The sequence below is a fragment of the Mercenaria mercenaria genome, chromosome 14 (assembly GCF_021730395.1).
Source record: "Mercenaria mercenaria strain notata chromosome 14, MADL_Memer_1, whole genome shotgun sequence".
Classification (NCBI taxonomy): Eukaryota; Metazoa; Mollusca; class Bivalvia; order Venerida; family Veneridae; genus Mercenaria; species Mercenaria mercenaria.
In genome coordinates, this window is record NC_069374.1 from 31,668,000 (window position 1) to 31,812,178 (window position 144,179).

General features: G+C 35.8%; 2 protein-coding genes and 1 long non-coding RNA gene across 8 annotated transcripts; 2 read left to right on the plus strand and 1 right to left on the minus strand.

The window, feature by feature from the left end:
* Window positions 1–15,168: 15,168 nt before the first annotated feature.
* On the plus strand, window positions 15,169–18,881 carry LOC128548427 (uncharacterized). Its single transcript, XR_008367039.1, has 2 exons — window positions 15,169–17,260; window positions 18,009–18,881. It is a non-coding gene; the product is annotated as an uncharacterized LOC128548427 (long non-coding RNA).
* Window positions 18,882–22,118: 3,237 nt separating this feature from the next.
* LOC123527175 (lisH domain-containing protein ARMC9-like) lies at window positions 22,119–102,187 on the plus strand. 5 transcript variants are annotated; one of them, XM_053523175.1, is made up of 25 exons: window positions 22,119–30,369; window positions 33,955–33,993; window positions 38,405–38,497; window positions 48,526–48,606; window positions 50,164–50,289; window positions 54,465–54,632; window positions 55,939–56,088; window positions 57,137–57,229; window positions 60,800–60,830; window positions 61,385–61,476; window positions 63,862–63,936; window positions 64,631–64,755; window positions 66,127–66,250; window positions 67,694–67,789; window positions 68,187–68,277; window positions 69,194–69,317; window positions 69,688–69,827; window positions 70,821–70,897; window positions 72,859–72,933; window positions 74,829–74,919; window positions 76,753–76,805; window positions 77,343–77,468; window positions 81,253–81,460; window positions 84,650–84,871; window positions 94,551–102,187. In XM_053523175.1, the coding sequence occupies exons 4-25, from the start codon at window positions 48,547–48,549 to the stop codon at window positions 94,616–94,618; spliced, it is 2,415 nt and encodes an 804-aa protein (XP_053379150.1). In that variant the 5' UTR covers window positions 22,119–30,369; window positions 33,955–33,993; window positions 38,405–38,497; window positions 48,526–48,546; the 3' UTR covers window positions 94,619–102,187. The 5 variants fall into 5 exon arrangements, with proteins under 5 accessions (XP_053379150.1, XP_053379149.1, XP_053379151.1 ...); XM_053523174.1 differs by lacking the exon at window positions 22,119–30,369 and having other exon boundaries at window positions 33,110–33,993; XM_053523177.1 differs by lacking the exons at window positions 22,119–30,369; window positions 33,955–33,993; window positions 38,405–38,497 and adding exons at window positions 44,667–44,776; window positions 88,181–88,202.
* Window positions 102,188–126,459: 24,272 nt separating this feature from the next.
* Window positions 126,460–130,151, minus strand: LOC123528145 (uncharacterized). 2 transcript variants are annotated; one of them, XM_045307888.2, is made up of 2 exons: window positions 129,923–130,151; window positions 126,460–128,335 (listed from the first exon to the last, which is right to left on the minus strand). In XM_045307888.2, the coding sequence occupies exon 2, from the start codon at window positions 128,318–128,320 to the stop codon at window positions 126,722–126,724; it is 1,599 nt and encodes a 532-aa protein (XP_045163823.2). In that variant the 5' UTR covers window positions 128,321–128,335; window positions 129,923–130,151; the 3' UTR covers window positions 126,460–126,721. The 2 variants fall into 2 exon arrangements, with proteins under 2 accessions (XP_045163823.2, XP_045163824.2); XM_045307889.2 differs by lacking the exon at window positions 129,923–130,151 and adding an exon at window positions 129,346–129,465.
* Window positions 130,152–144,179: the final 14,028 nt, after the last annotated feature.

Sequence of the window (144,179 nt, forward strand, 5' to 3'; positions counted from 1 at the left end):
CAAAAATATTACTATCAGATAATTACATGACACAATAAATCATACTACATGGAATAATAATCTCGAACTACTTCGCATGTAACACTAAGTAGGCACTTCTTGTTTTGATGTAAACAATTTTGTATATATGTTCCAAATTTTACCATATTTATTTCGGTTCGGCAATTTTACATCAAATAAAATATAGATAAGTCCTGTATTGTGGGTCGCGGTTTAGTTCATACACCTGGAAAAATAATAATATATCTCATGAAATAAGTCATTTTAGAAGTATACATATTTAAAAATCTGCAATCTTCTTCTGGCAAAGATGGCTAAAGTATAAAGACATAACGCTTGACCTTGGCGAATGCATGAAGTTATAGTGAATGTGTCAAGACAGACTGTAGGTTCGAGGACAAATAATGAGGTTTCAATTCTTTACAGGTTTCAGTCTAGAGAGATCAAGAAAGCTGAGTTATTGCATTTATGTTTGTTGTACTTTTGTACCAGTGCAAGATATTACTTTCGATTATGTGCAGTTATTTTCGCTGAAACGAACACGATATCAGATAATGTCTGATACCATTTCTTATGTCTGGTCTGATACCATTTCTTATGTCTGTGTCGTCTACAAACATTTTACATGTAATATGTGTTTAGAAAGGGTTATTGTGCACATAATCAAGTTTTATTAAATGCGCAACATTTTTTATATTATTAAACCTTTCAATACTAAATACATTCAACATTTTAATTAAAATTATCTTTAAAAAAATGACATTCCTTTCCACTAATTACATTATGTCTCTTGTATATTTTCAATTACAGTTTCATTTGTTTCTGGAGATATGCTTTGCATTAAAGGTACAATCAACTGTTGTTGCAGCTGTACACATATAGACCCATATATCCCCCAAAAATCAACACATGTTAGTTAAGTTAAAATAATGATAAAAGTCATTTTTCGAAACATTTACAGTAAAATCTTTTGAACAAATTGAACATCTGTAATACCAAAAGTTAAATAGAAATGTGTTTAATATCAAACAAAGCATTAGAATAAATACAGTAATATTGTAATATTACATGTGAAAAGTAAAAAAAAATGTGTATAGATAATACAGACACACGAAATAGTTTAGGTAGTTTTGCTCGTTTGATAAACAGGAAGTACTGGAGGAACGCCATTTTTCCGGACAACATAGAAGCCAAGAAGCATGGAAGGCAAATTATCCTTCGTGTAAATGTTATCCTGTGTGTTCATTATTAAACACGGCAACACTACTTTCTTTCTAAAATAAGAAATGGTCACACACTCAGCAGTGGCAAATAATACCCCCAGGTCCGCTTGAAACATGCTGGTCAAGTACATGTGTTTCAAATCTAAGCACACAGACCTACTTTTTTTGTTGGACCATATGCTAGATGATATGTTGATCTACAACTGTGAATAGGTTTACTAAAATCTATGTTGTGAAAAAAGTCTGTACGAGAGAAAAAATACAAACACACACACACACACACACACACACACACATTTATAGAAACGTTTTAGTTTATTTGAGTTTCGAAAAATCAGGATTTAATCAAATTCCATACTGTAGAAAGAATTGATTCCAACATGCGGTTCATTGATTTTTCCCATCCTGCCAATAGTTTGCAAACCGGAATATTGTATGTATAAGTATTCATAGTTATACCAGACGTATGAAAAGCGGAAGGAATCGTTCTGTCTGCATAATAGTAATCGACATCCATTGTCTGTCAAATCTATATACATCCAGCATGTAAACGCATGCGCCTTTTCTGTGGCAATGACCTTTAAATGGGTAAAATATTATCAAAGATGGCGATACCTTATACGAACGCGTGCAGCCTCTGCCTACCCTAGTCATTTATTATGATGGAAAAAGGTGTTGACAGTCTCATTGTCTCAAGGTGAGATCAGGTTTTGTTTCTCAGAAAAACCATAGTGCGCATTAAAGACAAATTGGTCGGGTAACTACGTCGTATGGTGTTGTATTTCTTTTAATAAGACCAATTATGTTGTTGATGCTTGAGACCTTGGCATATCTTGTCACTGCGAAACCAGACAATGATTTGCAAAATTCCGCTGCAACATAGTAACCAGCTTGCTGGTTTCATCTTTAACTTCGTAAACATATATTTTACGTTTTAAATTAAACTTTTAGATGTTGTAAATTCATGTCGAAATCAACAAAAATATTAAATTATGATGTACTCTAGGCGGTTAAATGTTTGCACCAAGTGATACTAGTAAGTTAGAAGAACATTATGTATATGTCATATTATTACGAAGTTGTAACATTATTTTCTAAGATAAGAGGAAGCAGGACAAGTACGTAGTGGACCCTTGCAACAATCGGCTATACAGGAATCCTTTGGCCATAGCTCATTCCACATACACTTCGGAATTTATCGATTGATTTTCGCAAAATCAAATCCCGTGGAGGCTTATCAACTGATTTCAGCCGGAGAACGGCGAAACCACATACGAAAATTAAAGTGGAATTATGAGCATTTTTCAAGTAAAAGTCCAGCTGAAATAGATATGTGTGTAAAAAGGGTGGAGGAAATTATAGCTTTTAACCCAATATACCAAACTTTTTCTGATACCAGTACGAAATAATAACTTTCCAAATATGACTTTTCTTATTTTGACTGGGGCAGTCTTTTTAAGAAAAGTCAAACTGAACGCAGGAGTTGCTTCCCTTCAACTTCAGAAATCTCTTCCTATAGGTAAGGGAGATCACTGCGTAGAAGATTGAAGAAAGGAACTATTAGTTCATTAGTCGGATTTATTTAATTTTAAAGCATCAACTTCAAATACTTATGCGTCACTATCGTTAATTTAACACATTTAAATGCACAGCAACCGAAAATTGCTTTTATAAAACATTCACCAAAAACACACTATGTGCAGTAAGATGCGCATAATGCCACTATAAATATTGCCAATATTTTCATTACGGGTCCAACACCCTGTGTCTTTTAGGCTAACGGACACTAAAGAGGAAACATATACTGTACCTAATTTTTTTTCAGTTAAAAAAATAAGGTTTAGTGTTGATTATACTATTTTTTTTTATTTAAGACCGAGCATAACAGTGGAATATTGCTCTGATCCTTTGTTAATATTTTTTAAAACTTTCTTGAAACTACTGCTTATAGTTCCCCTTGCAAATAGTACTACCTAATAAGCCATTGATAAATATGTAATGTCTAGTTATAATGGCATTATTGCGGGAAGAACTGATCTGACTTTGAAGTATTTGTCAAATACATGCCTTACACAAAAACCATTTGGTACTTACTGAGAAAATTAACATTTGAATTGTATGACTTACCACCAAGTATATAACCATACAGTTCAATTTCTTTTAACTGCATAGATAAATACAAGGTAGCAGTAGTGTCATTGGCTGATCTCTACTACCGTTCCTATATAAAGTGTCAGGATTGCAGAATGGCGGATGTAAATAGTTCCCTTTCTGGCTTCACTTGGCAGGTATATGTTTGACATTTAGAAAAGCATTTTCATCATAAACTAATTGCACCCTAGAATTTGCCATGGAATCTTATGTCATTCACCTTCACTATAAATTATTTTGTCAGTGTAAATGTTTGACTGAAGATACTGTGCTTGCAGGAAAATAAAACCCCAACTCTTTCTGATTTTTATTTAGCAAAAGGAAATATTGAGTACATGCTATGGAGGGAGGGTTTTATCCTTCGCAATACAAATTGCTACATTATGTTACATGCTTCAAATTGGTATGAACCTAAATGGCAACTTCTAACTTCCATGTGGTGGGTAAATTTAAAGTTGCAACTCAAACATTAGAGTTTGCATATATGCAAATCCTAATTTCTTGCTCCCGTATTTGAACATTGCACATTTCTAATTGTTAATAAACATTTCATTACCTACATGGAAGTTTTAACTACTAAATCAATTACATTTCATAAATATACGTCAATACATATTATTGTGACAGATTGAATATACAAATATCATTTTTGTGCAAAGAGCTTAAGGGGCGTACGAAACAATGTACAAAACTATTATGCAACTTCACAATGACATTTCATTCTTAAATCATTTTTCTTCCAAAATATGCGCTAGACGATAAGATAGTACGCTTAAAATAAGAATTTTGTACCCTGTATCTCATGAAAGATAAAAGGTAAGGGTAGATTTTCCGGAACCACTGAGTACCGCAAGCACAGCTATAGAACCACGCATTTGCAAAGCAGGCCTACAACAAAAAGGAGCTGTAACGGTTAAGGTTGCTTCAAAAATCAAACAAGTACATTTTAATTTTATGCAAAATACAGAAAGAGGGTGGGGAATAAAGGGGTATGGGTAGAAAAGGGGGAAAGTGGAACAAGAATGAATATTCAAAAGGGAATGCTACGTTCCTTCAACAGTTACCCTACAACATAAACCACAGCAGCGCCGACACATACGTACAAAAGACCAACACACACATAACTAACATACATAGATAAACAAACAGACAAGTAAGATATAACAATACTGTGGGGCACCGCCCAAGACACACAGACGCACAAGCAACACACGCACACACATAAGTAGGAAAAACAACAGTCGGGCACCGCCTAAGGACGGCAAGGTGGGCAACTTATTCATAGTAAAAAGAGAGGGGGTACAAAAGCAAGGGAGTGCTAATGCTAGGGGAAAGGGTGGGAGAGGCGAGTGAGGAGAAAGAGGAAAGAAACGCTTACAACGAACAAGACAACATAGGCAACACAAAATACCAGACGGACAGAAAACAAGTTGAAAATAGGGGCACCGCCTTGGAACGGTCAGTGACCTATATAAAGAAACTTCGAGGTTTAAATGCGTTTAGGGCATGTCAACCTCGCACTTACCCTATTTTCAACAAGTTAGACAACAAAATGTAAATAAAATCACTCCCCGCTAAGAAAGGCTCTAACATTAGTGACAAAATACCAGATCATATCAAGTAAAACATAAAATTAGGGTCAATCTAAGGTATAATTAGTAATTACACTAATGTACTCAACAACTTGTCTGAAGTCAGAGCACCAAGAGCCTAGCTTTAAAGGGTACGACTAAGAAAGCTGCAAGACAAAATTCCACTCCCTCCGTCTGTTTCTTTTTGTAGTTCGAAAATTAACAGTTTCAACGATTACTTTACGACAATAATGGATTCCCGAAAAGGATTTGTAAAATCTGTGAAAAATATTCTTTGGAATGATAGAATGCAACCAAGCAACATATAGTAAACCCGATTTGTTTGAGTCTGTTCAAATGTGCCAGATCCTCTGGCCTCTAGCAACGGAAATAATGGCACAAAATGTCAATCATCCGAAAGTTCCCTTGGACTACCAAGGCCGGCCTTTAAGCCGAACTCTATCATAGTAAAATGAATGTACTCCGTGATCCACAAGGACCAGAATTACGCAACAATTAATACCAGACATTACATGTAACGCAAAAAACCTCAATAGACCTACTTCAGTATAAGATATACCGACTAACACCATTCCCCACAAATGCATTTATAATGTACATGCATATGCGTGTTACACTTCAATGTAGTGTATACAGCTATATAAACATATTAGGTGCAAAACAGTTGCAGTGTTGCAGTGAATCAATAATGGCATTTTAAGTATTTTTGAGTGCAGAAAAAGCTTGCTTTATATAGATTGCACAGAGTGCAAAGACTTTATCAGAACAAAGCTTTTGGTTTTATAATATAATTATTATGTTGATTCAGTGCAAAACGATTCTTGAGCACCATAATAAAAATTTATTTATTTATTCATTTCCATGGAACTAAATTAATATCTTATCTTGCGGTCAGTAGTGACTTTAGTGCAAATGTGATATGATGTTAACATGCATTGCAAGGATAATTTTAAGTTTTGCATTTTACATTAATTTCATAACTTAGTTCCGAATGACATATATAATTCTAACACGACCAGCAAATAACCTACATACATGTAGGGCAAAATTCTGCGATATACCATTCGCGTGCAATGACGTCATCCGATCCAGGTGCGTAGCACGGTCGTAAAAAGTAGTTACCATTTTTTCTTACACTGTTGATACTAGTATGTCGTGTTAGAATCGAAATAACAAGTTCCCAAGTGTGATTTATCATAAAATAACCCTTGTTTTGCGTTCTTATGCGAAATAATATATCACTCAGCCCTACGGCCTTCGTGATATATTCTTACGCATAAGAACTCAAAACTAGGGTTATTCTACGATAAACCACTTTTGGGAACTTATTATTTCTTAAATAACATTCAGTACATTTAATTATATTAATATTCAAATCCATCTTATTCGTGACCAAAAGTACATTAACCTTTTTTACCAAATAACATACATAAATAATATTTAGTATCTTTTACGAAAGAGTGTTGATCTAGGTAAAGTTAATTTTAAAGATAGCCTCTTCATACATGCATTCATAATATACATGTGTATGCGTGTTAATCTTCAGGATAATGCATAGATATATATAAACATATCAGGAGCTAAACAGTTGCAGCGTTACACTCACTTATTTCCAAATGACATAATATAAATAATATTCAGTATCTTTGACTAAAGTTTACAGTTTATGTTTACTTTCAAAGCAAGCTTCTTTGTGACAGAAAGCGCACTCAGTTATTTCCAAATGACATATATATAAATATTATTCTGTACCTTTGACTTAAGTTTACAGTTTATGTTTTTACTTTCAAAGGAAACTTCTTTGTGACAAAAATACGCACTCACTTATTTCCAAATGACATATTTGTATAAATTATATTCAGTACCTGTGACAAAAGACATGTTCCCTACTTCTTATCATATTAATGCAAAACCTTATATAAATATATATATTTCGCAAATACTATGCAGCTACATACGCCTGAAATTGTACTTTTATGAAGATATGGTTACGAAAGAAAAAACCATTTTACGTCTAATTAAATGAAATTCTGGTGCTATGAATATAGGATCAAATTCCTGTGTGATCGATCTGACATCTCAAGAACATTAGCACTAAGCTAAATGTATTTATGCCTTAATTCAGCGGTCTTGAGGATTTCGTTCATGTTTAATGGCAGACAAAGACACCGCCACCACCATGACGGCTAAATTCATTGACCTTCCTAAAACTTCAACGTGATGCAATAAAAAATAGTTAAACGTGAGAAAAAAAACCACACACACAATGAACACATTACTGGAGTCCAGTATTTACTAAAATGTAGCTAAACATGAACAAAGACACAATAAATACATTATTAGAGTCTAGTATTTACTGAAATAATATAGTGAAACCTGAACAAATGGGAGCTAAGGTGTCGGTCGTTCAACCCGGGGGTCATGGGTTCGAGCCCTACTTGGGTCACGACCATGACTTCTCATATGACACCAGTACTGGGTTTTCCAGGAAGCGGACTCGACAGTGGTTCAACTTCAAATAAGCGTAAAGCTTTCATCACAATCGAGCTAAAATAAATTAGTATAAACTAAACCTGAACAAAGACACAATGAATACATCACTAGAGACGAGTATTTACATAGATATGGTAACGAATATAGCAAACGTCGGAGGCTTCAATATTTGCGGTTAATGATATATATATGTGCCGTACTTGTAAGGCTGTTAATCAGTTACCTACAGTGATTTGATCATTGTTTGAAATGCTTAGGAAACCGCAAACAGATAGTTGGCATGTTGAGTCAGAGCAAGCCTGATTCACTCTCTTAGTAAGCACTTAGGTATGAGTATAGCGTTGGGACCTATCGATTTAGTGGGAATTTTGTCCGCTAATTATTGTTCTATTGGGTTTTGTAATTTGTTTCGCGTACAGATATTAAATGTTGAGTGTTAGACTGCATTGTGACAATCTGTACAGTTTAGTTTCATTTTATTTATACTTGTTTAGTTTTGTTCTAGTTTAAAGAGATGTGTTTTAAACCAGTATCAGTGGCCTCGTTTATATTGCTGCGATATCCTATATAAATAGGTCAACACCGTATCCAGTCTTTACGGTTACCAAGTTCATGAAGTTAGGTACTCGCAATACGTAAAACTAAATTACGATTTTCTTTTATATACAAATGTATTACAAAAAGATAAATATGATTTTATTGTGCAGTAGCTGTAATAAATTTTCTTTGATCTTGCTTATGATGTAATACATTTTCTAAAACGATATGTTAATTCACCTGGCCGTTCTATAATTTTAAGATTTAAAATGCTATAACTTCCCAGTTTGAAATTGATAGAAAATGAATACATTTTAGTGCATTTAGATAAAGTGAATTAGGCCTTCATGAATCAGTATAAGTCGCACGTTACCGAGAGAAAAATCACACAAAGTGTCAACAAACGGTGTCATGACAGCATGACCTTGTGAATAAGACAACATCACGTTGACAAACACTTTGGTTACATCACTGTCTTAACATACGCAATATCTGGTAAACTTAATAACAAGAAAATGCATCGTTTAAACTTAGAAATTACACAAAATGTAAATCTACTGTTTGAAACTTTTTTGTATAATTATATTTGATGCATGACCAGTACCAAAAACGACAAAGACCGTTATGCTCGCTCTTGTAGCTAAACAACTAACAATTGAATGCCAAGACTACCTTGTTGTGAAGTCTCGAAACGACAAAGACCGTTATGCTCGCTCTTGAAGCTAAACAACTAACAATTGAATGCCAAGACTACCTTGTTGTGAAGTCTCGAAACGACAAAGAACAATAAGACATAGGATGTGCGAGTATTGAGTTCGGACGGGGAAACATTCTGTTTAGTTACTGCAGATACCTCTGTAATAACAAATTACCAAAACAGTTTAATGCGTAAATTCATTTTATTTCACATTTTGATGAAGAGTGGGTTCAAACACATAAAAATAATGATTTTCGAGGTATGCAAATTAAACCAAGTTTATTACAGAAATAAGGAAAATTTTCGATGCTTACCATATGTTCAGCTATGTAACTTGTTTGTTTGTTTTCCATGACGTCATTTTACGATATGCTACCTATGCTTAAAATACTACAGCAAAGTAGATACGAGCATCCGCTTCGCAATATGTTACCTAGTCGTTTATATACATAGTCTTAATGATCCATAGAGGAATTGTTAAATGAATTAAATTGATTGAAATATCGGTATCATTTTACTTAACACATTTAAAAACAAAATGCCTTCAAAGCGAATATTCCTTACTGTAAAAGACGTTATGTGACAGTAGATCTATATGATAACGCGAAAATATGTGACAAATCGAGTAGTTATAACAAGCGTATAGATGTTGTAGTGATAAGATTAAATGTCTTTAGTTTGTTGTCGGCGGTTGCTTTTTAGACGCTTTATCCGACAGGATTGATTCTGCCTTTGCGACCAGTGTAGATCTTGATCAGCCTGCACATCAATGCAGTCCGATCAAGATCTGCACTGTTTGCCATTCAGTCAGTATCTTTTTGGTAAGCACCCCTTTTAACAGTTAATGGTACTGTCCAGATTGAAAGATGGACAAGTTTATTGTAGACATTTAGCAAGGTAAGGGTTAAAGCAAAAATGTTCTACATTCATCTTAACATCTACAGCTGAAATTTTAAAAAAAGAACATGCAAAAAAAGAAGAAGAAAAAACAAAACAAAAACAGCAGGTCATCTGTACAGTAGAACCCAGTATTGTACTGTGTGTTTAAAATGCATTCACAATTTCTTAAGTATATGCAGCAGCATCTGAAATCTATAGTCCACAAACTCCTTTTTTTTCGTATTGGACTCGAGTCCCAAAAAAATCCATATGAGCCGTGCCATGGGAAAACCAACATGGTGGGTGTGCGACCAGCATGGATCCAGACCAGCCTGCGCATCCGCGCAGTCTGGTCAGGCTCCATGCTGTTCGCTTTTTAAAGCCTATTGGAATTGGAGAAACTGTTAGCGAACAGCATGGATCCTGACAAGACTGCGCGGATGCGCAGGCTGGTCTGGATCCATGCTGGTCGCACACCCACTATGTTGGTTTTCCCATGGCGTGGCTCATATATTTTTCATATTTGGCGGGACAACATGTAAGTGCGAGTACTAAAATTCTTAGTTAGAGTGTTTCCTATAAGATGATCATGGTTTCGGTTCAAAATTCTATGAAAAATTGTTTTCAATTTCTTTTGGCATTGGAAGTAAATGGAAAATTAACAAACGTAAAATCAGAGAATAACATGAACTTCATCATGTATTAATGTGTGCTGTTGTTTGTCAGTTAAAATATGTAAATCTTTTTTTTTTTTTTATCATTTATTTTATTTTGTTTGCTGTGAAATAATGAGGTAAGTTAACAGTGTTGAGTACAATACTAAATTCCACTGGCCTCGTACAAAGCAGTAATAACTCGTCCAATGGAATTCAGTATTGTACTTAGCACTGTCATATTAGTTCGTTCATATTCAGACTATCTGTTATAGAAAGTGCGCAATACGTAAGACAAAAGCGGTCAAGAAGAATGACTGAATTCCCAATATTGATCTGTTGTTGTCTGTCAACAGTTCTATCACTGTACAGTCTTATTAGTCACGCAAACACGGCATAATTCGTCAAAAAAATTTCATCCTTTTATCAAAACATCATTTTCATCATGATAGTCATCATCTCAGGCAACTTTTCCATCACATTTTGGATTTTTTTCTTGCCAGGCATGATTTTCATGCGCGTAGAAATTTCTGTTGTAACCCGTTCTCGGTACACAGGAATGGCGGTAAGTTTAACTTCGTTTCTAAAGTTGACGTATGAAATTATTACTACAAGTACAGTTTCTTAAATACAAGCAATCGGAATGTGTAAATGTAAAGAAGGCGACATATTCCTATATTCGAAGATTTACCGTTAGATTCAACTTCCAATTTATTGGTCCAAGTGCACAAACAAACATTACTGTTTACCTTTTTTGTATTGTATTTTTTCTTGTTCTTGTTTTATTACATTATGTATTTTCTTACCAATGTGTTCGTTTATCAAGAGCTTACATGAATATGACACATGCATGAGTTTCCTATGGTAATTACATTAAATGATCGATGTTATTGGAAATACATATTACTCAGTCTGTGATCAGAATACAAAATGTACTGAAATGTGCTGATGTCTTTCCCTAGCGATATTAAAACGTAGAATCTAAATGGCTTATGTGTGATCTTATGCACATAGATTTTTTGAGATGCTTTCATAGTTATGCTTTAATAAATTTTACTGACATATAGCTATGAGAACAAATAAATGCAAAATGAAAGTACTATGCAAATGCCTGATAAGTTATTGCCAATATAATGATGCAAGATCATCTGCAATGCAGGTGCGAGAAACAATTACTAATAAGACGTCACGCTTGACATGAGATTTTCTCGAAATCTCGTTTGCCGCATTTGGGCCAAAAGTCTCGTGGCTTGGCACATATAAGTATCACCCTTTATTTGTTACGGAAAATGGCATGATATCTGGTTTCTTTAAAGAGTTGTCTGCAAAAGTACATCATATTTGTCTAATATAGAGGTTAGTTCCCTTGTTATAAAGCCTTTGATTCAGCAGGGAGGGAAATTAATACCTAGAATAATTTAATTGTCTGTTTCTTGTTGATAATTTAGGACAATTTAAGATACGCTTTGGTTGCTCATGGAATCCCCACACTGTACTTAATATTTTGCCCGTTTAAAATATTGGTAAGTTAAGTCTATTTGAGGACAACAATAGAGTTTTACATATATTGTTATCTCAAGACAATTTGAGACAATAGATCCTCATAGAAAGTACCATGTTAACCCTTACCCCGCTAAATTTCTAAAATGGACTGGTCCATCATTCAATTTGGGCAGTATCATTTGTTATTCGAAGGGGTGTTCACTGAAAATTTACTCACTGAATAGCGAACAGTGCAGACCATGATCAGCCTGCACGGATGTGCAGGCTGGTCTTGGTCTGCACTGGTCGCAAATCTAGCATCACTTGCGTTAATGCTCAATCGGGTACGCAACATAGTATGGTTATCCTTATGAGTAATGAGAGAAAAAAAACATGCTAAAGCAACGCACCCTGCCGCTGCTTAGAGTGAACTAAACAAAGATCCGTTTCAATAACTTTAGCTTTGTTTTTTATTTTATCAATATATTTGATATCAAAACAAAACTGTCATTGTTCGAACAGACATTAATTCGTCACTTTGACGAAACAGTCATAACATCTCAATTTTACAAGCGCTTAACCTTGTTTATCCTAAATATCGCACGCACCATCAAGGTCACATATATTTCTTAGATATACTTATAGGACTAGTGATTTGATACATTTTCCTGACAACGACACAGTTTTAAAAGCAAATTTGCATTAACCAGGAGTAATAAAAGTATGTATCTTGCAGGACAAGAAATAACACACCTTGAATGGTTTACTTTATGCGATAAAAGTCATAAAAATTATATGAAATATTGAGTGTGCGGAACACCTATGTATATGTGTAGAGTAAAGCCTAGATTACCGATACACTTGTCGCTTTTCAGGAATGTGACAACCGCTGCGGACACTTTCTTCAGTGTCTCATAAGGATAAGAGATCATTGGAGAAAAAAGTACATTGACCCATGTTATTACATTATACATTTTTAAAGCATATACGTAAAAGCATACGTGAACAAAATAGGGTCAACCTTTTCCAAGTTTATATTATTATATAAATGTGCAGCATCCTTGGTCAAATTAACGATGTGAAGACGCTACTGCACAAAATTTTCAGAGCTTTAAATATATTTACAGTTACTTCAATGGAAAAGTCTCTTGAATTTCATAAAGCATATCATAATTACATCTTCTAACAAATTCCAGTAGTTCCGTTACTGACGCCAACAGGGTTGAATGTATATACTGGTAAGACTTATTTATTTATTTATTTATTTATTTATTTATGTATTCATTTTGTTTGGTTTAGAGACTTAATTTAGGTTATAGGGCGATTTTTCCAGCTATTAATATGGAGGAAGAGTCCAGGTGGTGTCCCTCCGTGCAGTGTTTCATGAGCGGGCATCTGTGTAGAACCATCCCCAAGTGTGGTTTCGAACCCACACTGGTGACGGGCTAGTGATTCAGTCATCGACCTTAACAATTCGGACACGGAGGCTATCTTATATTAGTAAAAACTTTCTATGTCTGTGTGTAAGTATATAATTATATACATAGTACAGTTATATAGAGAATATTTGTTTGTTTCGGCGTAAGATTTAAATACCTTTCACGAGTGAACACCAGTTGCAATATCTTCACGAGTGGCATCACTATGAGTGAAAATGTAAGACATGGTGTTCATGAGTGAAAGATGTTTTGATCTTACAACCAAATTTTCTTTTTATTTCATGTTTTTACTAAACTTACCCGTTTTTATAGTTTCCTACCAGTGAAAAATATAATTGGTATTTTTCACGATGAAAATATCAGATATATTTGCCTCTAATATGTCAATTATTCATTCAAAAACATGTAATAAAATAGATTAATATCACTATTTCAAGAAAACAAACATAGCAGGTTCTTACAAACATATATTATATGGAACATATTAGACTAGCATCAGCCCTTTAAAATAAATGAGCCACGCTATGAGAAAACCAACATAGTGGGTTTGCGACCAGCATAGATCCAGACCAGCCTGCGCATCCGCGCAGTCTGGTCAGGGTTCATGCTGTTCGCTAACAGTTTCTCTAATTGCAATAGGCTTTGAAAGCGAACAGCATGGATCCTGACCAGACTGCGCGGATGCGCAGGCTGGTCTGGATCCATGCTGGTCGTAAACCCACTATGGGTCGCAAACCCACTATGTTGGTTTTCTTATGACACGGCTCAAATATATCTACCATAAAATTCTCACAAATAGCACTTTCTGAAAAAAAAAATTACAATATCTCTTATCTCTGACTCTTAAGAGATGAGCCTACAGAGAAAAGGGTTTTCTTAGAAATTATCAGTGTCATTATAAAAAAAAAAGAAATAAACTTTATTACAGATTACTTGATCTAAACAGACTTTGTAAGTCTAGAAATATACATATAATTGCAAAAGCAATTGCCATTAATTTCAGAGAAAGTCCACTTACGTTGTTTACTTGTTGACGTAATATAATATCTTTGGTTTTTCTATTTGCAGAATGAAAGGTATGGCAATGTCTACAACTAAGAATGCGTTGGTAGGTGGAAAATAGTTTCTGTTACTAGATACGTAAATAAGATTATTTCTCATCATGGAGACTTGCTCTCTGGTCGGTATTCAATATGATATCAACAAGAAAACTAAATTGAAGCAATACGTTTGTCACACGTTTAAAGATATAATTATATTTTGTAACCATGATGATTTAGTAAGTATATTATACATAATATACACTAAATGCTTGCGGACTAGTAAAAAAGCGTATGTTTGACGTGCATTCATAAAGCATCTTAAATATATATTTTGACTTAAGTTGAAGATTTTACTTAAGTTTATGGTGATTTCAGCTTAAGTCTAAGTAAAAAACTTAAGTCCTATTCATAAAACAGCTTAAACTTAAGATACGTAAGAAATGACTTAAATGGCGTCGTGAGTACGATTAAAGTGTTGTTTTTCAGATAAAAGCACTTTAAACATAATTGTGCATGTTGTATCTTTCTGAAATTAATGTTGTATTTTTTAATGTTTTCGTCCACAATAAAAGCCAAGAATTACTTATTAAGTTGTTTTATGAATAACAAATATACTTAAGTAAAATAGATTTCATACCTAAGTAATACTTAAGTAAATAATCAATTTCTTATACTTATACTTAAGATGCTTTATGAATACGGCCCCAGATCTGTAATGAGAAACATCGCACGTTTTTCAGCAGTAACTACCCGTACTTCTTTGTTGAGTAAAACATTCTATTTAGTGACCTATATCTTATTGTAGTCATAAGCTGTATGGTTACTTTTGTTTTCATCGAATTTGAGACTTAAAAAGACAACTTTCCGAAAACTATGGTTTTACATACTTTTTAAAAGATCCCTTGGAAGCAAACAACATAATAGCAGACGGAATAAGACAAAAAGTAGTATATGCCATCTAAGTAAATTCAACTGCCATTCAGTTACATGTAGATTACCGGGGCCAAAAATTTGGAAATCTATGACTGCTGATTAGATGTTAAGTGTAAGAAATTTCTTTCCAAAAGTACATATCACGTTAGCTCAATGAATATAATCTACGCCCAAATTTGTATTTGAAATATTTGTGAAGTTTTCATTTAATATTTATCAATGAAACCACAAAAAGGCAGGGACACCCACAAACGTCCTTACAAAAAAAACACATCACGAGGTTATTTGACATTAAAGGCGGTTAAGTAAATAAAAGAATGGCAAACAACTGTTATTGCAAATTATTTTGAAATAGCATTTGTCTCTGGGGGAAATATCTGTCAGTAGTATATTATACTTAAAATATATATATTTATATATATATGTGTTAACTACGTACAAAAGGGTTTTACTCTTGGTCGATATATCACAAGGTTCAAATAAGGTGGAATTTGCTTCAAAAGGTTATCTTAGTTTGAACTTGACGGAGTCAAAACTCGAAGAAAAAAAGAGAAAAGAAAAAAAAAGATTACTCATGTAGGAGTACTTTTGTTCGGAAGATTACTAATGAATGAAACAGTCATGCGGTGGGAAAATATCGGCTGGTTATCGGTTCATTGAGAATGTAAGCGAGCCTTTGATTGGTTGTTGTGGACACGGTCGATAGCATTCTCGCACGCGGTGTCAAGGTGAAACATGTGATACTTGAATCAGACGAAAACGTGGTCTCAGTTCAAGTTGGATAGTTTGAAATATTTGAAATAAAATATTTAACGTTTAATTTACTTTAAAATAATTTACACAGGAATTACTTTTTATCTTTGTATTGCCTAAGTGACGCGAGTATCGGTTTATATTGTAATGTAATGCGGATGTACTATATTATGTACGCTATAGATATATTATAATGAAAAAGAAACCGTGGAGGAATTTATTGAAGTTGGAGCTATAATTTATTTACAAACTGCTTGATACAGGATTGGCTTATTTAATCGATGAACCTTTTCAAAACGAATGTAGATATATTATCCATGGGGAGATACTAGCCACGCAGTACCGATATAGGTGCGCAGACACCTACTATAACAAGTTATGAAACATATGTCTCACACAAGGTACGTATATTAATCATTTCCTAGTTTGTGATTTTTGTGATGCTAACTACGCGTAAGTACATCTCTATCTTAGTACTGTATTTTTTTCTAGGACCTTGTTTTTATTAACTATTGTATTGATATCAAGTTCGTTGTGGCTTTTAAAGCCTTTTTTAAATGTCGACAGGATACTTACAGTGTCTGTTATGAAAGTACCTTAAGGGACAGTTTTTAGATACTTTTGGAAGCTGACGCCATGTTTAACGATAAAAATGACTTGACGCAATAGTTGGGTGGGAAAATGGGACATGGCTTATCAACGGAGATTTCGCTGTAATCTAAATAAAGGTATGACCAAATTATTCCTGTATAAAGGATAGTAATGTTTTTATATAGAACATGTTTTTCTTTACGAGCCGAGGATGTTTTTAGCTTTATAACGTTTATTGTGTATTTGCCAACCCGAGCAGTGAATTCTGTACATTTTTGTCATTCCGAAAGAAAACCACAAACGTCATTGGTGTGTTACTGGCAGATGAATAAATATGTGACTTTATACTAGTTTGATATGTAGCGTTAGCAACAAAGGATACAGAATAAACTATTGATAGTACATAAATCGGATGCGTAGTATAGCCTATACCACGAGGACAACTTTAGAACTTGTTCCGTCCTGCTCTTGATCGACCATAAGTACTGTATATTTCTTTTATTACATGTGTTTAACATTTCTGTTTTACTTCTTGTTTACCAGAGACATACGTAATGACTTATACACCAAAATTAAAATTACAAGTTAAATGGTTAAGTTTATATAACGTTCTTTGAACTATTTATGACCTGTACTATATAGATCAAATATTCCCTGACGTAGGTATGGTGGGGAGAGGGTGTAGCACATGGCTTTTGGCATAGAATGAAGATGACTGATTTAAATCACAATGTCGAATTTATATCCCTTTATGAGGAGAGACACACTTTCTTTGTCAACAGGATATTTCGTTGGTAATTGCGCATTTTCTTGTCATTTACGTCATAAGTATTTATATACTTCAACAGTTGACAAATATCTAGTGCGTGTAGTTTAATACGTGATTACAACATTGAACTCAATATATTTCAGTTCAAATATGCTTAAAGGAAACCAATACTGTTATTATGGGTCTTTTTGGGTGTAATAATTTGGGGTACAAGGGAAATAAATCATTTTCTGCTGTGAGAAGTTAAAGCACTAGTGTTATCTGCCAGAAGAGTGTGTGTGAAGAAATACTAATTTTCTATTTCTGTGTAGCTATTCAAAATATAACATTGTTGTGTATTATGGATCAATACTGTAGCAACAGACATGCATATCGCGCGTTTTAATCCATATTGTTTTGCAATTTTCGATTTCATTTACAAGAAACTGCAGCTATGAACTTCTACCCCTGTTACATATTAATACTTTTTGTTAACACCCTTAACCTTTGTCCCCATGCGGGTTAGATCATTTTGTAATAGCTTGCATAACCAAAATCCAGTCATGCATAAACCTCTGCAGCGGAATGACGTAGTTTCTATAGTTGTTTATAGTGCTTGACCGTAAATGACTGCAGTTGTCCAGGTTAAACACCGGTCAATACAAGAGGTTACAGACCCTTTTGTCTGTTGTTTGGATTAAATTATCCATGGAAAGTACAGATTACATGTCGGAAATTATTCTGAAGATTATAATATTGATCACATGTTTATCGCATGTTATTTTTCTTTTCAGAATATGAAATGGGTGCAATTAGATATGATAATGTTATACAGGATAACAAAAGGTTATAATTTCATGTTGTAAGTTTGCAATATAACATGTAAGGTACAATGACTGGATGTGAGGTTAAAATTAAAAAGGTTTAAAGCTACACCGTCGCATAATGAATAGAAACGTTTCGGTAACCTTATGGCATTCGAAAAAGAAACATTAAAGCTATTTACTGTGACTTCGAGCCTATTAAACTTGTTTAACACACAGATACAGTAAATGAACATAACAAATTTTGACATATAAGTTCAAATATGGACTATGGAAAAGTCGCTTGAACTGATGGATGTATACCGTTATCTGACATGAGCTCACTTTTTGTCAGTTGCTGATGTTAACTTGTACTGTATTTTAACCATCAAGGGAAACAACTTCGTAAACCCAAAAATTATACACTTAAGCTCAAATGTTGAACAATTGCAAAACAGTCAAGATATGTATTTGTGAAATAGGAAACTGTTATCATGTCAAGATGTCACTACCCATTTAACTTGATGTGTAAAACGTAATTATCTTTACATATAACCTGTCCATTTTTGGAAAACATTATCTTCACTTCCTTTTTACAAGTCGGCGATTCGAAACTGACGTGTACAATTTTGCCCATCCCAGGACCGGGTTATTTTATATATCTGTACGTTTATGTAATTCATTTATTTCTAAACGCTTGATCACCGAAGGGATATTGCATCATTTGTAAGAACAAGAGTACAAGAGTCTCTTTAATAGTTCTTTTTTTTTTATATTTCTTTAAACAGTTATCGTTAATCTAAATACCAAACGCAATTCGAAGGGGAGTTTTCTGTTATGACACCAATTTATTTTGTTGCCCTGTGCCCTATCCGTCAGTCGCTGCGTAGAACCATCGCGGCGACTTTCTGATGGGCCATACGGCGGCATTATGAAACTTCAGGGCAAACTTCGAGTCATCACCACACCTGCCAACACACTGCGATATCATTTAAAGTTGATACACGTCCCAAGGTTATCCCAGCGCCATCAACTATATAATAGACCGTTACCTACGTCGAGCTTGCTGTATGGTATCATATTTCCACAAGATCTACTGTGCATTTCATCCAGCGTCTAGGCAGCATCACATAACCACAAATAACCAGTATTAATCGACACAAACAAATTTCATCAGACTAGCCATGACATCAGCTGCAAAAACTGACACCTGCTCAGGTTGGCGACACTTTTTCAGACATGACAAATGGCATCATCTGTCTCGTACAGGCATCAACTACAAATAGAGGGGGCCACTTTACCCCGCATCAACTACAAATTTACCCCGCATCAACTACAAATAGAGGGTCGCTTTACCCCGCATCAACTACAAATTTACCCCGCATCAACTACAAAGTCGAGTGAGCATCTCATTACGCACCAACTACAATCGAGGGAGCACTTCATTTGATATCAACTACAAGATCGAGGGGGCACCATATCACGAATCAACTACAAGAGCGAGTGAGCACGTGATCACGCATTCAATAGCTACAAACTCTCAGAAACACTTCGTCACAGATAAGCTATAGGGGCACTTCATTAGGCATCAAGTACAAATTCGAGGGAGCACTTCATCAGACATAAACTGCAAATCGAGAGGGAGGGTGGGGAGGGGGGCATTTTATCGATCGAGGGAGAACGCATCAACCACAAGATCGTGCCGACACACGTTTATATCATACATCAACTACAAGGGAGAACTTAAAATCACGCATCAACTAAACTACAAGACCAAGCCGACACGCTTAATCATACATCAGCTACAAGATCGAAGGAAAACGTTGGGACATAGTTAGCCAAGCATCAATTCAAGATCGACACTTTATTCGGCTAACCAGCTGGTATCAGCAACAAGATGGACACTTTACCCGGCTAGCCAATGGGTATCAACTACAACAGCGACACTTCATTAGGCTAACAAAGCATCAGTTACAAAAGTGGCGCCACAAACCATTAACAAGATAGTAATCAGTGGTATACACCGGAAAGGAACTACTACCTAAGACATTTCCCTCACCATGCCTCAGCATCAGACCCGAGTTATCACCCGCAATTTCAAATAGTTTCTTGCAAACAACAGGTCAGATTTTAGGATGTTGGCTCGAATGTTGAGATAATTTAATTCTTACTTGGGTACTGTTGTTTGAGCTTCACCTTTAATTAAACGGGGCTGACAATGATGCCACGTCTGATTCTTGTCCGATGATTCTGCATCTCTACAAAACACAGACATTGTGAGGAGCCTGAGAGCCTATAGTCAATGGAAAAAAATCTGACGACCTATTTTCGAATGTGTGGTAACAGGTACTAAGAAGCATACAAACCTACTGGATAGTTTAGTAACAGGCACAGAAAAACATGTCAGCCTATAGTCCTAATGAGCGTGGTAACGGATATGGAGAACACTGAACGCCTAATGGTGAATGTGTCGCAGCTAGTACGGAAAATCACGGAAATCTTTCGTTCGACGTATAGCAACAAGCTACCTAGAATCCTTAAAGCCTGTTGGTGAACTTACAGAAGCAAGCTTCGAGAAACCTGAAAGTCTGTGTAAATGAATAGCAATAGGTTTGGAAAGCCATGCAAAATATGTATAGAGAAGCATGACAACCTATTAGTGAATGTATAGCAACAGATGCTGATAACTTTGATTGTGTTATCAACAAGCAAATGAACCATGAATACCTATTGGCGAACGTGTTGCAACATGTTCTGAGAACCATGAAAACCTATTGGTGAACGAAAACCTATCAGTGAATATGCAGCATCAAAAGATGTAGCAGTTGTAAGTGGGAACCATGGAAGCCTGTTGGCGAATATGTAGCAACAGTTACTGAGAACCATGGAAGCCTATTGCTGAAGATGTAGCAACAGTTACTGAGCACCATGGAAGTCTACTGGTGACTATTTAGCAACAGTTACTTAGACAGGTGGATATGTAGGAACTATGAAAGCCTATTGGTGGATATGTAGCAACAGTTACTGAGAACCATGGAAACCTATTGGTGAATATTTAGCAACAATTACTTAGAAACATGGAAGTATATTGGTGAATATGTAGGAACTGTGGACGCCTATTGGTGAATATGTAGCAACAGTTACTGAGAACCATGGAAGCCTATTGCTGAAGATTTAGCAACAGTTACTGAGAACCATGGAAGCATGTTGGTGAATATTTAGCAACAGTTACTGAGAACCATGGAAGTCTATTGGTGAATATGTAGCAACAGTTACTGAGAACCATGGAAGCCTATTGTTGAATATGTAGCAACAGTTACTGAGAACCATGGAAGTCTATTAGTGAATATGTAGCAACAGTTACTGAGAACCATGGAAGTCTATTGGTTAATATGTAGCAGCAGTTACTGAGAACCATGGAAGCCTATTGGTGAATATGTAACAACAGTTACTGAGAACCATTGAAGCATATTGCTGAAGATGTAGCAACAGTTACTGAGCACCATGGAAGCATGTTGGTAAATATGTAGCAACAGTTACTGTCTATTGGCGGAGATGAAGCAGCAAGTCCTGAGAATGGCACATATTATTTAACAACATGTACAAAAAATAACACAATGTATATTGAAAGGTGTATGCCAATGAAGAAATGATTTTTATGAAGACAGAACGTCTTTGTTGAATACAATTTGGTGATAAAGAAAGGTATTTGAGCCGTGCCATGAGAAAATCAAGATAGTGGGTTTGCGGCCAGCATGGATCCAGACCAGCCTGCGCATCCGCGCAGTCTGGTCAGGATCCATGCTGTTCGCTAACAGTTTCTCTATTTGCTATAGGCTCTGAAAGCGAACAGCATGGATCCTGACCAGACTGCGCGGATGCGCAGGCTGGTATGGATCCATGCTGGTCGCAAACCCACTATGTTGGTTTTCTCATGGCGCGGCTCATTTATATATTTACGTGTATATAATTGTTTTGGAGACAGTTGAAGATACTCTCTTGATGAGAATAGAATTATTTTTATCGCAGCTATAACACAGTTGAAATCCTGCGGGTCCTGGACAACTTTGCTGTGAAACCAAACCAAGGGAATATAAAGTAAGTGGTGTCCGGAAACATGAACAAATACTGTCTTTGATTGCCCTGCTACAGAAATGGTGCCAGCGTATGACAACTGCGGATTGTAGACATTTGTTGCACTGATGTTTAACCTGCCAGGCAGTTTAATGGAGAAGTCGTTATCATTTCTTAGATTGTTAACATGTCCTTGGAAACATCCTCTGCACGTGTCACTAACCGGAAAATAATTCTGCCAAATCCCTTGTAGGGCTTCGAATGGTAGGCGTACTGTCAGTTATAAATGTTAACGTTACGTATTTGTTTTATTTTTCTGCGTCGCTATAAACATATTGATAATAACAGATTTATGAAAATGTCAACTTCCAGTGATTTCACAGGGTTGTCAAACCGATACACTCGGAACACTTTTAACCTTTATTCGCATTTATTCGTTTTTCATCACACGTTCTGGTGTGGATTTTTGTCAAAACTAATATGTGATTACAGGGCCCAGGGATGACAAGAGGAGATATGGAGAAGCAATGCAAGAACAGGTATGCATGTACATGTAATCGTTAGTGCATATATAGCAGATATTAATTTTACCTCGTCAGATTTTTGAAAAAAAATACGATGTATTGTCGTCACTTGATCGTCGGCGTTGGTTAAAATTTGTGTTTATGTCCATCTTTTCTCGAAAAGCTTTGAAACTTTGCACACTTGTTTGGTATCATTGTGTGACTTAGTAGGCCAAGAACCATAACTCTGATATATATTTTGTCAAAATTATGGCCCTTTATGTACTTAGAAAATTTGAGTTTCTTGGTTAAAAGTTTTGTTTAGGTCCACCTTTTCTCAAAAACTGTAAGAGCTACGGCTTTGAAACTTTGCACACTTGTTTGTCATCATTAGTTGACATAGTAAGCCAAAATCCATAACTCTGATATGCATTTTGTCAAAATTATGGCCCTTTATGTACTTAGAAAATTTGGATTTCTTGGTCAACATTTTTGTTTAGGTCCACCTTTTCGCAAAAACTATGAGTTACAGCTTTGAAACTTAGCACACCTGTTTATCATCATAAGATGACTACGTAGGCCAAGAACCACAACTCTAACTGCATTTTGTCAGAATTATGGCCCTTTTTATACTTAATAATTCTGAACTATGACTCTTTTCTTACATACTGACCAGCACTTGCAGACGAGCGATGGCACCCGTAGGAGGTGCTCTTGTTAGAGATATTGTTCGCAGCATACTTGCACATGTATTATTAGAAATATATTAATTCACATATCATTGTATTTTATCACAGTAATAAGTATTATAGATAAATTATTGTATTGGGAAAAGTTTTTTTCTTTTAATTTTAAAGAATGAAAATATCCGTTGCTTTAGTGATTGCAATGCTTCTGATTGACCGGATTTCCTAGTTATATAGGAGCAATAACATATACAAACAAATTTAATTGCATCTAATCAACATTATTTGAAAGATTTTGTATACCCTACAACATTATACAGCTTTGGAAAAAAAATGGTCACAATTTATTTAAATATATGATACTTCAAGACGTTGAAAAATTATTCTTTTTTTTAAAAATAATATATTTAATAAATCATGTCATTTGAAAATTGCCTGAGTGTTAGTCTAAGAGTTTACCAAATTATGCATTATAATTTTCCAACTGTAAATATATCTACTGACATTTCGATGAAGTAATAATAAAAACAACCAACCTAATTACGGAAACGGGAGCGGTCTAAGTGATAGATATCCGATAATTATGATTAATACTGTCGTCGTTGTCGTCTTTACGTTGTTTAATATAATAATAATATTATTATTATCATTGAACTGATATTGTATGAAAAACTACGTTTACCAAATATATACGTTTTACAAGAATGTTTTATTACAGGGTTAATTTTATTTTAATCTGTTATAAAAGAAAATAACAGTTTCAACAAAAGTCTTTTTGTTTTTGTTTTTTTTTTCTGTATAAAACTACACTCTAGTTCTGGTTACTCTTCCCTTTTCTACACTGGGCCAGCTTTAAAAGCCTGTTGCCACCAAACACTTAAACGGCAAAAAGTGGCCAGACGTCTAATTCAAATGTCATTTTTATAACTTTTGTGTCAAAAATAATATTAGTGGGTCATAAAATAAAAACTGGAGATACTTATATAATTATATAAGTGAAGAAGTGTCATTTGTTAATGATTAGATCAAGGTTAATTTTTATACGTCTTTTTTTCTTTATTTAAGAAACAAAGAAGCTTTTAGTTTGATAGATAACTTGTATTGACCGTAATAGCATTTTTTCATAATAATTGCTGCAAAAAACTCATTTTGGATGGGATGGATTTTCTTAAGTAATACAAGTTCTCAGATATAGATAGAAACATTTTTTACATAATAGTGTTATAAATACAAAGATGTATGCATATACGTGTTGGGCTCGAAACTTAGCCCAAATAATAGGACGTTTTGGGACCGCGTGATAACTTTTGACTGTCGCTGTCCCGTCAGAGGGATGACAACTATAAAATAACAGATCATAAAATAAGTAAGGCTAGGCTCGAACTGTGGCCCGCATCATGAAAAACAGGTCTTCTTAGAAAGTCTATGTACATTTTAATATTTACTAAATTAGCATTTAATTACTTGTATTTTTAAAATTCCTGTAGTAAGATTTTAGCTCGCTGTATTTCGAAATTGAGCGATAGAGAGCCATCATCGCCCTCCTGCTGAAATTTTCTATACTTTTGAAATGTTTTTAGATGATGTAGTTGTAAAGTTTTTTCATTTGACTACACTATCCAGTTCCTAACAAAAAATGCATGTACATGTGCACAAATAAATGTTTTTGGTTTAAGTTTTTATTGCCGCGGACGGCCCGGGTTCGATTCCCGACTCAGGCATAGGTTTTTTTTTCTTGATTTGGCATTTTTTTAAAGATTGTTTAAAAACAGAAATTCATATCCTTATGATCATAATATGACCAAACTTCGTTTTTAAAGAAAGATCATTTTTAGCCAAAATCTGGAAGTCAGTGCCTTTAAGTATAACGTACGCATAGGCTTCGAAAACAGTGAAACATTATGATTCGGTTATGATTCGTTAAAGTCTAGGATGTATATATAGGTGTGGATTATAGGTACTTATATTTATCATACATTTCACGTGAAAAACAACAGTATTGATATGAAATATATATAACATGTTTATCTAGAAGATAGCCACTGTTTGGCATCTTAAAATCGTTTTAACATCTCAAATATTTGCTGTGATCGTAGTATTTTAAAATACGGTATGTATTTTAACGAATTTCTGATGTCGCAGGGTAACGAAACCCGATAGAAAAGTTGGCATCCCAGGAAACTGGGATTTGCCGATTATTAACATTCTAAAATATAAAAAATGTGTAGAGTTCTAATTGTAAGAAGTATTTATTCAAAACTAATTCTGAAAATTTTCGTTTAACAGTATTCAGTGTTTTCTTTAATTCCTGTCCAAAACATACCTGAACCCTCCGCAAATAGAGAATTGTAAACCTTAGATACCGCTGTGGAGAGCTATACGAATTTTTCATTACTTGAAGGCGAGAGGATGAGAATATCCGGTTCGGCTTCGGGGACATTTTCGCAGAAATAAGACAAAACGAATGAGATTTTTTCCTGATAGAAGCGTACTTGAAGCCTGGGAAACATAAATGGCGTCTTAATAGTTTCAAACGTGCGCAACAACGAGTCGATATTGTTTTAATAATACTTATATTTTTGAATCGAAAATTTTACTATAAAGAACAAAAACTACGACCAATATAGTTGATTTCTATCCTGTTTTACTTAAGAAAAAAAAAAAAAAAAAAAGAAACAATACACAGATTTACAGACGAATGTTGTCTTCAGCAAGAGAATCATTTTCTTCCCGATTAGTTTTCCTGCACCATTGAAAACACCGGTGTTAAGGAAAGAAACTTCATCAAGGAGCGTAAATTACACAGTTTTTGCAACAAATATTCAGTGTTTCTTTTCTGGTTTGGGCCGTAAAATCGGGATATAATAAATGGAAATTAAATCAGAGTTATGCCATATCTCCATACTCTTTTCATGAAATAAAAGATACTCCACATATTGCAGTTGGGATTACAGTTGGGAAAAGGGGATGGTGCAACACGCAACGAAGTTCAAGTGGTCATAATTAATAACCTCGGCATAGACTGTTTTTGTTCTATAAAAGCTATGAATACCTTTTAAAACCCTTTTAAAAGTATTTTGTGATCAGATGTATAAATAAATCCCAAGTACTATTTAAACCCCAGACGAAATCCGAGAGGACGGCATTTAGTAAGAGTGTAATCAGGTGCATTTGTGCTGAAAGAATCTATTCACTTTTTTCACAAATCCTGACGGTGCAAATTCGGGAGGTATGAAAGCAGACGTACCTTTTTTCGTCTGGTGCTCGCGTGACTTTTCTGAAAGATACCCCCAAAATAATTCAATGATTTCACGGTCTAGGTGACGACAAAGTACTTCTCTAAGGTCTGTGTTACATGCCAGTGTACAGTCTGTTCAGGTGGAAAATCGGGTCTGATTGCTGTAAGTTTGATCATTTTGTAAGTTTGCTAGAAAGTGAAGTGTAAGCTTAACATCCGTATGATTATCCTTTTGGATCACATGGAATTCCGCAACGTTCTGTAAGTTTGATCGTTTTGTAAGTTTGCTAGAAAGTAAAGTGTAAGCTAAACATCCGTATGATTATCCTTTTGGATCACATGGAATTCCGCAACGTTCTGTAAGTTTGATCGTTTTGTAAGTTTGCTAGAAAGTAAAGTGTAAGCTAAACATCCGTATGATTATCCTTTTGGATCACATGGAATTCCGCAACGTTCTGGGCGTACAATTCATTGCTTGTCCTGTTATGTTTATATGGTTTAACTGCATTCCAAATGAGTCTTTCATTGTTTCCTTCATAGAGGATAGTACACGAGTGTCTTTTCAAATCGAATTTATTACACGAGTTCATGAAACTGATAAAATGCGAGGTTATGCCGAGCATTTTATAAATATTGTTCAAATAGTTTAATAAAGTCGATGTAAGAAGACACAAATGTGTTATTTTTTATCACATGTGAAACATCAACATTTCTTCTTTCTTTACGTATTTAAGATCAAATCAGTTCGTCTAACGTCCATATTTTTAAAACGACGTCAGCGTCAAAGCTTCATTACGCTAGTGTAATACAAAAATTATGTAATGGCGTATTTCACTCAAATGACATTAGATATGGGATAAAATTGTTTAACACGACTTTTGCAATGAGTAATATCAACATTTCCTTGTTGGAGTTCTGCGCCGTACTTTCTGCTTGGTCGTGCCTTTCTGATCAAGGATGTACAAATAATCGGACCCGCAATTTTTCTGATTCATTTGCGTCAGGACAAAAAAATGCAATTCTCAAAAAATGTTTTCTATACAGTACTTGTCCCGCTATACGGTTGATTAAATTCATTAGTATTTAATTCATTTGTGACCCACTGGCCTCATTCGATGCAAATGCTCCGCGTAAATAATACAGTTATTATCAATTTAACAGTAGAATAATAATTACGCGCCCATGTTTGAATAATTTTAACAAGCTCGCTGATCTGGAAGTTTTCTTTATCTTTAAATTCTTTGACATGCATTGTTTCCAGATTTTACTGGTGTAACTATCCAGGTATGTCTGCAGCAGGCAGTTTGTATTTTATGTCTCTAACTACATGTTAATCATTTTTAATTTCAGATAATTTATTATTTATAGACTTTTTAAAAATTTGGCAATTTTAATATTAATTATGGTGCAGTAGTTTCTTTCATTTTAAGGCTGATTTTAGAGAATTTTTATATATAGATCTTTAAACATTGTACAGTTTATCATGGGGCCCGTACGGAAGAGAACTACAATTCTGACCATTCGATCTCTGTCTAATTTTGCAGGAGTTAATAGATAGACTTATAATAGATAGATTTTATAAGTCAGTCTAAAAGTCTTATCAAAGGTTGTTAAAAGTTTTTGTACCAGTTTGTTGTAATGTCAGTAAGATTTTTTATAAGGGTCTGGTCAAAAATGTCCAATGATTAAAAATTAGCTAACATACAGTTCTTGTTTAGAAAAAAAACTATCAACATAACTTGTTTTTGTTTGTCTGAAAATTAGTACTTATAAACAATTACTTTTAGCACTAAATTCTTTGTTTGTTAAACTGTATGTGAAATGTAACGAGGAACTTAAGATATAAAGGGAGAGAATAGCAAATTATGGCTTGATCCAGAACATTACGTGGGCCGTACCCATTTACCTTTAAATGTAATTGAAAGTAAGTATTGAGACTTTGATGAGAATAGATGACAATTATTGTTCAATGTCCTTTCCACACAGTGTCTGTGAGTGACCAATCCTCCATAAAAACTATTGTCTATGAAGGTAATTCTATAATTATATGCCAAGCCTTAGTATACTTGTATGTCCTCGGAGATCTCAAAGTTTATTGATCCAAAAAAAAAGGAAAGGCTCTCTGTTAGTGCATTCTTCATTTGTAGATTTTGTAGATTCTTGTAGAACTTCTTTGACAATTTATTTTGTATATGAAAAAAAAAATTGTACTAAAAAAAAATATTGAAATTGGAAAATGACTTGACAATATTAGTTTAAATTAGAAACTAAAAGTTCGCGTTTGGCATACTTATTTTTGCATTAGCATTAATCCTTTTTTATGTAGTTTTTGGGCGTTTTAGGATCCCATACGTGTATTCATAATTTGTGTAATTGGTTATTTTATTATTAGGTAGAGAGGAAAACAAAGGAAAGGAAATTTCAATCAAAATTCATTTTATTCTTTTCAACAAAGACATGCAGCCTTCCTGAGGTTTTATTATGTAGAAATGTAGTTACAAAGCAACATTCGTCCACACCTTGCTGTCGCAAAGCCGACCTGGGAGCGCCATCTCAATTATTTGTGGTTTTACAGCGTACCACTTTCGCGGACTACCACTGTTAAGCGGCCCGGACAGGAGGGGGAACCAAACTTTGTTTTTTGCGGTTTCCGCGGCATCACGAGCACTCTGGTTACCTCGGCTACCTTTGTTTGATATGTTCTTCCTTGTGAACCTCAAAGTAACATATGGTTGCGATTCATGTAGTTAATTGAGTTTTGTGGTTGCGCACACCGGTATAAAGAAAATATGAAAGACAGTTACTATAAACAAGTCTTTATCAAATAGTATATGCATCGGAAGTGGCCTTGTCTTACATGTAGTACTAATTTAGTTTGCGGTTTAAATATTGTTATCAAGTCTCGTTAATTTATTTCAAGTTCAAAGACGAACTGATCATGTAATAAAACCAAGGTTATTTTATTTATCTTTATTCAACTAAAATCTTATTATATAATAAGTAACTTTTCATCTAAAAGATATTACTCTGGTTTGAGAAAAAGATTGTATTAAAGTTCCGTAAGGCTTTAAATGTTTATGTTAAATTCAGATGGAAAAGTTATTCAAATTAATGTTGCATGATTACATTGTTAATAAAGCGCTACTTTTAATACCACACATTAACTTTTACAGTAATGAAAAGCAATAGGTTCAATAAAATTTCCTTCTGTGTTGATCAATATTCAAACCTTTGACAAATATTAAAGAAAATAATTATCATAAATAGGATTTAACAAGAAATCGATGTATTTTATGTTCATTATTGAAAATTTGGCAGCCACATTTTAAACAAAGGCAATATGAGCCTTTAAGCTAATAGATATGCCTTTAGCTTGAGAGAAAAATATACCAGCCTTGAAATTTTGCAGATTTGTCTGAAGAAAGTCTTGCTCATAAGATAACTTGTTGTATTCCTAATCAATTTCTTGTTGCATGTGATATTAAGAAGCTAAGAAACGCCATATATTTTCTAAGACGGAAAATATTTCATTTTCAGCGTGACAATAAGTGCAACGCTATGAACTTTACAGGTTTTGTCTGTTTCACTCTTTGGCATATTCGTTCATGAAAAAATATCAGTTTTTTCCAGCGACATTACTATATTTTGCAACACGTGCAGTTGATGTTGCAGTTAGCAGAGGAAACATTTTGTTTCGAGAGACTTGTAACATTTTTACCATATACCATTGTAAATGCTACATATTTTTATTGCTGTTTTAAGCACCTGCGTTTAGAACTGTCCTGTCATTTCCCAATCCAGAGGCGCTCTATGAAGATCTGCATCTGTAATCCGGAATAATAGTGCGTTATGTAAGTTGCTTTTCTTGATAAACATAAATTATCTGGAGGTTCGTCACATGTCGTTCTTTATTATGAATAATGAAGGATATTTTGATTATATGGTTTACGGTGCAAGGATGAATTATTGAATTTATGTTTATTAGGGATAGATAAAGCTTTGTAACAATGCAATTGGGATGTTTTGCTTTATAATCCAACACCATTTCCATCTAGCCAAGTATTTATAATGGAACAAGACGGATATTGATATAACAGAAGTACATGTATTCGCTTTGGAATCCCGCTTGGTTGGCAGACGCAATTTCTACAGAATAGCTGTATTTTTTCTATATTGTTTTCTGAAACTGAAGATGTGGAAAATGAGATGGTTTTCCAAAAGGCGAAGGGCTGATCAACACAAAAAAGGACGTATTTTCAGTTTAGCCAGTCAGAGTTACATGAACGATGCTGTAGAAATGCTGCGATGGTTAAGATGCTCTGCGAAAACGTCGAAGAAAAACTGAATGAACGGTTCTAGGTACGCAAAAACGAAGGAACTATGAATGAATGGAAGGCTATTTTAGGAACAGACAAGTATACGATAGCGGGAACCCATGAATACCGAACAAAATATGGAATGAATGGAAGGCTATTTATGGAACAGACAATTTTTAAATGGAACCCAGGAGTAATAGGAGAGTTAGAAATATTTACTACGCACGGACATACAAAAAGAAACTACAGGAATCACAAGCGGCAAAAGAAGGATAAGAAAAATGGGATGCGGGCTTAAGTAAGACAAACACAGTATAAACGTGCCATTTTTATCAGTCACTGTGTTTTTATTTAGTCGCAGGACTGGTAGGAATGGAATGCCAAACTGTACATAGCAGCACACAAGCACGCAACCCTCATCGCCCACGTTCTGTTACCATGGAACCATAAAATATACAGACGTCACATGATAGCGAAAATAAGCAAATGGATACCGGAAATGAAAGAGATATGGAGAGAGCTCGCATGTCTTTTATATATGCAAAAAAAACATGGATTAACTTTGAATTATCATTTTTGTAATAATTTTTTGATGTGGTATTTTATCGTTTTATTCCATCTCATTTTCAGTAATCATGGTAATGATAAAAAAAGCATATTTCTCTTTTGAAATTCGCCTAACTAATTTTTGATACGAAAGACGAACTACATTAATAAGAACATTTTATTTACCAGATAGTGAATAACGGTTCCGAAGATCTTTTATGAGCTTTAAAGAAATTGTTTTGTTTTAAATGTTTGTCGTTAATAGGTATCCCTAATATCATTTATATGTTTGTAGTCCAAATACTTGCCCCAACGTGGGCAAAAGTTATCAGTGGTTGAAGGGACTGAGGTAACAAAAACACTGTAAAACTGGTAGTTAATTTTGTACACCCAAACAAACAGATTCATCACGGGAGTGCCTTTGTCCGGCCTTCCCGTACGAGCACCATGAACATGTGTATTTATAGGAATAGGCAGAACAGGTTCAGTTATAAATTACGAGACATTTACTCGTTTGTTCACTTTAAAGGCTCATAATGTATTTGTTTAAAATGCGGCTGCCACATTTTCCGTTATGAACATATAATTTATTAATTTCTTTTTAAATCCTATTTCCAGTAATTGTTTTCTTGCCAAGGATTTGAATATTGATGACCACATTAGAAAGCCAGTCGGGTCCATCTGTAGAAACCACGGTCTAAACCACCACTTTTATGCAGATGACTCCCAACTCTATCTATCGTTTAAACCAGTTGACCAAGCATCAAAGGCAGCCACAATCACACGAGTTGAACAATGCCTAAAAGAAATCATCTCATGGATGAATTCAAACATGTTAAAATTGAATGCAGACAAAACTGAAGTAATTCTTTTTTCGAGTCAAAAACACTCCAAACATGTTGAAAATCTAGAACTGAAAGTTGGCGAATCGAGCATAAGACCATCAAAAACTGTTCGAAACCTTGGTGCTACGCTTGATTCGAACATGCACATGGACCATCATGTTAATTCTGTGACTCGAACATGCAACGGCCAAATACGACACGTTGGTCATATTCGACCATATTTGACAACTGAAGCCACAAAAACCCTGATAAACTCGCTTGTGACCTCACGATTAGATAACTGCAATGCTCTTTTGTATGGCGTGCCAAAATCAACAACGAGCAAACTGCAAAATGTCCAAAACACAGCTGCACGTCTTATCACGAAAACAACCCGTTTTGAACATATAACACCAATCCTTAGAGATCTTCATTGGCTTCAAATACAAGATAGAATCAAATACAAAATTCTCATTCAAACATTCAAGGCCTTGCATGGACAGTCACCGGTGTATATGAGAGACTTACTGGAGATGTACGTGCCAACTAGAAATCTGAGGTCAGCAAATGCAGCAACAACCCTTGTGCCACAAAAAAAGTCGACTGGTTACCTACGGGGATAGAAGTTTCAGGGTTGCCGCCGCAAAACTATGGAACTCTCTCCCTGACAATCTCAGAAAAGATTCATCACTTAATTCATTCAAAAGAGCTCTCAAAACACACCTTTTCAAAATTTTCTACAACACATAGATACCATCTGTGAGTGTTTCTATTCATAATAAATATGCCATTGTTATTTTTGTAATACAGAACTATAGCAAGTCATTCGTCGCTGACGAAGGTCTCTTAACTGTACAATTCATCATGTAATTAACTAAATTGACAATCCATCTTTTATTTCATCATGCCACAGGGTTATGACGTTCTATGTGTGTGTTTTTCGCAAGACTTGAGTTTCACTTGAAATGTGTGGTATTTCTATCTAAAACAGTACATGATGGCACCATTTACCGGGAGGTTGAACCACTATATGCAGCCCGTCTGGGCGTACCAGATGTTTAAAGCACTGGTATTGGCAATAGGGGTAAAACGACCTCAGGGGTGGGGGTGCGGTCATGGCTGTTTGTTACAATAAGGCTGTAAATATTATCATTGTTCATTTATGATATTGTTGTTGTTTTTTATTGTTATGTACAACGCCATTGAAAATATCATTTATAAAAAAGGCGTTTAATCAGGTTGTTCAGTTTCAGTTTTGTGATTGCGTATGTCATGTTTTGTTATTTTCCTACATATCTGCGATGTGTCACATGTTTAATTGTAAAGCGCCTTTGAACGTATATTACATATGAAAAGGGCGCTCAACAAATCTGGTATAATAATAATTTATTAAATCTATTGTTTTTGATTACCTCCCTTGATGACTTTAACCGTAAAAGTTCATGTGCAGTATTAAAAGTAGAGCTTTCCTAACCATGTAAGTAGGCATACAGTCTATTTTGACAGCTGTTTCAAAATTTAAAGCTTTACGGAACTTTAATGCCTTAGATTTCTATTAATTTATAACGCATACAGCAATCTTAGGGAACATTTTGAATACTTTCATATGGTAAATATCCATCTTATCGGTCTTTTGATTTATTTCGATATGTTTTGTGATCATATTATCAGTAAATTGTCAAATGTCCAACACATTTGAGGTAATTCAATGCAATATAGATTTATATATAAACATTTTATATTTTTGCAGGTTAGCTGCGAGTTCATCAAGACTTTCCCGCACAAGAAGGTATGGAAATGCTTTCTCAGTTCAGATACAGAGCATATTACATAAGTGTCTTTCTAACCGAGTTTAGTTAATGAGCTGAATAAAATAATAAAATAAAAGGCTGTGCCGATCATTTTATCACTTTTATTCAACGAGTTAATATTCATTTTAGTTCATAAGTGGAGTCCTGTGGCATACTTGTAATTCCAATTGCATAAATTAGTTGTATTTTTTCTTACTCAACCTACCCCATCCACGAAACATTACACATTGAACCTTCAATTTGGGCTTTCAAGCTTGGGGTTCTGAAATAAGACCTGTAGCTCAATGTCTCTTGATATCTTATACTGCTTTCATGTGTATTCTAATTCTATGTAATTTTTTAATAATGTGTTAATAGCTTTTAAATTGATTGAAAGGTTTTATGTATGTACTGTCTCTTGTAGCTCTGTATAGAGCGGCTGTATACTTTTTAACGTTAAATTGTTTGTGTTGTATGTATATGATGTATACAGATAAGACATTAATAAAAGAATAAACTAAACTTGAAAATAACACCTTTTCAGAATGTACTATTTTCATTTTTGCGGCGAGATTCGTTGTTTGATGATAATTCTTGTTACTTTTTTTGATAATGAGTGTATAAAATTATGAATTTCGTATATGTCTTCACATCCCGACCCAAACCCCAAGGAAAAAGGATTGTTTAACTACCAAGTATTATCCCCGTGGAACGTTCTAGATATACGTTGAACGTTGCTGCACTTAGCGTATCTGATGAAGGCGACAGATACGTAGATGCCTATCAATATCTTATATTGGATACCAAAGAAAGAGACGGTTATTAAAGTCTAAATGTATCATATAAGCTAAATATGCTTCAACCATGATGATACATTCATCTTTTCAACTTCTCCTTGTTTGAAAGGTTTTGAATAGGTAATGTTAACTAGAGGTCGATCAAGTCTTAAATCTATTTAAACAAGCAAATTCATTGAATTTATATCCCCCGTCGAATATGTTGTGTTGTGAATGAGGGGATGACTTATTTTATGATCTGATATTTTATAGTTGTCATCCCGTCAAAAGATTTCACGCTGTCCCGAAACGTCTTATTACTTTGGACTACATTGCGCAATTTAGTTTAAACCAATCCAGGGGCAATAACTCTACAATAAGTTAAAGATTGCTTGTGCATCTTCCCTACAGTGATCTACATTTGTATCAAAGATACAAATTTTATTTAAAGTCGGTGTTACATACATAGACAACCTTAGCTATGTATAGCTAGTGACCGACATAATAGCTAAATTTCATCAAGATTCATCAGTTGGTTACACTGCTATGTTGAAAATTATAAATGAAGTCCAGGATTATTTTTATTAAAATATTTCAATAAACATGTAAGTATGAACACATGCAAGGCCTCCCCTTGGTTTATCGCATCTCTAGGTTCAATACTTGTGCATCTGAACTCTTTAAACGTGATCAATAAGGCGACTAATCATTCAAAGGCCTTGGTGATCATTGTTACAAAGTGATCGATAAATATCAAGATATTTATCAAAAGTTTTGCTAGATGCATTTAGCGAAGTAAAAAGTGTTTGTTTATTATAGTGTCACCCCTACTGAAGGGGCCAGCCAAGCTGGCTTATGAGACACCTACATACGTTGAACAGCATTACTTCCCGATTCCTATTTTTTTTAATGCCAGACACCAGGCAGGTAGGCAATCGGTAACCATTATTTAACTAGCTGGCGGCTCACCAACCGGCCTCTCTTCAGTAACAAGACCAGCCTCTGACAGGGCTCGAACCTTCGACCTTCCGATTGCGGGGCAGGTGCGTTATCCATTAGGCCACCGCAGTCCTAAGGACACAGGAACACAGAAGAAGCTGAGAAGAAACGAGGGTTGTGTAAATCAAGACTAAATATACCATGGAAACCATGATCGACATCAAACCATGTCAAACAATAACTTATTTACAAACGAAGATAAGCATGTCAGACCAAAAACCGAATGTTGATCAATTATATGGCAACTAACTGGATGTTATCCTTTAAAATTTGAAAATGGTAAACATACTTTCCACTGAAAATATGTCCAATGGTATGCCAAAAAGTGAACAAATATCGCTGTTATTAACTGCAACTAACGTTTTTCTCACCTGAACACAGAAAAGAACGAAACACGTCCATCCACCACCCACACTCCCGAATTACTGCCTTCCTGAACTGCAGGCCGGAAAAATTTAACTTTCCGGTGAAGAGCCAGGTAGACTGAAGTACAGGGAGACAATAAGTTTGTTTTCTATTTTTCCCTATCTTATATGTAATATAAGCCCACATTCTTTCAAGACATGAAAATTGAAAAAGAATCCTAAACGCATTAATATACCAAAACAACATTTTCTGGTTGAAAGTCATGGGCATTATTTTCTTTTTTCAGAACGAAATAAATTGAAACTGGTGTAAGACGTTCTTTTTTTGAGGCCCTAATGGTAACCTGATATATAATATAATATATGGAGATTTCCTCAGATAATATGATTTTTTTCGGAAATGGACCTCCAAAAGGTTTTCCAGGAAAAAAACAACAAAGCTACTGACCGCCCCCCCCCCAAAAAAATGAATAAATAAGAAAGCATTAATAAATAAGAAAGATAAGAAAAACATGAAAAAATGATACCTTTCCCTGCTCTCGCCAATTATAAGACGTTCTCCTATACTGGTCCAACGCTGCAGAACAGGTTTGTCAAATAATAACCTTAATTTAAAATGTGAGTCGCTTATGTCAGAGGATATTAAGTGTAATGGTCAGCAGAATCCTTTTGTTTTTTTTTTTGGGAAATCGTACAAATGTTATGGTCTTATTGATGTCATATGACTCATTTAATAGTTGACGGCTGCCTGGTGTTTCCAGTTCTGATAGAACTTCAAAAGCTCAAAATAATCAAATAAACATGCACCCGTCATTGCTCGCAGACAAAAAAAGCTCATGAAAATTAAAATTAAATTACATAATGGCCATTAAGCAGTTCGATAACAATAGAGACAGGGATTTTTCCATAGATGTCCTTCTACTGATATGGATACATTGACTGCGAGTGAATTATTTCGAAGGAAGATTTTTCATTTCTGATTTTATCATTCTCTTTACTGAAATCATTATTAACGTTCAATATCGCACAGAAGAATTTGTGCGCACGGAAGTTATTCGTCTGCCTTGTAAAAGGTCGGTAGTTATACTCCGGTGCCTCTACTCCGGCACCTCTACCCCTGTGCCTCTACCACGACACCTACATTCCGGCGCTTCTATCTCGGTGCCTCTACTCCAACACCTCTATCCTGAAGCCCTTTTTTTCCGGCGTCTCTTCCCCGGCATTCTACCCTGGCGCATCTATTGCAGGCCCCAACCCGCCGCTTCTTCCCAAGTCTCTCTATCCCGGAGCATCTACGATCCTGAAATAATGTCAGGAGAATGTATCGAAGAAATCAAATCGAAGCAAAAAAAATATGATCATTATTATGACAATTATTTTTGTCAATTACGTATAAGAGTGCCATTTATGTGCATGTTTCTTTCATATTTTTTTTTATGGATTTGATAACTCATACGTATCATGCAGCGACTGTAAAATATATTGAATTTTTAACAGAAGAGAAGATTATTTGAATGTGTATTTGAATATAATTATAACAGTTAATTTGTCATATAACGCAAATTTTCAAAGAAACTCTATACAAAGATCCTTTGGAAACATAAAATGCAAGCAAGTAAAATAATAGCAGACTCGGTTTTCATGAGAGTAAATCGAAATTGCAATACCCCTCGCCCCCCCCCCCCAACATTACCCCCCCCCCCACAGCCCCCCCCCCCCCCTCCCCCTGCGCGGGTTGAACGGAAATTTGTCGTAATTTGTTCTTTAAATTTACAGAGTTACGACAATTTCCCGTTTAGCCCGCAATCATTTCCTTTCCCTCAAGGATGGTGACTATGCAAGGGCGATTGGTACATATTCAGTTAAAAAAAAATGTTTATGGACGCCACTCTTACTTGAGCAAAACAGTTGTAAGCACGGTATATACCTAACCTGATTGATAGTTACTACTCTCTGCAAATTGGAAAAGATGTCAAAAATGGGAAATACTTGATACAGCCTGTATTTATGCTAATTAACTGTGCTACAAAAGAGCTAAATGGAACTAAAATATAAAAAATTGAAATGTGTTACGCAGTTTCCATTACCTTTCTCTTTAGTTAGTAAATATACCTTTTCAAAATACATGTAACCTTTAATTTTGAAGTGTTTCGTCATTTTTTATGTCTCCTCTAAATTCTTAGGAGATATTGTTGTATCGTCCGCCCATTCGTGTGTCTGTTCGTCCGTTCGTCCGTCCGTCCTCTTTGCAATATTTTTTTTACTTTTAGGAGGATTTCCAAATAACTTCAGTGGTACATATTTGCGATGAGATGACAAGCAGGAGGCAGGTCGTACGATGTGGTCAAAATTAATGTCAAGAGGTAGTATTTCTTGTGCGCTACGTGCAGTTTGACACCTTGATTTAACCATATTTTATTGCTTATATATACATGAAAGTAGATACATAAAATTACAACAAAACAAAAGCAAATGGGTTGGGCAACAAGTTCTATCAACATTACATTAAGCCCTTCCCAATAATGAAAATTACAGAAAAATACAAGAATGGCGACACAGATTCATTTACATGTATATGCAGTTAATAATTTAAATGTTATTTGCCATTTCATCATAGTTTGAAAGGTACATATTTGTGGATGTAAACTGTAAAAAGGTAAAATTTATTAAGTAACATTACTGAAGCGAAGTTCGGCTCCTTGAAAGGTTTCTAAAGATTTGCCAAAATGAGACTACATGTAGCCAGGCCTGTTCAAGATCTTGGCTATATGGTGAGGTCAAAGACCAGATAAGCAGTATTAAGTGCTTGTTCCACATGATTTTAAATAACACAAGGACAATGCACAGGATATAAACTACAGCCCTGTCAGGTCAAGGGGAGATAAAAAGTCAAATGGACAGTATTTCATGTCCATTTAATTTGTTTCTTTTCTTTTATTTTTTGGTAACTTGGTATAAATGTTTCACGTAATAGGATAATATACGGATAGAATCTAGTATCTAGTTAAAGCTAGTAGACCGGTTAGATGTAGTAATATGCTCTGTGCTGTAACTGTATAAAAGTCGACCGGTTTTTATTAGTGATGATAATCGGACAGCATTATGATAATCGATCAATCGGATATAATCGGAAGGCCTTCCGAGCGGTTAATCGGAAAATAATCGGACTTTAACACTGAACCTTCAGTTACGTATTAACCATTACCTCACTTGACTAACTGTATTAGCATATATTTAGCAGGAGTAATATAATTTGTGTGTGAAGTTTTAGCCCTTGTATCGATGTGGCTAATTAAAAATAATCTTTTATTTATTGAGGTATAATGAGGCATTTTTATATGATTTGCACCCAAACGTTTGTGGGACTATCAGGACTCCCTGAGAAACTGACCATGCTGTCTGACCTAACATACCTCAATAAAAAAACTGCCATTTTTGTCCCTATTTGTACATTCTATTACTGGTTCAAATTTCAATGCCCCCCCCCCCCCCATTTTTATTTCTAATTTTCTATTTATAACTATTTCTTGTTTGTAATACCACACATCTACAGCTGCATATTTAAGTGGACGCATATTGCTACATTCACAGTTCATACAGAAATGCGGAAGGGGTGCATATTCAAGAAATCGATGGTGGGAAAATAAAAAACATATTCCTAAACTGATATAATACTGATGGACACCTGTAATATTCAGTATTTTGTGGATAAGGATGAGGTCTTTGTGAAAGTACATTCAACACAAAATATTAAGCTTTTGTATCAGGAAAAAACAGGTGAATACCTTAGAACAGATATCTAAGATGCTACACAGGTCAGGCGGGTTAAATGTATAATGGCGATCACTTGAAATTCATCTTGAAAAGGTGGTTAATTTCAGTTTGTTTACATGGTTTTTAATTTTCACACGACTTCTCGGCGATTCACTGCAAATGTATTACTGCGCCGGACGAAAGGTAACTCTAATAAACAACGGGAGACAACTTAGGTGTCAGCACGTGTACGATTTTTCAAAAAACATGTCGATGATTATAATTTCTTATCAAATAATGAATCCTATTCAGATATTCGTCTTTAATATTAGAAGATTATTAATTTCTGTGGACATTTGTCAAAAAATATTACTTACATTGGACTACTTTGCGCATCAAACTGGTTTCCGCTTCAGTTGTGAGGCACTTCCGTTATACTTTTTGACAACAATAACAAAACACAAAATGAATCAATAAAGTCACTTATAAACCGACTGCTACTTAAATCAGTGTAAGTAAAGTTGTTGTTACAACATTATACATGTTCGTTACGTTATGAGATAAAGTTTATCTTGAACTGCATAATCCATTAATTACGTTTAGATGATATTGCATTTACAACTTATTTGACCCCATTTTTTACGCGAATGACAGCATTCTTGTGCAACTCGTGCAAACAGAGTTACGAAAAGTATGGTGGAGAATTCAAGGACAAATTATAAATGACATTAAAGTGAGGATAACTGTATATTCGTCCAGTTTTGACCATTGACATGCCTGCTGTGTATTAGTAACTTTTGTGAACAAGATTAGAATGTTACTTTTGCACATATATACATTGATACACATTGATTGGACCTCTCAACCCAATTTCATACCTTATTTTAGGGATTTTTAAGACAATACATTTTCAAAAGTTTGTTGAATGTGTTTTGATATTTAAGTGCATTGTAGTTCATGAATACCAAGTTAAAAATTAATAATGGCAACATTTCTAGGCCCTTATTGTAAGCCACTAGACTTCTGTAACGATAAATGTTTAATGTATTAAGAGGAATATACTCTTTTAGTTTTGGAATGTGGCATTCCTTGACCACCGTATATTTTCTTATGCACTACTTTGTAAACAAACTAAATAATGTGTTTTAGCTTACATATGCGAAATGAAAAGCAAGACAGTGACCATATTTCACATTCTTTCTTTAAATTAGAATCTGTAGGACATTGATAAATGTTTGGACAAGGTGAAGCACTATTATTTTCGCACCAAAAAGTCTTAATTGTTGACTTTGAATGTACACAATAAGTCTTATGTAATTCAACAATAACTTTTTTGTTTCAGTTTTCTCGTTTTTATTTTAGTGAGCAATCCTTTGTGTACTTATAACAGTTGAAACAGTATCCATTTCATGTACCAAAACCTTGTACTTTTTTGCAGGTAAATTTTATCATACCCCACCCACTTTTTTCTAATTTCAAAGTATGCGTCCCCTTAAAAATAACTAGAAGCACAATGCTGATTGAAACTATGAAGTAAATCAACCTACATTACGAACGTGGGAGGGGTACAGTTATTTGCGGTCTTTACGGCATAATCGGCAAACAACAATTCCCAATTTTTAACATCACATATCTTGTGGAATCCAAACTACTTCCACACTGGTGGTATAGTCTTCCCTGGATATGGGAATATAGTTTTGATTGCATTATTATTTTGATCGAATGCAGTATTTTGAAGAGTGGAAAAGAAATGAACCTAAAGAGGAAATACCTACAAAAAGACGCGTAACTCCCGAATACGCTTAAAACTAGCATAAGTCTCAAATAATCGATTATGCCAGTTCATAATCGATGTCGGCGACTTTGGCTCATTAAATGATCGACAATCGATTGTCGGCGACAATCGGAACATCACTAGTTTTTATGAATACATAAAACATATACATGTGTGTGCCTCCATCAGCTACAGCGGTTGAAAGTGAACAAAGCTGTTTATATTACCAAAGGAAGTGGCTAGGGGTCCGCTAACCGGAACTCTAGACCCAGAGTCTGGAGGTCCGGTAATAAATATATATGTACTATTGTGTACTGTATTCCTAGTGTATAAGGTAATTGTTGGTAAATGTTGTGATTAGTTGTCATAAAGTTGCCGTATTGAATATGAAATTGTTATTTATTCACTCATGCAGTTAAACGAATTCAACAATTCATGAGCACAATCCATGTCTTGAAGCTGTCAATGGTGGGACAGCTTACTACTGACTGGGGAAGGCTGTTTCAGAGTCGGATGGTGTCTGGGAAGTAGGAATCCTGATAGCAGAGGGTTCTGGCAAAAGGAACGAGATAGCTGAGTCGGTGGCCTCTAACAGAGCTGATTGGTATGAGGTGTGTGGTGGGGACGTCAACAAGATGATAAACTATGCGATACATCGTCGTCACCTTTGCCTGGGCTCTACGCTCCTGGAGGGTCGGCCAATGGAGCTGCTGCAACATGGGTATAACGTTACTGGTCCTTCTATAATCGGAGAAGACCATTCTAGCTGATCTTCGTTGCATCATTTCCAGCTTGAGCTTCCGAATGTTGGTATCAGTGAAAGGGTCCCGCACGATAGTGACGTATTCCACTAGAGGCCTCCTGGGGCATTGTTGGATGTTGCGTTGGAGGAAGGATCTGGTGTTGTTGGCTTTCTTGGTGACAGCGTTGATATGGTGGTTCCAGTTGAGTGACTTGTGAATGTTTAGGCCTAAATATTTTGTTGAGTCAACTACTTCAAGAATATGTCCGTGGATGTTGTAGGGTTGATTGATAGGTCTTCGTTTGTTTGTTATGTGCATGATCTGACATTTCTGTGGATGAAATTCCATCAACCAGTCCTTCTCCCATCGTTGGAGGCCTTCTGACTTGATGTGACGATAGAGCACATAATCATCAGTAAAGAGTCTTGCAACAGATTCCGATGATATGTAATTCGGGAGGTCGTTGTTATATAGGAGGAATAGCAGAGGACCGAGGACACTACCCTGTGGAACCCCGGACTATACTGGTGCCTGGGACGATGTACTGCCGTCTAGGTTCACCTGCTGGCTGCGACCCTCCGGGAAGCTGCTGATCCAACTGTGTATGTTGTTCCGTACACCGTAGTAGTTGAGTTTGGACAACAAGCTCTGATGGGGCACTTTATCAAATGCCTTGGAGAAGTCCAGCAGGATGACATCGGTCTGACCCATGTTGTCTATGGTGCTGGCTAGATCCTGGATGGAGAGTAGTAGCTTGGTCTCAGAGGCTCTCGTTTTCCTGAAGCTGTGTTGTGCGTCTGTAAGGATTGAGTGGTGGTCCATTATTGAGCTGTTGATTATGTGTTCCAATATTTTACATGTGATGGAGGTCAGGGAGACGGGTCTGTAGTTTTCTGGCTTGCTTTGGTCACCATTCTTGAAGATCGGGACTACGTTGGCAGATTTCCAATTGGTTGGTTTGATGTCATGATTCAGCGAAGTCTGGAAGAACATTGTGTAAATGGGCGCGAGCTCCGATGCGAGTTCCTTGAACAGCCTTGCCGGAAGTCGGTCTGGGCCTGAGGCCTTGTGTGGTTCCAGAGCTGCCAGGAGTTTGCGGACACCTTCCCCGGTGAGGGATATGTAGTCCACTGGTGGGTGAGGGTTTTGTCCCATGTCAGGGGTGGTTGCCGCGTCTTCATCTTTATTGAAGACGGAGGAAAACTGCTCGTTGAGGATGTTGGCCTTGGTTGCACTGTCTGAATATATGATGCCGGTCTTAGCATTCAGGTGTGCTACACCGTGGGTGTCGTATTTTTTTTTTTTACTTTTAATAAATACCCAGAAACGTTTCGGATTTGAAATAGTCAGGACTGATGATGTTGGTCATGTAGTCATTGTAAGCAGCTTTACAGGATTCTTTGGGGAGCTTCTTAACTTGTTCATAGCGCTTTATGTCTTTTAGCTTCTTTGAATTTCTGGCTTTAGCGAATGATCTGTTTTTCCTGCGACTCAGTTGTTTGACCTCTCTGTTGATCTAAGGCTGACTAAATCTAGTTCTGGTCACCTTGGATGGGACGCAGGCATCAAGCATGTTGAGGAGGTTTTGCTTGATGTCTTCCCACATTGTGTTCACATCGCTGTTCTTAGTGTACTTCTGGAAGAAATGCTTCTGGAAACTGAGGCACCTGGTCTTCATCGAATGTATATCTGCCTTCTTCCATATAAGTGGATGAGGCGTTTCACAGGTTTTATTCTTTTTGCTGAAGCACTGGACTCAATAAATACAATATCGTGGTCGCCAAGGCCTGGTAGAGTGGTGCAGCGTGTAATCAAAGTAGGTCTGTTGGTCAGGAAGAGGTCCAAGATGTTAACCTTTCTGGTTGGCTGTGTGACCATCTGCTTGATATACTGATTGCAAGTATCTGCAAGCTCAATAATTATATTGTTGATCCGGCTGGAGTTCTGGTTTCCTTCAACCGTGTTGGAATCCCAATTAATGTCCGGAAGGTTGAGGTCGCCGCAAATCCACATAACAGCATTCTTGAATCTCTTTTTGAATCACTTTCTAAGAAGTTCAATCTGGGAGCATATATTTGATGCCTCTTAAATACTTGCGTTACCCTACCATATCCTAAAAGGGTTGCCTAGGAATACGGAACTTGGTTATAAAGTTAAACTTAGACCCAGCTTGCAGTAAATATGAGCAAACTATTTCTATTGCTTTTTAGTAAAAACCCTGAATGCGGTACCGCACGATACGGTACGGTACGGGGAATAGACGGGGAATAGACGCACTCAAAAATTTATTTGCTGCGAGACTGCATTGTTCCAAACAACAGTAAACAAATTTACAAAAACATGAGTTTAAGGGCATTATCATAGGAACTGAGGTAAGTACAACAACACTTAAACATTCAATATATCCCGAATCAAACGTACCAGTCACTTAAGCGTGAAATACACTGATTTTATCGTAGCACTTAATTTAGGAAGATTATGACTTTCGGACATACATATTTCGGATATGATCAATTTTTGTTACTTTTCAACTGTTTTCAGGGGCGTAGGGACGATTTGAGCATTGGGGAGGCGGAGGTGGTGGGTTTGGGAGAGGGTATCTCCCTTGCATGAATGGGGTCCGGGGTGGCCCCGGGGAAAAAAATTGCATAAAGCTATCTAGAGTAAATGGTGCAATCTGGCGGCTTCTTGGTCTGAACATTTTTTTCTCGATTTTTCACCCCTATTTACAATTTACTGTGTTTAAACAGTGTAATGGCGGTACGATGTTAGATACAGACAATGTCTTGCCAGGGTAGAAACAGTAATGTCTAAGTAGGGGATCGAGCACAAGACCCTGACTGAAAGGTGTAATCCAATCCTTAATTATGGCATTTTAGTCATTACATGGCATTATAAATAAATTTTCCATTTTTTTGTTGAAGCTACCCTTTTCGGCAGAATTTGAGACACAACATTAATTGCAAGTGTCTATATAGTTTGTTCGGCAGTAAGCAATTAAATACGATTAACTTTCCTTAATTAATACATCGCCTATCTTTCAAAAAATAGAGCGACCTTGGTCTTTGCGGATTATCGATTTTGTACTATACCGTGACACCAAAGTGATCTAGCAAGGTGTCAGCGATATGACAAGATTCTGTGTACATATCAGCCGCCGATGCACTTCATGATAAATTGACAATTGGCAAGGGAAGACAGCTATATTTATTTTCAATTATATTTTCAAGACATTTCAAAACTTTACGAGTTCGGTATTTCACCGCTCCTCGAAATATTGGGGCGATGGGTGCTGCCCCAGCTTCTATGCCCTTGGTTCATATCAGAAAAACATAATTGTTAGTTTTATGATATTAGATAAAGTCTTCAATGCTAACTCCATCATTAATATTTATGTATTCCTTAGAAATTATGGCTAAATAATGTGTGGTTTAGGTAACCCGGGCGGCCGACCCTATTTTGTACTGCTGACCCTAGGATTTTTAGCGATTTTCAGGGCTCGGCACTAACAGGGGTCCGCTGGTCCGAGGCCAGTGAAAAGTAACAAGGACCAGTGAAATATTTGGAGGACCAGTAACTGTTTCATTTAAAAATGTAACAGAAACTGCTCTTCGGACCAGTGGCCCAAAATGGTTAGTGTCTGGCTCTGATTTTTGGAACGAAAGGTATTTACGGTTACGAATTAGCCTGAAATGAAAAATATTGAGTATGAAATGAAACGCTTTGAAGAAAGCGTCTATCGATACCGATCGATCTATATGAATCTTACTAGTATTATGGCAGCGGCCACTGTTTTTGCCCCGACGGTGGAAAAATGCATACATAGGCCTGAAAAACGGCTTATGAAAGCCATAATTAATTTGTCCACTGTTGTGGATGAATTCAGTGAGGTGCATGAAGACCTGGCGCGTTCGAAGCCCGATGGTTTCATCTGCTTTGCCCATCGGGAATTGGGAGACAAAAATCCATTTCAGGTATGGATGAACAACGTATATTAATCTAAAAAATGAATTTAATATTTCAATGTAATAACTTCAGTGACTCATAGGGGAGGAAAAAAATGTTTGTAGTAATTTCAGAGGAATAATCCATTTGACCTTGTGGGGGATTGAACCTCTTGCATGACACTGGGACACTCAACCATGTCACTAATGAACTAGCTCAACAGCAAGGCTGTTGAAAGTGGCCAATATTATTATAAACTACTACACTCCTCCCTTCTCTGTAATTTACTACTACACAACTGCCCTCTCAATTTGGGGCCAGGCATTACTGCACCATCCTTGCAATTTTTAGAGGAATAAATCCTTTTGACCTTACCAGGGGTTGCACACGGGACCTCTCGTATGACAGTCGGACACTCAACCATGTCGCTATTAAAAGAGCTAGCTCACAACTTGACTATAGCAATCGCCATAAGGCTGGTTTTCGCATGACGTGCTCAATTACTAAGATAAACACATATGGCCCTTCTAGTCGATACATTTTATATGCACAGTATTCAGATTAATTCCAGCTGATGTAAAATTTGAATACTAAATACTGTTTAAATTCTTAGTTTCAATTAAGTCAGACTGTATTTTAGCCTACCTGAGCACAAAGTCAAGTGTTCAACAGTGAGCTATTGTGGTCAATAGCTGTCTGTCATACGTTCTCCTTTGTCATGTGTCGTCAGTTGTGCGTCAACATTTTGCTTCTCAAATGACATCTAAACCACTTGGCCAATTTTGATCAAACTTCACAGGAATGTTCCTTGAATAGTTCCATTTCAGAATTGCTCAAAAAATTGAATTCCACGCAGAACTCTGGTTTAATATTTAAACTGTATGACAAATGCAAATTTAGTGGCATTGCAGTATGAAGCGTTTTTGCCAAGGATTCGAACCTTGGTTTCAATCCGAAGAAGGGATTATGCCTTCACCACTATTTTGTCAAACTGTATTTTCAACGGTGAGCTATTGTGGTCAATAGCTCTCTGTCGTCCGTTGTCCTTTGTCATGTGCAGTCACAGCATCAACATTAGCTATAATCCAATTGTTTCATATTGTCAAGCTTCTAAAAGCCCTAACCGCTACCATTTTGATTCATACATAAGTGCTTTGAATGGCTCACTATTTTTACCTGACTAATCTGCGACATATTATATCATGTTTTTTCCAAAGTTGTGTGATTTGTACTGGTAGCTGATTGAATGAAACGTTTAAATTCAAATAAAAATAATGGAGTTGTGGAGGTTATCTTGACTTTATGGGAATCAGTCTAAAGTGGTTATTTTGTTGTTTTTATTTGAATTTTATATACAACATGTAGCAATGGTAGCTTTGACTACACAAAGTGCAGGTGGAATGTTGGTTTTAGTGACTGCTTACAGCTCGATTTGTTGTTTCCAGGGAAAGGCTTCACTCAAGTATACTATATGATACAATGTTGAATGCTGAAGTTTAAGTTGATAAGGCAAAAAGCCACACCTAATTCCATACAGCTTGTGTATGTAAATGATTCCTTCAATATTAGTACTCTTTACCTCGACCGTGCTATAACTTGAATACCTTTAATTACATTCTTTGCATTGCTACTGTGTAACCAGAGTACCGGTATATTGAAATAGGTTACAGGTCTCCCTATAACCTGTGTAACTTGAATTATGTTTTGCACAAAATTTGTGTAACCCAAAGGTTTGACATTACAGAGTAACATAGTATTTCAAATTTTATCTCATCTGTCATTTTACAGCTTCAATGGCTACCATTATCAAGTCAGAAGTTATCTTTCCCGTCTGTATGTCAAACCTGTGAATTTTGCAAAACCCACAAACGCTGTATCAGGTATTTGTTAAAGACTAAGACTATTATATCCTAGAAAGGAAGAAAAAGTGCCTGTTGTAAGAAAAAATAGTACAGTCAAACTTCCTTCGCTCCATCTTGGATAATTTGAACACTACCCTTCACTCGAACTCGTCATCAGGCCTTTGCAAAATCCCTTTATAGAGCATTTTGTTTGATGGCTTGCACTACCCATAGCTGGCATGAATTTTCCTGGTCCCATCAGGTTCAAGCGTACTTAATAAAATTAAAGTTCAACTGTATTGGATTTAAAATTTATTGTACAGTTTTGTTTTCAGATTAAACAGTGACAAGAAAAGATGTCGGGATCATTGTCTGTGGTAGCATTTGAAGGGGAATTAAATGCTATTGTCAGAGAGGTATAATTTAAGATATATTACATTACATTACAGAAAATACTCCTTTGCATCTGCTTGTTGACACAAAATAAATAGGTCTGTTTGTTTAGGCAGTATTGTGTGTTAGGTTAAAAAAATGGTACACATTTTTAGTAAAATAACTAATGACAGTCTGAATTCATAGTACAATTTAATTTTAATTACCTGAAGACCCCAAGTAATTAGGGGTCACTTGACTGTGACCTTAACCTACTGACCTACTTTCTTTTTTTTTTTTTAAGATACAGCCTTGAAATTTGAATGACATATTCAGTTTTGCACACCGATCTTTCAGTGTCCAAGAATGTGACCTACTTACCTACTTTCTTAATAGATGTATTTTAGCATCAGTTTGACATTTGAAATATGTAGCTCATATGAGTGATCCAGGGTCATCATGACGCTCTTGTTTTTTGTTTAGTGCCATTTTTCAACAGCTTTTCAGTTATGTAATGGTGAGCTGTTTGCTTGACCAATGTTCTGGTACTAACCTGTTCTCTGCAAGTACCTGCCAACTTCTTCATAGTAATCAGAGGTGGAGGACAAAATGACTGTTTCATCAAGTCATCACAGAGAACATACACCAGTTGCCCAGATGTCAAACTCATGACCCATTTATCCGTGGAACTGTGCTCTACCCATTAAGCTAATTCAGTGGGCTTGAAAGCAGCTGTACAAACTTACATAATATGTATTTAGCCAAGTTCTAAAGATATATATGTGAGGATTTTTTCTTGTTTAATTTTTGATGATCTAATATTACAGTGAAAGATGAGCAAAGTATATGTATATCTTTCATGGCTTATAATAGCATGTTTATGCCCCCTAAAGTGGCAGCATTATAGAAATTGGACAATCCGTCTTTCCCCTTGGTTTCCAGTAAATAACTGAAAAATGTTCTGGTACAGAAGCCGCAAACTTGATAGGTTGGTAGGCTGTGACGGCCAGATAACCCTAGCTGATTTTCAGATCTGTTGCTCAAAAGTCAAGGCTGTGGGTACCTTGAGCTAAAAATAGGTTTCAGATCAATAACTGAAGAACTCTTTTGTCAAACTTCATGTGATGATTACCTGTGGTCAGTAGATGACTTGTATTGATTTAGGGGTCAGTAGGTGTAAGATCGAGGTTACTTTTGGTGCTTTGGTGCAAAAACCTCAAACTTGGTAGGCAGTTACGCTGTGACTGTCAGATGACCCTAATTGATTTTGAGATTGGTAGCTCAAAAGTCAAGGCGATCTTGAGCTGAAAATTTTAGATCAATAACTGTAGAACACCTTTGCTTAAAGTCTTCAAACTTCATATGATCAATAGACGACCTCTGTTATTATGAGGGTCAAAGGGCAAGGTCATTAGGATCTCAGATCTGAAACTGGGACAGGTCACAGGGGGGAGCATACGTGTTGTACAAATACGTCTTGTTTTATGAATTAGTTATTCTTTTGCCTGATTTAGAAGAGTGTCAGGAGGAAAAATCTGGATAGAATTTCTCACATATCCTTCTCATAATGATTTAACAACTAAACTTTTTTCTTAATGCAGTACTTAGATTTTGGTGGATTTGACAAGACTCTGCAAAACTTTGACAAAGAAATTTCCTCAAAAGGCAAACCAGTAGCATCAGCAGAGGGTAAAGGACCTGTCTCACAGAAACAATTAGCAGCACAGGTAGGATATTTACGTGTCTTTTCAAATTTCAATATGTCTCTAGTCTTAGCCTTGTATAAGAACATAAATGATGTGATCTTTTGAGTTATAGGTCTTTCTCATTAAAATAGTCTGAATGAAACTTTTAACTAACCTTTTATAAAGAAGTGAAAGCCAATAGGTATATGTTTACACCCATAATACTATTAGGTTATTTAACATTGTCATGTACAATATAGAGATATATTTGAATGAGTACCCAGCTGAGAAGACCATATTGGACGAGCTGCTAGGCGAGTCCAGTATGGTTTTCCCAGCTGGGTACTCGTCCAAATATATCTGGTATTTTACAGTTCAATGTTAAATAACCATTTTATTTTATATCTATTTTATTAGCCCACCATCATCAGATGGTGGGCTATTCAAATCACTCTGCGTCTGTGGTCCGTCGTCCGTCCTTCTGTCCTTTAACAATTTCTCGTTATCGCATCTCCTCAGAAACTACTGGGGGGATTTTGACCAGACTTTGTCAGAATGATGTATTGGTACCCTAGTTGTGTCCCCCTGAAAATCAGACTGGTTCAACAATTTTTTAGTGTGTTATGGCCCTTTGTTTATTTCTATAATTTACATAGATTTATATAGGGAAAAACTTTGAAAATCTTCTTAAAGCCTAGGGCTTTGATATTTGGTATGAAGCATCCTCTAGTGGTCCTCTACCAAGCTGATTCAAAATTTTTAATTATTGCCCTGGGGTCTAATATAGCCCCGCCCTGGGGGTCACATGGTTTATATAGAATTATATATGGAAACACTTTGAAAAACGTCTTGTCCAAAACCACATGGCCTAGGGCTTTGATATTTTGTATGTGGCATCATCTAGTGGTCTTCTACTAAGATTGTTCAAATTATCCACCTAGGGTCAAATATGGCCCCGCCCCGGGGGTCACATGGTTTACATAGACTTATATAGGGAAAAACTTTGAAAATCTTCTTGTCCAAACTACAAGCCTAGGGCTTTGATATTTGTAATGTAGCATCATCTAATGGTCTCTACCAAGTTTGTTCAAATTACCCCCATAGGGTCAAATATGGCCCGGTCCTGGGGGTCACATGGTTCATATAGACTTATATAGGGAAAAGCTTTTAAAATCTTCTTGTCAATAACCTACAACATTCAAATTTGGACCACATGAATGGTTTTGAGTGGCAAAATGAACCTTGACATGAGTTGACCTTGATTTTGACCTAGTGACCAACTTTCACATTTCTGTAGCTACAGCCTTCAAATTTGGACCACATGCATACTTTTGTGCACCAAAAAAACTTTGACCTTGACATTGACCTAGTGATCTACTTTCACATTTTTGAATGTACAGGCTTCAAATTTGGACCATATGCATAGTTTCGTGTCCCGAAATGAAATTTCACCTTGATTTTGACCTAGTGACCTACTTTCACATTTCTCAAGCTACAGCCTTCAAATTTGGACCACATGCATAGTTTTGTGTACCAAAACAAACTTTGACATTGACCTAGTGACCTACTTTCACATTTCTGAAGGTACAGGCTTCAGATTTGGACCACATGCATAGTTCTGTGTTCCAAAATAAAATTTGACCTTGATTTTGATCTAGTGACCTACTTTCACATTTCTCAAGCTACAGCCTTCAAATTTGGACCACTTGCATAGTTTTGTGTACCGGAATGAACTTTGACCTTAAGATTGACCTAGTGACCTACTTCCACATCTCTGTAGCTACAGGCTTCAAATTTAGACCACATTCATAGGATTGTGTACCAAAACAAACTTTGACCTTGACATTGACCTAGTGACCTACTTTCACATTTTTGAAGGTACAGCCTTCATATTTGGACCACGTGCATAGATTTGTGTTCTGAAGTGAAATTTGACCTTGATTTTGACCTAGTGACCTACTTTCACATTTCTCAAGTTACAGCCTTCAAATTTGGACCACTTGCATAGTTTTGTGTACCGAAATAAACTTTAACCTTAGGATTGACCTAGTGACCTACTTTCAAATTTCTCAAACTACAGCCTTCAAACTTGATGCACATGCATAGTTTTGTGTACAAAGAACTTCGTCCTTGAAATTGATCTAGTGAACTACTTTCACATTTCTCAAGCTACAGCTTTCAAATTTGGACCACATGCACAGTGCTGTGTACGGAAATGAAATTTGACCTTGAGCTAGTCAGTAAGTCTTGAAATTTGGAACACTCAAAAATGGCACATTGGTGGGCGCCAAGATCACTCTGTTGTCTCTTGTTTTAGTTTAAATTAAAAATGATTCACTGAATTTCCTCATTTCAAGACGCATAATCTAACTCTGTACATAGAGCGCCTAATTCACCCGATTAACGTTCGGAATATTTTCACACGTTCCGGGCTTTCTCATATGTTTCACATAGGACTATTTGAACCGTCCAAATACAGAAAAATACAGTTTTTAGCTCGACTATTCGAAGAATAGTCTAGCTATTCTACTCACCCTGGCGTCGGCGTCGGCATCGGCGTCACACCTTGGTTAAGTTTTTGCATGCAAGTACATACAGCTATCATTTAAAGGCATATAGCTTTGAAACTTATTTATTCTTTTCTAGGTCAATTACCAACCTCACTGGGTCAAGTTCCATAACTCTAACATGTATTTTGAGCAAATTATGCCCCCTTTTGGACTTAGAAAATTCTGGTTAAAGTTTTACATGCAAGTTACTATCTCCAAAACTAATGCAGATATTGAATTGAAACTTCACATGTGTCTTCGAGGTTATAAAACTAGTTGATAGCACCAAGTCCCATAACTCTGACCTTCATTTTGGCCAAATTATGCCCCCTTTTGTACTTAGAAAAATTTTGGTTAAGTTTTGCGTGCAAGTACATACAGCTTATTACTAAAAGGCATATAGATTGAAACTTATTTTTCTTTTTCTAGATCAATTACCTACCTCACTGGGTCAAGTCCCATAACTCTGACATGTATTTTGGCCAAATTATGCCCCCTTTTGGACTTAGAAAATTCTGGTTAAAGTTTTTCGTGCAAGTACATACAGCTATTACTAAAAGGCATATTGATTTGAAACTTATTTTTTCTTTTCTAGATCAATTACCTACCTCACTGGCCAAGTCCCATAACTCTGACATGTATTTTGAGCAAATTATGCCCCCTTTTGGACTTAGAAAAATCCTGGTTAAAGTTTTACATGCAAGTTACTATCCCCAAAACTAATGCAGATATTAATTTGAAACTTCACATGTGTCTTCGGGTTATAAAACTAGTTGATAGAATCAAGTCCCATAACTCTGACATGTATTTTGGGCAAATTATGCACCCTTTTGGACTTAGAAAATCCTGGTTAAAGTTTTGCGTGCAAGTACATACAGCTATTACCAAAAGGCATATAGCTTTGAAACTTATTTATTCTTTTCTAGGTCAGTTACCAACCTCACTGGGTCAAGTTCCATAACTCTTAACATGTACTTTTGAGAAAATTATGCCCCCTTTTGGACTTAGAAATTCTGGTTAAAGTTTTACATGCAAGTTACTATCTCCAAAACTAATGCAGATATGGAATTGAAACTTAACATGTTTCTTCGGGGTTATTAAACTAGTTGATAGCATCAAGTCCATAACTCTGATATGCATTTTGGTCAAATTATGTCCCGTTTCGAACTTAAAACTCTTTTGATATTTAACATTTTGGGTAATAATTTCCTGCTTCTGTGACAATATTTCGAATAGTCGTAGCTTGGCTGTCTTAAACGGACAGCTACTTGTTTTGGTATGCGGGCCAGTGCGGTCCAATTAAAGGTATTATATTGTAGGCCCATGTGTTTGCAAATGAACGTCACCGATTGGATGATAAAATAGATTTATAGAATAAATGTAACTCTTGTCAGTGACAGTCTTTTAAGACATAAACATATCTATAACCATATTCCAAAGGCCACTTTGTTAAAGTTCAGAACTATTTCAACAACGATGTCATTACGTATTCCCAAAACTTTTTTTGAGAAGGTCTGTGGCTTAAATTCTTAAAAAAAGATGTTTGCTGCCAAATTTAAACTGTTTTCACATACATGTACGATTGGAGAAGAGACTACTCATTGCAAATGTGATCAAAATTGAATTGTTCGGAATTGCTTTGTTTGATGATATATTATTCTGTTGCAGAATGGGTTGATGGAATTATTCCACAATGGGAAAAGAAAACGTTTTTTTGATGTGTGGAACTCAAGCTTGCCAAAATCACTGCGTGACAATGACTCAGTGGCTCAAAAACTGGAATTTTACCTCAATATCTACTTTGCCATTTATCCACTAAAGTTTGCAAAAGCGCAGGTAAGTCATAAGACATTTTTTCTGAGAGTACAAGGGCTTTCTATGATTTTTATTTTGTGGAAGATTTGCGACAGTGAAATTTGTTTGACAAATCTGTTAGCAATAGTAGAACTATAAATTGTGTTTTGGAACATTTTAATGAAGGTTTAGAATGTTGTTTTTCTAATAGGACAACTAAGTGTGAATGTTGCTTTATGTGCCGTTTTTGCTATTTTAGCTGACAATACTTTACGCTGAGCACTTTGTGTCCGGGTGAGCTGCTCAACTGGACCAAAGTGCTCAGGTTTAAGCTTTTGACCATTCATAAACATTATGCTGACCCAGAGTTTTTTAAACATCTTCTAAATAAATTTGTGTGGAGAGGTTAATGAAACTTTGAATTGAATTTTCCTTTGCTAGTCTCTAAAGTTTCTGCTGGTGACACATTATGACTGGCCTGCAAGAGCTAGAATGAGGAGAATCTCCAAAAAGTGCTCCTTCTAACTGCTAGCTCAATTTTTATAGAATTTCCTAGGTTAAGTTTTGAAATATTTTCACTGAAGTGTTCCTGTTGTGACCTTCTGCAATATTTCTTAAAATTATTCTGATTGTCGATGAAAACATGGCTGCCAGGAAGTGTGGCTGCTTTCCAATATGTGTATATATAGTGAAAGCTTTAAAAATTGACTTGTCAAACACTGCTAGCCCAGTATTTGAGTAATTTCACACTAATGATCCTTGGTTCACCCTCTGTTAACATTGTTCAAATTACTTATTTGATTTGTCAAAAAAACCAACATGGCTGCTAGTGTTACGTCGTTGACTGTCTCTGACTGGTCAGAAACATGATTACTATCTTCGTGTATATAGTGGAAAATTTAAAAACAATATTTATGTCAGAATCTTCTTTCTAAATTTCAAAATAATTTCTCAGAAGTGTTCTTTAGGAGAGGTTTTTTCACCATTTTAGCATAAAAGCTTGAACTACATAGTTTATCCCTTATCTTGCTAAATTTCAAAAATGAACCTGGCCATCTTCCAATTTGGACAGTACCATTAATTGTGAAAAAGGGTGCTTACCAAAAAGATACTGACTGAATGTCGAACAGTGCAGATCTTGATCAGACTGCATGGATGTGCAGGCTGATCATGATCTGCACTGGCTGCAAAGGCAGAATCATGTCCAGCATGATAAGGTTGAAAGTAAATATGGCAACAAGAGAAAGTTAGGTTTTACATTTTTTTCCCTACAAAACATTATTACCTCTTAAGACTTTGTGAGAAAGCTACACAGTTACATTGCAGATGTATGTTTTGATGTTTTCAGTCTTTAGCAGAAAAAAACATGCAGGAGTTCAAGAGTTTTCTGGAGAACCGAGGTGCGACTCTCAGTCAGACGACAGAGTTTTTGCCATACTACGCCCTACCATTTGTGCCAAATCCTAAAGGTCATCCTTCATACAAAGAACTTTTCACAGTAAGTCAGAACTTTGTGGCTTTGAATAAGGTATGGGCTATTGGTGACACTTAAAGATTTCATATTCAAGAAAATATGATATTTGTAATCTTTCTGGCCGTTATTGGAAAAGTGACAGGTAAATTAAGAAATTTGTGGAAACCTAAAACATGTAACCTGATACTGTAGGTAAATTAATTTTGTTGGAAGAAAATTTCGTGTTTTGGGTCAAAAAGTCTATTTTGTGGGAATATAAATATGTGGATTCCAACTTTTTAACATAAATAGAATTGAAGTTTTACTTGTTTGGTGGGAATTAAAATTTCTTAGCTTTACTCTACCTTAAAATCCCTGAAATTTAGTCCCCCATGAATGTTAATGATATTACAGTATATGAGCCGTGCCATGAGAAAACCAACATAGTGGGTTTGCGACCAGCATGGATCCAGACCAGCCTGCGCATCCGCGCAGTCTGGTCAGGATCCATGCTGTTCGCTTTTAAAGCCTACTACAATTAGAGAAACCATTAGCGAACAGCATGGATCCTGACCAGACTGCGCGGATGCGCAGGCTGGTCTGGATCCATGCTTGTCGCAAACCCACTTTGTTGATTTTCTCATGGCGCGGCTCATTTATGATTTTTCCGTAATTTACAGTAGAATTGAACAGCGATTATGCTATTTTTGACAGTTATAATAGAAAACAATACATCTTTAACTTTAATGAAAAATAATTTGTATTCTTTCATACTTTCGAGGAAAATATAAGACCTGTATTTGACCTTCAAGTTAGAAACAAGTGAAATGTTACACTACTCTGATATGTATATTGTTGAATCTCAATATCTCAGTTCTGCTTATCTCAAAATTCCGACTATCTTGAAGATTGCTTCAAGTCACATCCTGAAAACGTGCACAAAATATTATCTTAAGTTGAATTTCGGCTATCTCAAAGTAAAACATTCGATCCTTTGGACTTTGAGATACGAGTTTCAGTTGTATATATAATTAAAAGTATAACTCAGTGGCATTCTATCTTTTTAAACAAACAAACATGATTTACCTTACAGGATACGTGGATAAAAGATCTTGAAGTTAGACTGGAAAAGTTTCTAACCCTGTCATTGAAGTCAACACCTCAACCCAGACTGTTTGATCTCTATGTATCCTTCGTGTAAATTTAGTTAAGTGAATTATATAGTGCATTTTTAGCTCGACTATTCGAAGAATAGTCTAGCTATTCTACTCACCCTGGCGTCGGCGTCGGCGTCGGCGTCGGCGTCACACCTTGGTTAAGTTTTTGCATGCAAGTACATACAGCCATCAGTGAAAGGCATATAGCTTTGAAACTTATTTCTTCTTTTTCTAGGTCAATTACCAACCTCTCTGGGTCAAGTCCCATAACTCTGACATGTATTTTGAGCAAATTATGCCCCCTTTTGGACTTAGAAAATTTTGGTTAAAGTTTTACATGCAAGTTACTATCTCCAAAGCTAATGCAGATATTGATTTGAAACTTCACATGTGGGCTTCGGGGTTATAAAACTAGTTGATAGAGCAAGTCCCATAACTTGACTTTCATTTTGGCCAAATTATGCCCCTTTTGGACTTAGAAAATTCTGGTTAAAGTTTGCGTGCAAGTACATACAACTATTTCTAAAAGGATATAGATTTAAAACTTATTTTTTTCTTTTCTAGATCAATTACCAACCTCACTGGGTCAAGTCCCATAACTCTGACATGTTATTTGAGCAAATTATGCCCCCTTTTAGACTTAGTAAAATTTTGGTTAAAGTTTTACATGCAAGTTACTATCTCCAAAACTAATGCAGATATTGATTTGAAACTTCACATGTGTCTTCGGGGTTATAAAACTAGTTGATAGCAGCAAGTCCCATAACTCTGACTTTCATTTTGCCAAATTAAATGCCCCCTTTTGGACTTAGAAAATTCTGGTTAAAGTTTTTCGTGCAAGTACATACAACTATTTCTAAAAGGCATATAGATTTAAACTTATTTTTTCTTTTTCTAGATCAATTACCAACCTCACTGGGTCAAGTCCCATAACTCTGACATGTTATTTGAGCAAATTAATGCCCCTTTTAGACTTAGAAAATTTTGGTTAAAGTTTTAACATGCAAGTTACTATCTCCAAAACTAATGCAGATATTGATTTGAAACTTCACATGTGTCTTCGGGGTTATAAAACTAGTTGATAGGATCAAGTCCCATAACTCTGACTTTCATTTTGGCCAAATTATGCCCCCTTTTGGACTTAGAAAATTCTGGTTAAAGTTTTGCGTGCAAGTACATACAGCTATTTCTAAAAGGCATATAGATTTAAAACTTATTTTTTCTTTTTCTAGATCAATTACCAACCTCACTGGGTCAAGTCCCATAACTCTGACATGTTTTTTGAGCAAATTATGCCCCCTTTTAGACTTAGAAAATTTTGGTTAAAGTTTTACATGCAAGTTATTATCTCCTAAAATAATGCAGATATTGATTTGAAACTTCACATGTGTCTTCGGGGTTATATAAAACTAGTTGATAGGATCAAGTCCCATAACTCTGACTTTCATTTTGGCCAAATTATGCCCCCTTTTGGACTTAGAAAATTCTGGTTGAAGTTTTGCGTGCAAGTACATACAGCTATTTACTAAAAGGCATATAGATTTGAAACTTATTTTTTTCTTTTCTAGATCAATTACTAACCTCACTGGATCAAGTCCCAAAACTCTGGCATGTTATTTTGGGCAAATTATGCCCCTTTTGGACTTTGAAAATTCTGGTTAAAGTTTTACATGCAAGTTACTATCTCCAAAACTAATGCAGATATTGAATTGAAACTTCTCATGTGCCTTCGGGGTTATAAAACTAGTTGATAGCAGCAAGTCCCATAACTGATATGCATTTTGGTCAAATTATTCCCCCTTTTGAACTTAAAACTCTTTTGATATTTAACTTTTTTGGGTAATATTTTCCTGCTTCTGGGTCAATATTTCGAATAGTCGAGCTTGGCTGTCTTACGGACAGCTCTTGTTGAAATATTTAACGGTATTGTGTCCGCCCGGTTAGCTCAGTAGGAAGAGCACTGATCTACAAATGTTGGGGTCATGAGTTGGATTCTTGGGCAAGGAGTAGGTTCTCTGCCTACTACCAAAAAATATTCTTTCATGTTATTATGTCTCCCCCCCCCCCCTCTGGGGGAGACATATTGTTTTTGCCCTGTCTGTCCATCCGTACGTCACACTTCATTTCCGAGCAATAACTGAAGAACCATTTGACCTAGAACCTTTAAACTTCATAGGGTTGTAGGGCTGCTGGAGTAGACAGCCCCTATTGTTTTTGGGGTCACTCCGTCAAAGGTCAAGGTCACAGGGGCCTGAACATTGAAAACCATTTCCGATCAATAACTAGAGAACCACTTGACCCAGAATGTTGAAACTTCATAGGATGATTGGTCATGTAGAGTAGATGACCCCTATTGATTTTGGGGTCACTCCGTCAAAGGTCAAGGTCACAGGGGCCTGAATATTGAAAACCATTTCCGATCAATAACTTGAGTACCACTTGACCCAGAATGTTGAAACTTCATAGGATGATTGTACGTGCAAAGTAGATGACCCCTATTGATTTTGGAGTCACTCCGTTAAAGGTCAAGGTCACAGGGGCCTGAACATTGAAAACCATTTCCGGTCAGTAACTTGAGAACCACTCTACCCAGAATGTTGAAACTTCATAGGATGATTGTTCATGCAGAATAAATGACCCTTATTGTTTTTGGGGCCACTCCGTTAAAGGTCAAGGTCACAGGGGCCTGAACATTGATAACCATTTCCGATCAATAACTTCAGAACCTCTTGATCCAGAATGTTGAACTTGAAACTTCATAGGATGATTGAACATGCAGAGTAGATGACCCCTATCGATTTTGGGGTCACTCTGTTAAAGGTCAAGGTCACAGGAGCCTGAACATGGAAAACAATTTCCGATCAATAACTTGAGAACCACTTGACCCAGAATGTTGAAACTTCATAGGATGATTGAACATGCAGAGAAGATGATCCCTATTGATTTTGGGGTCAGTCTGTTAAAGGTCAAGGTCACAGGGGCCTGGTCATGTAAAATCATTTCTGGAGAATAACTTGAGAACCACTTGACCTAGAATGTTGAAACTTAATAAGATGATTGGACATGCAGAGTAGATGACCCCTATTTATTTTGAGGTCACTTGATCAAAGGTCAAGGTCACAGGAGCCTGAACAGTGACTTGAGAACCACTAGGCCAATAGTATTGAAATTTAGTGAGATGACTGGACATGCCAAGTAGATGATCCCTATTGCAGCCAACCATCAGTGTCTCTTTGACCTTTGCTCCTGACCCCTATTGACATCTTGCCTATAGGACTTTGCATTGGGGGAGACATGTGCTTTTTTACAAAAGCGATTTCTAGTTATGATTTGTCTAAGACTAAATCCCAGGGCCTGGGCCGGTTTTTGCTATATGAAAATCTTCTCAGAAGCTGCTGGCTTGATTTCAAAATAATTTCACAGCAATTTTGCAGGGATGACCCTCTACCAGAATTGTGCAGTTCAGCTGTGAATCATGTATAAGCAATGTAGGGCCATCATGGTCCTCTTGTTTCAAGTTATAATACTGTGAGGAATTTGTTTTCAAAGTGATTGAATAATTACAAATTTAGATACAGAAATCTTTAACTTAAAACCAGAGAGGCACGAGTGGCAGTACAGAGGGTAGAGGTAAGTAAAACGTCAGTTTTAACTTTGAAACTTTTACTCAGACTTCACTTGTTTATCTTAAGTAGCCTGATATTCAAATGGGCCAAAATTTCTTGAGTTATAGTAATTTAAATTTTGTAATATCTTTTTGTGACAAGACTGCTATTTATGGGACATCTGTGTCCATAGGATACATTCTTATGGAAAGGAAGCAGGACCTTGAGATGGAAAGTATTTTTCTTCTCTAATGAGAGACTGGTTGTGGCGTTACCTCCAAATGTTATAGTGTTTTTGTTGTTTATATACAGCCCTTTACCTTCAAACATTAAATGTTTTGTGGTGGTGTTAACAGACTGTAATTTTTGTCAGAAGACACATAGTTTCTTGTTAAGTTATTTGTGCTTCATTTGCTTTAATGGTGGGTATATATTCAGTAACACTTTCAGGAATCCTGTTCAAAGAAAAGTCAAAGATAAAATGGTTAAAGCTCCAGAACCTTTACAGGAAAAAAGGGCTTATAAAATACATCTTTTTTTTCTTAGTACTACTTCTTAGAATTTAATGATTTATTTCAGACCATTTTCAACAAGTACAGGTGTACCAACAACAGTTAGTGGAATCAGAAAGAAAAACAATGTCTTACATCAAAAGATACAACAAAGTTCAGGTAATGTATCATATACAATGACCTACATCAATGTATTGTATAAGATAAAGTTTAGGTACTTTACTATATTCAATGACCTACATTAAAAGATATAACTTAAGTTCTGGTAAAATATTGTATACAATGTCCTACATAAAAAGATATGAAAATTTAGGTTATATATGTATACAATGTCCTACATTAAAAGACTTAACAAAGTCCAGATATATTGTATACAATAATATTAACATTCACCCTATTCTTTTCCATTGAAAATTATGACGTTCATTTCGTATGAACAGCAAAAGGAAAGGCGCGAAAGTTACGTCATCGCTGCTTAGTGATAACCGACCGCTGTTTTGATGACAACCGCATATAGTTCGGAGAACATTCCTTAGATGACGTCGCAGTTGTTCCATTTGGTGAACAGAATGGCCGGGAAGCTGACTTGAATGTTAAATGCCACAAAATATGTGCAATTTATAATATCATCTTGTTTACAAATGGAAAGGAAATATAATGTAAATATAAGAAATGAAACTTTTTTTTTTCGGTGTTCATGCGAAATGAATGACAGAATAGGATCGGCAAATTAAAACATGAATCGCTAGCGCGATTCATGATTTGCCAGTCCTATTCTGTCGCTCATTTCGCATGAATACCGAAAAAAATCATTTCATTTCTTAAATGTCTTACATAAGAAGATATGACCAAGTTCAGGTAATGTAGTGTATACATTGTCCTACATGAAAAAATGTGACTGAGTTCAGGTAACATACTCGTCTAGATACTAGACAGTCTTTTTCAAAAAGTATTGCAATTCTCTGTAATTACTTCATTCAATACATTGCTGTAAAATCAAGTATTTTTGTGAGTGCCAAAAGTTTGCCATGTTTAAAGTTTGAATCATTCCTGGAGATGAAATATTTGCAGTAAAAACTACAACTTGCATTGAGGTAATGGATTTGGTAATTTACGTATAATAACATATCTTCATATATGCTTTCGGTATTATCTGACTGCAAATATAGTTCAAACGAGCCACCAGCCGGAGGATGCCAAAATCACATACCTGTATGAAGAATATGTAGTCGCATGGAAATCGCTGATAACCATTATGGGTCTATTACCTTAAGAGACCACCTAAGTGAAGGTCAAAATCTGATCTTTTAACACAAATGGTCACTTAACAGTTACAGACTACCAACAGTTTTCTCATGGACTTCCATCCGTCGTCTATATTAAGAAACATGTTTGTCTAATCACATGTTTTTAAAGAACTATCTTAGTTCCAACGAATGGATGAAAAACGTTAATATTGTCGTTGCTGACCAGTGAACTAAATCATTATCTTATTCCTAAATATACTATTGCCTTATTACTAATAAGTCACTGTGCGTCAATGAATTTTGTGGTCTCTGACCTTTTACAGCCTCATTTGTTTTTAACAACTGAAAAAGGAACTGACAAAGTGTTTTCTTAATGCCAGGGGTCCCATAATAGACAACTGTACAGATAAGGGGAAGTAAATCTGTGATTGAGTTTGACTTTATCATGATACCTAATAATTTGTAGACCTAGGGTGTACATGGTAATTACCAGTATTTGCTGCTGACATGGCAAGCACTGTAAGTTCTGGCATTTTGCCAACCATCGATTGCAACGTTTTGATGCAAACTGCTGGGTTCTCATAATATATTAAATGTTGTATCTTTAAATTTCCTGGATGTTATAAGCTTAATATTGAAGAAAGATCACTCTCAGGGACTTTTGCTTGGGAAAAAACAGTATTATAATGTTACATCTTGACCATAGATCAGCTCCTTCTCTAAATTAATGCAGCCCGCCCGCTTAGCTCAGTAGGTAAGAGCGTTGGTCTACGGATCTCGGGGTCGCGAGTTCAATCCTCGGGCGGGGCGTATGTTCTCCGTGACTATTTGATAAACGACATTGTGTCTGAAATCATTAGTCCTCCACCTCTGATTCATGTGGGGAAGTTGGCAGTTACTTGCGGAGAACAGGTTTGTACTGGTACAGAATCCAGGAATACTGGTTAGGTTAACTGCCCGCCGTTACATGACTGAAATACTGTTGAAAAACGGCGTTAAACCCAAAACAAACAAAACAAACTAAATTAATGCTCTCCTATTTGTGTAGGATTATCTTGAGATACCCCTTTATATTATGAAGTTATTTGTTGATCTACAGGCTGACTGTCACAACTTGATCGGTGTTCTTTGATTTACAGACTAACGTCAAAATTTGATTGGTACTGTTTTATTTACATGTTGACTATCACAATTTGATCCGTACTCTTGGATTTACAGGCTGACTGTCACAACTTGATCCGTACTCTTTGATTTACAGACTAACGTCACAATTTTATCAGTACTCTTTGATTTACAGGCTGACTATCACAACCTGATTGGTATAACTGCCGACCTGGTTGATTCCTTGGAACAAACTGTGCAGGGTAAAACTGTAAGTCTTTAGTTTTCTAAATGGTATCAACATTTATCAATATACTAAGTCACTGGTAGATACCTTGTCATATGTACAATATTGCTTAAAATGGTAAACTTTCATTTTAATTATAAATACAATGGTCACTTATACATATAGGTAACTTTTCACATAGAAAACAAAGTGTAGACTGTAGTAAACTGCACATGATGGATGGGTTATGAATCTACATTACACAGTGTCTCTAATCATTTTGTTGTCACTCCTCAGGGATTGAAAGCACCCGTCAGAAAATAATATATGCTGTTCAGCAAAATGAGCCATGAAGGCAAAAGTAAGAAAATCTTACTATCTGTAGTTCCATATTTTGACTGTATGCAGGTTTATGAAATTGAATTTAACTCTTATCATGCTGGAGACAATTGATTCTGCCTTTGCGACCAGTGTAGATCATAATCAGCCTGCACATCCATGCAGTCAGATCAAGATCTGCACTGTTCTCCATTCATTCAGTATCTTTTGGTAAGCACCCCTTTTAACAGTTAATGGTACTGTCCAAACTGAACGATGGACAAGTTCATTATAGAAATTTAGCAGGGTAAGGGTTAAAGATATGCAATTTAGCATTTCATTTAGACTTACTGCAGTAAATATTGTCATTGGGAAGTGTTCTATAAATCCAATGACTAGAAATATTGTTTTTCTTTTTAAGATAAGTCCAGAGTATTTACAGCACCTGTGTGGTAGATTGTTCAATGCACACATTACAGGACAGTCTGTAGATATGACAAGACCAGGAACTGCTGGAGATGCTCTCAGACAATCTATTGCTCCAAGGTGGGTTTTATATTATCACATGTAGTTCTTGGCATGTTGCTAAAATACTGATCTCATTGGTTGATTCAGAGCTTGGTATCGTTAGTGGTAACATGCTTGACTGTCAATCTAGAGTACTGGGGTTTGAATCCCAGTCCATTGGAAATTTCTGAGATGCCCTTGAATGTCTCCCACCTAATTAAGAGGCCGGTACTGGTACTGCTCAGGAAAGACAGCTTTGCATGTATCTGTGCAATACACTGGGCTGTTAAATATTTGCAAAGAGCTAGGATAAGTGAGCAGGACAGCCCTGTATCTAAAGGTATTTCTCTGTATCACTGTTCTGGGGTCTCTGTCACTCTGGTCAGATCGCTTTGTGTTTGTACTAGTAGAGGATGAATTTGGCACCCTGAGTGGCTGCCTTTGTGCTATGTAAAAGTGCCTTTGAATGTGTTTATCATGAAACGTGTGCTATATAAATGTGGTGTAATATAATATATCACTGTTGGACAATTAAGTGAAATTGCATTCTTCAACATGTCACCAGTTAGTATGTCCAGGTCTGTTCACCAATTATAATTCTGTCCTTTGTTAATCCCCCGCCACAAGTGGTGGGGGGTTATAGGAATGGTCTCCATCCGTCTGTGTAACAATTGTGTCCGCTCCATATAACTTACACCACTTGAAGGATTTTCATGATCACTTCATCAAGATGATGTGCAGAACTCATGAGTCAGCTGTGTCGGCTCAAGGTCAAGGTCACAACTCAAGTTCAAAGGTTTGAGCCGTCCATTTTGTGTCTGCTCCATATAACTTAAACCCCTTGAAGGATTTTCATGAAACTTGGGTTAAAGGATCACCTCATCAAGAAGATGTGCAGAACTCATGAGTCAGCCATGTCTGCTCAAGGTCAGGGTCACAACTCAAGGTCAAATGTTTGAGCCTTCAATTTTGTGTCCACTCGTATCTCCTAAACCCCGTGAAGGATTTTCATGAAACTTGGGTGAAACGATCACCTCATCAAGAAGATATGCAGAACTCATGAGTCAGCCATGTTGGCTCAAAGTCAAGGTCACAACTCAAGGTTAAAAGTTTGAGGACTATAAAATATACACTTCCACCCAAGACCATTAACCCTTTCACTATCCATAACAGCGGCAGGGGATATAGCTGTCTTTCAGACTGCCTTGTTTGAATAATTACACTATGCTGCAGAGACATTGTAAATGCCAAGTGATACATGTTTGAGAAAGAACAGCCTTTTCTCAGTTTGTTTGCTGTATTTTAGGTAAGCCAGTAAGATAGAACAGCCTTTTCTCAGATTGTTTGCTGTATTTTAGGCAAGCCAGTAAGATAGAACAGCCTTTTCTCAGTTTGTTTGCTGTATTTTAGGCAAGCCAGTAAGATAGAACAGCCTGAAGAGCCACAGATTGCACTGGACTATGAGAAAATCAAACAAGATTTACAAGTGGCTGATGAAAGACGAAAATGTTTGCTTCTCCAGGCATTAAGATGGGTATGTTTTCATTTTCCTCTGTCGGTCTTTCTCTCTGTCTGTCTTAGCTTTCAAAGTATTAGTTTAGTGGTCAGAGAAAACTATGTAAAAGTATACTTGGGGTTCTAGGGTATTGTCACATTGGTGCACACTATTTTGAAGGTACTAGTAATTCAAAGAACAAAATAGAACATATTCAATAAATGACACCTTTTATGTCTCCAGGAAGTTAAACCTCCTCAAAAACATATAAATTAAAATATCTTGTCTTTCTAATGTACGACATGACTGTACATCAGTTCTGACCCAAATTATGTCATACTGAAACAAGGTAGTACTAGTAGTGAATACTGCTCTGTGATATCATGGTAAGTGCTAAAATGCCTTAATTTGTAAATTCAGCTGAAAAGTAACTGTGATTCATTTGTTTGTTTTGGGTTTAATGCCGTTTTTCAACGGGCAGTTAACCTAACCATTGTTCCTGTATTCTGTACCAGTACAAACCTGTTCTCTGCAAGTAACTGCCAACCTCCCCACATGAATTATCAGAGGTGGAGGACGAATGATTAAGACACAATGTCTTTTATCAAACTCAAGACCCCGCGATTCTTAGATCTGTGCTCTCCCTACGGAGCTTAGTGAGCGGGCTTTATCTGTGATTTGACATAAGCAAATTTGCTGTAAAAACTGGCTAAATTGTCTATTGCCTAATACTAAATCCTCCAAAATGTCAACCCAAAGATATGAATTGGACTTTAACTTAAGTTATTCTCCGTTTGCGACCAGTGCAGACCAAGATCAGCCTGCACATCCTTGCAGCTTGATCATGGTCTGCACTGTTCGCTATTCAGTCAGTAAATTTTCAGTGAGCACCCCTTTGATAAACAAGTGGTACTGCCCAAATTGAATGATGGACCAGTCCATTATAGAATGGATGTGCAGTCTGATTTTGGTCTGCACTGGTTGCAAAGGCAAAATCACTTGCTGCCGGGAGGCTAAAGGTTAAAGAAGAAATGAATGTGAATTTATTTGTTTGTTGATTTTAAATTTTGTGGATTGACTTAACAGTGAGATCCAGGCATATCAGTCGCCCTTGAAGAAGATTGATTTCACAGGATACTTACTGTAAAAGCAGAAATTTTTGCGAGGGTTAAATTTTCGCTATATTCGCAAGGCCTTACATCTCCCGAAAATTAATCCTCGCGTAAATGTTCACCATTAGTATAATTCAGATTCAAGTAAGGTACCATTTTTTACAATAACGCAAATATTAAACCTCACGAACGTACTCAGAATTTCAAATTCGTGAAATTTTGACCCAGCGAAAATGCTGTTGAAATATGGCGTCGAACCCAAAACAGACAAACAAAGCTTCACTTGTATTTATGGAAACTGGTGTAGTTCTCATGTATATTTGGATATACCTCAGCTTACAGTGTAAGTTAGTACATGTATCTATTACAGAGACTTACCCAGGCTAATCCACTGACAAGAGATAGCAATATGGCAGCATTTATACAGCATGATCTGCTGGGCTGTGCAACACCAGGACAACATAGGGTAGGTAGTTTGTAGATACTGATTTTATGTTGTCCTTTTGGCATATGTCTCATTTCAGCTGCCCTTGACCAAAAAGATGTACTCATGATTTACATGAGAAAATCCCCTCCCCCCGAACCCAACTTCGTAAGAACAATATTTAAAATAGTTTGCTTTTATTACAAGTCTATTTTAATATAAATTTCATAGAAAGAATTAAATTCCTAGTCAAAGTTACATGTATACCACAGATATACACATTTGCCATTTTGTTTTATAAAAAGATCAAGACTCATCTTCAGAATTCATTTGTCAATATCAGTATATAATATACAACAAGATCATATTTTGTGAGTTTTATCTATGTCTGTTGACACATCTAGTAAATGTATGATTTATGACATGTATGTGATTACAGGATGCTGTGCTGTCCTTGCTTACATCTAGTGATCCTGTAGTGAAACAGTGTGCTGCCAGATTATTTAACGCATTTGCCTCCCTTAGTTCAGGTATGTTTTTCTTTTTAAATGCTTACAGGGCCTTCATGGCTGGGTGGTTAAGATTGCTGACTTTGAATCACTAGCCCACGTCGATGTGGGTTCGAGCCTCGCTCGGGGCGTTGAATTCTTCATGTGAGGAAACCAACCAGCTTGCTTATGGAAGCTAGGTATTTGGTTCTACTCAGGTGCCGGCCCATGATGGGGCTTACTCTATCATCAAAGCTGGAAAGATGCCATATGACCTATAATTGTGTGGTTTTGGCATTAAATCCAACAAAAACAAAAAAACATAATTTGATACACTTGCATATATAATGAAACCTTAAACATCTGAAATTTGTAATCTGTTATCTGATGTTGCCACAGGATGTTAAATAGGATTGAAGAAAAGCGCAGTTTCTTCTACTTCAGTGCTTGTATCAGAAAATGTGAACTTACATGATGGGTTGCACTTGGACAGTTCTGCTTGTTTAAAATATACTAAAGAGTATAAAACGGTGCTTTTATTATTGACCAATATTTCTTTTGAGTCACCTGTGTATTTGGTCATATCAGCAGATTTTTTTGTTGAAGAAGACGACAGGTACCTATGTTGAACCATCGGCTGTCCCTTAGTTAGATGAATGGCTTCCTTGCATGAAATTATTCCCCCTCCACCCATTAAAACACCTGCAAGGCTTGAACTTGTAACTGTGACAGGATATTGGTAATTGAATGAAGTCAGTCTGTCCTAAAATAAATGACTCCTTTAAAGAGAAAATTGATTTCAGATTGGCATGGGAAACAATACATTGAAGAAATTCTTAATCTTTGTTTACTTAAATGTGGTTTCTTAATTGTAATATAAACAATTTCAGAAGCAGTGCCTTGTGTCTGTTTCCAATCAGCAAGCTTGATAACCATGTGCATTTTGTATTTGTTCCAGGTCGAACATATCTAGCCACAAATCAGGACCTGTTTAAAGGTTTAATGGAGAATCTGAGAAGTGAAGACAAAGATTCTATAACAAGAGAAATGGTTCTTGGTGCTCTACAAAAACTCAGTTTAAGGTATATGCATTTATTTTATTTGCAGTTTTTTTTCTGACATTTTCAAAATGGTAGGCATATACATGTAGATAAAGATAAGCCTTGTTTATCTTTATTCTACCTTCATGTGAACAAAAAGGTAAAATTGGGGAGTTTGATGAATACAGTGACAGACTTATTGTTCAGTATTTTGCCTAGTTCATGCAATGCACAGGCTATGAAAAATAAATATGTTTTAAAGATTGAATATTTTCTAGCTTCATGTAGAAAGTTCTTCGTTGTTTACTTTACTTTTGCTTTTTCATTTATTTGAAGGCTAACAATGTGACAAGTTTTTCTGACTTAAGGATACAAAATCACTACAGCTATTGTGTAACATGTATGTTTTTAGACGTCAGTTACAGACATCTATGATAGAGAATGGATTGATAGAATGGCTGGTAAAGGTGCTAGAAGACAATGACTCACTGTCGGACTATACGCTGGAGTACTCGGTGGCATTGTTGATGAATTTGTGCCTTAGAACATCAGGTAAATCAGGAGCTTAGTATTTAACTTCAAGGCGCAGCTCATACCTTATCATAATGTGGCAGTGTTAAAAAAACTGTAATAACTCTGTCTTAATGATGACTAAAGCGGATGTCCGAGTCTGTATTTAAGCTGGCTCTGAAACAGTAAGGCGTTTAATTTCAGATCTACATGTATGCGCCTTTTGAAAATTGACGTGTGTCTTCCTGTATTGGCATTATTTTCATTGCCTGTATTTATTCCTCAGATATATTGCAGAAATGTAGCTTGGATTTACCAGAATTACAGCATATTATTTTCAGAAGTATTCTCTCTTAACTCTTAAAACCAGCATGCTTCAGCATAGTTTTACTGAAACATTGTCTCTGGCACTGAGATTTGCCTGTATCTGTATGTACATTCCCATTGTCTTTTAATTCATTTAAAAAACAAACCTTACATAGATGCTCACTCATTTTGTTTGGATATACATCAGTAAAGCAATTTTTTAAAGGGGCCATGATTTCTCCAATTATTGGGCATTAAAGTTATGTCATGATTACCTTTTAGACTAGTAGAGGTAGAAAAGTTCTGATTTATGATCTAGAAGTGGAGGAGTCAAACCTGATTGAACATGGACTTGGTCTCAACTGTTCATTTCTTGTTTGCATGTTTTGGCAAGATACCCAGAGAGCAGTCATTGGGCATAAGTTAGGCTGCAAAACCTTACTCTGCTTTATATAGTGTAATTGTTATAATTGTTTTGATTTGAGCCGTGCCATGGGAAAACCAACATAGTGGGTTTGCGACCAGCATGGATCCAGACCAGCCTGCGCATCCGCGCAGTCTGGTCAGGATCCATGCTGTTCGCTAACGGTTTCTCTAATTGCAGTAGGCTTTAAAAGCGAACAGCATGGATCCTGACCAGACTGCGCGGATGCGCAGGCTGGTCTGGATCCATGCTGGTCACAAACCCACTATGTTGGTTTTCTCATGGCATGGCTCATTTTACTTTAGGCAAGAAAAGATGTGCTCCTAATGCCAATCAGACATTAAAAGTGCTCAGTGATCTGCTAGGACATGATAATCAAGAGGTAAGTATAGTCAGTACTTAAATATTGGTAAAGCACCTTTTTATACGCCGGTCTCTGAAAAGAACGGGCGTATTATGTGAACACCCGTGGCGGCGGGCGGTCGGCGTCCAAAAGCATGTCCGCTCTCCAAGTTGAACAGTTTTCATCCGATCTTCACCAAACTTGCTGACAATGTTTGTGGGCATAATATCTTGGCCAAGTTCGATAACAACCCAAAACGCTTCAGGCACTCTTGGATTTTGGCCCTTGAATTACTCAAAAAACTGCAGATTTAGCCTTGTCTGCTTTCTAAGTCAAGTAGTTTTCATCCAATCTTCACCAAGCTTGCTGACAATGTTTGTGGGCATAATATCTCGGCCAAGTTCGATAACCACCCAATTGCCCAAGGCTCTCTTGGATAATTGCTCTTGAATTACTCGAAAAACTGCAGATTTAGCCTTGTCCATGCTCTGAGTCGAACAGTTTTCATCCGATCTTCACCAAACTTGCTGACAATGTTTGTGGGCATAATATCTTGGCCAAGTTCGATAACCACCCAAATCGCCTTAGGCACTCTTAGGTTATTGCCCTTGAATTACTCGAAATCTGCGAATTTAGCCTTGTCTGCCCTCTAAGTTGAACAGTTTTCATCCGATCTTCACCAAGGGACAATGTTTTTGGGCATAATATCTCGACCAAGTTCGATAACCACCTAAATTGCCCTAGGCAGTCTTGGATTATGGCCCTTGAATTACTCGAAATCTGCAAAATTAGTCTTGTTCATTCAAACACCTTGATTCCTTCTTACTCTTTTTGGGTTAACAAGGCATACAACATCAACATTATTACCTTTATGATATGTAACTGAATATTTAGACGGGCGTATTTTGTGACAGTCTGGCACTCTTGTTCACAGATGGAGTAGGAATATATATTAACCTGGTATAGTAACTGCTTTTTTAAAAATGTACATTTTAGGCAGAGAAATGGCAAAAGTAGTGAAACATATATAGATGAAAGTACTACTAAATATCTGTATTTTTATGCTCCCCAAAGTGGGGGGCGGGGAGCATATAGTTGCCACCTTGTCCTTAGTCCGTCTGCTGGTCCATCACACTTCTTGTCTGGAGGATAACTCAAAAAATATTTTAAGTTACCAAGTTGTAACTTTATACAATGATAGAGGTCACTGAGAGGAAGTGCTGTGACAAGGAACCATGAATCCAGTTTTAATAGCATATGCGTAATTATGAGAAATTTGGACTGTTAACAATACAATTATTATATCTACCAATAGTGTTCAAAGTATTCCGACTCTTCAAAAAACATGGCCACCTTGAGGCGTCATCACTTTTCCCTACATAATTATATAGTGGAAACAAAATCTTCTTGTATGGAATTGCTGGCCCGGTTTTAAGCTAATTTCCTTGTGTGACCCTCTACAAAGGCTGTTTAAATTATTCCACATTGTCAAAAAGCATGGCCTCTAGAGGGCATGGTCACTTTTCCTTATATGTTTTTAGTGGACACTTAAAAAGAGGGCTTGGTCACTTTTCCCTATATGCATGTAGTGGAAACAGTTCGATATTGTCTTCTAGTATCCTATGCCATCATTCCCCCAATGTCTTACCACATCTACCCAACACACACACATTACCTGTCAGTATTTATTTATTTAGTAGAAATTTTTAAAATATTCTTGTCTGAAAACACTGGCACTACTTCAAAATAATTTCACAGACATTTTCCTTGCATAACCAGCTACCAAAGGTGTTCAAGCAAGTAGCGTAACTCGATTTAGGGCCATTATGGCCCTCCAGTTTGATAGACACCAAGAAACTTGATGCAAACAAAATGATATAATTTTCATAACCATAAGTATAGGAGATATATTTTAAGCTTTTCAGATGTGAAAAAAATAGCCACTTTTTGGTTACTATAGAAATAGATTGTTTTAAAGATGTAATATATTTCTGTTGTAGATCCGACCCTACGTGAATGGTGCCTTGTACAGTATACTTGCTATCTCCACGATTAGAGAGGAAGCGAAGGCAATGGTATGTATAATTTACAAAGGAGGTCATAACTTAAAAAATGCAGACTCTGTTGTTCAGTGGTGAGACATCTTTCAAACCAAGGTCATTAGTTTGATTCCCAACTAACTGAGTAAAATTACTAACATTATCACAGATGAGAGTCCTGTGTATTGATGCTTTTCAATTTGAACTATTAATGAACCAGATCAGCTCCTGAAGGTAGAGCATCTTTTGTAAGACTCACTAGCGGCAATGTGTGGTGCCTGGTGTAGTGAAAAGAGTTGCCACTATTGGCAGTCTGTTGCCACTGGAAGAGTAAAAAGACTTGCCAGTGGCAACATATGGTGATGGTGTATCTAAAAGACACCACTATTGGCAACCTTTAGTGACCAGTTGAATAAAAAAAAAAACTCACTAGTACAGGCAACCTATAGGGACCAGTGAGGTCAAAAGACTTGACAGTATTGGCAACCTGTATTAACCGGAGTAGTCCAAAGACTCACCAGTATGGGCATCCTGTGGTGACTGGCGGAGTCAAAAGGCTTGCCAGTATGGGCAACCTGTGGTGACCTGATAGGTCAAGTGATTCAACAGTATGGGTAACGTGTGGTGATCAGAGCCATCAAATTACTCAGCAGTATTGGCAGTCTGTGGTGACCAGAGGCATTAAAGTACTTGACTGTATGGGCAACCTAGTGATTGGAGTAGTCAGATGATTCACCAATATAGGCAGCTGCGGTGAATGTAGGAGTCAAAAGACTCTCCCATATTAGCAGCCTTTGGGGACTACTTAATTATAAATAGCCTTAGATAAATCACTAATTCTCTTTGGTTATAAATTATCCACATTTTTGAAGCAAATTGAATCAAAGGTTTACAGCTTAGACCACATTTTTGAAGCAAATTGAATCAAAGGTTTACAGCTTAGACCGTTTTACTTAATATAGAAGTTTTTCATTATCTTGTTAGACTTTATAATGCCCGTAAAAAGAATTGTATACAGAGAGCTTATTTATCCACGTCTCTTTGATAAATAATATTATTTGACATTTAAAGATGAAAAAAATGTCTGTGTAAGATCAAAATCATAACTGGTTATTATTGGAGTTGATGTTTTATGATGCTGTTTATTGATATCATATAAAGTACTGTAAAATCATTTAATTTCATGGGTTTGAAATTTCATGGTTTTGGTCAAAACGGCAATTTAATGGGAATATGAATTCTTGGATTTCAACTTCTGAACATAAAATGAATGGGAATTTTACTTGTTCGTTGGGATTAAATTTCGTGGATTGACTCGACCATGAAATCCACAAAAATTAGTCCCCCACGAATATTAATGATTTCACAGTATGTTGTTTTGTTTTATATATGAGATTACTACTACATGACTTTAGCTTTCTTGTACAGTTCAGAGCCCACATGAGTGTTTTTATATATAAATACTGAAAAAAATTGTGAATTTTTAGCAGCTTTTAGTATTACAATTGTATGTACGTGTAGTTTGTGACATCATAATGCACACTTGTAACTTTTGTTTCCTTAGAGAAAAGGTCAAGGAAAAGATCAGATGATCTGTAAACTGATTAAAAGTGTCTTTTTCTGTAGGATTAGAAATGTTGATACTAGTATATTGATGAACATAAGATGAGCTGCACCATGAGAAAACCAACATAGCGCATTTGCGGCCAGCATGGATCCAAACCAGCCATTGCATCCGCGCAGTCTGGTCAGGATCCATGCTGTTCGCTGACAGTTTCTCTAACTGCAATAGGGTTTGAAAGCAGATGCACAGGCTGGTCTGGATCCATGCTGGTCGCAAATGCACTATGTTGGTTTTCTCATGGTGCGGCTCATAGATTGATGAACATCAAATGGCGTTGTGTGTTACAAATGTTGTGTATTATATTCAGGGCATGGAGGAGATACTGAGATGTTTCATCAAGGAAGACCAACCTGATATGAACAGGCAGATTGAGTTTATCATAAAACAACTTAACTCAAGTAAGTATTTGTAACAAAACTTATCACAAGTATTCACTCCCCTTGTTCAAGTGGTATCCTGTAGCTGAGTGGTTTAAGGTTGTTGATTTCCAGTCACCTGCCCCTTGCCACTTAGGGTTCAAATTTCACAGGGGATCAGAAGTCTTCCAAATGAGGAAGTTTAGAGAATATTGATAGTTCTACCCAACGGCAGGGTGGCCAACCCACATGATGCAAAGACAGCAAAATGAGTGCTTTCTTCAGCATAGAGCATCTGCCACCAGCTCTTAGTACTTTCTCAAACACTTCCCCCAAATGCGAGTGTGTACGTTACCTACGGAGTTTTTCCACGACAAGCAGTTGGGCAAAGTGTTTGAGTGTGCAGTACTGTGAAATCATTTTTATTAGCGTAGGACAAATTTAGCGTATTTCACGCTAGGACCGATGTGCGAAATTAAGACCGCGTTATTATTATTTTTTAATTATATGTTTTCATTTATAAATTGAAAATGCACGAATTAAAGCCTGCGCGAAACAGTCCTTTTTCACGTTTGCGCGAAATTTCATGCCAGCGAGTTTAAATGATTTCACAGTATACAGGTCATGTGGGTTAGCCACCCTAAAATTGCCTTCCTGTGTCTAAAGTTTCATACTCAGATGTACACCTAGAGCCTTTCACATAGAACTTCCTCTGTCATTGAATCTGGAAAGTTGTCATACGACCTGAATTGTGTTGGTCTTACTCAAAATCCCCAAACAGTCTGCGTAATCCTTGCAGTGAGGTTGAAGGGGATGTAAGTTTACTTTACTCAGTACTTACAAGAAGCCAGGCATGAAAATCATTAGTGCTTTTCTAAAACGTTGTTGATGTAATAAATAGAAAACTGACAAGTTCAGTCTTACAATCAAACATATCTTTTGTACGCCAATAATAGGTATTATATATTTATTTGAGAAATATGCACAAGTTCTTCAATGCAACTTTAGGTACTGTGAAAGAACAAGATCATAATCTCGATGCAAATCTAGTAATCATTTTATTACATATGCATCTATATATACAACAGTTATTATGAATTATTTGTTTTTTAGCCAGAGTAAAAATATTAAAACATTTATGGATTCAGAAAAGCATTTTATCTCATTGGCTCTCATATTCAACTTGAGCTAATAAACTTAAAATACCTTTAACTTATAAGAATTCTACATGTCTAACTGTGTTAGACCAGGTTTTCCTGACCTGAGGGACAATGGAAATTAGAAATTTCATGTCGGGAAAGCACATGCCCCATACAAATATGTTAAATCATTTTTACAAATAATAAAAAAATGAAATATTGTTGATAAACTGTTTAACATAAGAAAATTATTAATTTGTCCAATACTTGTTATAGAACACAAATGACTGGAGAGGCTGCTGGGTTTTTTCTAGCTAATTTGGGAACATAGCCTATACCCCAAAAATTGGGAATTTTGACACATAAATGTTCCAAATTGGGAAATATTTAGTCCCATAGGATATAGTAAGGATGTGTTTAAGCACTTTCTCATACACTTGTTTCACATTGTACAACCTATTTAACATAGTTCCATTACAAAATTGTCCATAATTTGGTCAGTAGTTGTGTAATTTTGATGAAATTTTTTTCAGAATGAAGAGTGGGAATTTTTCCACTTATTTTGGGAAAAAATACATACTTTTTGGCATTGGGAATATAGCCGAATAACGGCTATAAATACGGCCGAAAAAAAATCCTGGGCTGAGTCAAAAGTTAAGATTATTATAAATTTGGACTAAATCATGACCATAGAGTTTAGAATATTTACATGAATATAATGTATATAAATTTTTAGGTGAGATAGTTGATGAGTATGAGTCCGATGATGAAGAAGAGGACGAGGATGAGGTTTGATTATTTCCCCTCTTTTATTTCATAAGAGCATGTCAGCAGCAGTTTTTCACTCTAAAGACTTTTTTGCTGCATATATTGACAGCTTCACTGTAGTTTTGTAAAACAAAGTAGCTTGTTACTAAATATACCTCTTCATTTAGTGCAATGACCTCTACAGCAGCCACAGACTTCGCCCAGTGTTGCTGTACAGTTGTTTCCGTGTAGATATTTTCTGGGGTCTCCTTGGCCAAGTGGTTAAGGTCTCTTACTTCGAATCTCTTGTCCCTCACCGATGTGGGTTTAAGCTTCACTCTGGGCATTGTATTCTTCATGAGAGGAAGCCATCCAACTGGCTTACGGAAGGTCAGCGGTTCTACCCAGGTGCACGCACATGATGAAATAATGCACTGAGGGGCAACTAGCGTCTTCCTCCACCATTAAAGCAGGAAATCGCCATAACAGCTACAACTGTGACGTTATACCTAGGAAAAACAAAGATCAAAAAAGAAATTTTCTGGTTGTAGATAGTTAACATGTTTTTATTTTTTACAGGAGGACCAAGATGCCATGGAGGTGGATCTTGACAAGGATGAGATAGTGAGAGCGGAGGGAGATGAACAGTCGGGGGAGAAGTTGTTGGCGGAGTATATCTCTGGCAGTGCTAAACCTAGGAAAAGGGTAAGAGGCTAAAACATTGCAGGAAATTAATATTTTTGTTTGAACCTTGCTGTTTAGCTATTGTGATCATGCTGTGTCTGTGTGCGTCCATCGGACAGTTTCTTTAACCCTTACCATGCTAAATTTCTATTATAGACTGGTCCATCTTCCAATTTGGGCAGTACCATTTATCATTTGAAGGGGTGTTTACTAAAAATGTACTGACTGTATAGCGAACAGTGCAGACCATGATCAGACTGCATGGATGTGCATGCTGATCTTGGTCTGCACTGGTCGAAAAGGCAGAATCACTTGCCGCCAGCAGGCTAAGAGTTAAAAACACTTCAAAACCACTGTCAGAATGGATTTTGATGATACTTGGCTTGGATGTTCCTTGTGTGGAAAAGCATGTACATGTATAATGTTTTGTCTTGTCATAAAACCATTTAATCTTTACACTACTAAATTTCTAAAATGGACTGGTCTATCATTCAGTTTGGGCAGTACCATTTATTAGCTCGACTATTCGAAGAATAGTCTAGCTATTCTACTCACCCTGGCGTCGGCGTCGGCGTCACACCTTGGCTAAGTTTTTGCATGCAAGTACATACAGCCATCAATTAAAGGCATATAGCTTTGAAACTTATTTTTTCTTTTTCTAGGTCAATTACCAACCTCTCTGGGTCAAGTCCCATAACTCTGACATGTATTTTGAGCAAATTATGCCCCCTTTTGGACTTAGAAAATTTTGGTTAAAGTTTTACATGCAAGTTACTATCTCCAAAACTAATGCAGATATTGATTTGAAACTTCACATGTGTCTTCGGGGTTATAAAACTAGTTGATAGCAGCAAGTCCCATAACTCTGACCTTCATTTTTGCCAAATTATGCCCCCTTTTGGACTTAGAAAATTCTGGTTAAAGTTTTGCGTGCAAGTACATACAGCTATTTCTAAAAGGCATATAGATTTGAAACTTATTTTTTCTTTTTCTAGATCAATTACCAACCTCACTGGGTCAAGTCCCATAACTCTGACATGTATTTTGAGCAAATTATGCCCCCTTTTAGACTTAGAAAATGTTGGTTAAAGTTTTACATGCAAGTTACTATCTCCAAAACTAATGCAGATATTGATTTGAAACTTCACATGTGTCTTCGGGGTTATAAAACTAGTTGATAGCATCAAGTCCCATAACTCTGACTTTCATTTTTGCCAAATTATGCCCCCTTTTGGACTTAGCAAATTCTGGTTAAAGTTTTGCGTGCAAGTACATATAGCTATTACTAAAAGGCATATAGATTTGAAACTTATTTTTTCTTTTTCTAGATCAATTACTAACCTCACTGGATCAAGTCCCATAACTCTTACATGTATTTTGAGCAAAATATTCCCCTTTTTGGACTTAGAAAATCCTGGTTAAAGTTTTGCGTGCAAGTACATACAGCAATTACTAAAAGGCATATAGATTTTCAAACTTATTTTTTCTTTTTCTAGATCAATTACCAACCTCACTGGGTCAAGTCCCATAACTCTGGCATGTATTTTGGGCAAATTATGCCCCCTTTTGGACTTTGAAAATTCTGGTTAAAGTTTTACATGCGAGTTTCTATCTCCAAAACTAATGCAGATATTGAACTGAAGCTTCACATGTGCCTTCGGGGTTATAAAACTAGTTGATAGCAGCAAGTCCCATAACTGATATGCATTTTGGTCAAATTATGCCCCCTTTTGAACTTAAAACTCTTTTGATATTTAACCTTTTTGGGTAATATTTTCCTGCTTCTGGGACAATATTTCGAATAGTCGAGCTTGGCTGTCTTACGGACAGCTCTTGTTATTCAAAGGAGTGTTCACTGAAAGCTTACTGGCTAAATAGCAAACAGAGCAGACCATGATCAGATGGCATGGAGGTAAAGGTTGATCTTGGTCTGCATTGGTCACTAAGGCGAAATCACTTGCCGCCAGCAGGGCTGAAGGTTAAGCAACAATCAGTGAATGAAGAACACATCAACTTAATTTCAGCAAAGTTGATGGGATATTTGGAAAATGACCTCTTGTGGAATGGGAGAGGTATAAGGTTAAAGGTTTAGGCCACACCATGCATACTTGAAAATGAAAATGCATAGTTGCATACCACAGGCTATCTGTGGAGCATATCAGTTTTATAAACAACTTTTGATAATAAAGGCACTGACTGCCAGATTTTTCTTTAGAATTGAAGTTTGGTCATACTAATATGAACATTAGAACTTGAGATTTTGTTTCTAAACTGTCTTAAAAATGCCAGGTCGAGATAAAAGTCAGGAATCGAACCTGGGCTGCTACAGCATTAAACATTTTCCTGCGTTTCTGACCAATACACCATGGAGCAATACATAGAAAACAGTCATTATATACAAAGCTTTATAATTAAGGCAGTTTACCTCCGGTACCCCGTTATAAATGCTTTTCAGCTTTGAATGGAAAAACTAATAACAACAAGTAATTCTTGTGTGTTTCTATAACATATAATCTGTCAGTAAATAAGTTTCAAAGACCTCTTAAAAACTAAAGCAATAATTTCCTGGTATTGATAAAAAAATTTTGGTGGGGAGAAGGGCGCACACTTTAAGTTACCCTTGTCCATCCTTGTCCGAATTTGGGTTGTGCATATCTCAAGAAGTATTTGACCCAGAGTCATCACACCTCACAGGATTGGCATTCAGCATGTGAACTTGTGCTTTGGCATTTTAGTTGGGATTTTACACAGCTAGACTAGAGTTATAGCTTTTACTTAGTCAAAAATATGCATAGAAAGGGCCAAAAAGTTTGTGTTGCATGTATCTCAAAAATTATTTGACCGAGGATTAGGGAACATTATAGGAATATTATTTAGCATGTGAAGTTTTACATCTGGTGTTTTGATTGAGATTTCAGCTCGATTAGAGTCATGGCCCTTATCTTAGTCAAAAATATGCATATAGGGCATACAAGTTTGAATTCCATGTGTCTCAAAAAGTATTTGACTAAGAATCATAAACATTAGAGGATTGTTATAAAGCATGTGGAGTTTTGCACCTGGTGTTCTGTTAGAAAGATTTCACTCAGACAGCCCAGAGTTAAGGTACATTTGTACTTGACTTAGTGAAAAATGCACATAAAGTGCTTACCAGTACCTTTACAATTTCTGTAAAAATATGACTCATGTTTCACAAGTAAAAAGGTAGAAAACAAACTCCTTATTTGTAACACTGAGATGAAATACAGTACTGTTTCTTGTGTGTATCAGGACCTCTTTATATTCTTTAATATTCATGACCCAGTCTGTAGGTAGTTAAAACAGAAAAAAAAACTTAAGAACAAAGTTACAGATTTTCCAACATAAAATCGCAAACTACTGATAAGGACATTATTTTCTTTTTTAGTTAAGATATTTTAATATGCTTTTTAACCAATAAATTTTGTATGTAAACGAAGCATGGGAATCCAGCATGTGTAAACCAGAATGACATCATGATGTTCTAAAGGCCTATAAGATGAAAGAGTCCCAGTTTCAAATATCACCTATAACATTACGGTGTGTTTGTTTTTAGCTCACCTGAGCACAAAGTGCTCGGGAAGAGCTATTTTGATCACTCATTGTGCGGCGTCTGTACGTGTCCACACCTTTTTCTGAAACCATGTGGTGGACATTGATGAAACTTGGCCTGGATTTCCTTTAGTGGTCTTGTACATCATAATTTCTGTGTGATGAATTCACTTTTATTTCTGTAAAATGAAATGTTGGCTGGTTTTAGAGATTACATTTCACATTTATTTTACAGCATACAGATTCTGTGATGTCAATGCAGGGGCCATTGCAACGGCCAGTAACACCCAGTCAAAGGAGGGCTGTTGCTGAAATGTTAAGTCGCCCACCTAGTCAGTCAGCAAGTCGTCCCGGTACAGGGATGAAGGATCCCACTGTCAGGCCACCCACTAGGAGTGGAAGTAGACCTGGTACCCAGGAAAATGAGATGAGAGATTCCAGTAGTAAGTGTAACTTTTGTGTCATTGCTTGAAACCATTATTTAGCACTGGGAACTATTTATATTTGTAATATCATAGTACAGTGTGTTTAACTTACAATTTTTTTTCCAAAGTTTGTGGAAGGATTTAAGGGAAAAAAGGGTCATAACTCTGTCAGAAATTAGTGGATTGTAGCCAGTATCATCCTTGAACTTATATCTGTGTTCCAAAATTGATATTTAAAGATATGGATCAAAGACTATGATATTCGCACAGCATGTTCTAATATGTTCATTTTTAGCTCGACTATACGAAGTATAAGGAGAGCTATCCTACTCGCCCCGGCGTCGGCGTCGGCGTCTTTCTGCATCCCCACCTTGGTTAAAGTTTTGGTGCACTTTCTCTTTTTTCAACTGATCTCTGTAATTACTTGATGGATTTGATTCAAACTTGAAATACTTATTCCTCATCATCATCCACATCATCTGACATAACGGTCATAACTCTGGCACCAATATTTCATGGATTATCTCCCCTTTTCACTTAGATTTTCAGGTTAAAGTTTTTATGCACTTTCACTCTATCTCTGTTATTACTGAATGGATTTGATTCAAACTTAAAATATTTGTTCAACATCATCACCCACATCATATGACACAAGGTGCATAACTCTGGCACCATTTTTTCATGAATTATGCCCCCTTTTTACTTAGAATTTCAGGTTAAAGTTTTGGCGCACTTTCACTCTACCTGTTATTACTGAATGAATTTGATTCAAACTTAAAATAGTGGTTCAGCATCATCACCCACATCATATGACACAAGATGCATAACTCTGGCCCAATTTTTCATGAATGATTCCCCTTTTTACTTAGAATTTCAGGTTAAAGTTTTATGCACTTTCGCTCTATCTCTGTTATTACTGAATGGATCTGATTCAAACTTAAACAGTTGTTCAACATTATTACCCTTATCATATGACACAAAATGCATAACTCTGGGACCAATTTTTCATGAATTATTTCCCCTTTTTACTTAGAATTTTAGGTTAAAGTTTTGATGCACTTTCACTCTGTCTCTGTTATTACTGAATGGATTTTATTCAAACTTAAAATAGTTGTTCAACATCATCACCCACACTATATGACACAAGCTGCATAACTCTGGCACCAATATTTAATGAATTATGCCCCTTTTTGCTTAGAATATATTTATATAGTGTTTTGATACATTTTTTCTTTACCTCTCTTATTACTTTAAGTTGATATTTTTGATGTAGACTATTGTGCAATATCTTCATCCGCAATTGGAGTCATTAAACACTCCAGTGACAGTTCTAGTTTCCTCAGATGTGCCCAGTTTCACTATCCAGCATCGAAATAGTCAAGCGTGCTGTCTCGTGTGACAGCTCTTGTTTCTACTAGGTCTTCTTAAGGCTGTGAAGAAATATAAAACTTATGAACAATTCAATATTTAATCGAAATGGCAGGCGTTTTTGTTTCCATGGCAATGAAAAAATGAAATGGTGGATTAAATTTGGTTTTTAGCTCATCTGATTTTTTGAAAAAAAATGATGAGTTATTGTCATCACTTGAGCGGTTGTCGGCGTCGGCGTCGGCGTCTGCGTCGGCGTTGCCTGGTTAAGTTTTATGTTTAGGTCAGCTTTTCTCCTAAACTATCAAAGCTATTGCTTTGAAACTTGGAATACTTGTTCACCATCATAAGCTGACCCTGTATAGCAAGAAACATAACTCCATCTTGCTTTTTGCAAGATTTATGGCCCCTTTTGTACTTAGAAAATATCAGATTTCTTGGTTAAGTTTTATGTTTAGGTCAACTTTTCTCCCAAACTGTCAAAGCTATTGCTTTGAAACTTGGAATACTTGTTCACCATCATAAGCTGACCCTGTACAGCAAGAAACATAACTCCATCTTGCTTTTTGCAAGATTTATTGCCCCTTTTGGACTTAGAAAATCAGTTTTCTTGGTTAAGTTTTATGTTTAGGTCAGCTTTTATCCTAAACTATCAAAGGTATTGCTTTAAAACTTGCAACACTTGTTCACCATCATAAGTTGACCCTGTACAGCAAGAAACATAACTCCATCCTGCTTTTTGCAAGATTTATGGCCCCTTTTGGACTTAGAAAATATCAGATTTCTTGGTTAAGTTTTATGTTTAGGTCAACTTTTTTTCATAAACTATCAAAGCTATTGCTTTGAAACTTGCAACACTTGTTCACCATCATAAGCTGACCCTGTACAGCAAGCAGCGTAACTCCATCCTGATTTTTGCAATAATTATTGCCCCTTTTGGACTTAGAAAATCATTTTCTTGGTTGAGTATTATGTTTAAGTCAACTTTTCTCATAAACTATCAAAGCTATTGCTTTAAAACTTGCAACAGTTTTTCACCATCATAAGTGGACACTGTACATCAAGAAACATAACTCTATCCTGCTTTTTGCAAGAATGATGGCCCTTTTTAGACTTAGAAAATCATGGGTAGGACAATATTTCTATTACACAAAAAAAATCAGATGAGCGTCAGCACCCGCAAGGCGGTGCTCTTGTTAGATATTAATTTGAACTGTATTTCTTTAATTCTGAAAAGAAGTTGTCATGATTTACTGTAAAATCATTTAATTTTGTGGGTAGAAATTTCGTGGTTTTGGTCAAAATGGAAATTTCGTGGGGATATGAATTTGTGGATTTCAACTTTTGAACATAAAATGAATGGGAATTTTACTTGTTTGTTGGGATTAAATTTTGTGGATTGACTCGATCACGAAATCCACAAAAATTAGCCCCCCCACGAATATTAATGATTTCACAGTATGTATTTAACTCATGTAACAATAGATATTTTTTCTGGTGAAACGTGTTTTCAATCAAACGGCAGTATAAATGCTAGAATGGTCGACCATTTTCCTAAGTTTCAAATTTAAATATCTTTTTGAATAAATTTTAGAGTGTTAAAACTGGCACAGTGCTGTGAATGCGTAAACAATGGGTTTCATGTAAAATCAATAACAAGTTATTGAATTCCTTACCCTTTAAACTATCATAAGTTGGAAGTGAATAACATCTGTAAATATAATAAGCATGGAATTATCCATATCATAAAGTTTGAGTCTTTGACATCGTTCATTCATAAATCATTAATGTAAGACTGTTTATATCATTCTATAAATAAAATAATGTCAAATATTTCAGGGCCATCAAGCCAGAAATCTGGCAGAATGTCTGCACAAAGCCAGAAACCAAAACCAGGTAATCCTGATTATCAGGCTGCATTTGGTTCCCGGCCCAAGATTCCACGCACTCCAGATCCAAACAGTATGAAACGTCCTTCCAGTCGAGGCTCCATCAGCCAGATGCCGCCGGCCCCACAATTCTCTGAGTCAGGTCCAAGACCCAGTTCTGCAGGGAAATCTGGTGAGTAATTTTCACGTGGCTGTTTCCACTAGATCCACCAGATTCAAAGTGCCTTATCTAAACCAGATTGAAATTATTCTGTTCTTCTCTACAAAGTTTTTCTTGACACATTGTGACTTTAAGGGCACATGTAGATTTTCATTTTATGTAAATGCGGGCAATATATTAATATTTTCACAATGAAGAATCCCAAGGTTGTTATAAGGTCCTGTTCCCAAAACCATTGAAAAGAGACGTACAATGTACTCTTATTACTTACTCGTTTCTATTTCCCGTTAAGTTACACTGGTACCGGGAACGTCAATATTTTTCCATACATTGAGGCCTGTATTTCATATCGGGTGCGTGACATAATTCAGTGTGTGTTGTTGCACTATTTTTTTCTATTTAGTTCAGTATTGTCAGTCCTATTCAGGCTGTTGAACAATATTTTTACGTGTAAATGTGTATGTAATAAAAAGGTTATTATCTTTGCATCGGGAAATATGCACTCGTTCTTCAGCGGAGGAATATTGCGCTCCTAAAGTCGCGCAATAATTCTGCTAAAGAACTAGTGCATATTTCCCGATACAAAGCTAATAACCTATAAATATTTCATGTTATGCTCTGTGCATTTTCAAGAAATAAAAACTGCAGTTTTAAAATTTTAGGTAGACTTTTCAGAGAGAGAATGGATTTCCCTTTCATTTTTTATTTACTTTTGTAAACGTATGTTTGTTGGCTTCTAACCTTAAGCTTTTTGTGTTTTTTTTTTCCCATTTCTTTATCTGCATTACATAGTACTAGAAAGTTTACAGTAACATTCACAATTGTGTCTTAACAGAATAATTTCATAATAATTATTATAGAACACTTACACTTAATTAACCTGTTATCTGCCCTATATATAGAAATATTTTAGAATTTGTCATTAGTTATAAGACTTAAACCTAGTTAAGAACACACTGTTTTTATTAAATTTATTTAATAATGCAATGTAATTCAGAGTGTCATACTAATCAAATGGTAATCATAGTGAAATTACTGATAGATTTTGCTGAAACAGCTATTACTTTGGGGTATGAATTTATGACCTGGACTGGTCCATCATTCAATTTGGGCAATACCATTTATTATTTTAAGGGGTGTTCACTGAAAATTTACTGACTACAATTTAGCGAACAGTGCAGACCATGATCAGCCTGCACTGGTCACAAAGGCAGAATCACTTGCCACCAGCAGGCTAAAAGTTAATAATAGCAGGGGGCCCAATTTTCATGGATTTAGAGGTTGGTTCAATCCCAGTGGACATGTAAGATTCCTATTCATTTTGTCTTCAAAACTTGAAATGTGTTCACATCACTATAGCAAAAACCTTGAAGTTTCATAGCCACAAAATTATAATAAGTACATTTCAGAATTAAGTACAAATTGAAGTGTATGTAATATATAGGCCCTTAAATTTCTACAATTTGGCTTACTGGTAGTCATTGCTCATTTTATTGCAAAACATGAATTTATAAGGACAGAAATCCTATTTTTTGTACCCCCCGACAACAAAGTTGTAAGGGGGGGGTATACTGGTTTCAGGTTGTCTGTCTGTCTGTCCGTCTGTCTGTCTGTCCTTCTGGTCGTCTGTCCGTAGATGCAATCTTGTGCGCACCATCTCTCCTTATCCCCTTGACAGAATTTAATAAAACTTCACACAAGTGATCAGTAACAACAGTAGTTGTGCATGGGGCATGTTAGGTTCTTTTAGAAAAAAAATTTGCAGAGTTATGGGACTTTGTTTTTTTGTTACTATACTATAGACATAGACACAATCTTGTGGGCACCATCTCTCCTCATCCCCTTGACACAATTTAATGAAACTTCACACAAGTGATCAGTAACAACAGTAGTTGTGCATGGGGCATGTTAGGTTCTTTCAGTGACAAAAACTGCAGAGTTATGGGACTTTGTTTCTTGTTAACATACTATGTACATACAGTCTGCATATGCAATCTTGTGCGTGCCTAATCTACCAAACCCTTGCACACAATTTAATGAATCTTCACACAAGTGATCAGTACCAACCCTAGATGTGCATGGTGCTTCTTTTAGATAAATATTCTGCGTAGTTATGGGACTTTGTTTTTTGTTACTATACTGTATACATACAGTCTATATACATACAGTCCACATAATTATGCAGTCTTAAGTGTGTCAAATTGCAATGTACTGTGTCAGTGCATGCGGGGGGTACATTCATCACCTTTAGTGATAGCTCTAGTTATTGACTCGGAATATGTTTTTAGAAGAAGCCATAATGTGGATCTCTGTGTTGTTTTATTAATGTTAATAAAATGTATTCATGACATTATCTGAAATTCATTAGCCCAACTAAACAAGAGGGTTAGTGTGAGCTATTATGATGGACCTGCATGTGTCCATCGTCTGTCGCTTTTCACCTTTAAACAACTTCTCATGAACCGCTTGATGAATTTTAACCAAACTTGGTCTGTAGCATTCTAGCAAGGTCCTCTCTCAAATTTGTTCAAATGGTTCCGCTTGACTGATTTTAGGGGTTGACTGGTGCTAAAAACATAGAAAAATCTGTAAAAGGGGAAACAACTTCACAGCTACTAATCTAAATATTAATAGTACTGGTAATTTCCCTTCAAAGCAAAAATATATACCCTTGACTTGAAGTTGACCTCCCAAATGAGATATTGTGTTTTGTTTTTCATTAATTCTATAATTAATTGCCTGGTTTTGGTTCCTGACCCTCTATACAGACAGACAGGGAATTTCTGTTATTATTCCCATAGAATACAAATATCCAGTTCTACACTTTTTGTCAAGAACAACAGGTTATATTGGTAATTGTATAATTGATAGGTTTAATTTCAAGAGCCTGTCCTAGGAAAGTGTCTTTATCAAATTTCAATCTACATTTTAAAAGTATGAGACCATGTGAGATAAATGGTGAGTTTTACGTTTCCTGAAGTTGTTTCACATCCCTGAGTAGATTTCTTGTGTTGGTGCGCCGTAAAACCCAAATAAATAAATAGATTTCTTGTATGAAGAACAAAGGAAAATAAATACTCATTTAAATGGGTGTTCACACCGGATTTCATATTGTGCCTTTTATTTTTTTGGAACCATTTCAACAAAGTTAAAATGACAAGGCCCTTTATAGGTGAGCGGCATAGGTCCATTTGGCCTCTTGTTAACTACTTGTTTCTTTTTCACCTGAAACCATTTTAGTATACCCGAATACCCATACATGTTTATAGAATGAGTTTGCAGTGCATTATACAAATATTTACTTGCTTTTGTACAACATAGGACAATAATTTTACTTATTTTGGTAAGTATTTAGATAGGTGATGTAACCAGAAGGTTTCAGGACAATACAAGTGCTGTAACTGTTTCACATTTTAATATTTGTACCCCCCTACAACAAAGTTGTAAGGGGGAGTATACTGGTTTCAGGTTGTCTGTCTGTCCGTCTGTCCGTAGACGCAACCTTGTGCGCACCATCTCTCCTTATCCCCTTGACAGAATTTAATGAAACTTCACACAAGTAATCAGTACCAACAGTAGTTGTGCATGGGGCATGTTAGGTTCTTTTAGAAAAAAAATTTGCAGAGTTATGGGACTTTGTTTTTTGTTACTATACTATATACATAGACACAATCTTGTGGGCACCATCTCTCCTCATCCCCTTGACACAGTTTAATGAAACTTCACACAAGTGATCAGTACCAACAGTACCGGTAGTTGTGCATGGGGCATGTTATATTCTTTAAGAAAAAATTTTTGCAGTTATGGGACTTTGTTTTTTTGTTACTATACTATATACATAGACACAATCTTGTGCGCACCATCTCTCCTCATCCCCTTGACACAATTTAATAAAACTTCACACAAGTGATCAGTAACAACAGTAGTTGTGCATGGGGCATGTTAGGTTCTTTCAGAAAAAAAATTTGCAGAGTTATGTGACTTTGTTTTTTTGTTACTATACTATATACATAGACACAATCTTGTGCGCACCATCTCTCCTCATCCCCTTGACACAGTTTAATGAAACTTCACACAAGTGATCAGTAACAACAGTAGTTGTGCATGAGGCATGTTAGGTTCTTTCAGAAAAAAAAATTGCAGAGTTATGGGACTTTGTTTTTTTGTTACTATACTATATACATAGACACAATCTTGTGTGCACCATCTCTCCTCATCCCTTTGACACAGTTTAATGAAACTTCACACAAGTGATCAGTAACAACAGTAGTTGTGCATGGGGCATGTTAGGTTCTTTCAGCAACAAAAATTGCAGAGTTATGGGACTTTTGTTTCTTGTTAACATACTATGTACATACAGTCTGCATATGCAATCTTGTGCGTGCCTAATCTACCAAACCCTTGCACACAATTTAATGAAACTTCACACAAGTGATCAGTACCAACCCTAGTTGTGCATGGTGCATGTTACATTCTTTTAGATAAATATTCTGCATAGTTATGGGTCTTTGTTTTTGTTACTATACTGTATACATACAGTCTATATACATACAGTCCACATAATTATGCAATCTTGTGTGCGTCAAATTGCAATGTACTGTGTCAGTGCATGCGAGGGGTACATTCATCACCTTTAGTGATAGCTCTAGTTTTATATGAATTTTTTGAATTTTTTTTCTCATAAATAGCTATGGGTATATTCTGTTGATTTGTTACTGTGATATTATTGTTCAAATAGTGTGCTTGTTATTGTTGCCATGGCAACTTGGTGTCTACATGAGAATGGGTGGGGGTGGGGGGGCAAGGGGAGCAACTATGAATGTGGACAACAGGTGAAAATAACAGTCATAATTACTCAATTTACTGTCCAGAATACTTCACACACTTTTTAATTCTTTGGAACTGAAATTCAAAACAGTTTTTTAAGTTTTCTGGTGGTGTTCTCCATATAGGTTTGTGAACAGGGACAGATTGGTCATCTACATCATCAAAACACCATCCTCTCAATTTTTCTTAGATTTTCGGGAAAAAGACAAAACACATGTTGCCAGGTGTGGATAGAAGGTGGGATGTCAGATAGACTAACTAACTAGGCCAGTGCTGCCCTTGTAAACAAAGGCATTGTTGTCACGATGAAGACAGAATTTTCAATTCAGCAAAATCTCGTTAAATATTTTTGCTGCTGTTTCATTCCTCATTCATTCATTGAAACATGCTACCTGTTTATTCCACATAAACCATATATGACATTGACAGTGTTATATGGTTTTGCAGAATAACATCTACAAGAATAATGTTAATCATTTTGCGGTGTTAATTCTGATCATTAATGTCATATAAACAGGAGTTTTACAAAATATTCCATCCGCCCGCTTAGCTCAGTGGGTAGAGCGTCGGTCTATGGATCGCGGGGTCGCGAGTTTGATCCTCCAGCAGGGCGTATGTTCTCCGTGACTATTTGATAAATGACATTGTGTCTGAAATCATTAGTCCTCCACCTCTGATTCATGTGGGGAAGTTGGCAGTTACTTGCGGAGAACAGGTTTGTACTGGTACAGAATCCAGGAACACTGATTAGGTTAACTGCCCGCCGTTACATGACTGAAATACTGTTGAAAAATGGCGTTAAACCCAAAACAAACAAACAAACAAACAAAATATTCCATAAGCTTCAAGGTTACTGGACGTTGCTATAGAAACTGAAAAAAAAAAGAATCACAAGAATAAATGAATAAATTCAAAGGTATCCAGAGAAAATGAGAAAACATGCGGTTACGGAAAATTCCATGAAAATTCCATGGAAAAATACTGAAAAATGAAAAAAGGTATGGCACTTGCCCCAAAACTTTCTGCACACCCCTATAGCATGTTTTATAGCTCATATGTTTGATTACTGGTCAATGTTTTATTTTATTTATACATTGTAGTAATTTCTGGTTATTTTAGCTACTGTAGAACTTTTATTTTAAGTTAATGTGTTTGTTTAGTTTATATTTATTGTTTACTTGGTCATGTACTTGAAAATGTAAAGTGCAATTTGATTATCATCAGTGGATCTGATTGTTCTTCAGTATTCTTTTATCAATTCTTTCTCATTTTTTTAAGAAAAAAACAACTATTCAGACAAAATTCATTTTAAAGTGTCTTTGAAAGTAGACTGAGTGCTCCATATTGTCAAAACCTAGTAGAGTTACAGATGTTATCATATTGTGAATGACATTTTTTTCTGGTTATTTGTAATTTAATAATGTCCAATTAACATGTCTGTTTATTATTGGGTCAGTGACATCTAGCTGTGTTTAACAAAATTATCACTTTTCTGATATTGTAGATGTTTTTATACCATTCTGTTGGTTGGTTAGATTTATACCCATCAAAATGTTAAAAAATGTTTACTGGGTTATATAGGAGTCATTGGTTGGTTGGTCAGGTGGTTGGTCCATTGCAGAAACTTTATGATGTAAACTACCTCCACAGATTAAAAAAAAATTCCAATGAAACTTCATTTACTTGGTCGCCATGAAGTAAAGATGTGTATGACATTTTCTGGGTTGGACAAAGGTTAGGGGATGTGTGTTTGTGGAGTTGAAGCACTACGGCCACTGTCCCTTTCAAGTTTGTGGAGAAACTCTTCCACAATTTTGAAGGGATTCTAATGAAACTTCATACAGATCATCACCATGAAGTTTAGATGTGCATAACTTATTTATACCCTCCAGATACAAAGTATTGGGGCTGTATAATATTGGAGTCTGCACATCTGTTTGTCAGTCCATCCGTCCATCCATCCATAGTGTCTGTGCTAAATGTTCTTAACCACTAGATAGATTTTTATAAATAAAAAAAAAACTAAGACCTTTTTCAGTTGTTAATAAAGACGAATTGCAGAGGACACAACCAAAGTTTTTTGGGGAAGACACCCTAGTAGCCACCCCAACACAACTGGAGGGCCCCTCCTTAACATCCCCCCCCCCCCCCCACCACTTGGAGCTATGTTCCTCGCCAGTGACGCCCCCAACCATCCACCATTCAAATATTTCTGGATCTGGGCCTGCAGTTGAAACTAACACAAATATTTGTCAGTCTACAGTATTATAAATGAGGAACTGCAAATGTTACATGTTACAAGTACATTGTGTTTATATACATCTGACTGGGAAATTAATTTCTGCCAGAGCAACAATATTTCAGAATACTTCATGTTTATATTTGACAGGCTATGAATACATGCCGGTATTTAGTTTTACTTTTCCTGTTGTGTGCCTGTGATCATCACATCCTTGCACAGACACATATTTAACAGTTACTGTTTGTGTAATTGATTTTGAAATTTTATGATATATTAAACAATGTACTTGTTTTTTTCCCAAACAGAGACTTTCACAACAAGTCATAACTTGCCTTTTAGTTATCAGATGTAAAATTATACATGGTGTTTAGCTCAGTCAGGAGAATTTTATTCAAATGTGAGGTTGTCTTTCAAGTCATTCATTTTTATGCCCCTCTTCAAAGAAGGAGGGGTATATTGTTTTGCAGATGTCGGTCGGTCTGTCTGTCTGTTGGTAGGTCGGTATGTAGACCAATTGGTTTCCAGATGATAACTCAAGAGCGCTTGGGCCTAGGATCATGAAAGTTGATAGGGAGGTTGGCCATGACCAGCAGATGACCCCTATTGATGTTGAGATTAGTAGGTCAAAGTTCAAGGTCACAGTGACCCGGAACAGTTAAATGGTTTCTGTGTGGTAACTCAAGAAAGCTAAACTGGGCCTAGGATCATGAAAGTTGATATGGAGGTTGGTCATGACCAGCAGATGAACCCTATTGATTTTGAGGTCAGTAGGTCAAAGGTCAAGGTCACAGTGACCTGGAACAGTTAAACCGTTTCCAGACGATAACTTGAGAACGCTTGGGCCTAGAATCACAAAACTTGATAGGGAGGTTGATCATGACTAGCAGATGACCCCTATTAATTTTCAGGTCAGTAGGTCAAGGTCACATTGACGCAGAACAGTAGAACTTTTTTTGCCAAATAACTAGAGAATGCTTTGGTTTAAGAGAGGTCACTTATGACTGGTAAATGACTAGCAGATGACCCCTATTAATTTTCAGGTCAGTAGGTCAAGGTCACATTGACACAGAACAGTAGAACTTTTTTGCCAAATAACTAGAGAATGCTTTGGTTTAAGAGAGGTCACTTATGACTGGTAAATGACCCATAATTATTGATTTGAGGTCAGTACATCAAATGTCCAGTGCACAGTGACCAAATAATTTCTGTTCCTTGTGCAGTTACTGAATGCATCAAGGGGGGCATTTCGTGTTCTACGAGCTCTTGTTTTTGGCCTGCAGCACATACATATAAAGGTAGATTAATTCACCAGCACTAGTAATAACCAGACCAATGGCTTAGATTGAGAACAGGTAGTGAATTTTGGTGTATTTTCTTTACATTGGGAACAATTTATTTATTACATGTAACATTTAAACTTTCTAAAATAACCTTCATTTATTACAAGAATGCCAGACTATTTTAGTATAATTATGTCTGTCAGAGCAAGTTACTGTTGACTTCTAAAATTATCTACTTTGCAATTGAACAGACTAGTTGTCAATTTTCTCAATTTGACTAATATGCAAGGGCCATAACTCCAAGACTAGTTGGTTATCAAACTTGGCCAAGATAATATGTCCATAAACATTGTGACAGTTTGATGAACTTTGGAGAAATACTGCACCAGTTACTATGAACAAGCAAATCATCTTTCACAATTTTAGATACTGTAAAATCATTTAATTTCGTGGGCATAAAATTTCGTGGTTTTGGTCAAAATGGCAATTTCATGGGGATATGAATTCGTGGATTTCAAATTTTGAACATTAAAATAATGGGAATTTTACTTGTTCGTTGGGATTAAATTTCGTTGATTGACTCAACCACGAAATCCACGAAATTAGTCCCCCACGAATATTAATGATTTCACAGTAATTGATTAATTCAAGGGTCATAACTCAAGAGTGATTTGTACTATCTGACTGTTGATCAGACTTATCTGAGATCCCGTTAACATTGTGACCCAGTTAGTAATTGTTGGATAAGAAATACTCAAGTTAGAGAGCAGACAATGTCAGTTTTTCTTGCAGTTTTTTGCAGTCAAGTTTTAGTAAATCATCGGCCATAACTACATAGCATCTGGGACTATCTAGATGGTTCTTGAACTTGGCCAACATGTTATTCCCATAAACATTGTGACCAAGTTTTCTATAAGAACTGCTTAGGTTAGAGAGCAGATACTGTCGGTTTTTACAATTTTTAGTAATTCAAGGGCCATAACTCCAGAGACATGGCAGATCCAGCTGGCTTTGAACTTGGCTAAGATGTCATGCCCATTAACATTGTGATCAAGTGTGGTTAACATTGGATGAGAAATGCTGAAGTAAGAGAATAGATACTATCAGTTTTTGCTCTCTTTTTTTAATTCAAGGGTTATAACTCCAGAGAGACTTGGTGGATCCAGCTGGTTATAGAACTTAGCCAAGATATCATGCCCTTTAAACATTTTGACCAAATTTGATGAACACTGGTTAAGAACTGCTAAAGTAAGAAAAAATCTTGTGGACACCATCCATCAACTACAGCAAGTGTTTCCATACTGTAAACACAAGCTGATTCTTTCTTTGCTTCTCTTTTCAGGTGGTGGAAGTATAAGCCCAAGAAAGGCATCCGCAGGCAGTGGAAGAGGGGCTGACACTCCAAAATAAACAAGACACGTGGAGTGAAGACAAGAAGCACTCACAGCTGATGTAGCAAATATCAAAAATTTGTACTGGTCATTGATTTTGCAAAGAATATGCCAACCTTGGGAAGTCCTTTGCTTGATTAAGAAATACAAAGAAAAATCGTTCTACAAATTGGTGAAAAATTCAGAGACAATATTCTAATGTTATAGGGACATGCTTTTCAGCAGATTTTATATTTAGTGCTACTTCAGGGACTGACATCTAGCAGTGGTAGAGACATTAGATTATACTTTTTGTAGGCTGCTAATATTTTACATTAGGTCTCTCATAGTTTCAAGTGATCACACAAGTTCTTGCTTTTATTAGCTCACCTGTCACAAAGTGACAAGGTGAGCTTTTGTGATCGCGCGGTGTCCGTCGTCCGTCCGTGCGTCCGTAAACTTTTGCTTGTGACCACTCTAGAGGTCACATTTTTCATGGGATCTTTATGAAAGTTGGTCAGAATGTTCATCTTGATGATATCTAGGTCAAGTTCGAAACTGGGTCACGTGCCTTCAAAAACTAGGTCAGTAGGTCTAAAAATAGAAAAACCTTGTGACCTCTCTAGAGGCCATATATTTCACAAGATCTTCATGAAAATTGGTCAGAATGTTCACCTTGATGATATCTAGGTCAAGTTCAAAACTGGGTGACGTGGGGTCAAAAACTAGGTCAGTAGGTCTAAAAATAGAAAAACCTTGTGACCTCTCTAGAGGCCATATTTTTCATGAGATCTTCATGAATATTAGTCAGAATGTTTATCTTGATGATATCTAGGTCAAGTTCGAAACTGGGTCATGTAGGGTCAAAAACTAGGTCATTAGGTCTAAAAATAGAAAAACCTTGTGACCTCTCTAGAGGCCATATTTCTCAATGCATCTTCATGAAAATTGGTCAGAATGTTCATCTTGATGATATCTAGGTCAAGTTCGAAACTGGGTCACGTGGGGTTAAAAAACTAGGTCAGTAGATCTAAAAATAGAAAAACCTTGTGACCTCTCTAGAGGCCATATTTTTCATGAGATCTTCATGAATATTGGTCAGAATGTTCACCTTGATGATATCTAGGTCAAGTTCAAAACTGGTTCATGTGGGGTCAAAAACTAGGTCAGTAGATCTAAAAATAGAAAAACCTTGTGACCTCTCTAGTGGCCATATTTCTCAATGGATCTTCATGAAAATTGGTCAGAATGTTCACCTTGATGATATCTAGGTCGAGTTCGAAACTGGGTCATGTGCGGTCAAAAACTAGGTCAGTAGGTCTAAAAATAGAAAAACCTTGTGACCTCTCTAGAGGCGATATTTTTCAATGGATCTTCATGAAAATTGGTCAGAATGTTGACCTTGAAGATATCTAGGTCAAGTTCGAAACTGGGTCACGTGGGGTTAAAAACTAGGTCAGTAGATCTAAAAATAGAAAAACGTTGTGACCTCTCTAGAGGCCATATTTTTCATGAGATCTTCATGAATATTGGTCAGAATGTTCATCTTGATGATATCTAAGTCAGATTCAAAACTGGGTCACGTTGGGTCAAAAACTAGGTCAGTAGGTCTAAAAATAGAAAAAACCTTGTGACCTCTCTAGAGGCCATATTTCTCAATGGATCTTCATGAAAATTGGTGCGAATGTTCAGCTTGATGATATCTAGGTCAGGTTCGTAACTGGGTCATGTGCGGTCAAAAACTAGGTCAGTAGGTCGAAAAATAGAAAAACCTTGTGACCTCTCTAGCGGCCATATTTTTCACGAGATCTTCATGAAAATTGGTGAGAATGTTCACCTTGATGATATCTAGGTCAAGTTTAAAAGTGGGTCACGTGCCTTCAAAAACTAGGTCATTAGGCAGGGCGTCAAGTTACCTATATTTACCTATATTTTCCTATATTTTAGCCCTCTACCTATAATAACCTATAAGATCCTATATTTTGCCAAAATACCTATAAATACCTATAATCTGGAAATTTTGTGGTAAAGAAAGGAATACAAAGGTCATTCAAACCATTAAAAAAGAAGTAATTCTATGATAATTGAGTTTATAAATATGCTGTTACCTTTTAGGCATTGAAATTTGTATTCCTTTCAGGTGTAGCGACTTTGCCCAGCCCAGCTTTAGGAAAGCTTTAAGTAATGGAAGTTCTTTTTACAATTGGAATATTTTCCATTTCTTAAAGCCTTCATGTATAAAAATGTGAATAGGAAATGCACATGTTTTTATTTTGTTTTCAGAATAAACAAGCCTTAATGTTTCATAATTAAGCCTCATAATGCCTGCTAATAAGAGTCAGTTTCGAGATAGGTGGCTATCAGAAGTAGATGGCAATGGACATGAACTGAAATTATGGTGTGTCAAGGGGAAGAGTGACTCTTATGGTCACTGTACATTGTGCAAAACTGACATAAAGTGTGATAATGCTGGACTGAGACAAAATCTTCAACATGCAAAAGGCACTCAACACAAAAAATTCCCTGTTAAACTGATTTGAGTACCAGTATTGGTAAAGTTTTGTCTGTTGGTGAATTAATAGTTTATTATGAAAGTAAGATATATGTCAAAATGTTATTTGTTTAAAATCATAAAAGTAGCCACTTTTTCTGTTCCTTTGTATTTTATGTTTAATAAAAGAGAGTGCTGGTAGGTGGTGGAGGAGGATAAAACACTTGTCTGACTTGTTTTCTTCATTATAAGCAACCTATATAATCCTATATTTCTGGCCCCCAAATACCTATATTTCAGGATCCTACCTATATTTTTGACTCCCAAAAGCACTTGACGCCCTGCATTAGGTCAAATAATAGAAAAACCTTGTGACCTCTCTAGAGGCCATGTTTTTCAATGGATCTTCATGATAATTGGTCAGAATTTTTTATCTTGATGATATCTAGGTCACATGTGCTCAAAAACTAGGTCACTATGTCAAATAATAGAAATAACGATGTCATACTCAGTTGAACACTGGGTCATGTGGAGATAGGTGAGCGATTCAGGACCATCATGGTCCTCTTGTTAACTTAACAATTGTAGGATAAACATGTCTGTGATAATACCAATATTATGGTATCTTTGATATTATATGCCACTAATAAACTATTTATATTTTACACTGAACTGCTCTAAAAGGACAACACTTACAAAGCTTTAACCCATATCATGCTGGATACGATTGATTCTGCCTTTGCGACCAGTGTAGATCATGATCAGCCTGCACATCCATGCAGTCTGATCGAGATCTGCACTGTTTGCCATTCAGTCAGTATCTTTTTTGTTAGCACCCTTTTACAGTTAATGGTTCTGTCCGAATTGAAAGATGGACAAGTTCATTATAGAAATTTAGCAGAGTAAGAGTTAAATAATTCCTGCTTTACGCTTAGGTTTTTATTAAAATTTTCTATGAAGTAATGTATAGTTGACAAAAATTTCATTATGATGAAATCCATATTTGCATAATTATGTTTTATAAGACACACTACAAAAATGAGTTACAAAATGACACAAAATTTGTTTAACCTTTAGCCTGCTGGCGGCAAGTAATTCTGCCTTTGCGACCAGTGCAGACCAAGATCAGCCTGCACATCCGTGCAGTCTGATCATGGTCTGCACTGTTCGCTATTCCGTCAGTAAATTTTCAGTAAGCATCCCTTCAAATGATAAATGGTACTGCCCAAATTGAATGATGGACCAGTCCATCATAGAAATTTAGCAGGGTAAGGGTTAAGTAAGGATTTGTGCCTGATATGCTTGTCAAATCAGAGAATGGTGTTCATCAGTATGATTTTTAGTGTATTTTTCATTACATATTTAAGGACAAACCAGTAATTATACTCAATATACTCATGTTTTTAACACCGAGTTACCAGTATACGATGTAGGTGTAAGCCAAAGAGCTCTCCTAAAGGCTTTTTCATTTACCAGTTTTGAAAAAGTGCCTAAAATTTCAAATACTTTGAAATATTTTACAAAAATTACATTTTTTTTTCATTTCAAAATTCACAAGCTGTATTCAAGTCAACCCTATAGAATATGGTACTCGAAAATTTCTGTTTATGTTGTAAAATTTCCCCTTTTGTGCATTGAGACAGTAAAAAGGTTGACATTACCCATGTCTACTTCTTTTTAAGAAAAAATGGATTTTTTTTTACCGATAGTCAATAGAGAAGGGATTTTCATCAGTACTGACCTCATATTTTGCATGCATATATAAACCATAATTATATACTCTGTTGTCATGCATGAATGATTTCATAATGAAACATCATAAATGATATGAAGCAGGTGTATGTTTATTTTCATATCAAAAATATTGCTTCAGATATTCACAATTTTTGGAAGAATATATTTAAAAAAAAGTGTTGTGTTTTTAAAGCTGTTCAGTGTATGTTAATTATTGTTGCCGATTTGAACTCAGTGGGATTGTTACATTAGATACTGTGACCTTAATACATGTATACAGTTAAAACTCGGTATCTCAAATTCCAAGGGATTTAGCATCGATATAACTGAAATTCCGCTTAAAATGATATTTTATGTACGTGATTTCAGAACAGGACTTAAACATGTCTTTGAGATAGCCAGAATTTGAGATATCATGTTTACACTGTATCTGTCTGTATGTTGCACATAAAAAAATGAGTTGCGCCATGAGAAAACCAACATAGTGCATTTGCGACCAGCATCCGCGCAGTCTGGTCAGGATCCATGCTGTTCGCTAGGGGTTTCTCTAGTTGCAATAGGTTTGAAAGCGAACAGCATGGATCCTGACCAGACTGCATGGATGCGCAGGCTGGTCTGGATCCATCCTGGTCGCAAACAAACTATGTTGGTTTTCTCATGGCGCAGCTCAAAAAAATCTTTTTATATGAAAATATGCTTTGTCTCGAGAAAGGCCATTGAAGATTATATAATCAAGGCTTTAGTTATAGAATAAACACATACATACATCAATTATATCAATACATTACTGAAAGCATGGTTTTGCCCAGTCATTTGAAATTTTCACTTTTACTAAGCGAAGTATTATTATTACTACCATGGAAACATAATAGGACACATTGATTCTGTGATGTCACTTTAGGATAATACTTAGTATTTTCTCTTACCTTGAACTGTTATGATTACAAGCCGAGATCCCATAGGAACTGTACAAGAGAAAACTTAATTTAGTTTAAGTCTTCCTGTCGTGCATTGACGTGAAAGATGAAAAGGTGTTCAATATTTGATGTTGAAATTGCTACATTGTGCGAAAATGATTAAATGTTTACTTAAAGAAAGTAACAAATTAATACCTAATCAACTCTTGTGTGAGCCACATGTGCTTATATTCTTTAATGATGAAAATCAGCTTGATCTTCACTTCAATCGACTTTTGAATGGCAGGCTTAATTGATTGTTCTGAATACTGTTTTAAAGTAGAAAACAATATTGATGACAAAAGATCAACAGGAAAAGTCACACACAGCTGACATTAGAATCTCTGCAAAATTATATCTCTTGGTATGGCATTTTAATTATTTGTATCAAAAGGGTCTCACCTTTTAGTTTCCCAATTGATCTATACGGTTTTGAGGATCTTTCGTTAACTTTAATTAAATTTTTTTTAAAGGAAATTGAAAATGATTTTGGTTTTAGTGATCTAATACACCTTGATTTTACTTATGATGTGATTGACATTATGTCAAAAAAAACATCCCCCAAGATTTTTATGTTTTGAAATTATTACACCCCCAGATACAGTGTATGGGGGTTATATTGGAGTCATGCGTGTCCCTAGGCGCCTTGGTATGTCTGTTTACCCATTGTGTCCATTTTACATCTGAACCACTGGGAAGATTTTTTAACATAGTAGTATCAATTGTTAACCACATCAAGACCATGTGCAGTGCGCACAACCCAGGTCAAGGTCAAGATCACTTGGAGGTCAAAGGTCAAATAGCCTAACTTGGTGTTCACCCAGTATTTTCTTAACTGTTTTGAATATTTTTATAAAAGTAACATCAGTTGTACACCTCACCAAGACAACCAAGGTCACTTGGTCCAAGGTAAAAATCACATTTGGAAGTCAAAGGTCTAATGGCTTAATTTGTGGCCGTTCTGTGTCTTCTTATCAACTAAAAAGATTTTCGTAAAAGTAGCATAAGTTATTTACCTCATTCAGACAAAATGCACAGTGCACAACCCAGGTAATTAGGTTCAAGGTCAAGGCCACACTAAGAACTCGAGAATCAAATAGCACAACTTTGTGTCTGCTCCATATCTTCTGAACCACTGTAAAGATTTTCATAACCTAACATCAGATATTAACCTCATCAAAACAAATGTAGGTCAATAGGTCAAGGTCACTTTGAAGGTCAAAGGTCATGATCGCAACATTTTAATGTCCCAATATCAAAGTGGCGTCTGAGGGTATTTATTGCCTTAAGTGACAGCTGTAGTTTTACATGTTAAATATACCTCAGCAGCTCTGCCAGTTACTTGATTAGATGCAATCCATAAATCTAGGCAATATATTTTTTTATTGTACAGATGTATATGCCCTAGTTATGTAAAACCTACTTGGCTATCATGACTAATAATTAAGATAGATCTCCTCACAAATTGGTACAGGGAATAGACACCTTTTATAGGCCATTACCATATTCTATCAAGCAATTTTATGAGTGATCTCCATTATATTTGAAAACAATATGCTGCATTTGATGATATAAGACAATGAGTATATGGTACTCTGATTATATATGAAAATAATACATTGCATTTAATGAAGCGAGACATTGGATGTCCGGCACTATGATTTAGTGCTGTGTAATTTGATAAAAGGTTGTGTTTCATGCTGTTTTGGGACAAAGTTGTTTTCACTCTTAAGAAATGAATTATTGATTATTTTTTTTAATAAACATGAACAGCTTTTTTTTACTGTAGAAAGGTACTTTTATATTTCAGTTTTACATTTTGTCATGAAAATTGTTCCATAAGGCCTTTGATTTTTTGTTAAAAAAAGAAACTAATAAATCACCTCACTGAATTGGTGCTATGCATTAATAGCAAGCATATTAAAAAGCACTAGTTCCAACATTGGACATGAACATATACTGTCAGAGCCAAAAAGGGAGGTAATAAAAAAACGATGGATTCTGTTGTACTTTTCATTATGTTAATTAGTATTTGAACATTTAACATTTTTTAGAAAATTATTATCAAAAGAGGATTTAACATGAAATTCATTTATTCTATTTTAATAACAAAAGCTGGCAGCCTGTGACGTTAAAAAGGCATTACAGTGAAATTGTTTAAACATTCACTTAATTTCTAATGCATTTTTAGGTTTTGACTTAAGTTGTTATTAGTGTCAGAAGGATATTTATTTTGAGTATTTGATTTAATCAGTTTTAAGAACTTTGATATATGTGTATACTTCATGTGAATATAAATCAAAGAATAAAGTTTGAAAAATGGTTCCAGTGGTTGACAGAAATTGTTAGTGATCTTTGTATTTGAAATAATGTCTATACTTTGTACTTATTTATTTATTTTAAGTCTTGAAATAAAACTTGAAATTTTCTCGAGTTTTTGTTCCCACTGTGAATATATATGGCGGGGTCCTCCTGCTGACTTCGAATTGCTTGGTTCTCACCGCTGTAGGTTCGAAACCTCACTGAGATGTAGAATTCTTTCTGCGAGTGGCTAACGGAAGGTCGGTGGTTCTAGGCTAGACTGGCTCCCGTCCCTAGTTTGTTCTTCTTTACATATATAGGCCTATATAAGTTTATTCATCAAGAGGGAAGTAACTCCAGTAGGTTGTTTCTACATTGACATTTTAATTGCCCCTGGCTCCGAACATAGGTTCAGCCATCAGATAAAATGTGCTATTTTAGAGGCTTAAGATTTTCTTATTTTGCCTGCAGTATTTATATAAAAAAATAACCATGCAGCCAGGGAGCCAGGCTAGTTCTAGGCCTGAAACAATGCCCTTCAGCAACAAAAGACTGAAAATTAGCTAAATGACTTAAATTGTGTCAGTGTTACTCTAAACCCAACAAAAAATAAATAATATTTGTTGCACTTTTTGATTCTTGATTCATTTCGCTATAGGAATCGATACTCGCTATAGAGTTACCTTTTGGGTCTTCTAAAGTTGAGTGGGAATGGTCTGGTCAGGATACATACTGTTCGCTTTCATACCCTATTGCAATTAGAGAAACCGTTAGCGCTAGTGGATGCGCAGGCTGGTCTGAATCCATGCTGGCCGCAAATGCACTATGTCGGTTTCCTTATGGTGCGGCCCAAATTACAAGCATTTATACCACTTTTCTGCGGTGATTGAACCACCGTCATGGCAATGTTCGCAATATGTGTTTGTTCTACGTTTATTCATGACACTTTATACGGAGAATAACAAAAGAATGTTTCATTCAAAATTCAGTACCATGCTTCTATCAACGTAGTTATTCATGTGAAAGTTTAAACGAAACAAAATCACCTAAAACGTTGGATTAAACCGAGCATAAGCTGTTTTAGTTAAAGCTGTATGCCTATTTTGCATATTCTTTTCCTCGATAATCTTCATGTAGAGATTCTTGAATAGAAATATGCTAATGTTGGGCAGTTGAGCGTCTGCAGAACCGGTCTAAATGCCTGTTTTCACGTTTTGAACGTAAAGTGCTATTCGGAAATGAAAATGTCAATTTCTTATCCAGTGCTATTTTACTCAGGTTTCTTGTAAAACTGCTGAAATTCCTTACGGAATAAAACGTTTCAGAATATATTGCCACTGTATAAGTATAATTGGCAACGATATTCTTTCTTATTTGCTATGAATATAGTTGTCACTGGCTTCTAGGATATTCAAAATCGAAATCTGTACAACTTAAAATAAAGTTATGAGTCTTTTGAAGCGATTAAAATGAACTAATGGTAAGACAAAATGATATCTAAAATTTTATGTTCCTTCCCCCAAAAGAACTATAAAATACCATTGTTTGAATTTATTCCACGTTTTTCGATATTTTGTATTTACGACAATACATAAAAGGAAATATGGTTTATGAAAAATAGTGCGTTTTACAACTGATAAATAGCGAGGATGTCAGATTAAACTCGGCGAATTGGAGTAAAACAAGAAGTTTATGAGGTTTTCATATCATTTGTGTTATTCTATCATCTATCTAACTTTTTGCAAATAGCAAAACTAAACACCACACTTAAACAATTTAATATTTAATTTCGGGAAAGAGTTTCTAAAAAAAGCTTATTAGCTTACTCGATCCCTTGCTTTTGTAAAAACTTGAATGTATTGTAATCACATGCTATTTGTTGAATAAAATATTGTTTAAACCAACAATTTGATACAGGTTTAATCTCTTATCGATTAAACCAATTTGTATTTAAACCACCAACGCTCAGAGCTATACGAACTTCCTACCGAGATGAACTAACATTCCACAGGAAGTTCCTACCGAGAGCTGTACTAAAACCATCAACGCTCTATACAAACTTCCCACTGAGCTGAGATGTACTTCAACCCATCAACGCTCTATAAGAACTTCCTACTGAGTTGAGCTGTACTTAAACCATCAACACTCTATACGAACGGCGTCCTACTGACTTGAGCTGTACTTAATACTAAGCCACCACTCTCTACCGAGTTGAGCTGTACGTATGCCATCAAATTCTCTATATGAACTTTCTACCAAGTTGAGCTGTACTTAAACCATCAACACTCTATACGAACGGCGTCCTACTGACTTGAGCTGTACTTAATATTAAGCCACCACTCTCTACAGAGTTGAACTGTACGTAAGCCATCAAATTCTCTATATGAACTTTCTACCAAGTTGAGCTGTACTTAAACCATCAACACTCTATACGAACGGCGTCCTACTGACTTGAGCTGTACTTATATTAAGCCACCACTCTCTACAGAGTTGAACTGTACGTAAGCCATCAAATTCTCTATATGAACTTTCTACCAAGTTGAGCTGTACTTAAACCATCAACGCTCTATACGAACGGCGTCCTACTGACTTGAGCTGTACTTAATATTAAGCCACCACTCTCTACAGAGTTGAACTGTACGTAAGCCATCAAATTCTCTATATGAACTTTCTACCAAGTTGAGCTGTACTTAAACCATCAACGCTCTATACGAACGGCGTCCTACTGACTTGAGCTGTACTTAATATTAAGCCACCACTCTCTACAGAGTTGAACTGTACGTAAGCCATCAAATTCTCTATATGAACTTTCTACCAAGTTGAGCTGTACTTAAACCATCAACACTCTTATACGAACGGCGTCCTACTGACTTGAGCTGTACTTAATATTAAGCCACCACTCTCTACAGAGTTGAACTGTACGTAAGCCATCAAATTCTCTATATGAACTTTCTACCAAGTTGAGCTGTACTTAAACCATCAACGCTCTATACGAACGGCGTCCTACTGACTTGAGCTGTACTTAATATTAAGCCACCACTCTCTACAGAGTTGAACTGTACGTAAGCCATCAAATTCTCTATATGAACTTTCTACCAAGTTGAGCTGTACTTAAACCATCAACACTCTATACGAACGGCGTCCTACTGACTTGAGCTGTACTTAATATTAAGCCACCACTCTCTACCGAGTTGAACTGTACGTAAGCCATCAAATTCTCTATATGAACTTTCTATCAAGTTGAGCTGTACTTAAACCATCAACGCTCTATACGAACGGCGTCCTACTGACTTGAGCTGTACTTAATATTAAGCCACCACTCTCTACCGAGTTGAACTGTACGTAAGCCATCAAATTCTCTATATGAACTTTCTATCAAGTTGAGCTGTACTTAAACCATCAACACTCTATACGAACGGCGTCCTACTGACTTGAGCTGTACTTAATATTAAGCCATCTCTCTCTACAGAGTTGAGCTGTACGTAAGCCATCAAATTCTCTATATGAACTTTCTACCAAGTTGAGCTGTACTTAAACCATCAACGCTCTATACGAACGGCGTCCTACCGACTTGAGCTGTACTTAATATTAAGCCATCTCTCTCTACAGAGTTGAGCTGTACGTAAGCCATCAAATTCTCTATATGAACTTTCTATCAAGTTGAGCTGTACTTAAACCATCAACACTCTATACGAACGGCGTCCTACTGACTTGAGCTGTACTTAATATTAAGCCATCTCTCTCTACAGAGTTGAGCTGTACGTAAGCCATCAAATTCTCTATATGAACTTTCTACCAAGTTGAGCTGTACTTAAACCATCAACGCTCTATACGAACGGCGTCCTACCGACTTGAGCTGTACTTAATATTAAGCCATCTCTCTCTACAGAGTTGAGCTGTACGTAAGCCATCAAATTCTCTATATGAACTTTTTACCAAGTTGAGCTGTACTTAAACCATCAACGCTAAGACTTTGACTTTCACTACATAAATAGAAGCGGTCGTATATTTAGTAGTGTATATACATAAAAGTAATCATTTGTATATGCATGTCAAGATCCGTAAAAATCTGGACAGGATTTAATAGAATACGTCAACAAGTAACATCATCATTTCAAGGTCAAAGTCCAAGATTTTGTTTTGGAAACGTTGCGTTGAGTATGGACCCTTAATGTGCCATTTCTCTCTAGTACCATGCACTTTACGTCGTTAATATAGAAACATTACTTTTTTGTGTAACTGCTCGAACATGTGAATATCATCTGATAATGGTTTAACAACGCTGTCTAATACCCTTTTTTCGTTCTATAGTTCTATCAAGAGTTCATCCTTCATTTATACTGTAAAACATGTCATAACTGCCGGATCGCGCTTGTGTCCTTTATTAACCCCGGATGTAACGAAACTGACTTGGGAATTCTCATATGTCTGTCATTCAGTACATATTTTGCATTAAATATTTACACTTCTGAAATATTATAGTCCAGTCGATATAATGCTCAAGGAACTGAATCGTTAAATAAACAACATACAATAATAATAACAAATTAATGTTAGATCATTTCTCTCAGTTTTAAACAATTGCATTTATTTAAGCGATATTTTACACAGGACTCGTCAAATACACTTCAAAGAAATAATTCTGTCAAGGCAAAATTTGCAGCAAGTCTGTGATATTTACTTTTTCTCACATTGTAGCCATGTCCGCCCAGATGATCACAAAGAAATAATGCAAAAGCAGATATAAAATCACAAGATTACTGATCGCACATTGTTTAAAACGTAAATTGCCCAAGCAAGTTCGTAGCCTCATGAAACACGATCAAAACATTGTACATGCACTAAAGTACAAGGCAAAAATACAAAAAAAAATATATACAAACACATTCTCGGAAGAGGAAAGCAGTAACATAAAAGTCAAATTCAAAGAGGCAAGTTGCTTGATGTTTCATAATTGTATGCAGTTACGAAAACATGTTAGCAACGCGCATCATCATTGTTCATTTTAAAAATAGTCTTTCTCTTTGAGTATATGCAGACAATTACATAGACTTACAAAGTCTGTTGAGATCAAATAGTCTGTAATAATATTAATTTCTTCATACTGACATTAAGTTATTTTCTCAGAAAAACATTTTCTCTCTAGGCTCATCTCAACACGTTAGAGACAGAGGCAAGAGATATTGTAAATTCTTTTAGAAAGTGGTATCAGAGGATTGATTTTATGGCCAGGTGCTTTACATTCAATGACTCTAACGACTGATGCCTGTCTAACAATTACAATGAAAGAAACTAATTCTACATTTTTCATCTGGTTGAATAATTTAAAAATAAAATAAGGCTAATATTTGTTTAATGCTTAATGGATAAAACGTGAGTTTTCAGCCGAAAAAAAGCACCAAACTTTCCAAAATAGTACTTTATGCATCTGGCTAAATTTTAAATGGGTTTTCAAATGCCCAATGAGACCAGAAGATCTATTTATAGAATTTTCAAAAGGGCCGCCATGAAATATTTATATACTAGGGGATTTCTTCAAAAAGGTAGTGTAAATGTGTCATTTAATGTTTAAAATCGTCGAAATTACAACCAAATTTAGTTTTGCATTCCTTTAAACAACGAATACTTTTTATAAACTGCTGCTATTTATAGATTTTCAAGACTAAAAAAAAATATGTATAAATATATTTGAGAAAAAATACATTGGGGACACGTTTGTTTTACTTTCATATACTTTTGTTGCCGTTTATACCAAATCAACGAAATTTCATGAAATAAAATGAATACGCAAACCAACAAATAACTGCGTGAGTATTTTGAATTGTGTGGTCGTTCATTAATGATGAAATGATAATATAGTACACTGTCTGATAGTAGCGAAAAACGCAGATAACACAGTGTATATCATTTACAATGGTTGGTGACAGACTGGCTAAAACAGCAACAAGTAAACGGCAATAAATGTAATCTTTGTTTTATCTTCTCAGTTTGGGAAAAAATTGTCCGATTGTGATTGGACTCTACTTTGTAACTGCGTAGAGATAAAACCTAAAATGGATGCGGCGTAATCTTTGGTATATAATTCCGATGCGTTGAATGAAAAAAAAAAACAAAACGGCAGACAGTCAGTCAACATAAAATTTGAGTATAAAGATATCATTTATATATTTACATGTTCCGATGGCATGCTGTTTTCGGGGCGTTCAAAACGAGAAAACCATAGGAATATACGTCATACACATAAAAAATAAACAGAAGAGAGAAGAGAACAATTGTACTAATGTACAACTTATTTACCGAGTATTCTTGTTTTAGATTAACGAGATGTTTACAATCCTTTTAAATTTCTAACCATTTTCTAAGTACAAATCAGCTGTATAATTTTATTGATGAAGGTTCATGGTATGTGCTTGGATTCCTCCCCTCAAATGCACGTACTTCTCAGACTTGCTCTTTACAATATATTGAACACGTATAGGAGAGGCTTTCTACAGACTCTTATTGTTGTGTGTGGGGACATAAAATTTGTATGATTCTGTAAAAAATACGGCTTGTATTTTACAAGTAAATACTAACAGACAGAAAAAAAATCCGTATTGTACCTATTGTATTGCATGATGTCGGACTACTTTCAAATTTAATATGTCTGACTTGACACAGTTCTATAAATAGCGCGCACACTCATCAATAAACTGTTTAAACATTGAGGATGTTTTACCAACAAAAAGGCTGAGGTATGTGATAAAATGGTCTAGAGCTAGGACCTCGTGTTATCTGACCTGACAAAATTCACTCGAGCCGAATACAGCATCCCAGACCAAATTACTTTATTGTCCGTGTGTCTGGCATACTGAAACTTGATAAACTTGCATTCTGTTTCAAGTACTAGTATAGCAATCTTTTGTTATTTTGACAGTTTTAAATTCGAAATTTATCAATTATGTACCTGTAATATAAAACATTTGCAAGATTTTCCAACCGTAGAGGATAAATTGTACTGCTTTTTATTAGTCTAGGAGTAACCTACTCGTTTATATGGCTGATATATGTCATTTCGTTCTGTCGTGTAGTCGTTGTTCAAACAAATGCAGCCTGCAGAAACATTCGCCATCGTTTATGTATAGAATAGATGGCAATAAATTCAACCCATTCTTAAAGCGATTGTATAACTGATAGAATTAACAAGCGAATTACACAATGGGCTATTTCTAAGTCGCGTGTGTCTTTAAGAATTGGTTTTTCTATGTTAGAAATATACTAACTGAATGTTATTTACACAACTTCTGTGGGATAAAAAACCATGTGTCTAAAAGAGTTGTTGTAGAAAATGTTGTGGAGATATCAATGGAAAAATTTGTACACAATTGGGCATACTCTATTAACAGAATCGACAGCACGTCTGGTAGAGGACGGAACAAACTTAGAACTTACTGTATTTTAAAATCTGGTTTTGGTGTAGAAAGTTATTGTAAAATGATAATGCCATTGCAACATAGGTCAGCATTTTGTAAATTTCGCTGTGGTGTTGCACATTTAAGGTTGGAAACAGGCCAGTTTAGAAGATAGAAAGTGCCCATTTTGTAACTTTGTAGAAACAGAGAAGCGTGTAATTCTTAATTATAGCTTGTATGATGATTTGAGGGAGACTTTATTCCACCATGCATTGAATGCCGAACCTAATTTCCTTGCTCTATCAGATACTGAACAGTTTATTGTGTTCTTCACATATCCATCATTAGTCAGAAGATGTGCCAAAACCTGTAGTGATATTTTAAGTTGAAGACAATTTTACCTTTGTAAATAGTGCTAAGGTGCACATTTTTTTACAATTGTTTACCTCTGTAAAACATGCTAAGGTGTTCTTTTACAAAATGTAGCTCCACTATTCAAAGAAAAGGGGTGCTACTCTATTAGCGCCCCGGTGTCGGCGTGAGCTTTTTTTCTTGGTTAAAGTTTTTCGGCAACCTTTGTTTTAATTTGTTACTTTTGCTTATACCTTACTGTAACTTCACATTAACATTGTTCAGCATGCAAACAAAGTATGTGCAGGGCCTGGGTCCATTATACTCAAGGTCAAGGTCACCAATCATACTTCGGTTATTTTTAAGGTTAAAGTTTTTCAGCAACCTTTGTTTTTCTGATATGTCTTTGTTACTAATGCTTATAGTTTACTGTAAACTCACATAAACATTGTCCAACATATAAACAAAGTATATGCAGGGGTTGGGTATATTATACATAAGGTCAAGGTCATCAAGGTGTTATCCTTAGATTATTTTGAGATTAAGGTTTTTCTGCAATCTTTGTTTTTCTGTCATATTTTTGTTACTATTGCGTATATCTTGCTGTAACTTCACATAAACATTGTCCAGCACACACTCAAAGTATTTGCTTGGGCTGGGCCCATTACACCCAAGGTCAAGGTCACCAAGTTGTTATACTTAGAATTGTTTTCATGTATTTTTGCGAAAGCTTCCTTTATAGACATAGCTTTTATATGTAAGTAGAGGTCTTTTATTGAGACATAAATTCATTTTACTTTCAAATTGCCGAATAGTAGAGCGCACTGTCTTGCGGACAGCTCTTATTATTTAAATTATTGTTTTATTTCATTTATAATTTTTGCTAAGAAGTGGATGCTAATTAGCTCATCAACAAATTGATCGAGATAAAAACATTTTTAGTAGAACCAAATTTAAATTTGGCTGTTTTCTTATTCACGGTTTTATGGGTTTGTCTCAACATTTTATCTGTGCTTAGGTTAGCAACTCATGACATGTACATCTTTCTTTTAACATGGTGTTTCAAATGTGCTTATATAATAATCAAAGTAATATTGATATGTTTTATTTATAAGTCTCTTATAACTCTTTTATAGAGTGGCAGTGTGCATTTTACTGATATTTTATTGTGTATATTATGTAATATATGTTGTACACTGATGAGACTGAAATAAAGAAAATAAATATACTAGTTAAAAGTGTGGATTTCAGTGTAAGATCTTATTGACATACAGTTCGAAACAAAACGACAGCTGATTAATTTTTCGAACAAATCCAGAAGCACAGTGCAAAAAAAAAAAATGGGAGGCTTTTTTACTGGTTTATTTTTTTAATGTTTTTAATATTTAAAGAAATGTATATTAGCACCTTTCTGATACTTTGTTTAAGATTTTAAAGTGTTAAATTGTTAACGTTTCGGGAATATGTTGCAAAATATAGAAACCTAGAAGTGTCACAGGGGACGGATTTGATAAAATGTACTGTTAGAATCAATAAAATTTAAATTCCCACTTATTTTTTTTCTGGCGTAGCTGTATTTGTTTTAGAAAGACCAAATAAATCTAAAATATTTCCTAAACGGTGCAGGACTTGAATGATATATATGACGCCTATAGCTATTTTTTCTAATACATGATCATTTCTCAGAAACTAGAATTAATTGGAGCAAATTTCTCAGTTTCACGACAGTTTTCATATATTCTTTATTCATACCAAAAGCTGGAATCCACGTAAACAGGGGCATGACCTTTTAAATATAAGCATCTTCTCAAAATGTCTTGGAAATTTGTTTAAACAATTACTTTTTTATGTAGTTTTAAGTTTTGACTCAAGTTATTGATTAGTGTCTGAAATAAATCTCATGGGGGGATACCTGTTTTAAATCATTTGATTTAATCAGTTTTAAGAACTTTGATATATGTGTATACTGCATATGAAAATAAATTCAAGAATTTTTAAACTAATTGCAGCGGTTGACAGAAATTGTTAGTAATCTTTAGTTGTGAAATAATGAAATGTTTATACTTTGTCTTATTTATTTATTTATTTTAAGTCTTAAAATAAAACATGAAATTTTCTTGAGTTTTTATTCCCACTGCTAATATTTATAGCCAGGGTCTCCTTGGTAATTAAGATTGCTGACTTCGAACTGCTTGATGCTCACTGCTGTGAAAATTGTCATTTAACTTTAATTTTGTATAAAAATGAATTAGCTACAGCAAACCGTGTATGTTTTCTGTCTGATGAGATAATAATAAAGACCAGCCTTTTTGACGGCTTATTAGGCTTCAGTTCGCGTTTTGATGCGACACAGGAGGTTTAGAAAAATGGAACCAAAACAGTATTTGAAGCAAACGACGTTACACATCAGCTTGTTCCGTACACGGGTTTAAGGACCTTTGATCTGTCGGAATCATGTCAATTACTTGTATAATAGTCAAACAATGCTGCCTATTCAGCCCCAGTTTGATTCTATTCACTGAGAGGCTGGCAACTGTAACCTTCTAATCTATATCTATGTTTTTTATCTTAGTAATTGTAGTTCTTTTTAACTTTGCACCTAATGAGCTTGCTCATCTTTTAACAGTCTGTCCCAGATTAAGCGTCTCCCAGTTATAATCAGAATTGATTGTTGGGCAGTACACAGTAGATGTAGATGTATGGAATATGAGCTATATAGTATGTACACCGGACAAAACTGAGTAGATATTTCTGCACACGTATTGGCCGCGCTTTCTTTGTCCCAAATGGTAGAGCAATTTTCAAATCCTAATATCCTTGCAGTCTGGTTTTGGATCCATACTGTTCATTTTCAAACCCTATTGCAATTAGAGAAACCGTTAACCGCGGATTCGAAGACTGGTCTGGATCCATGCTGGTCGCAATTGTACTATGTCGATTTTCTCATGGTGCGGCTCAAATTACAAGCATTTATACCACTTTTCTGCGGTGATTGAACCACCATCATGGCAATGTTCGCAATATGTGTTGGTTCGGCGTTTATTCATGACACTTTATATGGAGAATAACAAAATAATGTTTTATTCAAAATTCAGTACCATACTTCTATCAAAGTAGTTATTCATGTGAAAGTTTACACGAGACAAAATCACCTAAAACGTTAGATAAAACCGAGCATAAGCTGTTTTAAGTAAAGCTGTATGCCTATCTTGCATATTCTTTTCCTCGATAATCTTTATGTAGAGAATCTTAAATAGAAATATGCTAATGTTGGGCAATTGAGCGTCTGCGGAATCTGTCTGGGTGTACATCATAAATTGCCTCTTTTCACGTTTTTAACGTAAAATGCTATCCGAAAATGAAAATGTCAATTTCTTATCCAGTGATATTTTACTCAGGTTTCTTGTAAAACTGCTGAAATTCCTTACGGAATAAAACGTTTCAGAATATATTGCCAGTGTAAGTATAATTGGCAATGATATTCTTTCTAATTTGCTATGAATATAGTTTTTACTGGCTTCTAGGATATTCAAAATCGAAATCTGTACAACTTAAAATAAAGTTATGAGTCTTTTGAAGCGATTAAAATGAACTAATGGTAAGACAAAATAATACTCTAAAATTTTATGTTCCTTCCCCCAAAAGAACTATAAAATACCATTGTTTGAATTTATTCCACGTTTTTCGATATTTAGTATTTACGACAATACATAAAAGGAAATATGGTTTATGACAAATAGCGCGTTTTACAACTGATAAATAGCGAGGCTATCAGATAAAACTTGTTGAATTGGAGTAAAACAAGAAGTTTATGAGGTTTTCATATCATTTGTGTTATTCTATCATCTATCTAACGTTTTTGCAAATAGCAAAACTAAACACCACACTTTAACAATTTAATATTTAATTTCGGGAAAGAGTTTCTAAAAAAGCTTATTAGCTTATAACTCGATCCCTTGCTTTTGTAAAAACTTGAATATATTGTAATCACATGCTATTTGTTGAATAAAATATTGTTTAAACCAACAATTTAATACAAGTTTAATCTCTTATCGATTAAATCAATTTGTACTTAAACCACCAACGCTCAGAGCTATACGAACTTCCTACCGAGATGAAGTTCCTACCGAGAGCTGTACTAAAACCATCAACGCTCTATACAAACTTCCCACTGAGTTGAGATGTACTTAACCCATCAACGCTCTATAAGAACTTTCTACTGAGTTCAGCTGTACTTAAACCATCAACACTCTATGCGAACAGCGTCCTACCGACTTGAGCTGTACTTAATATTAAGCCATCACTCTCTACCGAGTTGAGCTGTACGTAAGCCATCAAATTCTCTATATGAACTTTCTACCAAGTTGAGCTGTACTTAAACCATCAACACTCTATGCGAACAGCGTCCTACCGACTTGAGCTGTACTTAATATTAAGCCATCTCTCTCTACAGAGTTGAGCTGTACGTAAGCCATCAAATTCTCTAAATGAACTTTCTACCAAGTTGAGCTGTACTTAAACCATCAACACTCTATACGAACGGCGTCCTACTGACTTGAGCTGTACTTAATATTAAGCCACCACTCTCTACCGAGTTGAGCTGTACGTAAGCCATCAAATTCTCTATATGAACTTTCTACCAAGTTGAGCTGTACTTAAACCATCAACACTCTATACGAACGGCGTCCTACTGACTTGAGCTGTACTTAATATTAAGCCACCACTCTCTACCGAGTTGAGCTGTACGTAAGCCATCAAATTCTCTATATGAACTTTCTACCAAGTTGAGCTGTACTTAAACCATCAACGCTAAGACTTTGACTTTCACTACATAAACAGAAGCTGTCGTATATTTAGTAGTGTATATACATAAAAGTAATCATTTGTATATTCATGTCAAGTTCCGTAAAAATCTGGACAGGATTTAATAGAATAAGGCAACAAGTAACATCATCATTTCAAGGTCAAAGTCCAAGATTTTGTTTTGGAAACGTTGCGTTGAGAATGGACCCTTAATGTGCCATTTCTCTCTAGTACCATGCACTTTACGTCGTTAATATAGAAACATTATTTTTTGTGTAACTCCTCGAACATGTGAATATATTCTGATGAAGGTTTAACAACGTTGTCTAATACCCTTTTTTCGTTCTATAGTTCTATCAAGAGTTCATCCTTCATTTATACTGTAAAACATATCATAGCTGCCGGATCGCGCTTTGTGTCCTTTATTAACCTCGGATGTAACGAAACTGACTTGGGAATTCTCATATGTCTGTCATTCAGTACATATTTTGCATTAAATATTTACACTTCTGAAATGTTAGAGTACAGTCGATATAATGCTCAAAGAACTTAATCGTTAAATAAACAACATGCAATAATAATAATAAAATAAAGTTAGATCATTTCTCTCAGTTTTAAACAATTAACTGTTTCTATGCATTTGTTTAAGCGATATTTTACGCATGACACATCAAATACACTTCAAAGAAATAATTTTGTCACGGAAAAATTTGCAGCAAGTCTGTTATATTCTACTTTTTCTCACATTGTAGCCAAACCAAAAATAAAACGAAATGAATATCTCATGTTGTTTAAAATGTAAATTGCTCAATCATGTTCGTAGGTTCATGAAACACGAACAAAACATTTTACATACCCTACAGTACAAAGTAAAAATACAAGCAAACATGTTGCAAAATAAGATAAGAAATAAGATAGAAATAAACCGTCTTTCTGTTTGAGTATATCCAGACATTTTACAATCAAAAGACCTAATTGTACTGTTTTTTCAGCTTGTTGAATAATTTCTAAAATATTTATGGTAATATTTTTATAATGCTAGAGGATAAATCCTGAACTTTCAGCCAGACAAACGCACCAAACTTTCCATAATAGCAGTTTATGCATCTGGGTTAATCTTAAAAGGGTTTGAAAAGCCCATGAGACCAGGTCTGTTTATAGAAATTTCAAAATGGCCGTCATGAAATATTTAATATTTCAAAAAGGTAGTGCAAATGTGTCATTTATTGTTTAAAATCGTCGAGTTTTCAAAAAGATTTTATCAACAGTTGCTATTTATAGATTTTCAAGATTACTACCCACACTAGAAAAGAAGAAATAGATAAAATGCATTGGAGACACGTTTATTCTACTTTCATATATTTTTTCTTGCCGTTTGGACCAAATCCACGCACGAAATTTCATGTATCTGAAATAAAACGTTTTCACATTACTTCCAAAACAAACCAACAAATAATTGAGTATTTTAAATCTGTGGTCGTTCATCATTTATGATAAAATGATAATAGAGTACACTGTTTGGTAGTAGCCAATAACATTCCTGATAATATATCATTTTACAATGGTTGGTGACAGGCTGACTAAAGCCGCAACAAGTAAACAACAAAAAAATGTAACTTCTGCTTATCTGCCCAATTTGGAAAAAATGGTCCGATTGTGAATGGATCCGCTTTCGTATCTGCGTAGAGATAAAACCTAAAATGTGTGCGGCGTAATCTTTTCTTAATAAATGGGGAAAAACGGCAGACAGTCAGTCAACATAAAATTTGATTATAAAGATAAAATTTATAAATTTACATGTTCTGATAGTTAGCTGTTTTTAGTGCGTTCAAAATGAGAAAAAAACCCATAAAAATAGGCATCATACAGAAGGGAGAAGAAAACGATTGTACTTGTGTTGGTTGGTTGTTTTGGGTTTAACTCCGTTTTTCAACAGTATTTCAGTTATGTAACGGCGGGCAGTTAACCTAACCAGTGTTCCTGGATTCTGTACCAGTACAAACCTGTTCTCCGCAAGTAACTGCCAACTTCCTCGCATGAATCTGAGGCGGAGGGCACAATGTTTTTTTTTTATCAAATCGTCACGGAGAACATTCGCCGCGCCCAGGGCTCGAACTCGCGACCCCGCGATCCGTCGCGAGCGATCCGTAGACCTGCGCTCTCCCTATTGAGCTTAGCGGGTGGGCTATACTTGTGTAGAACATGTTACTTTAGATAAACGAGATGTTTGCAATCCTTTCAAACGTCTAATCATTTTCAAGTACAAATTAGCTGCATTATAAACTTTATGAAGGTTCATGGTATGTGCGTAGATACCTCCCGACCATTGCACGTTCTTCGCAGACTGAACATTCCTCTTTACAATATACTGACCAAGTAGGAGAGCATGCAGGAGGGTATAACATTTGTATTCCGCACATACAATTTAAGTGTCCATACTGACTTTTTTGGTAGAAAACATTTTATTTTCAAAACGACAACTTTATAAATGTCTAGCATACTGAACATTGATAAACGTCATCTGTTTCAAATATAGCAATCTTTTGTTAATCTGACAGTTTAAAATTCGAAAATATCAATTATTTGAAATATACCGGTAATAGAAAATATTTGTAAGAACTACCAACTATAGAGGGTAGATTGTACTGCCTTTTATTAGTCTAGGAGTAACCTACTCGTTTATATGGCTGATATCTGTCAGTTGGCGCTGTTCAAACGAATGCAGACGCCAGAACGAAACTGCAGAAACATTCGTCTATAATCTCTGAAATTAAATGTTATGTATACAATGTAGAATAGATGACAATAAATTCAACCCGTTCTTAAAGAGACTCGTACATAGCGTTTTCTAAAACTGAAATAGACAAGTTGAAAGTGGATTTCGATCTCAGATGTTATTGACATACAAATCGAAATCAAAGGCCTGAAGGGCCTGAGTCGGCTAATGATTGATGTTCTGACAGTATAGTCTACCAGTTTCAGTTTGTTTTTAGTTTTTTTTTCTTAAAATTTCATAACACAGCTCGATATTTACCCAAAATATTATATCCGGATACGATTACACTTTTCTCCAGTTTCAACAATATATTTTACAAATTTTGATGATACGAAGACATTTAGCAGCAATTGGCAGTATCTGACATTGAAGTTTACGGTTACATTACCTCTTATTTAAATCTTTTCATAAAAAGTTGTTCGTTTCGTGAAAGCAGCCAAACATAGACGATCTGCTTTCGATTTCAAAAACTACAAGAAAATACAATTTAATGTTTCGCCGATTTGTTTATTTCTCGAAAAATAAGAATTAAAATCATTTTTAATATCAGAAGTAGCTAAACAAACCAGTAAGAGCATCTTCTTCCGATAATTTATCCGTTTACTGACTGCAAAATTCAACCCACGCAAAGTTTATAGAAATCATACGATGCGTGTTTACGTTCAATGTGGGAGAATTAAGGCTGATCGGCTATGTTACCTAACGCATCCAGACGATTCAGATTTTGTTTTTAAAAAAGCATTGTGTGCGTTTCTGTAATTTTATATACGTTTTTATACGCTTAGAAATTATTAGACATGCGTATTTGCATTATTTCTATACGTAATTTACGCTAATACGCATCTTATCTGGAGCCCTGTGGAACTATTTTTTTGTCTTTCGCTGGATGTTACCCAAGCTTTGTAAGCCTGCGCAATTCTTAAAATGCACATTTATGCTTAATGAGTTACATTCGAGTATTGCACAATAACAAGCCATAAATATGACAGATTACATCGTATATTGGTCATAGAAAAGGGAATTGACACAACTTAACTTCATTCATGCAGTGAACTGTTTGAAGTTTGAGAAATCTAATGGAACTACATCCCTTCACGTGTTATTCGGTCCATTTAGAGAATCGCTGAACAGCAAGGACTCGTCAAAAGGCTTTCAGCCTTTAGCCGACTCAATAAAACGACAGCTGATATTTTTTTCGAACAGCCCAGAAGCACTGTACGAAAAAGAATTGTGAGGCTTTTTACCGGTTTATTGTTTTATGTTGCTGTTATTTAATTAAAGAAATGCACATTGACACCTTTCTGACACCTTTTTTCAGTTTTTAAAGTGAAGCGTGTTTAAATTGGTAACGTTTTGGGAATATGTTGCACAATGTAGAAACACAGAAGTGTCATAGGGGACGGATTTGATAAAATGTCCTGTAAGAATCAATAAAATTTAAATTTCCACTTACTTTTTTCTGGCATTGACCATATTTCGTAGCTGTATGTGTGTAAGAAACACCAAATAAATCTGAAATATTTCCTAAACGGTGTAGAACTTGAATGAAATATATGACGCCTATAGCTATTTTTTCTAATACATGATCGTTTCCCAGAAATTAGAATTAATTGGAACAAAATTTCTCAATTTCACGCCAGTTTTCATATTTAGAGCAGCCAAATGACTCGTTGGGTCATAGTATGACTCAACAAATATCTGTGATGATGTAGTGATATAATACAATATTTTACTGTTTCTGTTTTCATTTCGTACCAACACCCTTGACATTCTTTCATATTTCTACTGTCGATGATTATAATGAAAAGTCATTAGAATGAAATTGACTGGAATAAAAATCATGTTTCCCCGAGGAACATGTTTGACAATATTTCATGGGGAATTAGTTTTCAGTTTATTACGTTCTTACAATTCGCACTTAGTAACATACAGCTGTTTCTAAAGCTAGAACTACTCACGGGCATAGAAAATTTCTTCGTTATTTTCATTACATATAGGATAATGCTCGCCTGTAATGAAATTGATATGAAGGTCATTTATTGTCAGTTTTAAGTCAAAGAATTCTGGACTTAATTTCCACTCGAAAAATATGACAGCATGCAAAATGTACCAGTGGAAAATTCATGGAGCCACCGCCAATTTACTCTTCCTTTGTTAGTCCGTCTTTAACAATTTTAACATATTTCATTAGAGAATCTCATTTACGTTAGAGTGTTTCGCAACAATTAAGAAATACAGAGCTTATGTAACTTAGGCCTACCACAACCAATCTTAGAAAGGACAACAATAAACATTCTAAACAAGCGAAGAAAGTCTGTCGAGCAATGCATACTGCTGCCGGTGGCAAGTGATTCTGCCTTTGCGACCAGTGCAGACCAAGACCAGCTTGCACGTCTGATCTTGGTCTGCACTTGTCGCTTTGCAGTCAATAAATTTTCAGTGAAAACCCCCTTGAATAATAAGTGGTACTGCCCAATCGAACTATGGACCAGCCCATTTTGAAAATTTAGCATGGTAAACGTTAAGAGGTAATGATAAAATGATCCTTATATAATAGTTTATACTCAAGTTTTTCATAGATACCACAATTTTGTTCTCTGAAATAGGATGGCTATGTGTGTCTCTGATATTGTCAATTCTATATAGAATATAAAGGGAATTTTGGATCACCAAATAATCTATGAAATATATCTATTATTATTAAATTATAGACAAAGTTGCAATCTTATATACAGAGTCCGAAATACTAAAAAGATGGCGGATCATTGGTGGTGTCCATTTTGAAGTTGATGACGCAATGACCGAACTTCTGAATTAAATTTCATATATATATGCTATTTCAATACAGTAAGTATTATCATCATTTTCTTTTTCAGGAAACATAATCATAACTGAAAATTTTGATCTGCCTTGAACAGTGTTTTCCTTTCATATCAAGCCGAAATGCGGACATAGCTGTAACATTTTTTGTTTGAATAAACTCCATACTAATACAATATATTTTGAACATAAACTCTTAGTCAGTAAATCAATGCTATTTGTGAATTAATACTACACTATTTTATTAACATCTTAATGTAAAAGTCGTTCATACATCTTTTTAATTCTACGAAAAAGTAATAATAACGCTTGTTGACATATTAGTTAGAAAAAAAATCTCTTGTAGGAGCAATTTTTTTTAATTATTTTTATTACTTATACTTTTACAGAATAATTGCCTACGCTGATACAGAAAGATAATTAAGTAAATAGTAGTATAGATATGTCTTACTTTTTTTGTCACGAGAAAATATTAACATTTATATAGCACCATTATGCAGTCTTTATGAGAACATTTCAATTATCAAGAGTGAAGTCTAAAATCTGTGAAAAAGGCGCAACGAACTACCATGCAGACAGACATTATTCATGCCAAATTATGGGAATAATGAACATTCGGAGTAATAGTTTTTATTAATACTCTTTACATCAATGATGTTTTACTTAAGAAATAATTTATAGCAAAACTGTGTTTTACACTATTTATACACGGTGGGCGGTTATACATCACGCGTAATAATTTCACCAGGGCGCAATTATTCCGAACGACATATAACCGCCCGAATGTATAATAGTGTTCAAACTCTGCTGTAAATTATTTCGATTCTAATATGTCTTTCATTGTAAAAGTTAGATCAAATATGATAGAACTGTTTCTTTGCCAAATGGTAGGTCGTCATGCTCGTCAGGACCGGAAGTGGTAATACGTCTTGCGAAAGAGCTCAATTTGAACGAAAATGATGGCGAATTATTCTGCAAAGCGAACAACCAATTGTGCAATCTGACATTTCGCTATAAACATGCTATATTAATTAATTAAGTAAATTATTTGATCAAATTTGAAAGCGCTATTTCTCTATGCACACATGGCGCTAAATATCACGTCGACGTGACGTCAACTTAATATCACTGTGATCATTTAAGCATTGCTAGTCATAGTAGAATATGGATGCTAACACTTTTTACAATTTTCTTTTATACAAACAAAGAAGGATTTTACCGTGTATTATCTTGTCGATTATAACACGTTTCGCAAAATGACCTACTTTTGGCTATTCCGCCTATAAAAGTATTCCAGATTAGTATCCCTTCCTGGTGTAATTCGAACATGTTATCGGCCTTCGTGATTAGATTACTACGCATCTGAACGCAAAACCGACTTTGTTTTATTTTTCCAACAAAGAACGCAAAACTAAAATCTATTTCCCATTCTAATATGCTTGTTACTGTTGAAACACGCTTATGCTAAAATGACGTCACGAAAACGTGCGATGACGTCAATGTTTTTGTTGCGACCAAGAAAGAGCGCTACTATTTTTTATATACTGTTTTAGATTAAGGTAGTTCTGCACGTTTCGATCGAAATTGTTTCTACAATGTAGAGTTTGATTAAATCCTGATTTTTCAAAACTTCAGAATATACCTAGAAAATGCAGCAAATAAAGAGATAGGGTCGTGTGCTTGATTTTTTGCTAGACTGATTTGAAAAATTTGGACCTCACGCAATATTTTATAATGGGAGTCTTTGGGAAAATCGTAACTTTCATAACATTTTCGCGAATAGCAATTTTTCTACAATGTAGATTTTGATGAAACTTCTCACAGTTGTAAATAAACATATGACCTATAATTTGGTGAAATAAAATGTATAGGTCCGTGTACTTATTTTTGAGATATTTGACCATAATTAAAGCGAACCGGACATTTCACGCTAATTTTAAGACATTATTTTGAAATTTTTAACGTGTCAGATGTTTTAATATCATATTTTGACTTGAAAAATATAGCAACAGTGTCACTGCAATAAATGTACTCACAGGTTTCGATTAATTCATAGAATGATTTTCATTTCCGTAAGCCGAATCCAGGCATTATTCTACGTTTTCCGGATAAATGACGTTACGCCATCACTTCCGGTATATCAAACGTGCAGAACTACCTTAAGGACATATTAGAATCGAAATAATGTATAGCAAAATCGTGTTTTACCTAAATTAATACACTCAAAATCGGTTACACGTTGCCAGAATAATTCACTCGGGCTACGCTCTCGTGAAATTATTCCGCGGATGTATAACCTCTTTCCGTGTATTAATAACGTTAAAACACGGTTTTTCTATATATCATTTAAGAAATAATTTATAGCAAAAGAGTGCTTTTACACTATTTATGCACGATGGGCGGTAATACGTCGGGCGTAATAATTTCACTAGGGCGTAGCCCGAGTGAAATTATTTGTACGACGTATTACCGCCCGAGTGTATAAATAGTGTTAAAACACGGGTTTGCTATAAATTATTTCGATTCTAATATGCCATTAATCTAAAACAGTAGATAAAATATAGGAGCGCTCTTTCTTGGTCGCAACAAAAACTTTGACGTCACAACACATTAACGTGTCGTCATTCTAGCGTAAAAGTGTTTTAACAGAGGCACGCATATAAGAATATTTCTTAATTCTAACACGGCCCGTTTATTTCCATAATTTAACAAAGAAGGTGTGTTATTGTAGGGATAACGCATGTTTTTTCGTGTTATAACGTCTGCAGAATCTCGAGGGACTGGTTTGTGTGTGTCCGAGCCCGCAAGGGCGATGGTACCAACGTATCCCGAGGGATTCGGAAGATGTTATGTATTACGAAATGAACATTCATCATGCGCTAACTCTATTCTAGCATAAAACGTGTTAAGGTAGTTCTGCATGTTTGATAAACCAGAAGTGATGGCGTAACGTCATTTTTCCGGAAAACGTAGAATAAAGCCTGGATTCTGCGTACTGAATTAAAATCATATTATGAATAAATGGCAACCCGTGAGTGTTTTTTTACGCTAGCACCTTTACCACCGTGCTTACTATCTTTCAAAAGTTAAAATATGATATTAAAACATCTTACACGTTAAATATCTCAATATAATGTCTAAAAATTAGTTTAAAACGTGCGGTTTACTTTAATCATGGTCATATACCTCAAAAACAAGCACACGGATATAGATTTTATTTTACCATATTATTGAACATTATTTATTATTATACCAGATTTATATAGCGCCCTTTTCATGATAAACACGTTCAAAGGCGCTTTACATATATCAAACGCAGCCATACAGGGCGCGAAATTCATCCTCTACTAGTACAGACACAGAGCGATCTGACCAGAGGGACAGAGTGAGATAAAGCCCCCAGAGTGAGATAAAGCCCCCATAACAGATAGAGAGAAATTTTAGATACAGGCCTGTCCGGCTAACTTAACCTAGCTCTTTGCGATTAGACAGTCTGGTTCTTTAACGTGCCCGGTGTATAGCACCGATACACGCGAAGCCTTTTTTCCTGGGAAGAACCAGTACAGGCCTCTTATGTTTATTTACGACTGTGAGAATGTTTATTAAAATCTACATTGTAGAAAAAATTCACCTCGCGAAGATGTTATGAAAGCTATGATTTTCCCATAGACTCCCATTATAAAAAATTGCGTGAGGTCCAAATTTTTCAAATCAGTCTAGCAAAAAATCAAGCACACGAACCTATCATTTTTATTTGCTAAATTATGTATATTCTGAGTTTTGCAAAATCAGGATTTAATCAAATTCTACATTGTATAAAAAGTTTTGATCCAAACGTGCAGAAATACCTTAAAACTTATAAATGAATATATTGTCCCTCAGCGTCATTTCATTTCCATGAAATGCTGGGGAATGTCTGTGTTTTTATTATGTTGGCGTTATGTCCTTTTCAATAATCTGTGTTGGGGCGTAATACGTTTACGCTTTGCCATGGAACGCGCATATACTGGTTTTCCTGCTTGAATTTGTACTTCTGATGGAAAAAATGTTAAATACCAAATACTTAATGTTAAATAAAACGTGGCAGATGCTATATCCACATACGTAATGCGAAAAGCCAGATAGTGCTTAGTGTCAATTGTGCAATTCTTAACTTTATGAATTAGTGATCTGTATTTCTTTAAGCTAATGAATACAACTTCTAAGTATTTACAAACGTATACTGCGCTACCAGTCTGATCTGAAGCCATAACTTGATCTACCGGTCACGGGAACACGGGATCGAAACACTTTATTATATAACGTTTAGAAGAAAACAACAGTAGGCCAAAGATTATTACTCCCCCCTCCCCCACCAAAAAAAAAAAATGCCGATTTCAAGGGCAGATAACTCTTTTTCAATACCGGTGACCTATGACTTTTATTGCATATCTTTGTTTCTTAGATGATTGTCCTTCAATATCCAAAGTTTGAAGAAATTTTATTTTTGGGAAAAATCAGTTTCGCCCATCTCATATACAGAGACTCTAGCGTACGCCTTCAAAGAATGCATTCACCCACTGATATATGAGCCGTGCCATGAGAAAACCAACGTAGTGGCTTTGCGACCAGCATGGATCCAGACCAGCCTGCGCATCCGCGCAGTCTGATCAGGATCCATGCTGTTCGCTAATGGTTTCTCTAATTGCAATAGGCTTTGAAAGCGAACAGCATGGATCCTGACCAGACTGCGCGGATGCGCAGGCTGGTCTGGATCCATGCTGGTCGCAAAGCCACTATATTGGTTTTCTCATGGCACGGCTCATATATCAGTGGGTGAATGCATTCTTTGAAGGCGTACGCTAGAGTCTCTGTATATGAGATGGGCGAAACTGATTTTTCCCAAAAATAAAATTTCTTCAAACTTTGGATTGCCATGAGAAAACCAACATAGTGGCTTTGCGACCAGCATAAATCCAGACCAACCTGCGCATCCGCGCAGTCTGGTCAGGATTGATGCTGTTCGCTTTCAAAGCCTATTGCAATTAGAGAAACCATTAGCGAACAGCATGGATCCTGATCAGACTGCGCGGATGCGCCGGCTGGTCTGGATCCATGCTGATCGCAAAGCCACTATGTTGGTTTTCTCATGGCACGGCTCATATATATAGATATTTATCTGAAACACTTAGCAATATGCATTTGGCATGTTTGTCTCGCCTCTCGCAATTAGGAGTCAGCCAGTATCATTTTACATCTTCCGTTTGACAGTTAAGGTAGCAAGGTACACTTAGATGCGAAAATTTTGGGCACGGACGGTCTTACATGTAGCGAGTCGCAATATTGCACTTCCCCTATGAGCAAAATTTGGGTGGCTATTTTATAAATTGCGTGCATGTTTTGTGCTTTTAATTAATGGCAAGATCAGGATTCTCATAGAAGAATAAAGAAAGTTATCAAAGCGAAAGGTTTACATCATCCATGAAAAATAGCGTGCCAAAATCATCAATTTTGCACCTTTTGAACAGTCTACAATGATCCCGCTGCAAGAACACTGTCCAATTTTATTGCATTTCTTAATTTAATAGTCCTTACTGAACGTCAGGACATAAACAGAATGGGGGCCCATCCAGCTCGTCTTTTCGGAAAATAACGAAAATGTTCCCGAGTATCAATCAACAAGCACAGAACCCTTCCGTGAATTGAATTTTTCCGCGAAATGGTGTCTCATTGATCATACAAAGCTACCAGCAGTTAGTTTTCCAACTGACATCAGAATTTTACATGTATCGGCTGTATAAATTTTCTAAAGAATTAATAATCATTATGCTCACCTTAATTTACAGACATCCAAAATCACGATGGTCTCTTTATAACAAATATTGACGGGGGCCAAAATTCGAAAGTGTACCCTGCTACCTAATATCTGACATTAGGCATTTGGGAAAAAAAAAACACTTTATATATAACCTGCATGGCGTATCGGCGTTTCATAGATAATGCCTCTGTTTAAATAACAAGCTTATGCTTGTTAACAAAATAAACTTCATTGCCTCTCTTGTTTTATGATAATTAATAATATTTAAATATGTTTGGCAGACCGCTGAACTAAGAATTACGGATTGTCTCCCTTTAAAGAACCATACCACGGCCATTCTTAACGTTGAAACACATGCTCATCTAACAGTAAAACAAATGAAAATTCTGGCTCTGAAATAACATAATTAAAATTCATACGGAACATTAGTACTTTGATTGAAAAACAAACTGATATTATATTAAATATACAATTTATTATGTTTTGCAAATTTATTTATATTTACAATTCAGCTATTTACAATTAATAAAATATTAAAACTTAACAATTCATATAAAATACAAGTTTAGTTCATCAATATATATCTGTATTTGCTACAAACTTTACCGCTTATGAATGAAAACTAGCACTTTTTATTCAGATGGAATCCCTTTATCTGTCTTAATTATTGTACGTTTAATAACATATAGTTTATATATCGTCTCGCGGGGATTATAATTACTCTCAAACGACTGACTCCCGTTTTAAACGTAAATGTCTTCCATTCAGATATGTTGTCGATATTCTGTTATGTCTACACAACATACTTTTACTTCGGGGACTGACCACCATTGGTTTATCGATCGGAAGAACTTTTGACTTCATTTTTAATGAACCATTTGTCTTGATTTTAGAACATCTGTTGGCACGCTCAACTCTCCTCTTCAAGTCATGGACTATATCGATTTCAAGTTCGTCAATTGGCACTATATTTACAGGTTTAGTGGACGCAAGGACCCCAAGTCGAGGCCGGCGCCTCGGCATAGAGTCTCCATCATTCTCTAAACTGATGTATTTCTCTGCGTGTTTCGATGGATCAAAGTCTGCGTTTGTTTTCGGAGAATCACGAGTGCTTTGAAAAACAAGCTTCCGTTGACATTGATTAAATTTCAGATTTGACGTGCCTGTTGAATGCAGGCGTCTGCTACCCATGACTGGTTTCGGTGCACATTTTTCAGAAGCCTCACATCTGCTAACACCAGAGCTTGTCTGTGATAAAGTTAAATCAATTTTCGGGGCACTGTCAAATTTTTCTTCCGTGATAACTCCAACTGTTCTCCGTCTTTCGTTCTTTCTCAAGAATTCAGAAAGGCCACCGATATCAGAAGAATGCCTAACCTTTCTTTGACGTCTCCTTTCAAATGCTGTAACATCTTTCACTAATGGTTCAGCACATTTTTCCCTTGAGTTACTTTTAGACTTCACCACAGACCTTAATCCAACTTTGACAAGTTTTGCTATTTTCGATTTAGGTACACCGACTTTTTGTACCGTTTCCAGTCCGTGAGATTTACATTTTTGTCCCGTTGAAACAGTTGGATTCATCGTTTCATCGTTTATTCCAGTATTCACATTGCCAGCTACAGGTTTAGCACTGACAACTGGCACAGGTCTGACCGAATCTCTAAAGCTTGGTATACGTTTCACGTTGCCGATTTTACTTTTGTTCGCGCATGGAAGGAGGGGCTTCACTAAACAAGTGTCATTGTTCCTTTTCGTATGTTCCGCATGATTTAAACTCATAGACCTTGTCACAAATGCTTGTCTGTTTGTATGTTTGTTAACTGCTTTTCTCTGGACATTGAGGTTAGAATCACTGTTGCAGTTTCTTGTTAATCTTTGTTGACAGGGACTGAACTTCGTGTCGGCTTTTGCAGGAATGTGACTTCTTGCCTGGCAATGCGACCCTGTTGTCGAGCAACGTCCTTTTGGCGTAAATATAATTCTTGCGTCAAATATGCTTCCCTGACAATGAGTTAATGAGTCTACACTGACAAGAGTTTCCGCTATACACGCTTCGTCAATGTGCGGACTGCTGGTTAGAGGTAGAGAAATGTCGTCTGCCCGGGGGCTTATGATCGTGTCGACAAACGAAATGTGGTTGGAAACGTCGTACATGCTGCTCTCCTCGTGATATGCAGACGATTCCAGGCTCATTATCTGAATGCTCGTGTCCGATGTGAGATTCCTCCAATCATGTATGCACGTGACAGCAGGCGTTGGCTTGAACTTCCGGGAGATCACGTGACTGACCGGGGGCGTTGATAACAATGGTGGTCTCATATTGACTTCTAGAATCTGAAACGAATACAGAACATAAAAGTAAATAATAATTTTATTTATTCGTTTATTTATTCATTTAAAAAGTCACTAGAGTTCATGATTAGCCAGTACACCGATAAAATGAACACACCGATAATCAATTGTACTGGAATAGGTTCATCATTTTGATTGAAATGTAACAGAACATATTCCTCATGATGTATTGAACGGACTTTTTATATTAAGTATATCTTAGACAATGCAACTCGATTTGCGAAATACCAATAATAACAGACGTGATTTTGGACCAAACGCAACAGTTGTCATTCTGGCAGTCCTAATCTTGAATCTTGAAATGAAATAAAGAAAAAATATATTCCTATCCAGACAGAAGTCTATGTCTTTTTTTTTTACATTTGTTTATTGAATATCATCCAAAATCTTTCCCATGATAAAGCTGGTCAAACAATGTGATATAATGTTTGGTCCTCTTCTTACTTTCGAACAGCAGAAGCAGAAGAAAGCTTTTATTTTCACCCATGCAGATATTCAACAATACATTATACTCATATAGTCATATTACTGATAAAAGGTGTTATTAAGCGTCTGGTCGTGTTATCAAACGATGCACAATATGACAAATAGTACTAAAAATAATAAAATAAAAAACAACAACATCGAGTTAATCTTTAGCCTACGCTGAAAGTCATGCCTTTAAAACAAAACGAAAATAACCCCGACAGTTTCTTGTTAGAATGCGTTATTTCAATAAATTTACTACATTGTATATCCATTACAGAAATTCTAAGATGTAAAAAAATAAAGGCGAAACGATACACGTTGTTTTCCTCTGCAAATAACTCGCAAATACGCAAAAGAATGCTTAATTAATTCGTCAGTGAAATGCCAATAGCGGCACAAGAAACTCGTCAGTTTAACAGATTTTCAATGTGTTCCTTTTTCCAGCCAAAAAAAAAACATGAGTAACTCGATGAGAAATAGCTCGTCACAACGCGTCTTATAATAAATAGATGAAATACGGCCACCCCATCATGAAAAGGTCTTCCTATCGATAGAAATAATTTCCGGTCCGTATCATCTCACACGTTTTTTCATGATATAATGAAGTCGGGAACAAAAACAATAAAATTCTGGATCACTCCTTTGTGATTTGGACGGTGTTTCGTAAGAAACATGTCTTATGAAAATCGCCAATAAAATATACGTTTTACGTTTAATAGCTGTCAATGGAAATCAAATGGAAAGGAGTTATATCACGCATCAAAAACTTTAATTTCTAAAAGAAGTTTTTGATAAACGTTAACAGTAATAGACGATCTTAACGACGCCATTAAATCATGATTACTCGTAGCAAATGGATAAGATTTCCACCCACTCAAATAAAGCTAAGTTTTCAAACAATAAGAAATTCATTTAAAACTGCTTTATAACGTTAAATTTAGAATCATGTGATATAGGTTTTAACAGCGCGCCATTACAATAGTATTTGTATGACACATTTGACGTATTCTAACTTTTAAAAATCTTTATCTTGGGAATGTTTCACACGAACTACAAATTTAACCTTGGGAAACACAAATGTATCTAAAACATTAAACATACCTCCTACTCAATTAGATTCAAATCCAAAAACAGAGTCTGTCACGACCCTTCCACAACACAGTTTATTCTAGATAGATATTTTATATGCACTAAAATTCTTTCTCATCTGTGTAATGATCAAGACGTTAAGAGAATGACATATACTTCTCCGTCGGAAAAAAAATATCATATATACATAATTGTGTGAGAATTTTGAGTAAAGTCTCATTTAAATCTTTACTCTTGATTGTTATTGTACCGCGCCTTTGAAGATTGGTCTATTGTATCGCTGTTTATACGGGCGCGAGTGGTTTTTTCTTTGATTGCATCAATTAGCACTATTGAAAAGAATACTACTTACGGATAATTGAGGTTTAATAAGGTGCGAATGTGTTTGCGTTTGTATGAATGCACAAACTGATACATTTTGTGTTTTGTATAAACAAACGATTAACTGGTTTGACGGCCACTACACCAATTTATTATTGTCAAATGAACCTTTTATATATTTCAATATATTTTTTTTAAGACTAGAGTTACCATTCCGACGCCGTAATTTGAGATTTATCAAAATATAGATGATGCTGTAAATACGTGATTTTTATATATATCAAATTGAAAAAAAAAATGATGTCATTGTACCCTTCAGGAAATACGAATTGATCAGGCTTTTTGTTTATTAAACAAATATTATTAATTGCTATAAAAATTATGAAATAAATCCATATATGTTTGTGCAGCACTAGTATATTGCAAAATAAAAAGAACTGCCTTTTTTCGTAGCATCTAAATTCTAGGAATTGTCAGATATTAATAGATTAACTATATTAAATCTTTGACAGCCGACTGTTTTTATGATTTAAATATTTTAACAGTTGATAGATTATTTAATAAAATTAAACTGACCGTTAGCTGACCTCTAATAGACCGCTGAAATAAAGTAAGTTTTTGTGTTTCAAATGGTGTGGGTCGTGTCACATCGAAACAGATCTTCGAGCAACACAATCATCGAAAAAATAGCCTTTTTTTTTCAAATATAAGCTGCACAAATTTAAAATATAGTGCGTAGAAAATATTTAGATATATGCAACTCTTTGGAAACTTTTTACACCCTTAATTTTACTTTTATGTATGACTTAAAAGAAAAGTTACTGTACACACATTTTTGAGAAACAAAACAGGTTTTATTAGATGCGAGAACAGTGTTCTAATACCGTTCTTTTTCTGAATAAAATTTTGGAATGGAAGTCAAAGTAAAATAGACGGGTAACACGGAGGCGATTTTTTTGTGCTGCAGATCACTTGTAATTCTGTGCTCTTCAACCCAAAATCACAAAAAGAGGCATTAGTCAGTGACATGAACGAGTATAATATCCGAATCAAACACAGTACGATCTGTGATACCATTTATCGTAAAATCCATGGCAATTTAAGCATACGAGATGAAAACTCTTGCGAAGTCATATTATTAATAACTAGATGCCCCTAGAGACGGTTTTTATATTAGACGGAAATGCCCAGCTTCATACAAACACAAAACGTCCATTTGCTTTAATATTTGCATGAGACACAAATAAATTCTCAGGCGTCCTACGATGTCACGGTGCCATTACAAGGATCAATTTAAAGTCAGTAAAGAGAGAGTTTAGATCCTGATTTTAACAAATAATTGATGGCACTGGCTGAAGAATATGATTTTTGCCAAAGACATTAGTTACTTTCTTTTCTGAAATTCATTTGTTTCGGGAAATATAGTCATTTATCAAGGTATCATTATGTGTAGAATTTTTAAAACATGAAACCCGCGATGGAAAATTTTGTAAGCGCCTTTAAGCGCATAGAACCCAGGCGTGCGCGGAACTGCGTGTCAGTTTCCGCAAATTGCCAACTGTTTTTTCATTTCAAGTACTTGTATATAACAAAACTATAATATAAACAGTTATTTCCATTGGTGTCAAACATTTTTCTATCATATGTTATATCAGCTGGATCCAGGCACCGGTTAGGTGGCTAAGAACGGCATTTATACTAAACATACTCTAGTTACAGCTATACAAACTATGTTGATAACAAACATTTTCTCTTTATTTCTAAACTTTACATTAAAAGTGATTGTTTTTTTTTTCTCTTCAAAGTGGTGTTTTCTGTGAGTAAAAAGAGATATATTTTTTTAGAAAGTACAATCAGAGAAGACTGTATGGAAATGAGATTTCTAACCCAAGTCCTGCCTCGGACACGTGCAATTGTCGTTATAATACCTAAATGTACAACCTAGGTAGAACGTCTACGTGACGGGACCACCACAGTCCCAAAAAGCGATCCGCGCATAATTATCATAATAACAACTGATAAGCAACTTTCTCTGTTTAACTTGTAAATATATAGCATAATTTATTATATAAAATTATGACATAGCATTAAAAACCCCATCCCTCCAAAAAGTGCCTCGATTACCGCACATTTATATAAAATCGGGACTATATCCATCTGTAACTAACTAAATCAGTATTTCACTTGCAGAATGGTTGGTAACCGTTCGGGTTTATAGAGTATGATTTATACATGGGACTTTAACCAGTGGAAATAAAATAGTGATGATATCGTTTTTATTTATATAAACATTACCGGCCCATAGTATGATCCATATGACCGGTCTATATTGAACACATGTTTTCCGGACTAATATGTTAAAAAAAAAACTATCAAAATTAATGTTCAATTCATTATAGTAAAATTTTTATTCAATTGCCTGCTGGTCCGTAATCAAAACTATTCGTTCACGATCCCTCGAAACTCAGGCAATAGTTTTGACTATTGACCGGCAAGCCATTAAAGAAGAATAAAATATTATTTATGTAATAATGGAAAATGTGAGATCTCGTATAATCTTTTAAAATTCTTTATAAGAATGGCCATATAACATTTTGCATGTTGTATTTGACATGTATTTACTTTGTACACATAATTATGGTAGAGACTTACCCCAAAGCCTCTTTACTTGAGGGACACATCTTGTTCACAGAATATAAATTGATGAGTAATACCGCATGACAATCTTAAAGGTAGTTCTGCACGTTTGGATCTGTTTTTTTACATAATGTAGAATTTGATTAAACCCAGATTTTTCAAAACTTAAGAAAATTCGGCGAATAAAAATATAGGGTAATGTGCTTGATTTTTTTTGCTAGACTGCTTTGAAAAATTTGAAACTCACACAAGTTTTCACAAATAAAGTCTATGGGAACAACTTTTTTTTGTGAATAGAAAATTGTCTACACTGTAAATTCTAATGAAACTTCTCGCAATCGTAAGTAAACATATGGTCTATAATATCGTGAAATAAAATGTCTAATTTTATGTACTTGTTTTTTTTTCTTTTTTTTTTTTAAAATATTTGCCCATGATTAAAGAGATCCGCATATTTCAAGTTGATTTTGAAAGATTATTTGGATTTAAATTTCCGTATGCCGGGTGCAGGCTTTATTCTACGTTATCCGAATAAATGACGGTACGTCATGACTCCCGGTTTATCAAACGTGCAGCTCTACCCTAATTCTACACAAAATTCATGCAAAACAGGATAACACAGTCATGCATTGAACCGTCCTCAAATTGTATTCCTTGATTTTCTTATATTTCCAGACATTTTCCATACTTTGACGCGCCTATATTGGCAGCAGACTTTTCTCTTCCCATTAATAGCTTTATCTATTGTTATTATCCATTGCCTTGTAAAATTCTGTGGGTTGTAACTTTTAAAACAATCGTCTGTTTGCTGACAAATTTCACTTGTAGAAAATGTCACTATTTCCCAAGAGCATTTCTTGATTTGATCTCTACATATTTTTCTTTTCAAAATACTTATCACTGACGAGTTAAAGAAACTGCATACTTTGAAAGAGATAGAAAGTATATGGTCACCTAAGCCTACAATAAAGTTGTAGCGGAACTGTATTTTATCAAAGATCAGTTTTTTTGCTCAAAATTTCTTTTTTTTTTTTTAGAAAATGAGCCTTTCATCATTATTTTTCAGATTTCTGAACTTTGATGCAGCTAACCACACATATTTAAGGTAATGGAACCGTAATGACATCCGGCAAATTTCGTTTGATTCCGTATTCTCCTAATGCTATATTGGCATTTTCCGGCAACTAATGCAGTTCGAACAAATAATAACCCGGAGACTGCCGAATACGGAGCATAGGCCTACGTAATCCAACGAAAATCGCCGATTGTAATTGCGGGTCCACTACCTGCAATTAAAAAGCGCCTACTTGCAGTTTGTATTTTAAGTTCCACGGCAGCATACATATGAGTGAAATGAAATATCAAATATGTGAAGGGATTTTTTCTGAATGGTTTGAACGTATCAATAGCACCACGAATGTTACCAGATGTAACGAGCTTAGAAATTATTGTAAATATAAATCAGAGTTTACTACGGAACGCAATGCTTCTTCAGCGAAATGCTGTGCACCCATCGTCAGCATCGCCAAGCATACTGTAAATTTCATTGCAGTGTGGTACTTCTGAGAACTGAAACTAGATGGTTAAAAAACTTAAGTATAGAAAAAAGAACATTTACATTTTGTTAAGCTATTGAAACTTCAGGTCAGAGACCACCAGTTCAAAAAAGTGCAGGGCACTTACTGGGAATAAGGTAAATAAGGTAATGTTTGTCCGTTCTGATTGGTCAGTCATGTAAACAAACCCAAGAAGTGATTTTTTTTTCAAAATTGATTTTTTTTATTGCATTTACAGTATTTTATTATACATTTTGACAAAATTTGCTACATTTTTTTTTGTGTATTAAAAACGTTCTATCCAACGAATTTCTCCCGCAATGCCAACGATGTAAACACGGTGGTCATATCATTCAGACGAAAATTATTTAAATAAAGCAACACTATTCATTTGTTTTTCGCCCGATACTTTGGTGGAACTAAGACAGTTCCTGAAAAAAATGTGATTAGATATACATGTTTCGATTAATGGAAGGCCGTACACGCCATAATGTTATAATCGAAGTCTATGGAAAAACAATTGGTGTAATCTAACCTATAGTTCTGTTACAGTGCCTTTCAATTTGACTAAAGGATCTGAAGACGTACTATTGATAGACTCGTTCTGACGACCCTTCCGCTAGCCAATCAGAGCCTTGCTTTCAACATTTTGAAAGTGAAAGTAGTGTTTAAAAATCTATATTTAGCCTTGTTTTTTTTTCATGTTTATAATTCTTATGACGACCACATTATGACTGCGCCCTCGTGTTTTGAGAGGTATCGTATTAATAAGTTTCTTTATGTTCGCATGTACGGGAAGACTATTTTTAGCGTTTTATCTACACTTCTGTAATATTAATATCTGTTAAAACCGTGAAACATTAAAAACCCGGTGATAGGTATTAAAAACACAGTGATAGTAATAAGAACCCCGGTGACAGTAATAAGACCCCTGATGTTAGGTATTAGATCCCAGAGGATTGATATTAGAACCCCGTTGATAGGCATTACTACCCCGCTGATAGGCATAAGAACCACGGTGATAGATATTAGAACCCCAGTTTAATAGTAGTAAGAACCCCGGTAATAAACAGAAGGACCCCGTTGATAGTCGTCTGATTGGTTCAAATAAAAATAGATTTGCGAAAATAAAAATAGCAATATCGGAAATCCAAATATACAGAAAGGTGAATGTGAATGGGTCTTCCTCAGATCTTCGTTTAGAAGATCAAGTACTTTAGTCAAATTGAAGTGCTTTTCGCTGATACAGTTTTAAGCGACTGTTGGATTAAATAGATGAAAGCGAGGGTTTAACGGGCGTCAATACTGCGGTGCTACTCGACATGGCGCGATAATCGCCCTTTAGGGAATAATTACCCTCATGGCTGTTCTCATTGACAAAAACAACTTGTAATATTTACGATATTATTTCTCACATATATATTAGTGTCTCTGCGACATCAAAGTTCAACATAAATCACATATTCAAAGAAAGCTGGAAGTATGTTTTATAACAAACGCAATTCTGGAACAAAAACTTTGAAAACCTTGAATTTTATAACACGAACTATCCCAATATTGAAATAATAGCACGCCAAGGAATAAACACATCTCGAGCTGAAGTAATTTGTTCACTGTTTTTTTATACAAATAACTTCAAAATGATATTTTGTTATATGGCCTTTGGTGGAATATTTGATATTTTTCAAGAGCATTCCGTTAAAATAAATGGCTTAAATGCATTTCAACACTTCTGAATTATGCAGGAACTCAGCATTCTGCTATTATATATTATATTATATACAGCTAGATCCTGTTTCATCGTTGAATATTTTATACATTCAGCATACTGGAAATTGTCAGCTTTTGTCGGAATGTGCTCTAAATGGCGTCCGTTCTCGGAAATTACACAAATCTCGACGGTCCGGTATTCTTCTTTTCTTTCTATCTTCTGCATTCTTTTGATCCTGTACCTTGACACTGCTGTGAAAATCTTCGAATCTGTTTTCCTTTGAATGCTCAATACGATATACATCTTTTTCTTAGTTCTGATTACCATAACAGGGGATTTACTTTGGTAATATAGCTTCAGAACTTAAAAAAACACTGCTAGCCCGCCCGCTTAGATCAGCAGGGAGAGTGCAGATAAACGGATCGCGGTGTTGTGAGTTCGATCCCTGGGCATGGCGCTTGTTCTCCGTGACGATTCGTTAAAAGACATTGTGTGTGAAATCATCCGTTCTCCACCCCTGATTCATGTGGGGAAGTTGGCAGGTACTTGCAGAGAACAGGTTTGTACTGGTACAGAATCCAGCAACACTGGTTAGGTTAGCTGCCCGCCATTACATATTAAAATACTGTTGAAAAACGGCGTTAACCCAAAACAAACAAACAAACAAACAAAACAAATCGCTGTTCTTTTGACAGTGCCAACTTAAAACAACAACAACTACAATAACAACAAAAACATAAGAAAAACAAATAAAACAAAACAAACAAACGAAACAATAACAAAACTGATGTCATTGATATAACGTCATGATGTCAATATTTTTCTATGACTCCACCCATCTACTCTGTATCTGAGTACGGATCGAATATTTTCTTTAAGAAATTCCAAAATTTTTTGGGACACCCTGTATATACACAGTGAAACCATATATTTGCATGTTGCTTTAACAAGGCCGGGAAGGTGCCTACGTCACGAGCACCTGCTGAATGGATATCATTTACACTGATTTTTTCACCATTTCGAGCTCCAGTAAGTCTTTATTTAGTAATTTCTACCATCTTCTGCGAAATATCCCATCTAACCGTACACTCGACCTTCCAAGGGATGTGTTTCTGACGTTCAGTGAACCGGCTGCATTGTGGGGGTTTCTGTTCTGTATAGATACAGTTTACTCTCAACAATGGCCATTTCAGCCGCTTTAGCGTACCATTTCAACTTCTGTTCAGCATTTGTAGAGAGGAAAGTTTTGTTTCATTTCCTGTATAATTATGTCTGAAATATGTACACAGAACATCTTCACGTTCGGTGCACGACAACTCGTCGAAAGACATTTGGTCGAATACGACAGTTTGCCGATTATGACATTATGCCTACTGCGACAGTTCGTCGAAGCCTCTAATGCGTCAAATGGTCGAAATAAAAATTAAATACTGCGACACTTGGTCGAATGGTGATAATGGCAGAGATTCGACTAATTGTCGCACGCAGATACAATTATCTACTTACTTTCAATTCTGTTGTGAATGAACATGTTATTTTGGGGTCTACTTGATTGTTTGATTACAATGAGAAGAACCGATTCTAAACGACTAAATATCGTATTCGGCAAATTGTCGTCTTAGACGAAGTGTCTTTCGACGAATTGTCGTGGAAGCCTTCACGTTACACCGCGCTAAGGCATGGTGACGTTTCAATCAAAACCTGCTATATGTTTCCTTTTTTCAGTTAGAATTTTGTCTTATTTTACCTTCAACGTTTGTTCTATAACGTATAGTGCTAAGCGGTAGTGAATAACTAAATTAATCAATTACTGACCCGGTATAGAAGGTCGAGATTTCAGTCTAACACGCACAGTTGTGTTTCGTTATTATATTACCCCTGATATATTTTGGGACTTGAAATGAACTGTATTCTCTGAACTTTCCAAGAGAGATCATTTAAATTACCTCAACCACATGGGAATCGGCTTGGTATGATCGGTGGAAAAGGCAAAACTGGAAAGTTTAAACCGATTAACGATGCGCAGCAGATCTCATTCTTTATGCACACCCTCTTCAAATTATCAACGTAAATGCGCTCTGGTAAATAAAGCACGATATTTAAAACATAGAAATGTTTACAATCAGACCCGAAGACAAATATTATGACCACCATTACATCAAGGCCACCCGCTAGGAAGACCATTTTTTTCCAAAACGGAATCTTCCCTTTTTTCTGTATTTAAGGGGTCCCAAAAATACAGCTCCGCTATTCGCTTACAAGCACTATGCCTCGTTTTGACCAACCCAAAGCGTTTTTACTTTTGACCTCCATACGACGAATGTCGAAAGTACGAAACTTCGATAATGACAGCCGAAACAGCAACGAGGCAAATCGAAATCACAATAATGAAAGACCCGGACTATGATGGTGAAAGTCAAAAGTAATTTCGCACTTTCATCACCTTAGCAGAAATGTCGACTTTTTTTCAATTTTTACTTAGTGTCGTGATCATACTTAAGACTTCGCTTTACGGCGTTATTTACACGTGTTTTATCAGGTGCATGTATGTAATTAACATTTACCCTGTTAAATTTCTATAATGAACGTATCCACCTTGCAATCTGGACAGTACCATTAACTGTTAAAAGGGGTGCTTACCAAAAAGATACTGACTAAATGGCGAACAGTGTAGATCATGGTCGCAAATGCAGAATCAGTCATGTCCAGCATGATAAGGATTGAATATGCACACCAAACTTGAAGCTTGAACCTGACTTGGGTACACATCCGTTCTTGAATTCAACTTATACGTTTCTGTCAATAATAAATGAATATGGACAAAATTTACTGAAATTAAGAACAGTTAGCAGAAAGCACCTGTGGCGGCATTGGCGCATGTGTGCGTGCTACTTAGCAGGGCCTACGTGCGACAACTTTTGACTGTAAGTTTGTTAATCTTTATCATTGCAAGCGGAGAAAAATATACATCTTTTACTAAATGGCAAATGTTTTGTATCAATACATTATGGTTCATCGTACTATTGTACTGTCGACCGCAGAGGTAAAACAAATACTATGGTAACATGATGCGATAGCACGACACGATGTGACAAGACGATACAATGTAATACAATGTAACTGCACTATATCGCGATGCGATAGTACGACAACACGATGCGATAGCACGACATATTTTATCGGATCGTATTATAGTATTGTCGCGTCTAGTTGTCGTGCTATCACATCGTGTTGTCGTGATATAGGGGATCGACAGTATGACATTGATATTGCACAACATCATGTTGTTGTGTCGAGGTCGGTAGTATGACGTTATGACATTAATACATGTATAGTGACTTCGCGTTCGGGTTACACATGAGCAGAAACAATAACATAGTAGATATTTATTTTACCACTGGAATGTATATTGAGCTCGTAAACTGAGTGTAGCTTCCAAATTCATGTTGTTGTATTATAAAAATGAAAAGTAATTTAATCATTTTTTAGACATTTGGGAGTAGTATTCATATTTATTCCGCACAGCTATAGACTCTATGGCAGAATCATCACCCTACCGCAAGCCATATATGTGACTTCGTCACACAAAGGAAGTAACAAGAGATGTTTGTAAAAACATATGCCATCCATCCCATGACGGCCTGTTGGAGGCGAGTGGTGCGTAATTTTGTCTGTTGTGACCTTGACCTTTACCCAATAACTTCAAAAGCAATAAAAGACATCTACAGACCACATGCAACCGTTATATGAAGATTGACGGCCGAGGCTTTCTTTAATTATTGATCGGAAACCGTTTTCAGTTTAGAAAAAATAAAATCTGTAAAAAGAATGCAACCAAGAAGAATAATAGCAGACTCGGTTTGAGTGAGTCTGTTCATGAGTCTGTCCCCTAGCACCGGCTTATTGCACATAATTATGTTGAATGAAAGTCACAATTACTTTAACCTACTGACCCAAAAACTACTAGGGGTTATCCATTAATCAAGGGAAATAATCCTTAATAGACTATTATGGGAGCGAGAGATTGGATACCATATAGTCCATAGACAGATTGGTCCGCAGACAATGAGCAAAACAATGTATACACCATCCCTTTTTTTCAAACAGGGCGTAAAATGAGATTATTCAATAAAGATACCATGAAGGTATATTCAGAATTGCCGTAACCATGGGTGGTATAGTACGTCATCTACAGGTGCGCGCAACACTTCCCGGTGCGGTTTTTTTGTGACAAAACACTTCGATTCGGTGAGTAAACTTGATAAAGGAAAAATGTGGTACTGACATATAGTTCAAAGTACCCGCATGTGTCTCTAGTTTATCACTGATGTTTGCACTTTTCAATATAGCCTTCCGTTTAAGAGAACTTTCGTGCGTAAGGCACTTCGTGGAAACACTTTCCCATCCACCACACCATATTATATTGCATAAAAATAGTATGATTACATTTCTAACGAATCAAAGCGTTGACGAGTGTTCTGTTATGACAAACAGACCAGTGATACCTTAATTAGTTATCGGAAAGTAAATTTTCCAAGAATTCAGTAATTTAAAATTTCGCCTTCTCTGTTCACCAGCTGCCGGCTCACCGGCCGTGCGACATCGTCCACATTGTTCGTGTTGGACTTGGCATGAAGGTACTTTCAATTAACCTTTCAATTTGTTTTGATGCATTGTACTTCAGTTGCCATACTAGCAAAAACTTGTATTTAGCAACGAAGATTTATGCCATTAATATCCAGGATTGGATTGAAGCATTTCATTTGTTTTGCAAGTGTTATGTTTATGTAACATTTACTCTTTCTTTTTTAGATTACAGTTGAAACACCTGAGATATTCCGGAACTGTTTATCAGAATTAAATTTACCTTCAGGCAAAATGAAGCCAAACACTCTGGGGTCAGCATTATATAAACAAGTGTGATATCTGTGGACAGATGAAGTTAAGCTGAATATAATTTAAATTCCCCAGGAATAAATCACACGTATGTACCATTTGTGGTAAATCGCTTTTATCTGATATTGGTCAAAAACGTTATAATGAAAGAAAGAACAAAACCCAGTGTTTGTCAGTCAAAAATGTCAGAAATAAAGACCACACAAAAGTAGCCGTTCTTTGAGATTCAATCACGCCTGAAAGTATGCGGCAAAATGTGCCGGTGTAATGAAGTATTTCGACCCCCATAGAATAACGACCCCCCGGTCATTATTCTATAGAAAATGTGACTCCTTTCCTGTAAAATATTGACTCCCCTTATAAAAAACTGACTCCCTTTGAAAACTCTATAGAATAACGACGCCCCGGTCATTATTCTATAGAAAAACTGACCCCTCCAAGTAAAATACTGACTCCCTAAAGATGACTCCCTTCGAATCTCATAGAATAACGACCCCGGTTATTATTCTATAGAAAAAGTGACTCCTTCCATCTAAAATACTCACTGCCGAAATTACTACATTCGAACTCTCATACAATATCGATTCCCGGACATTATTCTATTTAAAAAAGTTACTCTTTCCGTGTAAAACACCGGCTCCTAAAAAGACTTTCGACGATAATATCTATTTAAAAGTGATCCCCGCCAAACCTAACGGACAATTTTACTAGATCTACAACTCTAATACCCTCCATTGCCAATAGTTAACATTTTGATTGTACTACTACTACTGGTGCCGCTACTTCTATTGCTATTACGACATGTACTTCTTCTTCTTCTTCTACTACTACTACTACTTCTACTACTACTACTACAACTGCTACTACTGATACTTCTATACCTGCTTCCACTAATACGTCTTGTACATCTACCTCTTCTTCCCCTGCTGCTGTTGTTACTGTCACTTATTCCTCTCTGCTGCTGCTGCCTCTGCAACTGCCACTACCACTGCCACTACTACTACTACTACTACTACTACTACTACTACTACTACTTTCTATTGTTGCCGCTACCGTACTTTACTGCCACTGCTAAGTATTGCAACTTCTATTAATACTTAGTTATATGCTAGCAGTTTCTTGTGAAGTTTTCTTCTGAAGAATTACTTCATACCGAAGTTTGCAGGGATTATTGACACTGGTGTGTTTTGTGAACGTATTGTGAATTGTTATTTTCCTGAAAAAAATGTATACACCAAGATACAGCGTCTAGAAATAGAATCCCTTTTCCCGTTGCGGAATGCTCTGATTTCTGTGTCAAGTGATGGTAGCTGGGGCTAATGGTCAAACGGAAGGACGGACGGACGGACGGACAAGGGCAAATCTATATGCCCCCCTCCCCCGAGTGGGGGGCATAAAATGCAGCAATTAGGCCTTAGATACATGAGTTATCACTAAATTTGACCAAATGACCGGGGGTCGTTTTTTTATGGGAGTCAATATTCTTCGTGAGGTTCAGTTTACTTCATGTGGGGGAGTCATAGTACTATGATCTGGAGGGGTCATTATTCTATGGGGGTCGAAATACTTCATTACACCGGCACCGTTTTAAACAGCTCACTGTTACGTACGACCACTGCCGCACGGCGACAAACAATTTGTATTAAAACAAAACTGACCTACTATTAAAACACGTGAAATCAACGTCTTTGCTTGTAAAGAAACACGTACTCTTTGCAATGGAAAAAAATGCGAAGAAACTGAGTACAATAAAGTTTAAAAGTAGAAGCCGGTTAAAGAGAAATGTTAATTGTTTCTTTGCGAGATCCATATTTTGCTATGAACAGCTTTTGTAAATGAAATTTAATATCATTTTGCTTGACCACGGTGCCCCATAAAAACAATTGATTCTTATAGAAACTTTTTTTCTTGTTTCGTCTGTTTGTGTTTAAGTCACAGAGTTCTTGTCAGTGCATCTCCTTTCTTCTAAATTCGCTTGACAGGTTTTGATGAAACTTTTCAGCAGTAATAAAATTTGTTCGAAATGTTGTTGACAGCACATGCTCCTAACGGTTCAAACTTCACAGCAATGAATGATATAAGGTGGTAATATTCTTGTTATCTCTATTTCTAATCAACGAAACTTTCATGGATTACATTAACATATTGCCACTGTATCAATTTTTGTCCGATTTTATTGAAATTTCAGAGGTTTGAGAAGTGTATCTGTGCAAATCTTCAACATTTTCCAGATTTATGGTTTTCAGCGAGGTATTATACTCTGACTTTTGTTAACTTTGAAGCATAGACAGTACATCTCCTCTTCTATCGCTAATTTGATGATATATCATGGCAAAACTTGGTTATAACGGTGACTTATTAATATCATTAAGAACGTTCTATTCCAGGTCATTCCACCCACTTTATGCGTTGACATTTACTTTGACACTTTCTTCCATTGAAATTGTCTTATTCATTCAATATGCAGATGGAGGCAAACGCGCATTTGAAATTAAAAAAAAAAAACACCTTTAATTTCATGATAACTATCTTGTCAAGGGTATTGTGCATTTTAGAATATGTGATGATAAATTACAAATCATCTTTAACGTTTCTTCTTTCACAGTAAAATTATTACAGAAGTTTTGTAATTATTTGTTTGAGTTCATTGTCGTGTCTATTTATATTACCATTGGTTGAGAAAATGTCACACAGATGTACACTACCTCTTGGACAGACAACATTAGGGCATCGTGACAGGGAGAAACGTTTTTGCCACTTATACAATCTTAATTAAAATAAAGATGAATTTAATTTTGTTCTCAAATGTAGAGTTTGAACGTAACGAAAGACCCGTGGTGACATTTCAACTTCATTATTTCACGCTTTCTGCTTCATGATTTCACGATTTCCACTTCATGAATTCACGAATTCACGATTTCACGATAAAACTTCACGATTTCGCGAATTCACGATTTCACGTTTTCCACTTCACGAATTCACGATTTCACAATTTCCACTTCATGAATTCACGAATTCACGATTTCCACTTCACGAATTCACGATTTCACAATTTCCACTTCATGAATTCACGATTTTACAAATTCATGATTTCACCCAAAGAAGTATAAAATACACAGAATGGCAAATGGCTGTAATCTCGCGTGAG

Coding starts and splice junctions, on each gene's coding strand:
- LOC123527175 (XM_053523175.1), top strand. CDS start 48,547: ATGTCGGGATCATTGTCTGTGGTAGCATTTGAAGGGGAATTAAATGCT. Junction 67,790..68,186: donor CAACACCAGGACAACATAGG/GTAGGTAGTTTG, acceptor ATGTGATTACAG/GATGCTGTGCTGTCCTTGCT. Junction 69,318..69,687: donor CTACAAAAACTCAGTTTAAG/GTATATGCATTT, acceptor GTATGTTTTTAG/ACGTCAGTTACAGACATCTA.
- LOC123528145 (XM_045307888.2), bottom strand. CDS start 128,320: ATGAGACCACCATTGTTATCAACGCCCCCGGTCAGTCACGTGATCTCC.